Source organism: Syngnathus leptorhynchus, chromosome 5 (genome assembly GCF_054491065.1).
Source record: "Syngnathus leptorhynchus isolate UIUO chromosome 5, UIUO_Slep, whole genome shotgun sequence".
NCBI lineage: Eukaryota > Metazoa > Chordata > Actinopteri > Syngnathiformes > Syngnathidae > Syngnathus > Syngnathus leptorhynchus.
Genome location: NC_141199.1, coordinates 624,076 through 768,254, shown reverse-complemented (window position 1 = coordinate 768,254; position 144,179 = coordinate 624,076).

The following is a 144,179-nucleotide window of genomic DNA, read 5'->3' as shown; positions in this document are numbered from 1 at the left end:
CTCCATGGCTTCAGAGCTCCATAGCACCATAGCTCCATACCTCCAGAGCTCCAGGGCTCCAAAGCTCCATACCTCCAGAGCTCCATTCCTCCAGAGCTCCATACCTCCAGAGCTCCATAGCTCCATAGCACCAGAGCTCCATAGCTCCATAGCACCAGAGCTCCATAGCACCAGAGCTCCATAGCACCAGAGCTCCATAGCTCCATAGCACCAGAGCTCCATAGCTCCATAGCACCAGAGCTCCATAGCTCCATAGCACCAGAGCTCCATACTTCCAGAGCTCCATAGCTCCATAGCTCCATAGCACCAGAGCTCCATAGCTCCATAGCACCAGAGCTCCATAGCTCCATAGCACCAGAGCTCCATACTTCCATAGCTCCATAGCTCCATACCTCCAGAGCTCCATAGCTCCATAGCTCCATACCTCCAGAGCTCCATAGCTCCAGAGCTCCATAGCTCCATAGCACCAGAGCTCCATAGCTCCATAGCACCAGAGCTCCATACTTCCATAGCTCCAGGGCTCCATAGCTCCAGGGCTCCATAGCTCCATACCTCCAGAGCTCCATAGCTCCATACTTCCAGAGCTCCATAGCTCCATAGCACCAGAGCTCCATAGCTCCATAGCACCAGAGCTCCATAGCTCCATAGCACCAGAGCTCCATAGCTCCATAGCACCAGAGCTCCATAGCTCCATAGCTCCAGGGCTCCATAGCTCCATAGCTCCAGGGCTCCATAGCTCCATAGCTCCAGGGCTCCATAGCTCCATAGCTCCATACCTCCAGAGCTCCATACCTCCAGAGCTCCATACCTCCATAGCACCAGAGCTCCATAGCTCCAGGGCTCCAGGGCTCCATAGCTCCATACCTCCAGAGCTCCATAGCTCCATACTTCCAGAGCTCCATAGCTCCATAGCTCCATACTTCCATAGCTCCATAGCTCCATACTTCCATAGCACCTGAGCTCCATACCTCCAGAGCTCCATAGCTCCAGCCTGGGTGGCTGGTGGCTCCATAGCTCCATACTTCCATAGCTCTAAGTCAGAGAGTTGGCGAAAATTGCACTAAGTGCGAAAGCCCATTCATTTACAACGGCGTGTCCGCCAGGCGGCGACATTTCCCCGTTACCGGTGGCTGCGCGGCGGGTGAGTGACAGAGCTTATCCGAGCGGCTGGAACTCTGCGCCGGCGTGGTCGAGCGTGAGGCCTCGGCCCTTTGGCTGCCTGGTACCTAAAACACTTCCATTGATCCAGCCACGGAGGGTGCTGGCTGGTGGCTCCATACCTCCATAGCTCCATAGCACCAGAGCTCCATAGCTCCATAGCACCAGAGCTCCATGGCTTCAGAGCTCCATAGCACCATAGCTCCATACCTCCAGAGCTCCAGGGCTCCATAGCTCCATACCTCCAGAGCTCCATACCTCCAGAGCTCCATACCTCCAGAGCTCCATAGCACCAGAGCTCCATGGCTTCAGAGCTCCATAGCACCATAGCTCCATACCTCCAGAGCTCCAGGGCTCCATAGCTCCATACCTCCAGAGCTCCATACCTCCAGAGCTCCATACCTCCAGAGCTCCAGAGCTCCATAGCACCAGAGCTCCATGATTTCAGAGCTCCATAGCACCATAGCTCCATACCTCCAGAGCTCCAGGGCTCCATAGCTCCATACCTCCAGAGCTCCATACCTCCAGAGCTCCAGAGCTCCATAGCACCAGAGCTCCATGGCTTCAGAGCTCCATAGCACCATAGCTCCATACCTCCAGAGCTCCAGGGCTCCATAGCTCCATACCTCCAGAGCTCCATACCTCCAGAGCTCCAGAGCTCCATAGCACCAGAGCTCCATGGCTTCAGAGCTCCATAGCACCATAGCTCCATACCTCCAGAGCTCCAGGGCTCCAAAGCTCCATACCTCCAGAGCTCCATACCTCCAGAGCTCCATACCTCCAGAGCTCCATAGCTCCATAGCACCAGAGCTCCATAGCTCCATAGCACCAGAGCTCCATAGCACCAGAGCTCCATAGCACCAGAGCTCCATAGCTCCATAGCACCAGAGCTCCATAGCTCCATAGCACCAGAGCTCCATAGCTCCATAGCACCAGAGCTCCATACTTCCAGAGCTCCATAGCTCCATAGCTCCATACCTCCAGAGCTCCATAGCTCCATAGCACCAGAGCTCCATAGCTCCATAGCACCAGAGCTCCATACTTCCATAGCTCCATAGCTCCATACCTCCAGAGCTCCATAGCTCCATAGCTCCATACCTCCAGAGCTCCATAGCTCCAGAGCTCCATAGCTCCATAGCACCAGAGCTCCATAGCTCCATAGCACCAGAGCTCCATACTTCCATAGCTCCAGGGCTCCATAGCTCCAGGGCTCCATAGCTCCATACCTCCAGAGCTCCATAGCTCCATACTTCCAGAGCTCCATAGCTCCATAGCACCAGAGCTCCATAGCTCCATAGCACCAGAGCTCCATAGCTCCATAGCACCAGAGCTCCATAGCTCCATAGCACCAGAGCTCCATAGCTCCATAGCTCCAGGGCTCCATAGCTCCATAGCTCCAGGGCTCCATAGCTCCATAGCTCCAGGGCTCCATAGCTCCATAGCTCCATACCTCCAGAGCTCCATACCTCCAGAGCTCCATACCTCCATAGCACCAGAGCTCCATAGCTCCAGGGCTCCAGGGCTCCATAGCTCCATACCTCCAGAGCTCCATAGCTCCATACTTCCAGAGCTCCATAGCTCCATAGCTCCATACTTCCATAGCTCCATAGCTCCATACTTCCATAGCACCTGAGCTCCATACCTCCAGAGCTCCATAGCTCCAGCCTGGGTGGCTGGTGGCTCCATAGCTCCATACTTCCATAGCTCTAAGTCAGAGAGTTGGCGAAAATTGCACTAAGTGCGAAAGCCCATTCATTTACAACGGCGTGTCCGCCAGGCGGCGACATTTCCCCGTTACCGGTGGCTGCGCGGCGGGTGAGTGACAGAGCTTATCCGAGCGGCTGGAACTCTGCGCCGGCGTGGTCGAGCGTGAGGCCTCGGCCCTTTGGCTGCCTGGTACCTAAAACACTTCCATTGATCCAGCCACGGAGGGTGCTGGCTGGTGGCTCCATACCTCCATAGCTCCATAGCACCAGAGCTCCATAGCTCCATAGCACCAGAGCTCCATGGCTTCAGAGCTCCATAGCACCATAGCTCCATACCTCCAGAGCTCCAGGGCTCCATAGCTCCATACCTCCAGAGCTCCATACCTCCAGAGCTCCATAGCACCAGAGCTCCATGGCTTCAGAGCTCCATAGCACCATAGCTCCATACCTCCAGAGCTCCAGGGCTCCATAGCTCCATACCTCCAGAGCTCCATACCTCCAGAGCTCCATACCTCCAGAGCTCCATAGCTCCATAGCACCAGAGCTCCATGGCTTCAGAGCTCCATAGCACCATAGCTCCAGAGCTCCATAGCACCAGAGCTCCATAGCTCCATAGCACCAGAGCTCCATAGCTCCATAGCACCAGAGCTCCATAGCTCCATAGCACCAGAGCTCCATACTTCCAGAGCTCCATAGCTCCATAGCTCCATAGCACCAGAGCTCCATAGCTCCATAGCACCAGAGCTCCATGGCTTCAGAGCTCCATAGCACCATAGCTCCATACCTCCAGAGCTCCAGGGCTCCATAGCTCCATACCTCCAGAGCTCCATACCTCCAGAGCTCCATACCTCCAGAGCTCCATAGCACCAGAGCTCCATAGCTCCATAGCACCAGAGCTCCATAGCACCAGAACTCCATAGCACCAGAGCTCCATAGCTCCATAGCACCAGAGCTCCATAGCTCCATAGCACCAGAGCTCCATACTTCCAGAGCTCCATAGCTCCATAGCTCCATAGCACCAGAGCTCCATAGCTCCATAGCACCAGAGCTCCATAGCTCCATAGCACCAGAGCTCCATACTTCCATAGCTCCATAGCTCCATACCTCCAGAGCTCCATAGCTCCATAGCTCCATACCTCCAGAGCTCCATAGCTCCAGAGCTCCATAGCTCCATAGCTCCATAGCACCAGAGCTCCATAGCTCCATAGCACCAGAGCTCCATACTTCCATAGCTCCAGGGCTCCATAGCTCCAGGGCTCCATACCTCCAGAGCTCCATAGCTCCATACTTCCAGAGCTCCATAGCTCCATACTTCCATAGCTCCATACTTCCATACCTCCATAGCTCCATACTTCCATAGCACCAGAGCTCCATACTTCCATAGCACCAGAGCTCCATACCTCCAGAGCTCCAGAGCTCCAGCCTGGGTGGCTGGTGGCTCCATAGCTCCATACTTCCATAGCTCTAAGTCAGAGAGTTGGCGAAAATTGCACTAAGTGCGAAAGCCCATTCATTTACAACGGCGTGTCCACAAGGCGGCGACATTTCCCCGTTACCGGTGGCTGCGCGGCGGGTGAGTGACAGAGCTTATCCGAGCGGCTGGAACTCTGCGCCGGCGTGGTCGAGCGTGAGGCCTCGGCCCTTTGGCTGCCTGGTACCTAAAACACTTCCATTGATCCAGCCACGGAGGGTGCTGGCTGGTGGCTCCATACCTCCATAGCTCCATAGCACCAGAGCTCCATAGCTCCATAGCACCAGAGCTCCATGGCTTCAGAGCTCCATAGCACCATAGCTCCATACCTCCAGAGCTCCAGGGCTCCATAGCTCCATACCTCCAGAGCTCCATACCTCCAGAGCTCCATACCTCCAGAGCTCCATAGCACCAGAGCTCCATGGCTTCAGAGCTCCATAGCACCATAGCTCCATACCTCCAGAGCTCCAGGGCTCCATAGCTCCATACCTCCAGAGCTCCATACCTCCAGAGCTCCATACCTCCAGAGCTCCAGAGCTCCATAGCACCAGAGCTCCATGATTTCAGAGCTCCATAGCACCATAGCTCCATACCTCCAGAGCTCCAGGGCTCCATAGCTCCATACCTCCAGAGCTCCATACCTCCAGAGCTCCAGAGCTCCATAGCACCAGAGCTCCATGGCTTCAGAGCTCCATAGCACCATAGCTCCATACCTCCAGAGCTCCAGGGCTCCATAGCTCCATACCTCCAGAGCTCCATACCTCCAGAGCTCCAGAGCTCCATAGCACCAGAGCTCCATGGCTTCAGAGCTCCATAGCACCATAGCTCCATACCTCCAGAGCTCCATACCTCCAGAGCTCCAGGGCTCCATAGCTCCATACCTCCAGAGCTCCATACCTCCAGAGCTCCAGAGCTCCATAGCACCAGAGCTCCATGGCTTCAGAGCTCCATAGCACCATAGCTCCATACCTCCAGAGCTCCAGGGCTCCATAGCTCCATACCTCCAGAGCTCCATACCTCCAGAGCTCCATACCTCCAGAGCTCCATAGCTCCATAGCACCAGAGCTCCATAGCTCCATAGCACCAGAGCTCCATAGCACCAGAGCTCCATAGCACCAGAGCTCCATAGCTCCATAGCACCAGAGCTCCATAGCTCCATAGCACCATAGCTCCATAGCTCCATAGCACCAGAGCTCCATACTTCCAGAGCTCCATAGCTCCATAGCTCCATAGCACCAGAGCTCCATAGCTCCATAGCACCAGAGCTCCATGGCTTCAGAGCTCCATAGCACCATAGCTCCATACCTCCAGAGCTCCAGGGCTCCATAGCTCCATACCTCCAGAGCTCCATACCTCCAGAGCTCCATACCTCCAGAGCTCCATAGCACCAGAGCTCCATAGCTCCATAGCACCAGAGCTCCATAGCACCAGAGCTCCATAGCACCAGAGCTCCATAGCTCCATAGCACCAGAGCTCCATAGCTCCATAGCACCAGAGCTCCATACTTCCAGAGCTCCATAGCTCCATAGCTCCATAGCACCAGAGCTCCATAGCTCCATAGCACCAGAGCTCCATAGCTCCATAGCACCAGAGCTCCATACTTCCATAGCTCCATAGCTCCATACCTCCAGAGCTCCATAGCTCCATAGCTCCATACCTCCAGAGCTCCATAGCTCCAGAGCTCCATAGCTCCATAGCTCCATAGCACCAGAGCTCCATAGCTCCATAGCACCAGAGCTCCATACTTCCATAGCTCCAGGGCTCCATAGCTCCAGGGCTCCATACCTCCAGAGCTCCATAGCTCCATACTTCCAGAGCTCCATAGCTCCATACTTCCATAGCTCCATACTTCCATACCTCCATAGCTCCATACTTCCATAGCACCAGAGCTCCATACTTCCATAGCACCAGAGCTCCATACCTCCAGAGCTCCATAGCACCAGAGCTCCTTAGCTCCATAGCACCAGAGCTCCATAGCTCCATAGCACCAGAGCTCCATAGCTCCATAGCACCAGAGCTCCATACTTCCAGAGCTCCATAGCTCCATAGCTCCATAGCACCAGAGCTCCATAGCTCCATAGCACCAGAGCTCCATAGCTCCATAGCACCAGAGCTCCATACTTCCATAGCTCCATAGCTCCATACCTCCAGAGCTCCATAGCTCCATAGCTCCATACCTCCAGAGCTCCATAGCTCCAGAGCTCCATAGCTCCATAGCACCAGAGCTCCATAGCTCCATAGCACCAGAGCTCCATACTTCCATAGCTCCAGGGCTCCATAGCTCCAGGGCTCCATAGCTCCATACCTCCAGAGCTCCATAGCTCCATACTTCCAGAGCTCCATAGCTCCATAGCACCAGAGCTCCATAGCTCCATAGCACCAGAGCTCCATAGCTCCATAGCACCAGAGCTCCATAGCTCCATAGCACCAGAGCTCCATAGCTCCATAGCTCCAGGGCTCCATAGCTCCATAGCTCCAGGGCTCCATAGCTCCATAGCTCCAGGGCTCCATAGCTCCATAGCTCCATACCTCCAGAGCTCCATACCTCCAGAGCTCCATACCTCCATAGCACCAGAGCTCCATAGCTCCAGGGCTCCAGGGCTCCATAGCTCCATACCTCCAGAGCTCCATAGCTCCATACTTCCAGAGCTCCATAGCTCCATAGCTCCATACTTCCATAGCTCCATAGCTCCATACTTCCATAGCACCTGAGCTCCATACCTCCAGAGCTCCATAGCTCCAGCCTGGGTGGCTGGTGGCTCCATAGCTCCATACTTCCATAGCTCTAAGTCAGAGAGTTGGCGAAAATTGCACTAAGTGCGAAAGCCCATTCATTTACAACGGCGTGTCCGCCAGGCGGCGACATTTCCCCGTTACCGGTGGCTGCGCGGCGGGTGAGTGACAGAGCTTATCCGAGCGGCTGGAACTCTGCGCCGGCGTGGTCGAGCGTGAGGCCTCGGCCCTTTGGCTGCCTGGTACCTAAAACACTTCCATTGATCCAGCCACGGAGGGTGCTGGCTGGTGGCTCCATACCTCCATAGCTCCATAGCACCAGAGCTCCATAGCTCCATAGCACCAGAGCTCCATGGCTTCAGAGCTCCATAGCACCATAGCTCCATACCTCCAGAGCTCCAGGGCTCCATAGCTCCATACCTCCAGAGCTCCATACCTCCAGAGCTCCATACCTCCAGAGCTCCATAGCACCAGAGCTCCATGGCTTCAGAGCTCCATAGCACCATAGCTCCATACCTCCAGAGCTCCAGGGCTCCATAGCTCCATACCTCCAGAGCTCCATACCTCCAGAGCTCCATACCTCCAGAGCTCCATAGCTCCATAGCACCAGAGCTCCATGGCTTCAGAGCTCCATAGCACCATAGCTCCAGAGCTCCATAGCACCAGAGCTCCATAGCTCCATAGCACCAGAGCTCCATAGCTCCATAGCACCAGAGCTCCATAGCTCCATAGCACCAGAGCTCCATACTTCCAGAGCTCCATAGCTCCATAGCTCCATAGCACCAGAGCTCCATAGCTCCATAGCACCAGAGCTCCATGGCTTCAGAGCTCCATAGCACCATAGCTCCATACCTCCAGAGCTCCAGGGCTCCATAGCTCCATACCTCCAGAGCTCCATACCTCCAGAGCTCCATACCTCCAGAGCTCCATAGCACCAGAGCTCCATAGCTCCATAGCACCAGAGCTCCATAGCACCAGAACTCCATAGCACCAGAGCTCCATAGCTCCATAGCACCAGAGCTCCATAGCTCCATAGCACCAGAGCTCCATACTTCCAGAGCTCCATAGCTCCATAGCTCCATAGCACCAGAGCTCCATAGCTCCATAGCACCAGAGCTCCATAGCTCCATAGCACCAGAGCTCCATACTTCCATAGCTCCATAGCTCCATACCTCCAGAGCTCCATAGCTCCATAGCTCCATACCTCCAGAGCTCCATAGCTCCAGAGCTCCATAGCTCCATAGCACCAGAGCTCCATAGCTCCATAGCACCAGAGCTCCATACTTCCATAGCTCCAGGGCTCCATAGCTCCAGGGCTCCATAGCTCCATACCTCCAGAGCTCCATAGCTCCATACTTCCAGAGCTCCATAGCTCCATAGCACCAGAGCTCCATAGCTCCATAGCACCAGAGCTCCATAGCTCCATAGCACCAGAGCTCCATAGCTCCATAGCACCAGAGCTCCATAGCTCCATAGCTCCAGGGCTCCATAGCTCCATAGCTCCAGGGCTCCATAGCTCCATAGCTCCAGGGCTCCATAGCTCCATAGCTCCATACCTCCAGAGCTCCATACCTCCAGAGCTCCATACCTCCATAGCACCAGAGCTCCATAGCTCCAGGGCTCCAGGGCTCCATAGCTCCATACCTCCAGAGCTCCATAGCTCCATACTTCCAGAGCTCCATAGCTCCATAGCTCCATACTTCCATAGCTCCATAGCTCCATACTTCCATAGCACCTGAGCTCCATACCTCCAGAGCTCCATAGCTCCAGCCTGGGTGGCTGGTGGCTCCATAGCTCCATACTTCCATAGCTCTAAGTCAGAGAGTTGGCGAAAATTGCACTAAGTGCGAAAGCCCATTCATTTACAACGGCGTGTCCGCCAGGCGGCGACATTTCCCCGTTACCGGTGGCTGCGCGGCGGGTGAGTGACAGAGCTTATCCGAGCGGCTGGAACTCTGCGCCGGCGTGGTCGAGCGTGAGGCCTCGGCCCTTTGGCTGCCTGGTACCTAAAACACTTCCATTGATCCAGCCACGGAGGGTGCTGGCTGGTGGCTCCATACCTCCATAGCTCCATAGCACCAGAGCTCCATAGCTCCATAGCACCAGAGCTCCATGGCTTCAGAGCTCCATAGCACCATAGCTCCATACCTCCAGAGCTCCAGGGCTCCATAGCTCCATACCTCCAGAGCTCCATACCTCCAGAGCTCCATACCTCCAGAGCTCCATAGCACCAGAGCTCCATGGCTTCAGAGCTCCATAGCACCATAGCTCCATACCTCCAGAGCTCCAGGGCTCCATAGCTCCATACCTCCAGAGCTCCATACCTCCAGAGCTCCATACCTCCAGAGCTCCATAGCTCCATAGCACCAGAGCTCCATGGCTTCAGAGCTCCATAGCACCATAGCTCCAGAGCTCCATAGCACCAGAGCTCCATAGCTCCATAGCACCAGAGCTCCATAGCTCCATAGCACCAGAGCTCCATAGCTCCATAGCACCAGAGCTCCATACTTCCAGAGCTCCATAGCTCCATAGCTCCATAGCACCAGAGCTCCATAGCTCCATAGCACCAGAGCTCCATGGCTTCAGAGCTCCATAGCACCATAGCTCCATACCTCCAGAGCTCCAGGGCTCCATAGCTCCATACCTCCAGAGCTCCATACCTCCAGAGCTCCATACCTCCAGAGCTCCATAGCACCAGAGCTCCATAGCTCCATAGCACCAGAGCTCCATAGCACCAGAACTCCATAGCACCAGAGCTCCATAGCTCCATAGCACCAGAGCTCCATAGCTCCATAGCACCAGAGCTCCATACTTCCAGAGCTCCATAGCTCCATAGCTCCATAGCACCAGAGCTCCATAGCTCCATAGCACCAGAGCTCCATAGCTCCATAGCACCAGAGCTCCATACTTCCATAGCTCCATAGCTCCATACCTCCAGAGCTCCATAGCTCCATAGCTCCATACCTCCAGAGCTCCATAGCTCCAGAGCTCCATAGCTCCATAGCTCCATAGCACCAGAGCTCCATAGCTCCATAGCACCAGAGCTCCATACTTCCATAGCTCCAGGGCTCCATAGCTCCAGGGCTCCATACCTCCAGAGCTCCATAGCTCCATACTTCCAGAGCTCCATAGCTCCATACTTCCATAGCTCCATACTTCCATACCTCCATAGCTCCATACTTCCATAGCACCAGAGCTCCATACTTCCATAGCACCAGAGCTCCATACCTCCAGAGCTCCAGAGCTCCAGCCTGGGTGGCTGGTGGCTCCATAGCTCCATACTTCCATAGCTCTAAGTCAGAGAGTTGGCGAAAATTGCACTAAGTGCGAAAGCCCATTCATTTACAACGGCGTGTCCACAAGGCGGCGACATTTCCCCGTTACCGGTGGCTGCGCGGCGGGTGAGTGACAGAGCTTATCCGAGCGGCTGGAACTCTGCGCCGGCGTGGTCGAGCGTGAGGCCTCGGCCCTTTGGCTGCCTGGTACCTAAAACACTTCCATTGATCCAGCCACGGAGGGTGCTGGCTGGTGGCTCCATACCTCCATAGCTCCATAGCACCAGAGCTCCATAGCTCCATAGCACCAGAGCTCCATGGCTTCAGAGCTCCATAGCACCATAGCTCCATACCTCCAGAGCTCCAGGGCTCCATAGCTCCATACCTCCAGAGCTCCATACCTCCAGAGCTCCATACCTCCAGAGCTCCATAGCACCAGAGCTCCATGGCTTCAGAGCTCCATAGCACCATAGCTCCATACCTCCAGAGCTCCAGGGCTCCATAGCTCCATACCTCCAGAGCTCCATACCTCCAGAGCTCCATACCTCCAGAGCTCCAGAGCTCCATAGCACCAGAGCTCCATGATTTCAGAGCTCCATAGCACCATAGCTCCATACCTCCAGAGCTCCAGGGCTCCATAGCTCCATACCTCCAGAGCTCCATACCTCCAGAGCTCCAGAGCTCCATAGCACCAGAGCTCCATGGCTTCAGAGCTCCATAGCACCATAGCTCCATACCTCCAGAGCTCCAGGGCTCCATAGCTCCATACCTCCAGAGCTCCATACCTCCAGAGCTCCAGAGCTCCATAGCACCAGAGCTCCATGGCTTCAGAGCTCCATAGCACCATAGCTCCATACCTCCAGAGCTCCAGGGCTCCAAAGCTCCATACCTCCAGAGCTCCATACCTCCAGAGCTCCATACCTCCAGAGCTCCATAGCTCCATAGCACCAGAGCTCCATAGCTCCATAGCACCAGAGCTCCATAGCACCAGAGCTCCATAGCACCAGAGCTCCATAGCTCCATAGCACCAGAGCTCCATAGCTCCATAGCACCAGAGCTCCATAGCTCCATAGCACCAGAGCTCCATACTTCCAGAGCTCCATAGCTCCATAGCTCCATAGCACCAGAGCTCCATAGCTCCATAGCACCAGAGCTCCATAGCTCCATAGCACCAGAGCTCCATACTTCCATAGCTCCATAGCTCCATACCTCCAGAGCTCCATAGCTCCATAGCTCCATACCTCCAGAGCTCCATAGCTCCAGAGCTCCATAGCTCCATAGCACCAGAGCTCCATAGCTCCATAGCACCAGAGCTCCATACTTCCATAGCTCCAGGGCTCCATAGCTCCAGGGCTCCATAGCTCCATACCTCCAGAGCTCCATAGCTCCATACTTCCAGAGCTCCATAGCTCCATAGCACCAGAGCTCCATAGCTCCATAGCACCAGAGCTCCATAGCTCCATAGCACCAGAGCTCCATAGCTCCATAGCACCAGAGCTCCATAGCTCCATAGCTCCAGGGCTCCATAGCTCCATAGCTCCAGGGCTCCATAGCTCCATAGCTCCAGGGCTCCATAGCTCCATAGCTCCATACCTCCAGAGCTCCATACCTCCAGAGCTCCATACCTCCATAGCACCAGAGCTCCATAGCTCCAGGGCTCCAGGGCTCCATAGCTCCATACCTCCAGAGCTCCATAGCTCCATACTTCCAGAGCTCCATAGCTCCATAGCTCCATACTTCCATAGCTCCATAGCTCCATACTTCCATAGCACCTGAGCTCCATACCTCCAGAGCTCCATAGCTCCAGCCTGGGTGGCTGGTGGCTCCATAGCTCCATACTTCCATAGCTCTAAGTCAGAGAGTTGGCGAAAATTGCACTAAGTGCGAAAGCCCATTCATTTACAACGGCGTGTCCGCCAGGCGGCGACATTTCCCCGTTACCGGTGGCTGCGCGGCGGGTGAGTGACAGAGCTTATCCGAGCGGCTGGAACTCTGCGCCGGCGTGGTCGAGCGTGAGGCCTCGGCCCTTTGGCTGCCTGGTACCTAAAACACTTCCATTGATCCAGCCACGGAGGGTGCTGGCTGGTGGCTCCATACCTCCATAGCTCCATAGCACCAGAGCTCCATAGCTCCATAGCACCAGAGCTCCATGGCTTCAGAGCTCCATAGCACCATAGATCCATACCTCCAGAGCTCCAGGGCTCCATAGCTCCATACCTCCAGAGCTCCATACCTCCAGAGCTCCATACCTCCAGAGCTCCATAGCACCAGAGCTCCATGGCTTCAGAGCTCCATAGCACCATAGCTCCATACCTCCAGAGCTCCAGGGCTCCATAGCTCCATACCTCCAGAGCTCCATACCTCCAGAGCTCCATACCTCCAGAGCTCCATAGCACCAGAGCTCCATGGCTTCAGAGCTCCATAGCACCATAGCTCCATACCTCCAGAGCACCAGGGCTCCATAGCTCCATACCTCCAGAGCTCCATACCTCCAGAGCTCCATACCTCCAGAGCTCCAGAGCTCCATAGCACCAGAGCTCCATGGCTTCAGAGCTCCATAGCTCCATACCTCCAGAGCTCCAGGGCTCCATAGCTCCATACCTCCAGAGCTCCATACCTCCAGAGCTCCAGAGCTCCATAGCACCAGAGCTCCATGGCTTCAGAGCTCCATAGCACCATAGCTCCATACCTCCAGAGCTCCAGGGCTCCATAGCTCCATACCTCCAGAGCTCCATACCTCCAGAGCTCCATAGCTCCAGAGCTCCATAGCTCCATAGCACCAGAGCTCCATAGCTCCATAGCACCAGAGCTCCATAGCACCAGAGCTCCATAGCACCAGAGCTCCATAGCTCCATAGCACCAGAGCTCCATAGCTCCATAGCACCAGAGCTCCATACTTCCAGAGCTCCATAGCTCCATAGCTCCATAGCACCAGAGCTCCATAGCTCCATAGCACCAGAGCTCCATAGCTCCATAGCACCAGAGCTCCATACTTCCATAGCTCCATAGCTCCATACCTCCAGAGCTCCATAGCTCCATAGCTCCATACCTCCAGAGCTCCATAGCTCCAGAGCTCCATAGCTCCATAGCTCCATAGCACCAGAGCTCCATAGCTCCATAGCACCAGAGCTCCATACTTCCATAGCTCCAGGGCTCCATAGCTCCAGGGCTCCATACCTCCAGAGCTCCATAGCTCCATACTTCCAGAGCTCCATAGCTCCATACTTCCATAGCTCCATACTTCCATACCTCCATAGCTCCATACTTCCATAGCACCAGAGCTCCATACTTCCATAGCACCAGAGCTCCATACCTCCAGAGCTCCAGAGCTCCAGCCTGGGTGGCTGGTGGCTCCATAGCTCCATACTTCCATAGCTCTAAGTCAGAGAGTTGGCGAAAATTGCACTAAGTGCGAAAGCCCATTCATTTACAACGGCGTGTCCACAAGGCGGCGACATTTCCCCGTTACCGGTGGCTGCGCGGCGGGTGAGTGACAGAGCTTATCCGAGCGGCTGGAACTCTGCGCCGGCGTGGTCGAGCGTGAGGCCTCGGCCCTTTGGCTGCCTGGTACCTAAAACACTTCCATTGATCCAGTCACGGAGGGTGCTGGCTGGTGGCTCCATACCTCCATAGCTCCATAGCACCAGAGCTCCATAGCTCCATAGCACCAGAGCTCCATGGCTTCAGAGCTCCATAGCACCATAGCTCCATACCTCCAGAGCTCCAGGGCTCCAAAGCTCCATACCTCCAGAGTTCCATACCTCCAGAGCTCCATACCTCCAGAGCTCCATAGCTCCATAGCACCAGAGCTCCATAGCTCCATAGCACCAGAGCTCCATAGCACCATAGCTCCATAGCACCAGAGCTCCATAGCTCCATAGCACCAGAGCTCCATAGCTCCATAGCACCAGAGCTCCATAGCTCCATAGCACCAGAGCTCCATACTTCCAGAGCTCCATAGCTCCATAGCTCCATAGCACCAGAGCTCCATAGCTCCATAGCACCAGAGCTCCATAGCTCCATAGCACCAGAGCTCCATACTTCCATAGCTCCATAGCTCCATACCTCCAGAGCTCCATAGCTCCATACCTCCAGAGCTCCATAGCTCCAGAGCTCCATAGCTCCATAGCACCAGAGCTCCATAGCTCCATAGCACCAGAGCTCCATACTTCCATAGCTCCAGGGCTCCATAGCTCCAGGGCTCCATAGCTCCATACCTCCAGAGCTCCATAGCTCCATACCTCCAGAGCTCCATAGCTCCATACTTCCAGAGCTCCATAGCTCCATAGCACCAGAGCTCCATAGCTCCATAGCACCAGAGCTCCATAGCTCCATAGCACCAGAGCTCCATAGCTCCATAGCACCAGAGCTCCATAGCTCCATAGCTCCAGGGCTCCATAGCTCCATAGCTCCAGGGCTCCATAGCTCCATAGCTCCAGGGCTCCATAGCTCCAGGGCTCCAGGGCTCCATAGCTCCATACCTCCAGAGCTCCATAGCTCCATACTTCCAGAGCTCCATAGCTCCATAGCTCCATACTTCCATAGCTCCATAGCTCCATACTTCCATAGCACCAGAGCTCCATACCTCCAGAGCTCCATAGCTCCAGCCTGGGTGGCTGGTGGCTCCATAGCTCCATACTTCCATAGCTCCAGTCAGAGAGTTGGCAAAAATTGCACTAAGTGCGAAAGCCCATTCATTTACAACGGCGTGTCCACAAGGCGGCGACATTTCCCCGTTACCGGTGGCTGCGCGGCGGGTGAGTGACAGAGCTTATCCGAGCGGCTGGAACTCTGCGCCGGCGTGGTCGAGCGTGAGGCCTCGGCCCTTTGGCTGCCTGGTACCTAAAACACTTCCATTGATCCAGCCACGGAGGGTGCTGGCTGGTGGCTCCATACCTCCATAGCTCCATAGCACCAGAGCTCCATAGCTCCATAGCACCAGAGCTCCATGGTTTCAGAGCTCCATAGCACCATAGCGCCATACCTCCAGAGCTCCAGGGCTCCATAGCTCCATACCTCCAGAGCTCCATACCTCCAGAGCTCCATACCTCCAGAGCTCCATAGCACCAGAGCTCCATGGCTTCAGAGCTCCATAGCACCATAGCTCCATACCTCCAGAGCTCCAGGGCTCCATAGCTCCATACCTCCAGAGCTCCATACCTCCAGAGCTCCATACCTCCAGAGCTCCATAGCACCAGAGCTCCATGGCTTCAGAGCTCCATAGCACCATAGCTCCATACCTCCAGAGCTCCAGGGCTCCATAGCTCCATACCTCCAGAGCTCCATACCTCCAGAGCTCCATACCTCCAGAGCTCCAGAGCTCCATAGCACCAGAGCTCCATGGCTTCAGAGCTCCATAGCACCATAGCTCCATACCTCCAGAGCTCCAGGGCTCCATAGCTCCATACCTCCAGAGCTCCATACCTCCAGAGCTCCAGAGCTCCATAGCACCAGAGCTCCATGGCTTCAGAGCTCCATAGCACCATAGCTCCATACCTCCAGAGCTCCAGGGCTCCATAGCTCCATACCTCCAGAGCTCCATACCTCCAGAGCTCCATACCTCCAGAGCTCCATAGCTCCATAGCACCAGAACGCCATAGCTCCATAGCACCAGAGCTCCATAGCACCAGAGCTCCATAGCACCAGAGCTCCATAGCTCCATAGCACCAGAGCTCCATAGCTCCATAGCACCAGAGCTCCATAGCTCCATAGCACCAGAGCTCCATACTTCCAGAGCTCCATAGCTCCATAGCTCCATAGCACCAGAGCTCCATAGCTCCATAGCACCAGAGCTCCATGGCTTCAGAGCTCCATAGCACCATAGCTCCATACCTCCAGAGCTCCAGGGCTCCATAGCTCCATACCTCCAGAGCTCCATACCTCCAGAGCTCCATACCTCCAGAGCTCCATAGCACCAGAGCTCCATAGCTCCATAGCACCAGAGCTCCATAGCACCAGAGCTCCATAGCACCAGAGCTCCATAGCTCCATAGCACCAGAGCTCCATAGCTCCATAGCACCAGAGCTCCATACTTCCAGAGCTCCATAGCACCAGAGCTCCATAGCTCCATAGCACCAGAGCTCCATAGCTCCATAGCACCAGAGCTCCATACTTCCATAGCTCCATAGCTCCATACCTCCAGAGCTCCATAGCTCCATAGCTCCATACCTCCAGAGCTCCATAGCTCCAGAGCTCCATAGCTCCATAGCTCCATAGCACCAGAGCTCCATAGCTCCATAGCACCAGAGCTCCATACTTCCATAGCTCCAGGGCTCCATAGCTCCAGGGCTCCATACCTCCAGAGCTCCATAGCTCCATACTTCCAGAGCTCCATAGCTCCATACTTCCATAGCTCCATACTTCCATACCTCCATAGCTCCATACTTCCATAGCACCAGAGCTCCATACTTCCATAGCACCAGAGCTCCATACCTCCAGAGCTCCAGAGCTCCAGCCTGGGTGGCTGGTGGCTCCATAGCTCCATACTTCCATAGCTCTAAGTCAGAGAGTTGGCGAAAATTGCACTAAGTGCGAAAGCCCATTCATTTACAACGGCGTGTCCACAAGGCGGCGACATTTCCCCGTTACCGGTGGCTGCGCGGCGGGTGAGTGACAGAGCTTATCCGAGCGGCTGGAACTCTGCGCCGGCGTGGTCGAGCGTGAGGCCTCGGCCCTTTGGCTGCCTGGTACCTAAAACACTTCCATTGATCCAGCCACGGAGGGTGCTGGCTGGTGGCTCCATACCTCCATAGCTCCATAGCACCAGAGCTCCATAGCTCCATAGCACCAGAGCTCCATGGCTTCAGAGCTCCATAGCACCATAGCTCCATACCTCCAGAGCTCCAGGGCTCCATAGCTCCATACCTCCAGAGCTCCATACCTCCAGAGCTCCATACCTCCAGAGCTCCATAGCACCAGAGCTCCATGGCTTCAGAGCTCCATAGCACCATAGCTCCATACCTCCAGAGCTCCAGGGCTCCATAGCTCCATACCTCCAGAGCTCCATACCTCCAGAGCTCCATACCTCCAGAGCTCCATAGCACCAGAGCTCCATGGCTTCAGAGCTCCATAGCACCATAGCTCCATACCTCCAGAGCACCAGGGCTCCATAGCTCCATACCTCCAGAGCTCCATACCTCCAGAGCTCCATACCTCCAGAGCTCCAGAGCTCCATAGCACCAGAGCTCCATGGCTTCAGAGCTCCATAGCTCCATACCTCCAGAGCTCCAGGGCTCCATAGCTCCATACCTCCAGAGCTCCATACCTCCAGAGCTCCAGAGCTCCATAGCACCAGAGCTCCATGGCTTCAGAGCTCCATAGCACCATAGCTCCATACCTCCAGAGCTCCAGGGCTCCATAGCTCCATACCTCCAGAGCTCCATACCTCCAGAGCTCCATACCTCCAGAGCTCCATAGCTCCATAGCACCAGAGCTCCATAGCTCCATAGCACCAGAGCTCCATAGCACCAGAGCTCCATAGCACCAGAGCTCCATAGCTCCATAGCACCAGAGCTCCATAGCTCCATAGCACCAGAGCTCCATACTTCCAGAGCTCCATAGCTCCATAGCTCCATAGCACCAGAGCTCCATAGCTCCATAGCACCAGAGCTCCATAGCTCCATAGCACCAGAGCTCCATACTTCCATAGCTCCATAGCTCCATACCTCCAGAGCTCCATAGCTCCATAGCTCCATACCTCCAGAGCTCCATAGCTCCAGAGCTCCATAGCTCCATAGCTCCATAGCACCAGAGCTCCATAGCTCCATAGCACCAGAGCTCCATACTTCCATAGCTCCAGGGCTCCATAGCTCCAGGGCTCCATACCTCCAGAGCTCCATAGCTCCATACTTCCAGAGCTCCATAGCTCCATACTTCCATAGCTCCATACTTCCATACCTCCATAGCTCCATACTTCCATAGCACCAGAGCTCCATACTTCCATAGCACCAGAGCTCCATACCTCCAGAGCTCCAGAGCTCCAGCCTGGGTGGCTGGTGGCTCCATAGCTCCATACTTCCATAGCTCTAAGTCAGAGAGTTGGCGAAAATTGCACTAAGTGCGAAAGCCCATTCATTTACAACGGCGTGTCCACAAGGCGGCGACATTTCCCCGTTACCGGTGGCTGCGCGGCGGGTGAGTGACAGAGCTTATCCGAGCGGCTGGAACTCTGCGCCGGCGTGGTCGAGCGTGAGGCCTCGGCCCTTTGGCTGCCTGGTACCTAAAACACTTCCATTGATCCAGTCACGGAGGGTGCTGGCTGGTGGCTCCATACCTCCATAGCTCCATAGCACCAGAGCTCCATAGCTCCATAGCACCAGAGCTCCATGGCTTCAGAGCTCCATAGCACCATAGCTCCATACCTCCAGAGCTCCAGGGCTCCAAAGCTCCATACCTCCAGAGCTCCATACCTCCAGAGCTCCATACCTCCAGAGCTCCATAGCTCCATAGCACCAGAGCTCCATAGCTCCATAGCACCAGAGCTCCATAGCACCATAGCTCCATAGCACCAGAGCTCCATAGCTCCATAGCACCAGAGCTCCATAGCTCCATAGCACCAGAGCTCCATAGCTCCATAGCACCAGAGCTCCATACTTCCAGAGCTCCATAGCTCCATAGCTCCATAGCACCAGAGCTCCATAGCTCCATAGCACCAGAGCTCCATAGCTCCATAGCACCAGAGCTCCATACTTCCATAGCTCCATAGCTCCATACCTCCAGAGCTCCATAGCTCCATACCTCCAGAGCTCCATAGCTCCAGAGCTCCATAGCTCCATAGCACCAGAGCTCCATAGCTCCATAGCACCAGAGCTCCATACTTCCATAGCTCCAGGGCTCCATAGCTCCAGGGCTCCATAGCTCCATACCTCCAGAGCTCCATAGCTCCATACCTCCAGAGCTCCATAGCTCCATACTTCCAGAGCTCCATAGCTCCATAGAACCAGAGCTCCATAGCTCCATAGCACCAGAGCTCCATAGCTCCATAGCACCAGAGCTCCATAGCTCCATAGCACCAGAGCTCCATAGCTCCATAGCTCCAGGGCTCCATAGCTCCATAGCTCCAGGGCTCCATAGCTCCATAGCTCCAGGGCTCCATAGCTCCAGGGCTCCAGGGCTCCATAGCTCCATACCTCCAGAGCTCCATAGCTCCATACTTCCAGAGCTCCATAGCTCCATAGCTCCATACTTCCATAGCTCCATAGCTCCATACTTCCATAGCACCAGAGCTCCATACCTCCAGAGCTCCATAGCTCCAGCCTGGGTGGCTGGTGGCTCCATAGCTCCATACTTCCATAGCTCCAGTCAGAGAGTTGGCAAAAATTGCACTAAGTGCGAAAGCCCATTCATTTACAACGGCGTGTCCACAAGGCGGCGACATTTCCCCGTTACCGGTGGCTGCGCGGCGGGTGAGTGACAGAGCTTATCCGAGCGGCTGGAACTCTGCGCCGGCGTGGTCGAGCGTGAGGCCTCGGCCCTTTGGCTGCCTGGTACCTAAAACACTTCCATTGATCCAGCCACGGAGGGTGCTGGCTGGTGGCTCCATACCTCCATAGCTCCATAGCACCAGAGCTCCATAGCTCCATAGCACCAGAGCTCCATGGTTTCAGAGCTCCATAGCACCATAGCGCCATACCTCCAGAGCTCCAGGGCTCCATAGCTCCATACCTCCAGAGCTCCATACCTCCAGAGCTCCATACCTCCAGAGCTCCATAGCACCAGAGCTCCATGGCTTCAGAGCTCCATAGCACCATAGCTCCATACCTCCAGAGCTCCAGGGCTCCATAGCTCCATACCTCCAGAGCTCCATACCTCCAGAGCTCCATACCTCCAGAGCTCCATAGCACCAGAGCTCCATGGCTTCAGAGCTCCATAGCACCATAGCTCCATACCTCCAGAGCTCCAGGGCTCCATAGCTCCATACCTCCAGAGCTCCATACCTCCAGAGCTCCAGAGCTCCATAGCACCAGAGCTCCATGGCTTCAGAGCTCCATAGCACCATAGCTCCATACCTCCAGAGCTCCAGGGCTCCATAGCTCCATACCTCCAGAGCTCCATACCTCCAGAGCTCCAGAGCTCCATAGCACCAGAGCTCCATGGCTTCAGAGCTCCATAGCACCATAGCTCCATACCTCCAGAGCTCCAGGGCTCCATAGCTCCATACCTCCAGAGCTCCATACCTCCAGAGCTCCATACCTCCAGAGCTCCATAGCTCCATAGCACCAGAGCTCCATAGCTCCATAGCACCAGAGCTCCATAGCACCAGAGCTCCATAGCACCAGAGCTCCATAGCTCCATAGCACCAGAGCTCCATAGCTCCATAGCACCAGAGCTCCATAGCTCCATAGCACCAGAGCTCCATACTTCCAGAGCTCCATAGCTCCATAGCTCCATAGCACCAGAGCTCCATAGCTCCATAGCACCAGAGCTCCATGGCTTCAGAGCTCCATAGCACCATAGCTCCATACCTCCAGAGCTCCAGGGCTCCATAGCTCCATACCTCCAGAGCTCCATACCTCCAGAGCTCCATACCTCCAGAGCTCCATAGCACCAGAGCTCCATAGCTCCATAGCACCAGAGCTCCATAGCACCAGAGCTCCATAGCACCAGAGCTCCATAGCTCCATAGCACCAGAGCTCCATAGCTCCATAGCACCAGAGCTCCATACTTCCAGAGCTCCATAGCTCCATAGCTCCATAGCACCAGAGCTCCATAGCTCCATAGCACCAGAGCTCCATAGCTCCATAGCACCAGAGCTCCATACTTCCATAGCTCCATAGCTCCATACCTCCAGAGCTCCATAGCTCCATAGCTCCATACCTCCAGAGCTCCATAGCTCCAGAGCTCCATAGCTCCATAGCTCCATAGCACCAGAGCTCCATAGCTCCATAGCACCAGAGCTCCATACTTCCATAGCTCCAGGGCTCCATAGCTCCAGGGCTCCATACCTCCAGAGCTCCATAGCTCCATACTTCCAGAGCTCCATAGCTCCATACTTCCATAGCTCCATACTTCCATACCTCCATAGCTCCATACTTCCATAGCACCAGAGCTCCATACTTCCATAGCACCAGAGCTCCATACCTCCAGAGCTCCAGAGCTCCAGCCTGGGTGGCTGGTGGCTCCATAGCTCCATACTTCCATAGCTCTAAGTCAGAGAGTTGGCGAAAATTGCACTAAGTGCGAAAGCCCATTCATTTACAACGGCGTGTCCACAAGGCGGCGACATTTCCCCGTTACCGGTGGCTGCGCGGCGGGTGAGTGACAGAGCTTATCCGAGCGGCTGGAACTCTGCGCCGGCGTGGTCGAGCGTGAGGCCTCGGCCCTTTGGCTGCCTGGTACCTAAAACACTTCCATTGATCCAGCCACGGAGGGTGCTGGCTGGTGGCTCCATACCTCCATAGCTCCATAGCACCAGAGCTCCATAGCTCCATAGCACCAGAGCTCCATGGCTTCAGAGCTCCATACCACCATAGCTCCATACCTCCAGAGCTCCAGGGCTCCATAGCTCCATACCTCCAGAGCTCCATACCTCCAGAGCTCCATACCTCCAGAGCTCCATAGCACCAGAGCTCCATGGCTTCAGAGCTCCATAGCACCATAGCTCCATACCTCCAGAGCTCCAGGGCTCCATAGCTCCATACCTCCAGAGCTCCATACCTCCAGAGCTCCATACCTCCAGAGCTCCAGAGCTCCATAGCACCAGAGCTCCATGGCTTCAGAGCTCCATAGCACCATAGCTCCATACCTCCAGAGCTCCAGGGCTCCATAGCTCCATACCTCCAGAGCTCCATACCTCCAGAGCTCCAGAGCTCCATAGCACCAGAGCTCCTTGGCTTCAGAGCTCCATAGCACCATAGCTCCATACCTCCAGAGCTCCAGGGCTCCATAGCTCCATACCTCCAGAGCTCCATACCTCCAGAGCTCCAGAGCTCCATAGCACCAGAGCTCCATGGCTTCAGAGCTCCATAGCACCATAGCTCCATACCTCCAGAGCTCCAGGGCTCCAAAGCTCCATACCTCCAGAGCTCCATACCTCCAGAGCTCCATACCTCCAGAGCTCCATAGCTCCATAGCACCAGAGCTCCATAGCTCCATAGCACCAGAGCTCCATAGCACCAGAGCTCCATAGCACCAGAGCTCCATAGCTCCATAGCACCAGAGCTCCATAGCTCCATAGCACCAGAGCTCCATAGCTCCATAGCACCAGAGCTCCATACTTCCAGAGCTCCATAGCTCCATAGCTCCATAGCACCAGAGCTCCATAGCTCCATAGCACCAGAGCTCCATAGCTCCATAGCACCAGAGCTCCATACTTCCATAGCTCCATAGCTCCATACCTCCAGAGCTCCATAGCTCCATAGCTCCATACCTCCAGAGCTCCATAGCTCCAGAGCTCCATAGCTCCATAGCACCAGAGCTCCATAGCTCCATAGCACCAGAGCTCCATACTTCCATAGCTCCAGGGCTCCATAGCTCCAGGGCTCCATAGCTCCATACCTCCAGAGCTCCATAGCTCCATACTTCCAGAGCTCCATAGCTCCATAGCACCAGAGCTCCATAGCTCCATAGCACCAGAGCTCCATAGCTCCATAGCACCAGAGCTCCATAGCTCCATAGCACCAGATCGCCATAGCTCCATAGCTCCAGGGCTCCATAGCTCCATAGCTCCAGGGCTCCATAGCTCCATAGCTCCAGGGCTCCATAGCTCCATAGCTCCATACCTCCAGAGCTCCATACCTCCAGAGCTCCATACCTCCATAGCACCAGAGCTCCATAGCTCCAGGGCTCCAGGGCTCCATAGCTCCATACCTCCAGAGCTCCATAGCTCCATACTTCCAGAGCTCCATAGCTCCATAGCTCCATACTTCCATAGCTCCATAGCTCCATACTTCCATAGCACCTGAGCTCCATACCTCCAGAGCTCCATAGCTCCAGCCTGGGTGGCTGGTGGCTCCATAGCTCCATACTTCCATAGCTCTAAGTCAGAGAGTTGGCGAAAATTGCACTAAGTGCGAAAGCCCATTCATTTACAACGGCGTGTCCGCCAGGCGGCGACATTTCCCCGTTACCGGTGGCTGCGCGGCGGGTGAGTGACAGAGCTTATCCGAGCGGCTGGAACTCTGCGCCGGCGTGGTCGAGCGTGAGGCCTCGGCCCTTTGGCTGCCTGGTACCTAAAACACTTCCATTGATCCAGCCACGGAGGGTGCTGGCTGGTGGCTCCATACCTCCATAGCTCCATAGCACCAGAGCTCCATAGCTCCATAGCACCAGAGCTCCATGGCTTCAGAGCTCCATAGCACCATAGCTCCATACCTCCAGAGCTCCAGGGCTCCATAGCTCCATACCTCCAGAACTCCATACCTCCAGAGCTCCATACCTCCAGAGCTCCATAGCACCAGAGCTCCATGGCTTCAGAGCTCCATAGCACCATAGCTCCATACCTCCAGAGCTCCAGGGCTCCATAGCTCCATACCTCCAGAGCTCCATACCTCCAGAGCTCCATACCTCCAGAGCTCCATAGCACCAGAGCTCCATGGCTTCAGAGCTCCATAGCACCATAGCTCCATACCTCCAGAGCTCCAGGGCTCCATAGCTCCATACCTCCAGAGCTCCATACCTCCAGAGCTCCATACCTCCAGAGCTCCATAGCACCAGAGCTCCATGGCTTCAGAGCTCCATAGCACCATAGCTCCATACCTCCAGAGCTCCAGGGCTCCATAGCTCCATACCTCCAGAGCTCCATACCTCCAGAGCTCCATACCTCCAGAGCTCCAGAGCTCCATAGCACCAGAGCTCCATGGCTTCAGAGCTCCATAGCACCATAGCTCCATACCTCCAGAGCTCCAGGGCTCCATAGCTCCATACCTCCAGAGCTCCATACCTCCAGAGCTCCAGAGCTCCATAGCACCAGAGCTCCATGGCTTCAGAGCTCCATAGCACCATAGCTCCATACCTCCAGAGCTCCAGGGCTCCATAGCTCCATACCTCCAGAGCTCCATACCTCCAGAGCTCCAGAGCTCCATAGCACCAGAGCTCCATGGCTTCAGAGCTCCATAGCACCATAGCTCCATACCTCCAGAGCTCCAGGGCTCCAAAGCTCCATACCTCCAGAGCTCCATACCTCCAGAGCTCCATACCTCCAGAGCTCCATAGCTCCATAGCACCAGAGCTCCATAGCTCCATAGCACCAGAGCTCCATAGCACCAGAGCTCCATAGCTCCATAGCACCAGAGCTCCATAGCTCCATAGCACCAGAGCTCCATAGCTCCATAGCACCAGAGCTCCATACTTCCAGAGCTCCATAGCTCCATAGCTCCATAGCACCAGAGCTCCATAGCTCCATAGCACCAGAGCTCCATAGCTCCATAGCACCAGAGCTCCATACTTCCATAGCTCCATAGCTCCATACCTCCAGAGCTCCATAGCTCCATAGCTCCATACCTCCAGAGCTCCATAGCTCCAGAGCTCCATAGCTCCATAGCACCAGAGCTCCATAGCTCCATAGCACCAGAGCTCCATACTTCCATAGCTCCAGGGCTCCATAGCTCCAGGGCTCCATAGCTCCATACCTCCAGAGCTCCATAGCTCCATACTTCCAGAGCTCCATAGCTCCATAGCACCAGAGCTCCATAGCACCAGAGTTCCATAGCTCCATAGCACCAGAGCTCCATAGCTCCATAGCACCAGAGCTCCATAGCTCCATAGCTCCAGGGCTCCATAGCTCCATAGCTCCAGGGCTCCATAGCTCCATAGCTCCAGGGCTCCATAGCTCCATAGCTCCATACCTCCAGAGCTCCATACCTCCAGAGCTCCATACCTCCATAGCACCAGAGCTCCATAGCTCCAGGGCTCCAGGGCTCCATAGCTCCATACCTCCAGAGCTCCATAGCTCCATACTTCCAGAGCTCCATAGCTCCATAGCTCCATACTTCCATAGCTCCATAGCTCCATACTTCCATAGCACCTGAGCTCCATACCTCCAGAGCTCCATAGCTCCAGCCTGGGTGGCTGGTGGCTCCATAGCTCCATACTTCCATAGCTCTAAGTCAGAGAGTTGGCGAAAATTGCACTAAGTGCGAAAGCCCATTCATTTACAACGGCGTGTCCGCCAGGCGGCGACATTTCCCCGTTACCGGTGGCTGCGCGGCGGGTGAGTGACAGAGCTTATCCGAGCGGCTGGAACTCTGCGCCGGCGTGGTCGAGCGTGAGGCCTCAGCCCTTTGGCTGCCTGGTACCTAAAACACTTCCATTGATCCAGCCACGGAGGGTGCTGGCTGGTGGCTCCATACCTCCAGAGCTCCATAGCACCAGAGCTCCATAGCTCCATAGCACCAGAGCTCCATGGCTTCAGAGCTCCATAGCACCATAGCTCCATACCTCCAGAGCTCCAGGGCTCCATAGCTCCATACCTCCAGAGCTCCATACCTCCAGAGCTCCATACCTCCAGAGCTCCATAGCACCAGAGCTCCATGGCTTCAGAGCTCCATAGCACCATAGCTCCATACCTCCAGAGCTCCAGGGCTCCATAGCTCCATACCTCCAGAGCTCCATACCTCCAGAGCTCCATACCTCCAGAGCTCCATAGCACCAGAGCTCCATGGCTTCAGAGCTCCATAGCACCATAGCTCCATACCTCCAGAGCTCCAGGGCTCCATAGCTCCATACCTCCAGAGCTCCATACCTCCAGAGCTCCATACCTCCAGAGCTCCAGAGCTCCATAGCACCAGAGCTCCATGGCTTCAGAGCTCCATAGCTCCATACCTCCAGAGCTCCAGGGCTCCATAGCTCCATACCTCCAGAGCTCCATACCTCCAGAGCTCCAGAGCTCCATAGCACCAGAGCTCCATGGCTTCAGAGCTCCATAGCACCATAGCTCCATACCTCCAGAGCTCCAGGGCTCCATAGCTCCATACCTCCAGAGCTCCATACCTCCAGAGCTCCATAGCTCCATAGCACCAGAGCTCCATAGCTCCATAGCACCAGAGCTCCATAGCACCAGAGCTCCATAGCACCAGAGCTCCATAGCTCCATAGCACCAGAGCTCCATAGCTCCATAGCACCAGAGCTCCATAGCTCCATAGCACCAGAGCTCCATACTTCCAGAGCTCCATAGCTCCATAGCTCCATAGCACCAGAGCTCCATAGCTCCATAGCACCAGAGCTCCATAGCTCCATAGCACCAGAGCTCCATACTTCCATAGCTCCATAGCTCCATACCTCCAGAGCTCCATAGCTCCATAGCTGCATACCTCCAGAGCTCCATAGCTCCAGAGCTCCATAGCTCCATAGCTCCATAGCACCAGAGCTCCATAGCTCCATAGCACCAGAGCTCCATACTTCCATAGCTCCAGGGCTCCATAGCTCCAGGGCTCCATACCTCCAGAGCTCCATAGCTCCATACTTCCAGAGCTCCATAGCTCCATACTTCCATAGCTCCATACTTCCATACCTCCATAGCTCCATACTTCCATAGCACCAGAGCTCCATACTTCCATAGCACCAGAGCTCCATACCTCCAGAGCTCCAGAGCTCCAGCCTGGGTGGCTGGTGGCTCCATAGCTCCATACTTCCATAGCTCTAAGTCAGAGAGTTGGCGAAAATTGCACTAAGTGCGAAAGCCCATTCATTTACAACGGCGTGTCCACAAGGCGGCGACATTTCCCCGTTACCGGTGGCTGCGCGGCGGGTGAGTGACAGAGCTTATCCGAGCGGCTGGAACTCTGCGCCGGCGTGGTCGAGCGTGAGGCCTCGGCCCTTTGGCTGCCTGGTACCTAAAACACTTCCATTGATCCAGCCACGGAGGGTGCTGGCTGGTGGCTCCATACCTCCATAGCTCCATAGCACCAGAGCTCCATAGCTCCATAGCACCAGAGCTCCATGGCTTCAGAGCTCCATAGCACCATAGCTCCATACCTCCAGAGCTCCAGGGCTCCATAGCTCCATACCTCCAGAGCTCCATACCTCCAGAGCTCCATACCTCCAGAGCTCCATAGCACCAGAGCTCCATGGCTTCAGAGCTCCATAGCACCATAGCTCCATAGCACCAGAGCTCCATAGCTCCATAGCACCAGAGCTCCATACTTCCATAGCTCCATAGCTCCATACCTCCAGAGCTCCATAGCTCCATAGCTCCATACCTCCAGAGCTCCATAGCTCCAGAGCTCCATAGCTCCATAGCACCAGAGCTCCATAGCTCCATAGCACCAGAGCTCCATACTTCCATAGCTCCAGGGCTCCATAGCTCCAGGGCTCCATAGCTCCATAGCTCCATAGCACCAGAGCTCCATAGCTCCATAGCACCAGAGCTCCATACTTCCATAGCTCCAGGGCTCCATAGCTCCAGGGCTCCATACCTCCAGAGCTCCATAGCTCCATACTTCCAGAGCTCCATAGCTCCATACTTCCATAGCTCCATACTTCCATACCTCCATAGCTCCATACTTCCATAGCACCAGAGCTCCATACTTCCATAGCACCAGAGCTCCATACCTCCAGAGCTCCAGAGCTCCAGCCTGGGTGGCTGGTGGCTCCATAGCTCCATACTTCCATAGCTCTAAGTCAGAGAGTTGGCGAAAATTGCACTAAGTGCGAAAGCCCATTCATTTACAACGGCGTGTCCACAAGGCGGCGACATTTCCCCGTTACCGGTGGCTGCGCGGCGGGTGAGTGACAGAGCTTATCCGAGCGGCTGGAACTCTGCGCCGGCGTGGTCGAGCGTGAGGCCTCGGCCCTTTGGCTGCCTGGTACCTAAAACACTTCCATTGATCCAGCCACGGAGGGTGCTGGCTGGTGGCTCCATACCTCCATAGCTCCATAGCACCAGAGCTCCATAGCTCCATAGCACCAGAGCTCCATAGCTCCATAGCACCAGAGCTCCATACTTCCAGAGCTCCATAGCTCCATAGCTCCATAGCACCAGAGCTCCATAGCTCCATAGCACCAGAGCTCCATAGCTCCATAGCACCAGAGCTCCATACTTCCATAGCTCCATAGCTCCATACCTCCAGAGCTCCATAGCTCCATAGCTCCATACCTCCAGAGCTCCATAGTTCCAGAGCTCCATAGCTCCATAGCACCAGAGCTCCATAGCTCCATAGCACCAGAGCTCCATACTTCCATAGCTCCAGGGCACCATAGCTCCAGGGCTCCATAGCTCCATACCTCCAGAGCTCCATAGCTCCATACTTCCAGAGCTCCATAGCTCCATAGCACCAGAGCTCCATAGCTCCATAGCACCAGAGCTCCATAGCTCCATAGCACCAGAGCTCCATAGCTCCATAGCACCAGAGCTCCATAGCTCCATAGCTCCAGGGCTCCATAGCTCCATAGCTCCAGGGCTCCATAGCTCCATAGCTCCAGGGCTCCATAGCTCCATAGCTCCATACCTCCAGAGCTCCATACCTCCAGAGCTCCATACCTCCATAGCACCAGAGCTCCATAGCTCCAGGGCTCCAGGGCTCCATAGCTCCATACCTCCAGAGCTCCATAGCTCCATACTTCCAGAGCTCCATAGCTCCATAGCTCCATACTTCCATAGCTCCATAGCTCCATACTTCCATAGCACCTGAGCTCCATACCTCCAGAGCTCCATAGCTCCAGCCTGGGTGGCTGGTGGCTCCATAGCTCCATACTTCCATAGCTCTAAGTCAGAGAGTTGGCGAAAATTGCACTAAGTGCGAAAGCCCATTCATTTACAACGTCGTGTCCGCCAGGCGGCGACATTTCCCCGTTACCGGTGGCTGCGCGGCGGGTGAGTGACAGAGCTTATCCGAGCGGCTGGAACTCTGCGCCGGCGTGGTCGAGCGTGAGGCCTCGGCCCTTTGGCTGCCTGGTACCTAAAACACTTCCATTGATCCAGCCACGGAGGGTGCTGGCTGGTGGCTCCATACCTCCATAGCTCCATAGCACCAGAGCTCCATAGCTCCATAGCACCAGAGCTCCATGGCTTCAGAGCTCCATAGCACCATAGCTCCATACCTCCAGAGCTCCAGGGCTCCATAGCTCCATACCTCCAGAGCTCCATACCTCCAGAGCTCCATACCTCCAGAGCTCCATAGCACCAGAGCTCCATAGCACCAGAGCTCCATGGCTTCAGAGCTCCATAGCACCATAGCTCCATACCTCCAGAGCTCCAGGGCTCCATAGCTCCATACCTCCAGAGCTCCATACCTCCAGAGCTCCATACCTCCAGAGCTCCATAGCACCAGAGCTCCATGGCTCCATAGCACCAGAGCTCCATAGCACCAGAGCTCCATAGCTCCATAGCACCAGAGCTCCATAGCTCCATAGCACCAGAGCTCCATACTTCCAGAGCTCCATAGCTCCATAGCTCCATAGCACCAGAGCTCCATAGCTCCATAGCACCAGAGCTCCATAGCTCCATAGCACCATAGCTCCATACTTCCATAGCTCCATAGCTCCATACCTCCAGAGCTCCATAGCTCCATAGCTGCATACCTCCAGAGCTCCATAGCTCCAGAGCTCCATAGCTCCATAGCTCCATAGCACCAGAGCTCCATAGCTCCATAGCACCAGAGCTCCATACTTCCATAGCTCCAGGGCTCCATAGCTCCAGGGCTCCATACCTCCAGAGCTCCATAGCTCCATACTTCCAGAGCTCCATAGCTCCATACTTCCATAGCTCCATACTTCCATACCTCCATAGCTCCATACTTCCATAGCACCAGAGCTCCATACTTCCATAGCACCAGAGCTCCATACCTCCAGAGCTCCAGAGCTCCAGCCTGGGTGGCTGGTGGCTCCATAGCTCCATACTTCCATAGCTCTAAGTCAGAGAGTTGGCGAAAATTGCACTAAGTGCGAAAGCCCATTCATTTACAACGGCGTGTCCACAAGGCGGCGACATTTCCCCGTTACCGGTGGCTGCGCGGCGGGTGAGTGACAGAGCTTATCCGAGCGGCTGGAACTCTGCGCCGGCGTGGTCGAGCGTGAGGCCTCGGCCCTTTGGCTGCCTGGTACCTAAAACACTTCCATTGATCCAGCCACGGAGGGTGCTGGCTGGTGGCTCCATACCTCCATAGCTCCATAGCACCAGAGCTCCATAGCTCCATAGCACCAGAGCTCCATGGCTTCAGAGCTCCATAGCACCATAGCTCCATACCTCCAGAGCTCCAGGGCTCCATAGCTCCATACCTCCAGAGCTCCATACCTCCAGAGCTCCATACCTCCAGAGCTCCATAGCACCAGAGCTCCATGGCTTCAGAGCTCCATAGCACCATAGCTCCATACCTCCAGAGCTCCAGGGCTCCATAGCTCCATACCTCCAGAGCTCCATACCTCCAGAGCTCCATACCTCCATAGCTCCATAGCACCAGAGCTCCATGGCTTCAGAGCTCCATAGCACCATAGCTCCATACCTCCAGAGCTCCAGGGCTCCATAGCTCCATACCTCCAGAGCTCCATACCTCCAGAGCTCCATACCTCCAGAGCTCCATAGCACCAGAGCTCCATGGCTTCAGAGCTCCATAGCACCATAGCTCCATACCTCCAGAGCTCCAGGGCTCCATAGCTCCATACCTCCAGAGCTCCATACCTCCAGAGCTCCATACCTCCAGAGCTCCAGAGCTCCATAGCACCAGAGCTCCATGGCTTCAGAGCTCCATAGCACCATAGCTCCATACCTCCAGAGCTCCAGGGCTCCATAGCTCCATACCTCCAGAGCTCCATACCTCCAGAGCTCCAGAGCTCCATAGCACCAGAGCTCCATGGCTTCAGAGCTCCATAGCACCATAGCTCCATACCTCCAGAGCTCCAGGGCTCCATAGCTCCATACCTCCAGAGCTCCATAGCTCCATAGCTCCATACCTCCAGAGCTCCATAGCTCCAGAGCTCCATAGCTCCATAGCTCCATAGCACCAGAGCTCCATAGCTCCATAGCACCAGAGCTCCATACTTCCATAGCTCCAGGGCTCCATAGCTCCAGGGCTCCATACCTCCAGAGCTCCATAGCTCCATACTTCCAGAGCTCCATAGCTCCATACTTCCATAGCTCCATACTTCCATACCTCCATAGCTCCATACTTCCATAGCACCAGAGCTCCATACTTCCATAGCACCAGAGCTCCATACCTCCAGAGCTCCAGAGCTCCAGCCTGGGTGGCTGGTGGCTCCATAGCTCCATACTTCCATAGCTCTAAGTCAGAGAGTTGGCGAAAATTGCACTAAGTGCGAAAGCCCATTCATTTACAACGGCGTGTCCACAAGGCGGCGACATTTCCCCGTTACCGGTGGCTGCGCGGCGGGTGAGTGACAGAGCTTATCCGAGTGGCTGGAACTCTGCGCCGGCGTGGTCGAGCGTGAGGCCTCGGCCCTTTGGCTGCCTGGTACCTAAAACACTTCCATTGATCCAGCCACGGAGGGTGCTGGCTGGTGGCTCCATACCTCCATAGCTCCATAGCACCAGAGCTCCATAGCTCCATAGCGCCAGAGCTCCATGGCTTCAGAGCTCCATAGCACCATAGCTCCATACCTCCAGAGCTCCAGGGCTCCATAGCTCCATACCTCCAGAGCTCCATACCTCCAGAGCTCCATACCTCCAGAGCTCCATAGCACCAGAGCTCCATGGCTTCAGAGCTCCATAGCACCATAGCTCCATACCTCCAGAGCTCCAGGGCTCCATAGCTCCATACCTCCAGAGCTCCATACCTCCAGAGCTCCATACCTCCAGAGCTCCAGAGCTCCATAGCACCAGAGCTCCATGGCTTCAGAGCTCCATAGCACCATAGCTCCATACCTCCAGAGCTCCAGGGCTCCATAGCTCCATACCTCCAGAGCTCCATACCTCCAGAGCTCCAGAGCTCCATAGCACCAGAGCTCCATGGCTTCAGAGCTCCATAGCACCATAGCTCCATACCTCCAGAGCTCCAGGGCTCCATAGCTCCATACCTCCAGAGCTCCATACCTCCAGAACTCCAGAGCTCCATAGCACCAGAGCTCCATGGCTTCAGAGCTCCATAGCACCATAGCTCCATACCTCCAGAGCTCCAGGGCTCCAAAGCTCCATACCTCCAGAGCTCCATACCTCCAGAGCTCCATACCTCCAGAGCTCCATAGCTCCATAGCACCAGAGCTCCATAGCTCCATAGCACCAGAGCTCCATAGCACCAGAGCTCCATAGCACCAGAGCTCCATAGCTCCATAGCACCAGAGCTCCATAGCTCCATAGCACCAGAGCTCCATAGCTCCATAGCACCAGAGCTCCATACTTCCAGAGCTCCATAGCTCCATAGCTCCATAGCACCAGAGCTCCATAGCTCCATAGCACCAGAGCTCCATAGCTCCATAGCACCAGAGCTCCATACTTCCATAGCTCCATAGCTCCATACCTCCAGAGCTCCATAGCTCCATAGCTCCATACCTCCAGAGCTCCATAGCTCCAGAGCTCCATAGCTCCATAGCACCAGAGCTCCATAGCTCCATAGCACCAGAGCTCCATACTTCCATAGCTCCAGGGCTCCATAGCTCCAGGGCTCCATAGCTCCATACCTCCAGAGCTCCATAGCTCCATACTTCCAGAGCTCCATAGCTCCATAGCACCAGAGCTCCATAGCTCCATAGCACCAGAGCTCCATAGCTCCATAGCACCAGAGCTCCATAGCTCCATAGCACCAGAGCTCCATAGCTCCATAGCTCCAGGGCTCCATAGCTCCATAGCTCCAGGGCTCCATAGCTCCATAGCTCCAGGGCTCCATAGCTCCATAGCTCCATACCTCCAGAGCTCCATACCTCCAGAGCTCCATACCTCCATAGCACCAGAGCTCCATAGCTCCAGGGCTCCAGGGCTCCATAGCTCCATACCTCCAGAGCTCCATAGCTCCATACTTCCAGAGCTCCATAGCTCCATAGCTCCATACTTCCATAGCTCCATAGCTCCATACTTCCATAGCACCTGAGCTCCATACCTCCAGAGCTCCATAGCTCCAGCCTGGGTGGCTGGTGGCTCCATAGCTCCATACTTCCATAGCTCTAAGTCAGAGAGTTGGCGAAAATTGCACTAAGTGCGAAAGCCCATTCATTTACAACGGCGTGTCCGCCAGGCGGCGACATTTCCCCGTTACCGGTGGCTGCGCGGCGGGTGAGTGACAGAGCTTATCCGAGCGGCTGGAACTCTGCGCCGGCGTGGTCGAGCGTGAGGCCTCGGCCCTTTGGCTGCCTGGTACCTAAAACACTTCCATTGATCCAGCCACGGAGGGTGCTGGCTGGTGGCTCCATACCTCCATAGCTCCATAGCACCAAAGCTCCATAGCTCCATAGCACCAGAGCTCCATGGCTTCAGAGCTCCATAGCACCATAGCTCCATACCTCCAGAGCTCCAGGGCTCCATAGCTCCATACCTCCAGAACTCCATACCTCCAGAGCTCCATACCTCCAGAGCTCCATAGCACCAGAGCTCCATGGCTTCAGAGCTCCATAGCACCATAGCTCCATACCTCCAGAGCTCCAGGGCTCCATAGCTCCATACCTCCAGAGCTCCATACCTCCAGAGCTCCATACCTCCAGAGCTCCATAGCACCAGAGCTCCATGGCTTCAGAGCTCCATAGCACCATAGCTCCATACCTCCAGAGCTCCAGGGCTCCATAGCTCCATACCTCCAGAGCTCCATACCTCCAGAGCTCCATACCTCCAGAGCTCCAGAGCTCCATAGCACCAGAGCTCCATGGCTTCAGAGCTCCATAGCTCCATACCTCCAGAGCTCCAGGGCTCCATAGCTCCATACCTCCAGAGCTCCATACCTCCAGAGCTCCAGAGCTCCATAGCACCAGAGCTCCATGGCTTCAGAGCTCCATAGCACCATAGCTCCATACCTCCAGAGCTCCAGGGCTCCATAGCTCCATACCTCCAGAGCTCCATACCTCCAGAGCTCCATACCTCCAGAGCTCCATAGCTCCATAGCACCAGAGCTCCATAGCTCCATAGCACCAGAGCTCCATAGCACCAGAGCTCCATAGCACCAGAGCTCCATAGCTCCATAGCACCAGAGCTCCATAGCTCCATAGCACCAGAGCTCCATAGCTCCATAGCACCAGAGCTCCATACTTCCAGAGCTCCATAGCTCCATAGCTCCATAGCACCAGAGCTCCATAGCTCCATAGCACCAGAGCTCCATGGCTTCAGAGCTCCATAGCACCATAGCTCCATACCTCCAGAGCTCCAGGGCTCCATAGCTCCATACCTCCAGAGCTCCATACCTCCAGAGCTCCATACCTCCAGAGCTCCATAGCACCAGAGCTCCATGGCTTCAGAGCTCCATAGCACCATAGCTCCATACCTCCAGAGCTCCAGGGCTCCATAGCTCCATACTTCCAGAGCTCCATACCTCCAGAGCTCCATACCTCCAGAGCTCCATAGCACCAGAGCTCCATGGCTTCAGAGCTCCATAGCACCATAGCTCCATACCTCCAGAGCTCCAGGGCTCCATAGCTCCATACCTCCAGAGCTCCATACCTCCAGAGCTCCATACCTCCAGAGCTCCAGAGCTCCATAGCACCAGAGCTCCATGGCTTCAGAGCTCCATAGCACCATAGCTCCATACCTCCAGAGCTCCAGGGCTCCATAGCTCCATACCTCCAGAGCTCCATACCTCCAGAGCTCCAGAGCTCCATAGCACCAGAGCTCCATGGCTTCAGAGCTCCATAGCACCATAGCTCCATACCTCCAGAGCTCCAGGGCTCCATAGCTCCATACCTCCAGAGCTCCATACCTCCAGAGCTCCAGAGCTCCATAGCACCAGAGCTCCGTGGCTTCAGAGCTCCATAGCACCAGGGCTCCAGGGCTCCAGGGCTCCATAGCTCCATACCTCCAGAGCTCCATAGCTCCATACTTCCAGAGCTCCATAGCTCCATAGCTCCATACTTCCATAGCTCCATAGCTCCATACTTCCATAGCACCTGAGCTCCATACCTCCAGAGCTCCATAGCTCCAGCCTGGGTGGCTGGTGGCTCCATAGCTCCATACTTCCATAGCTCTAAGTCAGAGAGTTGGCGAAAATTGCACTAAGTGCGAAAGCCCATTCATTTACAACGGCGTGTCCGCCAGGCGGCGACATTTCCCCGTTACCGGTGGCTGCGCGGCGGGTGAGTGACAGAGCTTATCCGAGCGGCTGGAACTCTGCGCCGGCGTGGTCGAGCGTGAGGCCTCGGCCCTTTGGCTGCCTGGTACCTAAAACACTTCCATTGATCCAGCCACGGAGTGCTGGCTGGTGGCTCCATACCTCCATAGCTCCATAGCACCAAAGCTCCATAGCTCCATAGCACCAGAGCTCCATGGCTTCAGAGCTCCATAGCACCATAGCTCCATACCTCCAGAGCTCCAGGGCTCCATAGCTCCATACCTCCAGAACTCCATACCTCCAGAGCTCCATACCTCCAGAGCTCCATAGCACCAGAGCTCCATGGCTTCAGAGCTCCATAGCACCATAGCTCCATACCTCCAGAGCTCCAGGGCTCCATAGCTCCATACCTCCAGAGCTCCATACCTCCAGAGCTCCATACCTCCAGAGCTCCATAGCACCAGAGCTCCATGGCTTCAGAGCTCCATAGCACCATAGCTCCATACCTCCAGAGCTCCAGGGCTCCATAGCTCCATACCTCCAGAGCTCCATACCTCCAGAGCTCCATACCTCCAGAGCTCCAGAGCTCCATAGCACCAGAGCTCCATGGCTTCAGAGCTCCATAGCTCCATACCTCCAGAGCTCCAGGGCTCCATAGCTCCATACCTCCAGAGCTCCATACCTCCAGAGCTCCAGAGCTCCATAGCACCAGAGCTCCATGGCTTCAGAGCTCCATAGCACCATAGCTCCATACCTCCAGAGCTCCAGGGCTCCATAGCTCCATACCTCCAGAGCTCCATACCTCCAGAGCTCCATACCTCCAGAGCTCCATAGCTCCATAGCACCAGAGCTCCATAGCTCCATAGCACCAGAGCTCCATAGCACCAGAGCTCCATAGCACCAGAGCTCCATAGCTCCATAGCACCAGAGCTCCATAGCTCCATAGCACCAGAGCTCCATAGCTCCATAGCACCAGAGCTCCATACTTCCAGAGCTCCATAGCTCCATAGCTCCATAGCACCAGAGCTCCATAGCTCCATAGCACCAGAGCTCCATGGCTTCAGAGCTCCATAGCACCATAGCTCCATACCTCCAGAGCTCCAGGGCTCCATAGCTCCATACCTCCAGAGCTCCATACCTCCAGAGCTCCATACCTCCAGAGCTCCATAGCACCAGAGCTCCATGGCTTCAGAGCTCCATAGCACCATAGCTCCATACCTCCAGAGCTCCAGGGCTCCATAGCTCCATACTTCCAGAGCTCCATACCTCCAGAGCTCCATACCTCCAGAGCTCCATAGCACCAGAGCTCCATGGCTTCAGAGCTCCATAGCACCATAGCTCCATACCTCCAGAGCTCCAGGGCTCCATAGCTCCATACCTCCAGAGCTCCATACCTCCAGAGCTCCATACCTCCAGAGCTCCAGAGCTCCATAGCACCAGAGCTCCATGGCTTCAGAGCTCCATAGCACCATAGCTCCATACCTCCAGAGCTCCAGGGCTCCATAGCTCCATACCTCCAGAGCTCCATACCTCCAGAGCTCCAGAGCTCCATAGCACCAGAGCTCCATGGCTTCAGAGCTCCATAGCACCATAGCTCCATACCTCCAGAGCTCCAGGGCTCCATAGCTCCATACCTCCAGAGCTCCATACCTCCAGAGCTCCAGAGCTCCATAGCACCAGAGCTCCGTGGCTTCAGAGCTCCATAGCACCATAGCTCCATACCTCCAGAGCTCCAGGGCTCCAAAGCTCCATACCTCCAGAGCTCCATACCTCCAGAGCTCCATACCTCCAGAGCTCCATAGCTCCATAGCACCAGAGCTCCATAGCTCCATAGCACCAGAGCTCCATAGCACCAGAGCTCCATAGCTCCATAGCACCAGAGCTCCATAGCTCCATAGCACCAGAGCTCCATAGCTCCATAGCACCAGAGCTCCATACTTCCAGAGCTCCATAGCTCCATAGCTCCATAGCTCCATAGCACCAGAGCTCCATAGCTCCATAGCACCAGAGCTCCATAGCTCCATAGCACCAGAGCTCCATACTTCCATAGCTCCATAGCTCCATACCTCCAGAGCTCCATAGCTCCATAGCTCCATACCTCCAGAGCTCCATAGCTCCAGAGCTCCATAGCTCCATAGCACCAGAGCTCCATAGCTCCATAGCACCAGAGCTCCATACTTCCATAGCTCCAGGGCTCCATAGCTCCAGGGCTCCATAGCTCCATACCTCCAGAGCTCCATAGCTCCATACTTCCAGAGCTCCATAGCTCCATAGCACCAGAGCTCCATAGCTCCATAGCACCAGAGCTCCATAGCTCCATAGCACCAGAGCTCCATAGCTCCATAGCACCAGAGCTCCATAGCTCCATAGCTCCAGGGCTCCATAGCTCCATAGCTCCAGGGCTCCATAGCTCCATAGCTCCAGGGCTCCATAGCTCCATAGCTCCATACCTCCAGAGCTCCATACCTCCAGAGCTCCATACCTCCATAGCACCAGAGCTCCATAGCTCCAGGGCTCCAGGGCTCCATAGCTCCATACCTCCAGAGCTCCATAGCTCCATACTTCCAGAGCTCCATAGCTCCATAGCTCCATACTTCCATAGCTCCATAGCTCCATACTTCCATAGCACCTGAGCTCCATACCTCCAGAGCTCCATAGCTCCAGCCTGGGTGGCTGGTGGCTCCATAGCTTTATACTTCCATAGCTCTAAGTCAGAGAGTTGGCGAAAATTGCACTAAGTGCGAAAGCCCATTCATTTACAACGGCGTGTCCGCCAGGCGGCGACATTTCCCCGTTACCGGTGGCTGCGCGGCGGGTGAGTGACAGAGCTTATCCGAGCGGCTGGAACTCTGCGCCGGCGTGGTCGAGCGTGAGGCCTCGGCCCTTTGGCTGCCTGGTACCCAAAACACTTCCATTGATCCAGCCACGGAGGGTGCTGGCTGGTGGCTCCATACCTCCATAGCTCCATAGCACCAGAGCTCCATAGCTCCATAGCACCAGAGCTCCATGGCTTCAGAGCTCCATAGCACCATAGCTCGATACCTCCAGAGCTCCAGGGCTCCAAAGCTCCATACCTCCAGAGCTCCATACCTCCAGAGCTCCATACCTCCAGAGCTCCATAGCTCCATAGCACCAGAGCTCCATAGCTCCATAGCACCAGAGCTCCATAGCACCATAGCTCCATAGCACCAGAGCTCCATAGCTCCATAGCACCAGAGCTCCATACCTCCATAGCACCAGAGCTCCATAGCTCCATAGCACCAGAGCTCCATACTTCCAGAGCTCCATAGCTCCATAGCTCCATAGCACCAGAGCTCCATAGCTCCATAGCACCAGAGCTCCATAGCTCCATAGCACCAGAGCTCCATACTTCCATAGCTCCATAGCTCCATACCTCCAGAGCTCCATAGCTCCATACCTCCAGAGCTCCATAGCTCCATACATCCAGAGCTCCATAGCTCCATAGCACCAGAGCTCCATAGCTCCATAGCACCAGAGCTCCATAGCTCCATAGCACCAGAGCTCCATAGCTCCATAGCACCAGAGCTCCATAGCTCCATAGCTCCAGGGCTCCATAGCTCCATAGCTCCAGGGCTCCATAGCTCCATAGCTCCAGGGCTCCATAGCTCCAGGGCTCCAGGGCTCCATAGCTCCATACCTCCAGAGCTCCATAGCTCCATACTTCCAGAGCTCCATAGCTCCATAGCTCCATACTTCCATAGCTCCATAGCTCCATACTTCCATAGCACCAGAGCTCCATACCTCCAGAGCTCCATAGCTCCAGCCTGGGTGGCTGGTGGCTCCATAGCTCCATACTTCCATAGCTCCAGTCAGAGAGTTGGCGAAAATTGCACTAAGTGCGAAAGCCCATTCATTTACAACGGCGTGTCCACAAGGCGGCGACATTTCCCCGTTACCGGTGGCTGCGCGGCGGGTGAGTGACAGAGCTTATCCGAGCGGCTGGAACTCTGCGCCGGCGTGGTCGAGCGTGAGGCCTCGGCCCTTTGGCTGCCTGGTACCTAAAACACTTCCATTGATCCAGCCACGGAGGGTGCTGGCTGGTGGCTCCATACCTCCATAGCTCCATAGCACCAGAGCTCCATAGCTCCATAGCACCAGAGCTCCATGGCTTCAGAGCTCCATAGCACCATAGCTCCATACCTCCAGAGCTCCAGGGCTCCATAGCTCCATACCTCCAGAGCTCCATACCTCCAGAGCTCCATACCTCCAGAGCTCCATAGCACCAGAGCTCCATGGCTTCAGAGCATAGCACCATAGCTCCATACCTCCAGAGCTCCAGGGCTCCATAGCTCCATACCTCCAGAGCTCCATACCTCCAGAGCTCCATACCTCCAGAGCTCCATAGCACCAGAGCTCCATGGCTTCAGAGCTCCATAGCACCATAGCTCCATAGCTCCAGAGCTCCAGGGCTCCATAGCTCCATACCTCCAGAGCTCCATACCTCCAGAGCTCCATACCTCCAGAGCTCCAGAGCTCCATAGCACCAGAGCTCCATGGCTTCAGAGCTCCATAGCACCATAGCTCCATACCTCCAGAGCTCCAGGGCTCCATAGCTCCATACCTCCAGAGCTCCAGAGCTCCATAGCACCAGAGCTCCATGGCTTCAGAGCTCCATAGCACCATAGCTCCATACCTCCAGAGCTCCAGGGCTCCATAGCTCCATACCTCCAGAGCTCCATACCTCCAGAGCTCCAGAGCTCCATAGCACCAGAGCTCCATGGCTTCAGAGCTCCATAGCACCATAGCTCCATACCTCCAGAGCTCCAGGGCTCCAAAGCTCCATACCTCCAGAGCTCCATACCTCCAGAGCTCCATACCTCCAGAGCTCCATAGCTCCATAGCACCAGAGCTCCATAGCTCCATAGCACCAGAGCTCCATAGCACCAGAGCTCCATAGCACCAGAGCTCCATAGCTCCATAGCACCAGAGCTCCATAGCTCCATAGCACCAGAGCTCCATAGCTCCATAGCACCAGAGCTCCATACTTCCAGAGCTCCATAGCTCCATAGCTCCATAGCACCAGAGCTCCATAGCTCCATAGCACCAGAGCTCCATAGCTCCATAGCACCAGAGCTCCATACTTCCATAGCTCCATAGCTCCATACCTCCAGAGCTCCATAGCTCCATAGCTCCATACCTCCAGAGCTCCATAGCTCCAGAGCTCCATAGCTCCATAGCACCAGAGCTCCATAGCTCCATAGCACCAGAGCTCCATACTTCCATAGCTCCAGGGCTCCATAGCTCCAGGGCTCCATAGCTCCATACCTCCAGAGCTCCATAGCTCCATACTTCCAGAGCTCCATAGCTCCATAGCACCAGAGCTCCATAGCTCCATAGCACCAGAGCTCCATAGCTCCATAGCACCAGAGCTCCATAGCTCCATAGCACCAGAGCTCCATAGCTCCATAGCTCCAGGGCTCCATACCTCCATAGCTCCAGGGCTCCATAGCTCCATAGCTCCAGGGCTCCATAGCTCCATAGCTCCATACCTCCAGAGCTCCATACCTCCAGAGCTCCATACCTCCATAGCACCAGAGCTCCATAGCTCCAGGGCTCCAGGGCTCCATAGCTCCATACCTCCAGAGCTCCATAGCTCCATACTTCCAGAGCTCCATAGCTCCATAGCTCCATACTTCCATAGCTCCATAGCTCCATACTTCCATAGCACCTGAGCTCCATACCTCCAGAGCTCCATAGCTCCAGCCTGGGTGGCTGGTGGCTCCATAGCTCCATACTTCCATAGCTCTAAGTCAGAGAGTTGGCGAAAATTGCACTAAGTGCGAAAGCCCATTCATTTACAACGGCGTGTCCGCCAGGCGGCGACATTTCCCCGTTACCGGTGGCTGCGCGGCGGGTGAGTGACAGAGCTTATCCGAGCGGCTGGAACTCTGCGCCGGCGTGGTCGAGCGTGAGGCCTCGGCCCTTTGGCTGCCTGGTACCTAAAACACTTCCATGGATCCAGCCACGGAGGGTGCTGGCTGGTGGCTCCATACCTCCATAGCTCCATAGCACCAGAGCTCCATAGCTCCATAGCACCAGAGCTCCATGGCTTCAGAGCTCCATAGCACCATAGCTCCATACCTCCAGAGCTCCAGGGCTCCATAGCTCCATACCTCCAGAGCTCCATACCTCCAGAGCTCCATACCTCCAGAGCTCCATAGCACCAGAGCTCCATGGCTTCAGAGCTCCATAGCACCATAGCTCCATACCTCCAGAGCTCCAGGGCTCCATAGCTCCATACCTCCAGAGCTCCATACCTCCAGAGCTCCATACCTCCAGAGCTCCATAGCACCAGAGCTCCATGGCTTCAGAGCTCCATAGCACCATAGCTCCATACCTCCAGAGCTCCAGGGCTCCATAGCTCCATACCTCCAGAGCTCCATACCTCCAGAGCTCCATACCTCCAGAGCTCCAGAGCTCCATAGCACCAGAGCTCCATGGCTTCAGAGCTCCATAGCTCCATACCTCCAGGGCTCCATAGCTCCATACCTCCAGAGCTCCATACCTCCAGAGCTCCAGAGCTCCATGGCTTCAGAGCTCCATAGCACCATAGCTCCATACCTCCAGAGCTCCAGGGCTCCATAGCTCCATACCTCCAGAGCTCCATACCTCCAGAGCTCCATACCTCCAGAGCTCCATAGCTCCATAGCACCAGAGCTCCATAGCTCCATAGCACCAGAGCTCCATAGCACCAGAGCTCCATAGCACCAGAGCTCCATAGCTCCATAGCACCAGAGCTCCATAGCTCCATAGCACCAGAGCTCCATACTTCCAGAGCTCCATAGCTCCATAGCTCCATAGCACCAGAGCTCCATAGCTCCATAGCACCAGAGCTCCATAGCTCCATAGCACCAGAGCTCCATACTTCCATAGCTCCATAGCTCCATACCTCCAGAGCTCCATAGCTCCATAGCTCCATACCTCCAGAGCTCCATAGCTCCAGAGCTCCATAGCTCCATAGCTCCATAGCACCAGAGCTCCATAGCTCCATAGCACCAGAGCTCCATACTTCCATAGCTCCAGGGCTCCATAGCTCCAGGGCTCCATACCTCCAGAGCTCCATAGCTCCATACTTCCAGAGCTCCATAGCTCCATACTTCCATAGCTCCATACTTCCATACCTCCATAGCTCCATACTTCCATAGCACCAGAGCTCCATACTTCCATAGCACCAGAGCTCCATACCTCCAGAGCTCCAGAGCTCCAGCCTGGGTGGCTGGTGGCTCCATAGCTCCATACTTCCATAGCTCTAAGTCAGAGAGTTGGCGAAAATTGCACTAAGTGCGAAAGCCCATTCATTTACAACGGCGTGTCCACAAGGCGGCGACATTTCCCCGTTACCGGTGGCTGCGCGGCGGGTGAGTGACAGAGCTTATCCGAGCGGCTGGAACTCTGCGCCGGCGTGGTCGAGCGTGAGGCCTCGGCCCTTTGGCTGCCTGGTACCTAAAACACTTCCATTGATCCAGCCACGGAGGGTGCTGGCTGGTGGCTCCATACCTCCATAGCTCCATAGCACCAGAGCTCCATAGCTCCATAGCACCAGAGCTCCATGGCTTCAGAGCTCCATAGCACCATAGCTCCATACCTCCAGAGCTCCAGGGCTCCAAAGCTCCATACCTCCAGAGCTCCATACCTCCAGAGCTCCATACCTCCAGAGCTCCATAGCTCCATAGCACCAGAGCTCCATAGCTCCATAGCACCAGAGCTCCATAGCACCATAGCTCCATAGCACCAGAGCTCCATAGCTCCATAGCACCAGAGCTCCATAGCTCCATAGCACCAGAGCTCCATAGCCCCATAGCACCAGAGCTCCATACTTCCAGAGCTCCATAGCTCCATAGCTCCATAGCACCAGAGCTCCATAGCTCCATAGCACCAGAGCTCCATAGCTCCATAGCACCAGAGCTCCATACTTCCATAGCTCCATAGCTCCATACCTCCAGAGCTCCATAGCTCCATACCTCCAGAGCTCCATAGCTCCAGAGCTCCATAGCTCCATAGCACCAGAGCTCCATAGCTCCATAGCACCAGAGCTCCATACTTCCATAGCTCCAGGGCTCCATAGCTCCAGGGCTCCATAGCTCCATACCTCCAGAGCTCCATAGCTCCATACCTCCAGAGCTCCATAGCTCCATACTTCCAGAGCTCCATAGCTCCATAGCACCAGAGCTCCATAGCTCCATAGCACCAGAGCTCCATAGCTCCATAGCACCAGAGCTCCATAGCTCCATAGCACCAGAGCTCCATAGCTCCATAGCCCCAGGGCTCCATAGCTCCATAGCTCCAGGGCTCCATAGCTCCATAGCTCCAGGGCTCCATAGCTCCAGGGCTCCAGGGCTCCATAGCTCCATACCTCCAGAGCTCCAGGGCTCCATAGCTCCATACCTCCAGAGCTCCATACCTCCAGAGCTCCATACCTCCAGAGCTCCATAGCTCCATAGCACCAGAGCTCCATAGCTCCATAGCACCAGAGCTCCATAGCACCAGAGCTCCATAGCACCAGAGCTCCATAGCTCCATAGCACCAGAGCTCCATAGCTCCATAGCACCAGAGCTCCATAGCTCCATAGCACCAGAGCTCCATACTTCCAGAGCTCCATAGCTCCATAGCTCCATAGCACCAGAGCTCCATAGCTCCATAGCACCAGAGCTCCATGGCTTCAGAGCTCCATAGCACCATAGCTCCATACCTCCAGAGCTCCAGGGCTCCATAGCTCCATACCTCCAGAGCTCCATACCTCCAGAGCTCCATACCTCCAGAGCTCCATAGCACCAGAGCTCCATAGCTCCATAGCACCAGAGCTCCATAGCACCAGAGCTCCATAGCACCAGAGCTCCATAGCTCCATAGCACCAGAACTCCATAGCTCCATAGCACCAGAGCTCCATACTTCCAGAGCTCCATAGCTCCATAGCTCCATAGCACCAGAGCTCCATAGCTCCATAGCACCAGAGCTCCATAGCTCCATAGCACCAGAGCTCCATACTTCCATAGCTCCATAGCTCCATACCTCCAGAGCTCCATAGCTCCATAGCTCCATACCTCCAGAGCTCCATAGCTCCAGAGCTCCATAGCTCCATAGCTCCATAGCACCAGAGCTCCATAGCTCCATAGCACCAGAGCTCCATACTTCCATAGCTCCAGGGCTCCATAGCTCCAGGGCTCCATACCTCCAGAGCTCCATAGCTCCATACTTCCAGAGCTCCATAGCTCCATACTTCCATAGCTCCATACTTCCATACCTCCATAGCTCCATACTTCCATAGCACCAGAGCTCCATACTTCCATAGCACCAGAGCTCCATACCTCCAGAGCTCCAGCCTGGGTGGCTGGTGGCTCCATAGCTCCATACTTCCATAGCTCTAAGTCAGAGAGTTGGCGAAAATTGCACTAAGTGCGAAAGCCCATTCATTTACAACGGCGTGTCCACAAGGCGGCGACATTTCCCCGTTACCGGTGGCTGCGCGGCGGGTGAGTGACAGAGCTTATCCGAGCGGCTGGAACTCTGCGCCGGCGTGGTCGAGCGTGAGGCCTCGGCCCTTTGGCTGCCTGGTACCTAAAACACTTCCATTGATCCAGCCACGGAGGGTGCTGGCTGGTGGCTCCATACCTCCATAGCTCCATAGCACCAGAGCTCCATAGCTCCATAGCACCAGAGCTCCATGGCTTCAGAGCTCCATAGCACCATAGCTCCATACCTCCAGAGCTCCAGGGCTCCATAGCTCCATACCTCCAGAGCTCCATACCTCCAGAGCTCCATACCTCCAGAGCTCCATAGCACCAGAGCTCCATGGCTTCAGAGCTCCATAGCACCATAGCTCCATACCTCCAGAGCTCCAGGGCTCCATAGCTCCATACCTCCAGAGCTCCATACCTCCAGAGCTCCATACCTCCAGAGCTCCAGAGCTCCATAGCACCAGAGCTCCATGGCTTCAGAGCTCCATAGCACCATAGCTCCATACCTCCAGAGCTCCAGGGCTCCATAGCTCCATACCTCCAGAGCTCCAGAGCTCCATAGCACCAGAGCTCCATGGCTTCAGAGCTCCATAGCACCATAGCTCCATACCTCCAGAGCTCCAGGGCTCCATAGCTCCATACCTCCAGAGCTCCATACCTCCAGAGCTCCAGAGCTCCATAGCACCAGAGCTCCATGGCTTCAGAGCTCCATAGCACCATAGCTCCATACCTCCAGAGCTCCAGGGCTCCAAAGCTCCATACCTCCAGAGCTCCATACCTCCAGAGCTCCATACCTCCAGAGCTCCATAGCTCCATAGCACCAGAGCTCCATAGCTCCATAGCACCAGAGCTCCATAGCACCAGAGCTCCATAGCACCAGAGCTCCATAGCTCCATAGCACCAGAGCTCCATAGCTCCATAGCACCAGAGCTCCATAGCTCCATAGCACCAGAGCTCCATACTTCCAGAGCTCCATAGCTCCATAGCTCCATAGCACCAGAGCTCCATAGCTCCATAGCACCAGAGCTCCATAGCTCCATAGCACCAGAGCTCCATACTTCCATAGCTCCATAGCTCCATACCTCCAGAGCTCCATAGCTCCATAGCTCCATACCTCCAGAGCTCCATAGCTCCAGAGCTCCATAGCTCCATAGCACCAGAGCTCCATAGCTCCATAGCACCAGAGCTCCATACTTCCATAGCTCCAGGGCTCCATAGCTCCAGGGCTCCATAGCTCCATACCTCCAGAGCTCCATAGCTCCATACTTCCAGAGCTCCATAGCTCCATAGCACCAGAGCTCCATAGCTCCATAGCACCAGAGCTCCATAGCTCCATAGCACCAGAGCTCCATAGCTCCATAGCACCAGAGCTCCATAGCTCCATAGCTCCAGGGCTCCATACCTCCATAGCTCCAGGGCTCCATAGCTCCATAGCTCCAGGGCTCCATAGCTCCATAGCTCCATACCTCCAGAGCTCCATACCTCCAGAGCTCCATACCTCCATAGCACCAGAGCTCCATAGCTCCAGGGCTCCAGGGCTCCATAGCTCCATACCTCCAGAGCTCCATAGCTCCATACTTCCAGAGCTCCATAGCTCCATAGCTCCATACTTCCATAGCTCCATAGCTCCATACTTCCATAGCACCTGAGCTCCATACCTCCAGAGCTCCATAGCTCCAGCCTGGGTGGCTGGTGGCTCCATAGCTCCATACTTCCATAGCTCTAAGTCAGAGAGTTGGCGAAAATTGCACTAAGTGCGAAAGCCCATTCATTTACAACGGCGTGTCCGCCAGGCGGCGACATTTCCCCGTTACCGGTGGCTGCGCGGCGGGTGAGTGACAGAGCTTATCCGAGCGGCTGGAACTCTGCGCCGGCGTGGTCGAGCGTGAGGCCTCGGCCCTTTGGCTGCCTGGTACCTAAAACACTTCCATGGATCCAGCCACGGAGGGTGCTGGCTGGTGGCTCCATACCTCCATAGCTCCATAGCACCAGAGCTCCATAGCTCCATAGCACCAGAGCTCCATGGCTTCAGAGCTCCATAGCACCATAGCTCCATACCTCCAGAGCTCCAGGGCTCCATAGCTCCATACCTCCAGAGCTCCATACCTCCAGAGCTCCATACCTCCAGAGCTCCATAGCACCAGAGCTCCATGGCTTCAGAGCTCCATAGCACCATAGCTCCATACCTCCAGAGCTCCAGGGCTCCATAGCTCCATACCTCCAGAGCTCCATACCTCCAGAGCTCCATACCTCCAGAGCTCCATAGCACCAGAGCTCCATGGCTTCAGAGCTCCATAGCACCATAGCTGCATACCTCCAGAGCTCCAGGGCTCCATAGCTCCATACCTCCAGAGCTCCATACCTCCAGAGCTCCATACCTCCAGAGCTCCAGAGCTCCATAGCACCAGAGCTCCATGGCTTCAGAGCTCCATAGCTCCATACCTCCAGGGCTCCATAGCTCCATACCTCCAGAGCTCCATACCTCCAGAGCTCCAGAGCTCCATGGCTTCAGAGCTCCATAGCACCATAGCTCCATACCTCCAGAGCTCCAGGGCTCCATAGCTCCATACCTCCAGAGCTCCATACCTCCAGAGCTCCATACCTCCAGAGCTCCATAGCTCCATAGCACCAGAGCTCCATAGCTCCATAGCACCAGAGCTCCATAGCACCAGAGCTCCATAGCACCAGAGCTCCATAGCTCCATAGCACCAGAGCTCCATAGCTCCATAGCACCAGAGCTCCATACTTCCAGAGCTCCATAGCTCCATAGCTCCATAGCACCAGAGCTCCATAGCTCCATAGCACCAGAGCTCCATAGCTCCATAGCACCAGAGCTCCATACTTCCATAGCTCCATAGCTCCATACCTCCAGAGCTCCATAGCTCCATAGCTCCATACCTCCAGAGCTCCATAGCTCCAGAGCTCCATAGCTCCATAGCTCCATAGCACCAGAGCTCCATAGCTCCATAGCACCAGAGCTCCATACTTCCATAGCTCCAGGGCTCCATAGCTCCAGGGCTCCATACCTCCAGAGCTCCATAGCTCCATACTTCCAGAGCTCCATAGCTCCATACTTCCATAGCTCCATACTTCCATACCTCCATAGCTCCATACTTCCATAGCACCAGAGCTCCATACTTCCATAGCACCAGAGCTCCATACCTCCAGAGCTCCAGAGCTCCAGCCTGGGTGGCTGGTGGCTCCATAGCTCCATACTTCCATAGCTCTAAGTCAGAGAGTTGGCGAAAATTGCACTAAGTGCGAAAGCCCATTCATTTACAACGGCGTGTCCACAAGGCGGCGACATTTCCCCGTTACCGGTGGCTGCGCGGCGGGTGAGTGACAGAGCTTATCCGAGCGGCTGGAACTCTGCGCCGGCGTGGTCGAGCGTGAGGCCTCGGCCCTTTGGCTGCCTGGTACCTAAAACACTTCCATTGATCCAGCCACGGAGGGTGCTGGCTGGTGGCTCCATACCTCCATAGCTCCATAGCACCAGAGCTCCATAGCTCCATAGCACCAGAGCTCCATGGCTTCAGAGCTCCATAGCACCATAGCTCCATACCTCCAGAGCTCCAGGGCTCCAAAGCTCCATACCTCCAGAGCTCCATACCTCCAGAGCTCCATACCTCCAGAGCTCCATAGCTCCATAGCACCAGAGCTCCATAGCTCCATAGCACCAGAGCTCCATAGCACCATAGCTCCATAGCACCAGAGCTCCATAGCTCCATAGCACCAGAGCTCCATAGCTCCATAGCACCAGAGCTCCATAGCCCCATAGCACCAGAGCTCCATACTTCCAGAGCTCCATAGCTCCATAGCTCCATAGCACCAGAGCTCCATAGCTCCATAGCACCAGAGCTCCATAGCTCCATAGCACCAGAGCTCCATACTTCCATAGCTCCATAGCTCCATACCTCCAGAGCTCCATAGCTCCATACCTCCAGAGCTCCATAGCTCCAGAGCTCCATAGCTCCATAGCACCAGAGCTCCATAGCTCCATAGCACCAGAGCTCCATACTTCCATAGCTCCAGGGCTCCATAGCTCCAGGGCTCCATAGCTCCATACCTCCAGAGCTCCATAGCTCCATACCTCCAGAGCTCCATAGCTCCATACTTCCAGAGCTCCATAGCTCCATAGCACCAGAGCTCCATAGCTCCATAGCACCAGAGCTCCATAGCTCCATAGCACCAGAGCTCCATAGCTCCATAGCACCAGAGCTCCATAGCTCCATAGCTCCAGGGCTCCATAGCTCCATAGCTCCAGGGCTCCATAGCTCCATAGCTCCAGGGCTCCATAGCTCCAGGGCTCCAGGGCTCCATAGCTCCATACCTCCAGAGCTCCATAGCTCCATACTTCCAGAGCTCCATAGCTCCATAGCTCCATACTTCCATAGCTCCATAGCTCCATACTTCCATAGCACCAGAGCTCCATACCTCCAGAGCTCCATAGCTCCAGCCTGGGTGGCTGGTGGCTCCATAGCTCCATACTTCCATAGCTCCAGTCAGAGAGTTGGCGAAAATTGCACTAAGTGCGAAAGCCCATTCATTTACAACGGCGTGTCCACAAAACGGCGACATTTCCCCGTTACCGGTGGCTGCGCGGCGGGTGAGTGACAGAGCTTATCCGAGCGGCTGGAACTCTGCGCCGGCGTGGTCGAGCGTGAGGCCTCGGCCCTTTGGCTGCCTGGTACCTAAAACACTTCCATTGATCCAGCCACGGAGGGTGCTGGCTGGTGGCTCCATACCTCCATAGCTCCATAGCACCAGAGCTCCATAGCTCCATAGCACCAGAGCTCCATGGCTTCAGAGCTCCATAGCACCATAGCTCCATACCTCCAGAGCTCCAGGGCTCCATAGCTCCATACCTCCAGAGCTCCATACCTCCAGAGCTCCATACCTCCAGAGCTCCATAGCACCAGAGCTCCATGGCTTCAGAGCTCCATAGCACCATAGCTCCATACCTCCAGAGCTCCAGGGCTCCATAGCTCCATACCTCCAGAGCTCCATACCTCCAGAGCTCCATACCTCCAGAGCTCCATAGCACCAGAGCTCCATGGCTTCAGAGCTCCATAGCACCATAGCTCCATACCTCCAGAGCTCCAGGGCTCCATAGCTCCATACCTCCAGAGCTCCATACCTCCAGAGCTCCATACCTCCAGAGCTCCAGAGCTCCATAGCACCAGAGCTCCATGGCTTCAGAGCTCCATAGCACCATAGCTCCATACCTCCAGAGCTCCAGGGCTCCATAGCTCCATACCTCCAGAGCTCCATACCTCCAGAGCTCCAGAGCTCCATAGCACCAGAGCTCCATGGCTTCAGAGCTCCATAGCATCATAGCTCCATACCTCCAGAGCTCCAGGGCTCCATAGCTCCATACCTCCAGAGCTCCATACCTCCAGAGCTCCATACCTCCAGAGCTCCATAGCTCCATAGCACCAGAGTTCCATAGCTCCATAGCACCAGAGCTCCATAGCACCAGAGCTCCATAGCACCAGAGCTCCATAGCTCCATAGCACCAGAGCTCCATAGCTCCATAGCACCAGAGCTCCATAGCTCCATAGCACCAGAGCTCCATACTTCCAGAGCTCCATAGCTCCATAGCTCCATAGCACCAGAGCTCCATAGCTCCATAGCACCAGAGCTCCATGGCTTCAGAGCTCCATAGCACCATAGCTCCATACCTCCAGAGCTCCAGGGCTCCATAGCTCCATACCTCCAGAGCTCCATACCTCCAGAGCTCCATACCTCCAGAGCTCCATAGCACCAGAGCTCCATAGCTCCATAGCACCAGAGCTCCATAGCACCAGAGCTCCATACTTCCATAGCTCCAGGGCTCCATAGCTCCAGGGCTCCATACCTCCAGAGCTCCATAGCTCCATACTTCCAGAGCTCCATAGCTCCATACTTCCATAGCTCCATACTTCCATACCTCCATAGCTCCATACTTCCATAGCACCAGAGCTCCATACTTCCATAGCACCAGAGCTCCATACCTCCAGAGCTCCAGAGCTCCAGCCTGGGTGGCTGGTGGCTCCATAGCTCCATACTTCCATAGCTCTAAGTCAGAGAGTTGGCGAAAATTGCACTAAGTGCGAAAGCCCATTCATTTACAACGGCGTGTCCACAAGGCGGCGACATTTCCCCGTTACCGGTGGCTGCGCGGCGGGTGAGTGACAGAGCTCCATACCTCCAGAGCTCCATAGCACCAGAGCTCCATGGCTTCAGAGCTCCATAGCACCATAGCTCCATACCTCCAGAGCTCCAGGGCTCCATAGCTCCATACCTCCAGAGCTCCATACCTCCAGAGCTCCATACCTCCAGAGCTCCATAGCACCAGAGCTCCATGGCTTCAGAGCTCCATAGCACCATAGCTCCATACCTCCAGAGCTCCAGGGCTCCATAGCTCCATACCTCCAGAGCTCCATACCTCCAGAGCTCCATACCTCCAGAGCTCCAGAGCTCCATAGCACCAGAGCTCCATGGCTTCAGAGCTCCATAGCACCATAGCTCCATACCTCCAGAGCTCCATAGCTCCATAGCACCAGAGCTCCATAGCTCCATAGCACCAGAGCTCCATACTTCCATAGCTCCAGGGCTCCATAGCTCCAGGGCTCCATAGCTCCATACCTCCAGAGCTCCATAGCTCCATACTTCCAGAGCTCCATAGCTCCATAGCACCAGAGCTCCATAGCTCCATAGCACCAGAGCTCCATAGCTCCATAGCACCAGAGCTCCATAGCTCCATAGCACCAGAGCTCCATAGCTCCATAGCTCCAGGGCTCCATAGCTCCATAGCTCCAGGGCTCCATAGCTCCATAGCTCCAGGGCTCCATAGCTCCATAGCTCCATACCTCCAGAGCTCCATACCTCCAGAGCTCCATACCTCCATAGCACCAGAGCTCCATAGCTCCAGGGCTCCAGGGCTCCATAGCTCCATACCTCCAGAGCTCCATAGCTCCATACTTCCAGAGCTCCATAGCTCCATAGCTCCATACTTCCATAGCTCCATAGCTCCATACTTCCATAGCACCTGAGCTCCATACCTCCAGAGCTCCATAGCTCCAGCCTGGGTGGCTGGTGGCTCCATAGCTTTATACTTCCATAGCTCTAAGTCAGAGAGTTGGCGAAAATTGCACTAAGTGCGAAAGCCCATTCATTTACAACGGCGTGTCCGCCAGGCGGCGACATTTCCCCGTTACCGGTGGCTGCGCGGCGGGTGAGTGACAGAGCTTATCCGAGCGGCTGGAACTCTGCGCCGGCGTGGTCGAGCGTGAGGCCTCGGCCCTTTGGCTGCCTGGTACCCAAAACACTTCCATTGATCCAGCCACGGAGGGTGCTGGCTGGTGGCTCCATACCTCCATAGCTCCATAGCACCAGAGCTCCATAGCTCCATAGCACCAGAGCTCCATGGCTTCAGAGCTCCATAGCACCATAGCTCGATACCTCCAGAGCTCCAGGGCTCCAAAGCTCCATACCTCCAGAGCTCCATACCTCCAGAGCTCCATACCTCCAGAGCTCCATAGCTCCATAGCACCAGAGCTCCATAGCTCCATAGCACCAGAGCTCCATAGCACCATAGCTCCATAGCACCAGAGCTCCATAGCTCCATAGCACCAGAGCTCCATACCTCCATAGCACCAGAGCTCCATAGCTCCATAGCACCAGAGCTCCATACTTCCAGAGCTCCATAGCTCCATAGCTCCATAGCACCAGAGCTCCATAGCTCCATAGCACCAGAGCTCCATAGCTCCATAGCACCAGAGCTCCATACTTCCATAGCTCCATAGCTCCATACCTCCAGAGCTCCATAGCTCCATACCTCCAGAGCTCCATAGCTCCAGAGCTCCATAGCTCCATAGCACCAGAGCTCCATAGCTCCATAGCACCAGAGCTCCATACTTCCATAGCTCCAGGGCTCCATAGCTCCAGGGCTCCATAGCTCCATACCTCCAGAGCTCCATAGCTCCATACCTCCAGAGCTCCATAGCTCCATACATCCATAGCTCCATAGCTCCATAGCACCAGAGCTCCATAGCTCCATAGCACCAGAGCTCCATAGCTCCATAGCACCAGAGCTCCATAGCTCCATAGCACCAGAGCTCCATAGCTCCATAGCTCCAGGGCTCCATAGCTCCATAGCTCCAGGGCTCCATAGCTCCATAGCTCCAGGGCTCCATAGCTCCAGGGCTCCAGGGCTCCATAGCTCCATACCTCCAGAGCTCCATAGCTCCATACTTCCAGAGCTCCATAGCTCCATAGCTCCATACTTCCATAGCTCCATAGCTCCATACTTCCATAGCACCAGAGCTCCATACCTCCAGAGCTCCATAGCTCCAGCCTGGGTGGCTGGTGGCTCCATAGCTCCATACTTCCATAGCTCCAGTCAGAGAGTTGGCGAAAATTGCACTAAGTGCGAAAGCCCATTCATTTACAACGGCGTGTCCACAAGGCGGCGACATTTCCCCGTTACCGGTGGCTGCGCGGCGGGTGAGTGACAGAGCTTATCCGAGCGGCTGGAACTCTGCGCCGGCGTGGTCGAGCGTGAGGCCTCGGCCCTTTGGCTGCCTGGTACCTAAAACACTTCCATTGATCCAGCCACGGAGGGTGCTGGCTGGTGGCTCCATACCTCCATAGCTCCATAGCACCAGAGCTCCATAGCTCCATAGCACCAGAGCTCCATGGCTTCAGAGCTCCATAGCACCATAGCTCCATACCTCCAGAGCTCCAGGGCTCCATAGCTCCATACCTCCAGAGCTCCATACCTCCAGAGCTCCATACCTCCAGAGCTCCATAGCACCAGAGCTCCATGGCTTCAGAGCTCCATAGCACCATAGCTCCATACCTCCAGAGCTCCAGGGCTCCATAGCTCCATACCTCCAGAGCTCCATACCTCCAGAGCTCCATACCTCCAGAGCTCCATAGCACCAGAGCTCCATGGCTTCAGAGCTCCATAGCACCATAGCTCCATACCTCCAGAGCTCCAGGGCTCCATAGCTCCATACCTCCAGAGCTCCATACCTCCAGAGCTCCATACCTCCAGAGCTCCAGAGCTCCATAGCACCAGAGCTCCATGGCTTCAGAGCTCCATAGCACCATAGCTCCATACCTCCAGAGCTCCAGGGCTCCATAGCTCCATACCTCCAGAGCTCCATACCTCCAGAGCTCCAGAGCTCCATAGCACCAGAGCTCCATGGCTTCAGAGCTCCATAGCACCATAGCTCCATACCTCCAGAGCTCCAGGGCTCCATAGCTCCATACCTCCAGAGCTCCATACCTCCAGAGCTCCATACCTCCAGAGCTCCATAGCTCCATAGCACCAGAGCTCCATAGCTCCATAGCACCAGAGCTCCATAGCACCAGAGCTCCATAGCACCAGAGCTCCATAGCTCCATAGCACCAGAGCTCCATAGCTCCATAGCACCAGAGCTCCATAGCTCCATAGCACCAGAGCTCCATACTTCCAGAGCTCCATAGCTCCATAGCTCCATAGCACCAGAGCTCCATAGCTCCATAGCACCAGAGCTCCATGGCTTCAGAGCTCCATAGCACCATAGCTCCATACCTCCAGAGCTCCAGGGCTCCATAGCTCCATACCTCCAGAGCTCCATACCTCCAGAGCTCCATACCTCCAGAGCTCCATAGCACCAGAGCTCCATAGCTCCATAGCACCAGAGCTCCATAGCACCAGAGCTCCATAGCACCAGAGCTCCATAGCTCCATAGCACCAGAGCTCCATAGCTCCATAGCACCAGAGCTCCATACTTCCAGAGCTCCATAGCTCCATAGCACCAGAGCTCCATAGCTCCATAGCACCAGAGCTCCATAGCTCCATAGCACCAGAGCTCCATACTTCCATAGCTCCATAGCTCCATACCTCCAGAGCTCCATAGCTCCATAGCTCCATACCTCCAGAGCTCCATAGCTCCAGAGCTCCATAGCTCCATAGCTCCATAGCACCAGAGCTCCATAGCTCCATAGCACCAGAGCTCCATACTTCCATAGCTCCAGGGCTCCATAGCTCCAGGGCTCCATACCTCCAGAGCTCCATAGCTCCATACTTCCAGAGCTCCATAGCTCCATACTTCCATAGCTCCATACTTCCATACCTCCATAGCTCCATACTTCCATAGCACCAGAGCTCCATACTTCCATAGCACCAGAGCTCCATACCTCCAGAGCTCCAGAGCTCCAGCCTGGGTGGCTGGTGGCTCCATAGCTCCATACTTCCATAGCTCTAAGTCAGAGAGTTGGCGAAAATTGCACTAAGTGCGAAAGCCCATTCATTTACAACGGCGTGTCCACAAGGCGGCGACATTTCCCCGTTACCGGTGGCTGCGCGGCGGGTGAGTGACAGAGCTTATCCGAGCGGCTGGAACTCTGCGCCGGCGTGGTCGAGCGTGAGGCCTCGGCCCTTTGGCTGCCTGGTACCTAAAACACTTCCATTGATCCAGCCACGGAGGGTGCTGGCTGGTGGCTCCATACCTCCATAGCTCCATAGCACCAGAGCTCCATAGCTCCATAGCACCAGAGCTCCATGGCTTCAGAGCTCCATAGCACCATAGCTCCATACCTCCAGAGCTCCAGGGCTCCATAGCTCCATACCTCCAGAGCTCCATACCTCCAGAGCTCCATACCTCCAGAGCTCCATAGCACCAGAGCTCCATGGCTTCAGAGCTCCATAGCACCATAGCTCCATACCTCCAGAGCTCCAGGGCTCCATAGCTCCATACCTCCAGAGCTCCATACCTCCAGAGCTCCATACCTCCAGAGCTCCAGAGCTCCATAGCACCAGAGCTCCATGGCTTCAGAGCTCCATAGCACCATAGCTCCATACCTCCAGAGCTCCAGGGCTCCATAGCTCCATACCTCCAGAGCTCCATACCTCCAGAGCTCCAGAGCTCCATAGCACCAGAGCTCAATGGCTTCAGAGCTCCATAGCACCATAGCTCCATACCTCCAGAGCTCCAGGGCTCCATAGCTCCATACCTCCAGAGCTCCTTACCTCCAGAGCTCCAGAGCTCCATAGCACCAGAGCTCCATGGCTTCAGAGCTCCATAGCACCATAGCTCCATACCTCCAGAGCTCCAGGGCTCCAAAGCTCCATACCTCCAGAGCTCCATACCTCCAGAGCTCCATACCTCCAGAGCTCCATAGCTCCATAGCACCAGAGCTCCATAGCTCCATAGCACCAGAGCTCCATAGCACCAGAGCTCCATAGCACCAGAGCTCCATAGCTCCATAGCACCAGAGCTCCATAGCTCCATAGCACCAGAGCTCCATAGCTCCATAGCACCAGAGCTCCATACTTCCAGAGCTCCATAGCTCCATAGCTCCATAGCACCAGAGCTCCATAGCTCCATAGCACCAGAGCTCCATAGCTCCATAGCACCAGAGCTCCATACTTCCATAGCTCCATAGCTCCATACCTCCAGAGCTCCATAGCTCCATAGCTCCATACCTCCAGAGCTCCATAGCTCCAGAGCTCCATAGCTCCATAGCACCAGAGCTCCATAGCTCCATAGCACCAGAGCTCCATACTTCCATAGCTCCAGGGCTCCATAGCTCCAGGGCTCCATAGCTCCATACCTCCAGAGCTCCATAGCTCCATACTTCCAGAGCTCCATAGCTCCATAGCACCAGAGCTCCATAGCTCCATAGCACCAGAGCTCCATAGCTCCATAGCACCAGAGCTCCATAGCTCCATAGCACTAGAGCTCCATAGCTCCATAGCTCCAGGGCTCCATAGCTCCATAGCTCCAGGGCTCCATAGCTCCATAGCTCCAGGGCTCCATAGCTCCATAGCTCCACACCTCCAGAGCTCCATACCTCCAGAGCTCCATACCTCCATAGCACCAGAGCTCCATAGCTCCAGGGCTCCAGGGCTCCATAGCTCCATACCTCCAGAGCTCCATAGCTCCATACTTCCAGAGCTCCATAGCTCCATAGCTCCATACTTCCATAGCTCCATAGCTCCATACTTCCATAGCACCTGAGCTCCATACCTCCAGAGCTCCATAGCTCCAGCCTGGGTGGCTGGTGGCTCCATAGCTCCATACTTCCATAGCTCTAAGTCAGAGAGTTGGCGAAAATTGCACTAAGTGCGAAAGCCCATTCATTTACAACGGCGTGTCCGCCAGGCGGCGACATTTCCCCGTTACCGGTGGCTGCGCGGCGGGTGAGTGACAGAGCTTATCCGAGCGGCTGGAACTCTGCGCCGGCATGGTCGAGCGTGAGGCCTCGGCCCTTTGGCTGCCTGGTACCTAAAACACTTCCATTGATCCAGCCACGGAGGGTGCTGGCTGGTGGCTCCATACCTCCATAGCTCCATAGCACCAGAGCTCCATAGCTCCATAGCACCAGAGCTCCATGGCTTCAGAGCTCCATAGCACCATAGCTCCATACCTCCAGAGCTCCAGGGCTCCATAGCTCCATACCTCCAGAACTCCATACCTCCAGAGCTCCATACCTCCAGAGCTCCATAGCACCAGAGCTCCATGGCTTCAGAGCTCCATAGCACCATAGCTCCATACCTCCAGAGCTCCAGGGCTCCATAGCTCCATACCTCCAGAGCTCCATACCTCCAGAGCTCCATACCTCCAGAGCTCCATAGCACCAGAGCTCCATGGCTTCAGAGCTCCATAGCACCATAGCTCCATACCTCCAGAGCTCCAGGGCTCCATAGCTCCATACCTCCAGAGCTCCATACCTCCAGAGCTCCATACCTCCAGAGCTCCATAGCACCAGAGCTCCATGGCTTCAGAGCTCCATAGCACCATAGCTCCATACCTCCAGAGCTCCAGGGCTCCATAGCTCCATACCTCCAGAGCTCCATACCTCCAGAGCTCCATACCTCCAGAGCTCCATAGCACCAGAGCTCCATGGCTTCAGAGCTCCATAGCACCATAGCTCCATACCTCCAGAGCTCCAGGGCTCCATAGCTCCATACCTCCAGAGCTCCATACCTCCAGAGCTCCATACCTCCAGAGCTCCAGAGCTCCATAGCACCAGAGCTCCATGGCTTCAGAGCTCCATAGCACCATAGCTCCATACCTCCAGAGCTCCAGGGCTCCATAGCTCCATACCTCCAGAGCTCCATACCTCCAGAGCTCCAGAGCTCCATAGCACCAGAGCTCCATGGCTTCAGAGCTCCATAGCACCATAGCTCCATACCTCCAGAGCTCCAGGGCTCCATAGCTCCATACCTCCAGAGCTCCATACCTCCAGAGCTCCAGAGCTCCATAGCACCAGAGCTCCATGGCTTCAGAGCTCCATAGCACCATAGCTCCATACCTCCAGAGCTCCAGGGCTCCAAAGCTCCATACCTCCAGAGCTCCATACCTCCAGAGCTCCATACCTCCAGAGCTCCATAGCTCCATAGCACCAGAGCTCCATAGCTCCATAGCACCAGAGCTCCATAGCACCAGAGCTCCATAGCACCAGAGCTCCATAGCTCCATAGCACCAGAGCTCCATAGCTCCATAGCACCAGAGCTCCATAGCTCCATAGCACCAGAGCTCCATACTTCCAGAGCTCCATAGCTCCATAGCTCCATAGCACCAGAGCTCCATAGCTCCATAGCACCAGAGCTCCATAGCTCCATAGCACCAGAGCTCCATACTTCCATAGCTCCATAGCTCCATACCTCCAGAGCTCCATAGCTCCATAGCTCCATACCTCCAGAGCTCCATAGCTCCAGAGCTCCATAGCTCCATAGCACCAGAGCTCCATACTTCCATAGCTCCAGGGCTCCATAGCTCCAGGGCTCCATAGCTCCATACCTCCAGAGCTCCATAGCTCCATACTTCCAGAGCTCCATAGCTCCATAGCACCAGAGCTCCATAGCTCCATAGCACCAGAGCTCCATAGCTCCATAGCACCAGAGCTCCATAGCTCCATAGCACCAGAGCTCCATAGCTCCATAGCTCCAGGGCTCCATAGCTCCATAGCTCCAGGGCTCCATAGCTCCATAGCTCCAGGGCTCCATAGCTCCATAGCTCCATACCTCCAGAGCTCCATACCTCCAGAGCTTCATACCTCCATAGCACCAGAGCTCCATAGCTCCAGGGCTCCAGGGCTCCATAGCTCCATACCTCCAGAGCTCCATAGCTCCATACTTCCAGAGCTCCATAGCTCCATAGCTCCATACTTCCATAGCTCCATAGCTCCATACTTCCATAGCACCTGAGCTCCATACCTCCAGAGCTCCATAGCTCCAGCCTGGGTGACTGGTGGCTCCATAACTCCATACTTCCATAGCTCTAAGTCAGAGAGTTGGCGAAAATTGCACTAAGTGCGAAAGCCCATTCATTTACAACGGCGTGTCCGCCAGGCGGCGACATTTCCCCGTTACCGGTGGCTGCGCGGCGGGTGAGTGACAGAGCTTATCCGAGCGGCTGGAACTCTGCGCCGGCGTGGTCGAGCGTGAGGCCTCGGCCCTTTGGCTGCCTGGTACCTAAAACACTTCCATTGATCCAGCCACGGAGGGTGCTGGCTGGTGGCTCCATACCTCCATAGCTCCATAGCACCAGAGCTCCATAGCTCCATAGCACCAGAGCTCCATGGCTTCAGAGCTCCATAGCACCATAGCTCCATACCTCCAGAGCTCCAGGGCTCCATAGCTCCATACCTCCAGAGCTCCATACCTCCAGAGCTCCATACCTCCAGAGCTCCATAGCACCAGAGCTCCATGGCTTCAGAGCTCCATAGCACCATAGCTCCATACCTCCAGAGCTCCAGGGCTCCATAGCTCCATACCTCCAGAGCTCCATACCTCCAGAGCTCCATACCTCCAGAGCTCCAGAGCTCCATAGCACCAGAGCTCCATGGCTTCAGAGCTCCATAGCACCATAGCTCCATACCTCCAGAGCTCCAGGGCTCCATAGCTCCATACCTCCAGAGCTCCAGAGCTCCATAGCACCAGAGCTCCATGGCTTCAGAGCTCCATAGCACCATAGCTCCATACCTCCAGAGCTCCAGGGCTCCATAGCTCCATACCTCCAGAGCTCCATACCTCCAGAGCTCCAGAGCTCCATAGCACCAGAGCTCCATGGCTTCAGAGCTCCATAGCACCATAGCTCCATACCTCCAGAGCTCCAGGGCTCCAAAGCTCCATACCTCCAGAGCTCCATACCTCCAGAGCTCCATACCTCCAGAGCTCCATAGCTCCATAGCACCAGAGCTCCATAGCTCCATAGCACCAGAGCTCCATAGCACCAGAGCTCCATAGCACCAGAGCTCCATAGCTCCATAGCACCAGAGCTCCATAGCTCCATAGCACCAGAGCTCCATAGCTCCATAGCACCAGAGCTCCATACTTCCAGAGCTCCATAGCTCCATAGCTCCATAGCACCAGAGCTCCATAGCTCCATAGCACCAGAGCTCCATAGCTCCATAGCACCAGAGCTCCATACTTCCATAGCTCCATAGCTCCATACCTCCAGAGCTCCATAGCTCCATAGCTCCATACCTCCAGAGCTCCATAGCTCCAGAGCTCCATAGCTCCATAGCACCAGAGCTCCATAGCTCCATAGCACCAGAGCTCCATACTTCCATAGCTCCAGGGCTCCATAGCTCCAGGGCTCCATAGCTCCATACCTCCAGAGCTCCATAGCTCCATACTTCCAGAGCTCCATAGCTCCATAGCACCAGAGCTCCATAGCTCCATAGCACCAGAGCTCCATAGCTCCATAGCACCAGAGCTCCATAGCTCCATAGCACCAGAGCTCCATAGCTCCATAGCTCCAGGGCTCCATACCTCCATAGCTCCAGGGCTCCATAGCTCCATAGCTCCAGGGCTCCATAGCTCCATAGCTCCATACCTCCAGAGCTCCATACCTCCAGAGCTCCATACCTCCATAGCACCAGAGCTCCATAGCTCCAGGGCTCCAGGGCTCCATAGCTCCATACCTCCAGAGCTCCATAGCTCCATACTTCCAGAGCTCCATAGCTCCATAGCTCCATACTTCCATAGCTCCATAGCTCCATACTTCCATAGCACCTGAGCTCCATACCTCCAGAGCTCCATAGCTCCAGCCTGGGTGGCTGGTGGCTCCATAGCTCCATACTTCCATAGCTCTAAGTCAGAGAGTTGGCGAAAATTGCACTAAGTGCGAAAGCCCATTCATTTACAACGGCGTGTCCGCCAGGCGGCGACATTTCCCCGTTACCGGTGGCTGCGCGGCGGGTGAGTGACAGAGCTTATCCGAGCGGCTGGAACTCTGCGCCGGCGTGGTCGAGCGTGAGGCCTCGGCCCTTTGGCTGCCTGGTACCTAAAACACTTCCATGGATCCAGCCACGGAGGGTGCTGGCTGGTGGCTCCATACCTCCATAGCTCCATAGCACCAGAGCTCCATAGCTCCATAGCACCAGAGCTCCATGGCTTCAGAGCTCCATAGCACCATAGCTCCATACCTCCAGAGCTCCAGGGCTCCATAGCTCCATACCTCCAGAGCTCCATACCTCCAGAGCTCCATACCTCCAGAGCTCCATAGCACCAGAGCTCCATGGCTTCAGAGCTCCATAGCACCATAGCTCCATACCTCCAGAGCTCCAGGGCTCCATAGCTCCATACCTCCAGAGCTCCATACCTCCAGAGCTCCATACCTCCAGAGCTCCATAGCACCAGAGCTCCATGGCTTCAGAGCTCCATAGCACCATAGCTGCATACCTCCAGAGCTCCAGGGCTCCATAGCTCCATACCTCCAGAGCTCCATACCTCCAGAGCTCCATACCTCCAGAGCTCCAGAGCTCCATAGCACCAGAGCTCCATGGCTTCAGAGCTCCATAGCTCCATACCTCCAGGGCTCCATAGCTCCATACCTCCAGAGCTCCATACCTCCAGAGCTCCAGAGCTCCATGGCTTCAGAGCTCCATAGCACCATAGCTCCATACCTCCAGAGCTCCAGGGCTCCATAGCTCCATACCTCCAGAGCTCCATACCTCCAGAGCTCCATACCTCCAGAGCTCCATAGCTCCATAGCACCAGAGCTCCATAGCTCCATAGCACCAGAGCTCCATAGCACCAGAGCTCCATAGCACCAGAGCTCCATAGCTCCATAGCACCAGAGCTCCATAGCTCCATAGCACCAGAGCTCCATACTTCCAGAGCTCCATAGCTCCATAGCTCCATAGCACCAGAGCTCCATAGCTCCATAGCACCAGAGCTCCATAGCTCCATAGCACCAGAGCTCCATACTTCCATAGCTCCATAGCTCCATACCTCCAGAGCTCCATAGCTCCATAGCTCCATACCTCCAGAGCTCCATAGCTCCAGAGCTCCATAGCTCCATAGCTCCATAGCACCAGAGCTCCATAGCTCCATAGCACCAGAGCTCCATACTTCCATAGCTCCAGGGCTCCATAGCTCCAGGGCTCCATACCTCCAGAGCTCCATAGCTCCATACTTCCAGAGCTCCATACTTCCATAGCTCCATACTTCCATACCTCCATAGCTCCATACTTCCATAGCACCAGAGCTCCATACTTCCATAGCACCAGAGCTCCATACCTCCAGAGCTCCAGAGCTCCAGCCTGGGTGGCTGGTGGCTCCATAGCTCCATACTTCCATAGCTCTAAGTCAGAGAGTTGGCGAAAATTGCACTAAGTGCGAAAGCCCATTCATTTACAACGGCGTGTCCACAAGGCGGCGACATTTCCCCGTTACCGGTGGCTGCGCGGCGGGTGAGTGACAGAGCTTATCCGAGCGGCTGGAACTCTGCGCCGGCGTGGTCGAGCGTGAGGCCTCGGCCCTTTGGCTGCCTGGTACCTAAAACACTTCCATTGATCCAGCCACGGAGGGTGCTGGCTGGTGGCTCCATACCTCCATAGCTCCATAGCACCAGAGCTCCATAGCTCCATAGCACCAGAGCTCCATGGCTTCAGAGCTCCATAGCACCATAGCTCCATACCTCCAGAGCTCCAGGGCTCCAAAGCTCCATACCTCCAGAGCTCCATACCTCCAGAGCTCCATACCTCCAGAGCTCCATAGCTCCATAGCACCAGAGCTCCATAGCTCCATAGCACCAGAGCTCCATAGCACCATAGCTCCATAGCACCAGAGCTCCATAGCTCCATAGCACCAGAGCTCCATAGCTCCATAGCACCAGAGCTCCATAGCCCCATAGCACCAGAGCTCCATACTTCCAGAGCTCCATAGCTCCATAGCTCCATAGCACCAGAGCTCCATAGCTCCATAGCACCAGAGCTCCATAGCTCCATAGCACCAGAGCTCCATACTTCCATAGCTCCATAGCTCCATACCTCCAGAGCTCCATAGCTCCATACCTCCAGAGCTCCATAGCTCCAGAGCTCCATAGCTCCATAGCACCAGAGCTCCATAGCTCCATAGCACCAGAGCTCCATACTTCCATAGCTCCAGGGCTCCATAGCTCCAGGGCTCCATAGCTCCATACCTCCAGAGCTCCATAGCTCCATACCTCCAGAGCTCCATAGCTCCATACTTCCAGAGCTCCATAGCTCCATAGCACCAGAGCTCCATAGCTCCATAGCACCAGAGCTCCATAGCTCCATAGCACCAGAGCTCCATAGCTCCATAGCACCAGAGCTCCATAGCTCCATAGCTCCAGGGCTCCATAGCTCCATAGCTCCAGGGCTCCATAGCTCCATAGCTCCAGGGCTCCATAGCTCCAGGGCTCCAGGGCTCCATAGCTCCATACCTCCAGAGCTCCATAGCTCCATACTTCCAGAGCTCCATAGCTCCATAGCTCCATACTTCCATAGCTCCATAGCTCCATACTTCCATAGCACCAGAGCTCCATACCTCCAGAGCTCCATAGCTCCAGCCTGGGTGGCTGGTGGCTCCATAGCTCCATACTTCCATAGCTCCAGTCAGAGAGTTGGCGAAAATTGCACTAAGTGCGAAAGCCCATTCATTTACAACGGCGTGTCCACAAAACGGCGACATTTCCCCGTTACCGGTGGCTGCGCGGCGGGTGAGTGACAGAGCTTATCCGAGCGGCTGGAACTCTGCGCCGGCGTGGTCGAGCGTGAGGCCTCGGCCCTTTGGCTGCCTGGTACCTAAAACACTTCCATTGATCCAGCCACGGAGGGTGCTGGCTGGTGGCTCCATACCTCCATAGCTCCATAGCACCAGAGCTCCATAGCTCCATAGCACCAGAGCTCCATGGCTTCAGAGCTCCATAGCACCATAGCTCCATACCTCCAGAGCTCCAGGGCTCCATAGCTCCATACCTCCAGAGCTCCATACCTCCAGAGCTCCATACCTCCAGAGCTCCATAGCACCAGAGCTCCATGGCTTCAGAGCTCCATAGCACCATAGCTCCATACCTCCAGAGCTCCAGGGCTCCATAGCTCCATACCTCCAGAGCTCCATACCTCCAGAGCTCCATACCTCCAGAGCTCCATAGCACCAGAGCTCCATGGCTTCAGAGCTCCATAGCACCATAGCTCCATACCTCCAGAGCTCCAGGGCTCCATAGCTCCATACCTCCAGAGCTCCATACCTCCAGAGCTCCATACCTCCAGAGCTCCAGAGCTCCATAGCACCAGAGCTCCATGGCTTCAGAGCTCCATAGCACCATAGCTCCATACCTCCAGAGCTCCAGGGCTCCATAGCTCCATACCTCCAGAGCTCCATACCTCCAGAGCTCCAGAGCTCCATAGCACCAGAGCTCCATGGCTTCAGAGCTCCATAGCATCATAGCTCCATACCTCCAGAGCTCCAGGGCTCCATAGCTCCATACCTCCAGAGCTCCATACCTCCAGAGCTCCATACCTCCAGAGCTCCATAGCTCCATAGCACCAGAGTTCCATAGCTCCATAGCACCAGAGCTCCATAGCACCAGAGCTCCATAGCACCAGAGCTCCATAGCTCCATAGCACCAGAGCTCCATAGCTCCATAGCACCAGAGCTCCATAGCTCCATAGCACCAGAGCTCCATACTTCCAGAGCTCCATAGCTCCATAGCTCCATAGCACCAGAGCTCCATAGCTCCATAGCACCAGAGCTCCATGGCTTCAGAGCTCCATAGCACCATAGCTCCATACCTCCAGAGCTCCAGGGCTCCATAGCTCCATACCTCCAGAGCTCCATACCTCCAGAGCTCCATACCTCCAGAGCTCCATAGCACCAGAGCTCCATAGCTCCATAGCACCAGAGCTCCATAGCACCAGAGCTCCATACTTCCATAGCTCCAGGGCTCCATAGCTCCAGGGCTCCATACCTCCAGAGCTCCATAGCTCCATACTTCCAGAGCTCCATAGCTCCATACTTCCATAGCTCCATACTTCCATACCTCCATAGCTCCATACTTCCATAGCACCAGAGCTCCATACTTCCATAGCACCAGAGCTCCATACCTCCAGAGCTCCAGAGCTCCAGCCTGGGTGGCTGGTGGCTCCATAGCTCCATACTTCCATAGCTCTAAGTCAGAGAGTTGGCGAAAATTGCACTAAGTGCGAAAGCCCATTCATTTACAACGGCGTGTCCACAAGGCGGCGACATTTCCCCGTTACCGGTGGCTGCGCGGCGGGTGAGTGACAGAGCTCCATACCTCCAGAGCTCCATAGCACCAGAGCTCCATGGCTTCAGAGCTCCATAGCACCATAGCTCCATACCTCCAGAGCTCCAGGGCTCCATAGCTCCATACCTCCAGAGCTCCATACCTCCAGAGCTCCATACCTCCAGAGCTCCATAGCACCAGAGCTCCATGGCTTCAGAGCTCCATAGCACCATAGCTCCATACCTCCAGAGCTCCAGGGCTCCATAGCTCCATACCTCCAGAGCTCCATACCTCCAGAGCTCCATACCTCCAGAGCTCCAGAGCTCCATAGCACCAGAGCTCCATGGCTTCAGAGCTCCATAGCACCATAGCTCCATACCTCCAGAGCTCCATAGCTCCATAGCACCAGAGCTCCATAGCTCCATAGCACCAGAGCTCCATACTTCCATAGCTCCAGGGCTCCATAGCTCCAGGGCTCCATAGCTCCATACCTCCAGAGCTCCATAGCTCCATACTTCCAGAGCTCCATAGCTCCATAGCACCAGAGCTCCATAGCTCCATAGCACCAGAGCTCCATAGCTCCATAGCACCAGAGCTCCATAGCTCCATAGCACCAGAGCTCCATAGCTCCATAGCTCCAGGGCTCCATAGCTCCATAGCTCCAGGGCTCCATAGCTCCATAGCTCCAGGGCTCCATAGCTCCATAGCTCCATACCTCCAGAGCTCCATACCTCCAGAGCTCCATACCTCCATAGCACCAGAGCTCCATAGCTCCAGGGCTCCAGGGCTCCATAGCTCCATACCTCCAGAGCTCCATAGCTCCATACTTCCAGAGCTCCATAGCTCCATAGCTCCATACTTCCATAGCTCCATAGCTCCATACTTCCATAGCACCTGAGCTCCATACCTCCAGAGCTCCATAGCTCCAGCCTGGGTGGCTGGTGGCTCCATAGCTTTATACTTCCATAGCTCTAAGTCAGAGAGTTGGCGAAAATTGCACTAAGTGCGAAAGCCCATTCATTTACAACGGCGTGTCCGCCAGGCGGCGACATTTCCCCGTTACCGGTGGCTGCGCGGCGGGTGAGTGACAGAGCTTATCCGAGCGGCTGGAACTCTGCGCCGGCGTGGTCGAGCGTGAGGCCTCGGCCCTTTGGCTGCCTGGTACCCAAAACACTTCCATTGATCCAGCCACGGAGGGTGCTGGCTGGTGGCTCCATACCTCCATAGCTCCATAGCACCAGAGCTCCATAGCTCCATAGCACCAGAGCTCCATGGCTTCAGAGCTCCATAGCACCATAGCTCGATACCTCCAGAGCTCCAGGGCTCCAAAGCTCCATACCTCCAGAGCTCCATACCTCCAGAGCTCCATACCTCCAGAGCTCCATAGCTCCATAGCACCAGAGCTCCATAGCTCCATAGCACCAGAGCTCCATAGCACCATAGCTCCATAGCACCAGAGCTCCATAGCTCCATAGCACCAGAGCTCCATACCTCCATAGCACCAGAGCTCCATAGCTCCATAGCACCAGAGCTCCATACTTCCAGAGCTCCATAGCTCCATAGCTCCATAGCACCAGAGCTCCATAGCTCCATAGCACCAGAGCTCCATAGCTCCATAGCACCAGAGCTCCATACTTCCATAGCTCCATAGCTCCATACCTCCAGAGCTCCATAGCTCCATACCTCCAGAGCTCCATAGCTCCAGAGCTCCATAGCTCCATAGCACCAGAGCTCCATAGCTCCATAGCACCAGAGCTCCATACTTCCATAGCTCCAGGGCTCCATAGCTCCAGGGCTCCATAGCTCCATACCTCCAGAGCTCCATAGCTCCATACCTCCAGAGCTCCATAGCTCCATACATCCATAGCTCCATAGCTCCATAGCACCAGAGCTCCATAGCTCCATAGCACCAGAGCTCCATAGCTCCATAGCACCAGAGCTCCATAGCTCCATAGCACCAGAGCTCCATAGCTCCATAGCTCCAGGGCTCCATAGCTCCATAGCTCCAGGGCTCCATAGCTCCATAGCTCCAGGGCTCCATAGCTCCAGGGCTCCAGGGCTCCATAGCTCCATACCTCCAGAGCTCCATAGCTCCATACTTCCAGAGCTCCATAGCTCCATAGCTCCATACTTCCATAGCTCCATAGCTCCATACTTCCATAGCACCAGAGCTCCATACCTCCAGAGCTCCATAGCTCCAGCCTGGGTGGCTGGTGGCTCCATAGCTCCATACTTCCATAGCTCCAGTCAGAGAGTTGGCGAAAATTGCACTAAGTGCGAAAGCCCATTCATTTACAACGGCGTGTCCACAAGGCGGCGACATTTCCCCGTTACCGGTGGCTGCGCGGCGGGTGAGTGACAGAGCTTATCCGAGCGGCTGGAACTCTGCGCCGGCGTGGTCGAGCGTGAGGCCTCGGCCCTTTGGCTGCCTGGTACCTAAAACACTTCCATTGATCCAGCCACGGAGGGTGCTGGCTGGTGGCTCCATACCTCCATAGCTCCATAGCACCAGAGCTCCATAGCTCCATAGCACCAGAGCTCCATGGCTTCAGAGCTCCATAGCACCATAGCTCCATACCTCCAGAGCTCCAGGGCTCCATAGCTCCATACCTCCAGAGCTCCATACCTCCAGAGCTCCATACCTCCAGAGCTCCATAGCACCAGAGCTCCATGGCTTCAGAGCTCCATAGCACCATAGCTCCATACCTCCAGAGCTCCAGGGCTCCATAGCTCCATACCTCCAGAGCTCCATACCTCCAGAGCTCCATACCTCCAGAGCTCCATAGCACCAGAGCTCCATGGCTTCAGAGCTCCATAGCACCATAGCTCCATACCTCCAGAGCTCCAGGGCTCCATAGCTCCATACCTCCAGAGCTCCATACCTCCAGAGCTCCATACCTCCAGAGCTCCAGAGCTCCATAGCACCAGAGCTCCATGGCTTCAGAGCTCCATAGCACCATAGCTCCATACCTCCAGAGCTCCAGGGCTCCATAGCTCCATACCTCCAGAGCTCCATACCTCCAGAGCTCCAGAGCTCCATAGCACCAGAGCTCCATGGCTTCAGAGCTCCATAGCACCATAGCTCCATACCTCCAGAGCTCCAGGGCTCCATAGCTCCATACCTCCAGAGCTCCATACCTCCAGAGCTCCATACCTCCAGAGCTCCATAGCTCCATAGCACCAGAGCTCCATAGCTCCATAGCACCAGAGCTCCATAGCACCAGAGCTCCATAGCACCAGAGCTCCATAGCTCCATAGCACCAGAGCTCCATAGCTCCATAGCACCAGAGCTCCATAGCTCCATAGCACCAGAGCTCCATACTTCCAGAGCTCCATAGCTCCATAGCTCCATAGCACCAGAGCTCCATAGCTCCATAGCACCAGAGCTCCATGGCTTCAGAGCTCCATAGCACCATAGCTCCATACCTCCAGAGCTCCAGGGCTCCATAGCTCCATACCTCCAGAGCTCCATACCTCCAGAGCTCCATACCTCCAGAGCTCCATAGCACCAGAGCTCCATAGCTCCATAGCACCAGAGCTCCATAGCACCAGAGCTCCATAGCACCAGAGCTCCATAGCTCCATAGCACCAGAGCTCCATAGCTCCATAGCACCAGAGCTCCATACTTCCAGAGCTCCATAGCTCCATAGCACCAGAGCTCCATAGCTCCATAGCACCAGAGCTCCATAGCTCCATAGCACCAGAGCTCCATACTTCCATAGCTCCATAGCTCCATACCTCCAGAGCTCCATAGCTCCATAGCTCCATACCTCCAGAGCTCCATAGCTCCAGAGCTCCATAGCTCCATAGCTCCATAGCACCAGAGCTCCATAGCTCCATAGCACCAGAGCTCCATACTTCCATAGCTCCAGGGCTCCATAGCTCCAGGGCTCCATACCTCCAGAGCTCCATAGCTCCATACTTCCAGAGCTCCATAGCTCCATACTTCCATAGCTCCATACTTCCATACCTCCATAGCTCCATACTTCCATAGCACCAGAGCTCCATACTTCCATAGCACCAGAGCTCCATACCTCCAGAGCTCCAGAGCTCCAGCCTGGGTGGCTGGTGGCTCCATAGCTCCATACTTCCATAGCTCTAAGTCAGAGAGTTGGCGAAAATTGCACTAAGTGCGAAAGCCCATTCATTTACAACGGCGTGTCCACAAGGCGGCGACATTTCCCCGTTACCGGTGGCTGCGCGGCGGGTGAGTGACAGAGCTTATCCGAGCGGCTGGAACTCTGCGCCGGCGTGGTCGAGCGTGAGGCCTCGGCCCTTTGGCTGCCTGGTACCTAAAACACTTCCATTGATCCAGCCACGGAGGGTGCTGGCTGGTGGCTCCATACCTCCATAGCTCCATAGCACCAGAGCTCCATAGCTCCATAGCACCAGAGCTCCATGGCTTCAGAGCTCCATAGCACCATAGCTCCATACCTCCAGAGCTCCAGGGCTCCATAGCTCCATACCTCCAGAGCTCCATACCTCCAGAGCTCCATACCTCCAGAGCTCCATAGCACCAGAGCTCCATGGCTTCAGAGCTCCATAGCACCATAGCTCCATACCTCCAGAGCTCCAGGGCTCCATAGCTCCATACCTCCAGAGCTCCATACCTCCAGAGCTCCATACCTCCAGAGCTCCAGAGCTCCATAGCACCAGAGCTCCATGGCTTCAGAGCTCCATAGCACCATAGCTCCATACCTCCAGAGCTCCAGGGCTCCATAGCTCCATACCTCCAGAGCTCCATACCTCCAGAGCTCCAGAGCTCCATAGCACCAGAGCTCAATGGCTTCAGAGCTCCATAGCACCATAGCTCCATACCTCCAGAGCTCCAGGGCTCCATAGCTCCATACCTCCAGAGCTCCTTACCTCCAGAGCTCCAGAGCTCCATAGCACCAGAGCTCCATGGCTTCAGAGCTCCATAGCACCATAGCTCCATACCTCCAGAGCTCCAGGGCTCCAAAGCTCCATACCTCCAGAGCTCCATACCTCCAGAGCTCCATACCTCTAGAGCTCCATAGCTCCATAGCACCAGAGCTCCATAGCTCCATAGCACCAGAGCTCCATAGCACCAGAGCTCCATAGCACCAGAGCTCCATAGCTCCATAGCACCAGAGCTCCATAGCTCCATAGCACCAGAGCTCCATAGCTCCATAGCACCAGAGCTCCATACTTCCAGAGCTCCATAGCTCCATAGCTCCATAGCACCAGAGCTCCATAGCTCCATAGCACCAGAGCTCCATAGCTCCATAGCACCAGAGCTCCATACTTCCATAGCTCCATAGCTCCATACCTCCAGAGCTCCATAGCTCCATAGCTCCATACCTCCAGAGCTCCATAGCTCCAGAGCTCCATAGCTCCATAGCACCAGAGCTCCATAGCTCCATAGCACCAGAGCTCCATACTTCCATAGCTCCAGGGCTCCATAGCTCCAGGGCTCCATAGCTCCATACCTCCAGAGCTCCATAGCTCCATACTTCCAGAGCTCCATAGCTCCATAGCACCAGAGCTCCATAGCTCCATAGCACCAGAGCTCCATAGCTCCATAGCACCAGAGCTCCATAGCTCCATAGCACTAGAGCTCCATAGCTCCATAGCTCCAGGGCTCCATAGCTCCATAGCTCCAGGGCTCCATAGCTCCATAGCTCCAGGGCTCCATAGCTCCATAGCTCCACACCTCCAGAGCTCCATACCTCCAGAGCTCCATACCTCCATAGCACCAGAGCTCCATAGCTCCAGGGCTCCAGGGCTCCATAGCTCCATACCTCCAGAGCTCCATAGCTCCATACTTCCAGAGCTCCATAGCTCCATAGCTCCATACTTCCATAGCTCCATAGCTCCATACTTCCATAGCACCTGAGCTCCATACCTCCAGAGCTCCATAGCTCCAGCCTGGGTGGCTGGTGGCTCCATAGCTCCATACTTCCATAGCTCTAAGTCAGAGAGTTGGCGAAAATTGCACTAAGTGCGAAAGCCCATTCATTTACAACGGCGTGTCCGCCAGGCGGCGACATTTCCCCGTTACCGGTGGCTGCGCGGCGGGTGAGTGACAGAGCTTATCCGAGCGGCTGGAACTCTGCGCCGGCATGGTCGAGCGTGAGGCCTCGGCCCTTTGGCTGCCTGGTACCTAAAACACTTCCATTGATCCAGCCACGGAGGGTGCTGGCTGGTGGCTCCATACCTCCATAGCTCCATAGCACCAGAGCTCCATAGCTCCATAGCACCAGAGCTCCATGGCTTCAGAGCTCCATAGCACCATAGCTCCATACCTCCAGAGCTCCAGGGCTCCATAGCTCCATACCTCCAGAACTCCATACCTCCAGAGCTCCATACCTCCAGAGCTCCATAGCACCAGAGCTCCATGGCTTCAGAGCTCCATAGCACCATAGCTCCATACCTCCAGAGCTCCAGGGCTCCATAGCTCCATACCTCCAGAGCTCCATACCTCCAGAGCTCCATACCTCCAGAGCTCCATAGCACCAGAGCTCCATGGCTTCAGAGCTCCATAGCACCATAGCTCCATACCTCCAGAGCTCCAGGGCTCCATAGCTCCATACCTCCAGAGCTCCATACCTCCAGAGCTCCATACCTCCAGAGCTCCAGAGCTCCATAGCACCAGAGCTCCATGGCTTCAGAGCTCCATAGCTCCATACCTCCAGAGCTCCAGGGCTCCATAGCTCCATACCTCCAGAGCTCCATACCTCCAGAGCTCCAGAGCTCCATAGCACCAGAGCTCCATGGCTTCAGAGCTCCATAGCACCATAGCTCCATACCTCCAGAGCTCCAGGGCTCCATAGCTCCATACCTCCAGAGCTCCATACCTCCAGAGCTCCATACCTCCAGAGCTCCATAGCTCCATAGCACCAGAGCTCCATAGCTCCATAGCACCAGAGCTCCATAGCACCAGAGCTCCATAGCACCAGAGCTCCATAGCTCCATAGCACCAGAGCTCCATAGCTCCATAGCACCAGAGCTCCATAGCTCCATAGCACCAGAGCTCCATACTTCCAGAGCTCCATAGCTCCATAGCTCCATAGCACCAGAGCTCCATAGCTCCATAGCACCAGAGCTCCATAGCTCCATAGCACCAGAGCTCCATACTTCCATAGCTCCATAGCTCCATACCTCCAGAGCTCCATAGCTCCATAGCTGCATACCTCCAGAGCTCCATAGCTCCAGAGCTCCATAGCTCCATAGCTCCATAGCACCAGAGCTCCATAGCTCCATAGCACCAGAGCTCCATACTTCCATAGCTCCAGGGCTCCATAGCTCCAGGGCTCCATACCTCCAGAGCTCCATAGCTCCATACTTCCAGAGCTCCATAGCTCCATACTTCCATAGCTCCATACTTCCATACCTCCATAGCTCCATACTTCCATAGCACCAGAGCTCCATACTTCCATAGCACCAGAGCTCCATACCTCCAGAGCTCCAGAGCTCCAGCCTGGGTGGCTGGTGGCTCCATAGCTCCATACTTCCATAGCTCTAAGTCAGAGAGTTGGCGAAAATTGCACTAAGTGCGAAAGCCCATTCATTTACAACGGCGTGTCCACAAGGCGGCGACATTTCCCCGTTACCGGTGGCTGCGCGGCGGGTGAGTGACAGAGCTTATCCGAGCGGCTGGAACTCTGCGCCGGCGTGGTCGAGCGTGAGGCCTCGGCCCTTTGGCTGCCTGGTACCTAAAACACTTCCATTGATCCAGCCACGGAGGGTGCTGGCTGGTGGCTCCATACCTCCATAGCTCCATAGCACCAGAGCTCCATAGCTCCATAGCACCAGAGCTCCATGGCTTCAGAGCTCCATAGCACCATAGCTCCATACCTCCAGAGCTCCAGGGCTCCATAGCTCCATACCTCCAGAGCTCCATACCTCCAGAGCTCCATACCTCCAGAGCTCCATAGCACCAGAGCTCCATGGCTTCAGAGCTCCATAGCACCATAGCTCCATACCTCCAGAGCTCCAGGGCTCCATAGCTCCATACCTCCAGAGCTCCATACCTCCAGAGCTCCATACCTCCAGAGCTCCATAGCACCAGAGCTCCATGGCTTCAGAGCTCCATAGCACCATAGCTCCATACCTCCAGAGCTCCAGGGCTCCATAGCTCCATACCTCCAGAGCTCCATACCTCCAGAGCTCCATACCTCCAGAGCTCCATAGCACCAGAGCTCCATGGCTTCAGAGCTCCATAGCACCATAGCTCCATACCTCCAGAGCTCCAGGGCTCCATAGCTCCATACCTCCAGAGCTCCATACCTCCAGAGCTCCATACCTCCAGAGCTCCAGAGCTCCATAGCACCAGAGCTCCATGGCTTCAGAGCTCCATAGCACCATAGCTCCATACCTCCAGAGCTCCAGGGCTCCATAGCTCCATACCTCCAGAGCTCCATACCTCCAGAGCTCCAGAGCTCCATAGCACCAGAGCTCCATGGCTTCAGAGCTCCATAGCACCATAGCTCCATACCTCCAGAGCTCCAGGGCTCCATAGCTCCATACCTCCAGAGCTCCATACCTCCAGAGCTCCAGAGCTCCATAGCACCAGAGCTCCATGGCTTCAGAGCTCCATAGCACCATAGCTCCATACCTCCAGAGCTCCAGGGCTCCAAAGCTCCATACCTCCAGAGCTCCATACCTCCAGAGCTCCATACCTCCAGAGCTCCATAGCTCCATAGCACCAGAGCTCCATAGCTCCATAGCACCAGAGCTCCATAGCACCAGAGCTCCATAGCACCAGAGCTCCATAGCTCCATAGCACCAGAGCTCCATAGCTCCATAGCACCAGAGCTCCATAGCTCCATAGCACCAGAGCTCCATACTTCCAGAGCTCCATAGCTCCATAGCTCCATAGCACCAGAGCTCCATAGCTCCATAGCACCAGAGCTCCATAGCTCCATAGCACCAGAGCTCCATACTTCCATAGCTCCATAGCTCCATACCTCCAGAGCTCCATAGCTCCATAGCTCCATACCTCCAGAGCTCCATAGCTCCAGAGCTCCATAGCTCCATAGCACCAGAGCTCCATACTTCCATAGCTCCAGGGCTCCATAGCTCCAGGGCTCCATAGCTCCATACCTCCAGAGCTCCATAGCTCCATACTTCCAGAGCTCCATAGCTCCATAGCACCAGAGCTCCATAGCTCCATAGCACCAGAGCTCCATAGCTCCATAGCACCAGAGCTCCATAGCTCCATAGCACCAGAGCTCCATAGCTCCATAGCTCCAGGGCTCCATAGCTCCATAGCTCCAGGGCTCCATAGCTCCATAGCTCCAGGGCTCCATAGCTCCATAGCTCCATACCTCCAGAGCTCCATACCTCCAGAGCTTCATACCTCCATAGCACCAGAGCTCCATAGCTCCAGGGCTCCAGGGCTCCATAGCTCCATACCTCCAGAGCTCCATAGCTCCATACTTCCAGAGCTCCATAGCTCCATAGCTCCATACTTCCATAGCTCCATAGCTCCATACTTCCATAGCACCTGAGCTCCATACCTCCAGAGCTCCATAGCTCCAGCCTGGGTGACTGGTGGCTCCATAACTCCATACTTCCATAGCTCTAAGTCAGAGAGTTGGCGAAAATTGCACTAAGTGCGAAAGCCCATTCATTTACAACGGCGTGTCCGCCAGGCGGCGACATTTCCCCGTTACCGGTGGCTGCGCGGCGGGTGAGTGACAGAGCTTATCCGAGCGGCTGGAACTCTGCGCCGGCGTGGTCGAGCGTGAGGCCTCGGCCCTTTGGCTGCCTGGTACCTAAAACACTTCCATTGATCCAGCCACGGAGGGTGCTGGCTGGTGGCTCCATACCTCCATAGCTCCATAGCACCAGAGCTCCATAGCTCCATAGCACCAGAGCTCCATGGCTTCAGAGCTCCATAGCACCATAGCTCCATACCTCCAGAGCTCCAGGGCTCCATAGCTCCATACCTCCAGAGCTCCATACCTCCAGAGCTCCATACCTCCAGAGCTCCATAGCACCAGAGCTCCATGGCTTCAGAGCTCCATAGCACCATAGCTCCATACCTCCAGAGCTCCAGGGCTCCATAGCTCCATACCTCCAGAGCTCCATACCTCCAGAGCTCCATACCTCCAGAGCTCCATAGCACCAGAGCTCCATGGCTTCAGAGCTCCATAGCACCATAGCTCCATACCTCCAGAGCTCCAGGGCTCCATAGCTCCATACCTCCAGAGCTCCATACCTCCAGAGCTCCATACCTCCAGAGCTCCAGAGCTCCATAGCACCAGAGCTCCATGGCTTCAGAGCTCCATAGCACCATAGTTCCATACCTCCAGAGCTCCAGGGCTCCATAGCTCCATACCTCCAGAGCTCCATACCTCCAGAGCTCCAGAGCTCCATAGCACCAGAGCTCCATGGCTTCAGAGCTCCATAGCACCATAGCTCCATACCTCCAGAGCTCCAGGGCTCCATAGCTCCATACCTCCAGAGCTCCATACCTCCAGAGCTCCATACCTCCAGAGCTCCATAGCTCCATAGCACCAGAGCTCCATAGCTCCATAGCACCAGAGCTCCATAGCACCAGAGCTCCATAGCACCAGAGCTCCATAGCTCCATAGCACCAGAGCTCCATAGCTCCATAGCACCAGAGCTCCATAGCTCCATAGCACCAGAGCTCCATACTTCCAGAGCTCCATAGCTCCATAGCTCCATAGCACCAGAGCTCCATAGCTCCATAGCACCAGAGCTCCATGGCTTCAGAGCTCCATAGCACCATAGCTCCATACCTCCAGAGCTCCAGGGCTCCATAGCTCCATACCTCCAGAGCTCCATACCTCCAGAGCTCCATACCTCCAGAGCTCCATAGCACCAGAGCTCCATAGCTCCATAGCACCAGAGCTCCATAGCACCAGAGCTCCATAGCACCAGAGCTCCATAGCTCCATAGCACCAGAGCTCCATAGCTCCATAGCACCAGAGCTCCATACTTCCAGAGCTCCATAGCTCCATAGCTCCATAGCACCAGAGCTCCATAGCTCCATAGCACCAGAGCTCCATAGCTCCATAGCACCAGAGCTCCATACTTCCATAGCTCCATAGCTCCATACCTCCAGAGCTCCATAGCTCCATAGCTCCATACCTCCAGAGCTCCATAGCTCCAGAGCTCCATAGCTCCATAGCTCCATAGCACCAGAGCTCCATAGCTCCATAGCACCAGAGCTCCATACTTCCATAGCTCCAGGGCTCCATAGCTCCAGGGCTCCATACCTCCAGAGCTCCATAGCTCCATACTTCCAGAGCTCCATAGCTCCATACTTCCATAGCTCCATACTTCCATACCTCCATAGCTCCATACTTCCATAGCACCAGAGCTCCATACTTCCATAGCACCAGAGCTCCATACCTCCAGAGCTCCAGAGCTCCAGCCTGGGTGGCTGGTGGCTCCATAGCTCCATACTTCCATAGCTCTAAGTCAGAGAGTTGGCGAAAATTGCACTAAGTGCGAAAGCCCATTCATTTACAACGGCGTGTCCACAAGGCGGCGACATTTCCCCGTTACCGGTGGCTGCGCGGCGGGTGAGTGACAGAGCTTATCCGAGCGGCTGGAACTCTGCGCCGGCGTGGTCGAGCGTGAGGCCTCGGCCCTTTGGCTGCCTGGTACCTAAAACACTTCCATTGATCCAGCCACGGAGGGTGCTGGCTGGTGGCTCCATACCTCCATAGCTCCATAGCACCAGAGCTCCATAGCTCCATAGCACCAGAGCTCCATGGCTTCAGAGCTCCATAGCACCATAGCTCCATACCTCCAGAGCTCCAGGGCTCCATAGCTCCATACCTCCAGAGCTCCATACCTCCAGAGCTCCATACCTCCAGAGCTCCATAGCACCAGAGCTCCATGGCTTCAGAGCTCCATAGCACCATAGCTCCATACCTCCAGAGCTCCAGGGCTCCATAGCTCCATACCTCCAGAGCTCCATACCTCCAGAGCTCCATACCTCCAGAGCTCCAGAGCTCCATAGCACCAGAGCTCCATGGCTTCAGAGCTCCATAGCACCATAGCTCCATACCTCCAGAGCTCCAGGGCTCCATAGCTCCATACCTCCAGAGCTCCATACCTCCAGAGCTCCAGAGCTCCATAGCACCAGAGCTCCATGGCTTCAGAGCTCCATAGCACCATAGCTCCATACCTCCAGAGCTCCAGGGCTCCATAGCTCCATACCTCCAGAGCTCCTTACCTCCAGAGCTCCAGAGCTCCATAGCACCAGAGCTCCATGGCTTCAGAGCTCCATAGCACCATAGCTCCATACCTCCAGAGCTCCAGGGCTCCAAAGCTCCATACCTCCAGAGCTCCATACCTCCAGAGCTCCATACCTCCAGAGCTCCATAGCTCCATAGCACCAGAGCTCCATAGCTCCATAGCACCAGAGCTCCATAGCACCAGAGCTCCATAGCACCAGAGCTCCATAGCTCCATAGCACCAGAGCTCCATAGCTCCATAGCACCAGAGCTCCATAGCTCCATAGCACCAGAGCTCCATACTTCCAGAGCTCCATAGCTCCATAGCTCCATAGCACCAGAGCTCCATAGCTCCATAGCACCAGAGCTCCATAGCTCCATAGCACCAGAGCTCCATACTTCCATAGCTCCATAGCTCCATACCTCCAGAGCTCCATAGCTCCATAGCTCCATACCTCCAGAGCTCCATAGCTCCAGAGCTCCATAGCTCCATAGCACCAGAGCTCCATAGCTCCATAGCACCAGAGCTCCATACTTCCATAGCTCCAGGGCTCCATAGCTCCAGGGCTCCATAGCTCCATACCTCCAGAGCTCCATAGCTCCATACTTCCAGAGCTCCATAGCTCCATAGCACCAGAGCTCCATAGCTCCATAGCACCAGAGCTCCATAGCTCCATAGCACCAGAGCTCCATAGCTCCATAGCACTAGAGCTCCATAGCTCCATAGCTCCAGGGCTCCATAGCTCCATAGCTCCAGGGCTCCATAGCTCCATAGCTCCAGGGCTCCATAGCTCCATAGCTCCACACCTCCAGAGCTCCATACCTCCAGAGCTCCATACCTCCATAGCACCAGAGCTCCATAGCTCCAGGGCTCCAGGGCTCCATAGCTCCATACCTCCAGAGCTCCATAGCTCCATACTTCCAGAGCTCCATAGCTCCATAGCTCCATACTTCCATAGCTCCATAGCTCCATACTTCCATAGCACCTGAGCTCCATACCTCCAGAGCTCCATAGCTCCAGCCTGGGTGGCTGGTGGCTCCATAGCTCCATACTTCCATAGCTCTAAGTCAGAGAGTTGGCGAAAATTGCACTAAGTGCGAAAGCCCATTCATTTACAACGGCGTGTCCGCCAGGCGGCGACATTTCCCCGTTACCGGTGGCTGCGCGGCGGGTGAGTGACAGAGCTTATCCGAGCGGCTGGAACTCTGCGCCGGCATGGTCGAGCGTGAGGCCTCGGCCCTTTGGCTGCCTGGTACCTAAAACACTTCCATTGATCCAGCCACGGAGGGTGCTGGCTGGTGGCTCCATACCTCCATAGCTCCATAGCACCAGAGCTCCATAGCTCCATAGCACCAGAGCTCCATGGCTTCAGAGCTCCATAGCACCATAGCTCCATACCTCCAGAGCTCCAGGGCTCCATAGCTCCATACCTCCAGAACTCCATACCTCCAGAGCTCCATACCTCCAGAGCTCCATAGCACCAGAGCTCCATGGCTTCAGAGCTCCATAGCACCATAGCTCCATACCTCCAGAGCTCCAGGGCTCCATAGCTCCATACCTCCAGAGCTCCATACCTCCAGAGCTCCATACCTCCAGAGCTCCATAGCACCAGAGCTCCATGGCTTCAGAGCTCCATAGCACCATAGCTCCATACCTCCAGAGCTCCAGGGCTCCATAGCTCCATACCTCCAGAGCTCCATACCTCCAGAGCTCCATACCTCCAGAGCTCCAGAGCTCCATAGCACCAGAGCTCCATGGCTTCAGAGCTCCATAGCTCCATACCTCCAGAGCTCCAGGGCTCCATAGCTCCATACCTCCAGAGCTCCATACCTCCAGAGCTCCAGAGCTCCATAGCACCAGAGCTCCATGGCTTCAGAGCTCCATAGCACCATAGCTCCATACCTCCAGAGCTCCAGGGCTCCATAGCTCCATACCTCCAGAGCTCCATACCTCCAGAGCTCCATACCTCCAGAGCTCCATAGCTCCATAGCACCAGAGCTCCATAGCTCCATAGCACCAGAGCTCCATAGCACCAGAGCTCCATAGCACCAGAGCTCCATAGCTCCATAGCACCAGAGCTCCATAGCTCCATAGCACCAGAGCTCCATAGCTCCATAGCACCAGAGCTCCATACTTCCAGAGCTCCATAGCTCCATAGCTCCATAGCACCAGAGCTCCATAGCTCCATAGCACCAGAGCTCCATAGCTCCATAGCACCAGAGCTCCATACTTCCATAGCTCCATAGCTCCATACCTCCAGAGCTCCATAGCTCCATAGCTGCATACCTCCAGAGCTCCATAGCTCCAGAGCTCCATAGCTCCATAGCTCCATAGCACCAGAGCTCCATAGCTCCATAGCACCAGAGCTCCATACTTCCATAGCTCCAGGGCTCCATAGCTCCAGGGCTCCATACCTCCAGAGCTCCATAGCTCCATACTTCCAGAGCTCCATAGCTCCATACTTCCATAGCTCCATACTTCCATACCTCCATAGCTCCATACTTCCATAGCACCAGAGCTCCATACTTCCATAGCACCAGAGCTCCATACCTCCAGAGCTCCAGAGCTCCAGCCTGGGTGGCTGGTGGCTCCATAGCTCCATACTTCCATAGCTCTAAGTCAGAGAGTTGGCGAAAATTGCACTAAGTGCGAAAGCCCATTCATTTACAACGGCGTGTCCACAAGGCGGCGACATTTCCCCGTTACCGGTGGCTGCGCGGCGGGTGAGTGACAGAGCTTATCCGAGCGGCTGGAACTCTGCGCCGGCGTGGTCGAGCGTGAGGCCTCGGCCCTTTGGCTGCCTGGTACCTAAAACACTTCCATTGATCCAGCCACGGAGGGTGCTGGCTGGTGGCTCCATACCTCCATAGCTCCATAGCACCAGAGCTCCATAGCTCCATAGCACCAGAGCTCCATGGCTTCAGAGCTCCATAGCACCATAGCTCCATACCTCCAGAGCTCCAGGGCTCCATAGCTCCATACCTCCAGAGCTCCATACCTCCAGAGCTCCATACCTCCAGAGCTCCATAGCACCAGAGCTCCATGGCTTCAGAGCTCCATAGCACCATAGCTCCATACCTCCAGAGCTCCAGGGCTCCATAGCTCCATACCTCCAGAGCTCCATACCTCCAGAGCTCCATACCTCCAGAGCTCCATAGCACCAGAGCTCCATGGCTTCAGAGCTCCATAGCACCATAGCTCCATACCTCCAGAGCTCCAGGGCTCCATAGCTCCATACCTCCAGAGCTCCATACCTCCAGAGCTCCATACCTCCAGAGCTCCATAGCACCAGAGCTCCATGGCTTCAGAGCTCCATAGCACCATAGCTCCATACCTCCAGAGCTCCAGGGCTCCATAGCTCCATACCTCCAGAGCTCCATACCTCCAGAGCTCCATACCTCCAGAGCTCCAGAGCTCCATAGCACCAGAGCTCCATGGCTTCAGAGCTCCATAGCACCATAGCTCCATACCTCCAGAGCTCCAGGGCTCCATAGCTCCATACCTCCAGAGCTCCATACCTCCAGAGCTCCAGAGCTCCATAGCACCAGAGCTCCATGGCTTCAGAGCTCCATAGCACCATAGCTCCATACCTCCAGAGCTCCAGGGCTCCATAGCTCCATACCTCCAGAGCTCCATACCTCCAGAGCTCCAGAGCTCCATAGCACCAGAGCTCCATGGCTTCAGAGCTCCATAGCACCATAGCTCCATACCTCCAGAGCTCCAGGGCTCCAAAGCTCCATACCTCCAGAGCTCCATACCTCCAGAGCTCCATACCTCCAGAGCTCCATAGCTCCATAGCACCAGAGCTCCATAGCTCCATAGCACCAGAGCTCCATAGCACCAGAGCTCCATAGCTCCATAGCACCAGAGCTCCATAGCTCCATAGCACCAGAGCTCCATAGCTCCATAGCACCAGAGCTCCATACTTCCAGAGCTCCATAGCTCCATAGCTCCATAGCACCAGAGCTCCATAGCTCCATAGCACCAGAGCTCCATAGCTCCATAGCACCAGAGCTCCATACTTCCATAGCTCCATAGCTCCATACCTCCAGAGCTCCATAGCTCCATAGCTCCATACCTCCAGAGCTCCATAGCTCCAGAGCTCCATAGCTCCATAGCACCAGAGCTCCATAGCTCCATAGCACCAGAGCTCCATACTTCCATAGCTCCAGGGCTCCATAGCTCCAGGGCTCCATAGCTCCATACCTCCAGAGCTCCATAGCTCCATACTTCCAGAGCTCCATAGCTCCATAGCACCAGAGCTCCATAGCTCCATAGCACCAGAGCTCCATAGCTCCATAGCACCAGAGCTCCATAGCTCCATAGCACCAGAGCTCCATAGCTCCATAGCTCCAGGGCTCCATAGCTCCATAGCTCCAGGGCTCCATAGCTCCATAGCTCCAGGGCTCCATAGCTCCATAGCTCCATACCTCCAGAGCTCCATACCTCCAGAGCTCCATACCTCCATAGCACCAGAGCTCCATAGCTCCAGGGCTCCAGGGCTCCATAGCTCCATACCTCCAGAGCTCCATAGCTCCATACTTCCAGAGCTCCATAGCTCCATAGCTCCATACTTCCATAGCTCCATAGCTCCATACTTCCATAGCACCTGAGCTCCATACCTCCAGAGCTCCATAGCTCCAGCCTGGGTGGCTGGTGGCTCCATAGCTTTATACTTCCATAGCTCTAAGTCAGAGAGTTGGCGAAAATTGCACTAAGTGCGAAAGCCCATTCATTTACAACGGCGTGTCCGCCAGGCGGCGACATTTCCCCGTTACCGGTGGCTGCGCGGCGGGTGAGTGACAGAGCTTATCCGAGCGGCTGGAACTCTGCGCCGGCGTGGTCGAGCGTGAGGCCTCGGCCCTTTGGCTGCCTGGTACCCAAAACACTTCCATTGATCCAGCCACGGAGGGTGCTGGCTGGTGGCTCCATACCTCCATAGCTCCATAGCACCAGAGCTCCATAGCTCCATAGCACCAGAGCTCCATGGCTTCAGAGCTCCATAGCACCATAGCTCGATACCTCCAGAGCTCCAGGGCTCCAAAGCTCCATACCTCCAGAGCTCCATACCTCCAGAGCTCCATACCTCCAGAGCTCCATAGCTCCATAGCACCAGAGCTCCATAGCTCCATAGCACCAGAGCTCCATAGCACCATAGCTCCATAGCACCAGAGCTCCATAGCTCCATAGCACCAGAGCTCCATACCTCCATAGCACCAGAGCTCCATAGCTCCATAGCACCAGAGCTCCATACTTCCAGAGCTCCATAGCTCCATAGCTCCATAGCACCAGAGCTCCATAGCTCCATAGCACCAGAGCTCCATAGCTCCATAGCACCAGAGCTCCATACTTCCATAGCTCCATAGCTCCATACCTCCAGAGCTCCATAGCTCCATACCTCCAGAGCTCCATAGCTCCATACATCCAGAGCTCCATAGCTCCATAGCACCAGAGCTCCATAGCTCCATAGCACCAGAGCTCCATAGCTCCATAGCACCAGAGCTCCATAGCTCCATAGCACCAGAGCTCCATAGCTCCATAGCTCCAGGGCTCCATAGCTCCATAGCTCCAGGGCTCCATAGCTCCATAGCTCCAGGGCTCCATAGCTCCAGGGCTCCAGGGCTCCATAGCTCCATACCTCCAGAGCTCCATAGCTCCATACTTCCAGAGCTCCATAGCTCCATAGCTCCATACTTCCATAGCTCCATAGCTCCATACTTCCATAGCACCAGAGCTCCATACCTCCAGAGCTCCATAGCTCCAGCCTGGGTGGCTGGTGGCTCCATAGCTCCATACTTCCATAGCTCCAGTCAGAGAGTTGGCGAAAATTGCACTAAGTGCGAAAGCCCATTCATTTACAACGGCGTGTCCACAAGGCGGCGACATTTCCCCGTTACCGGTGGCTGCGCGGCGGGTGAGTGACAGAGCTTATCCGAGCGGCTGGAACTCTGCGCCGGCGTGGTCGAGCGTGAGGCCTCGGCCCTTTGGCTGCCTGGTACCTAAAACACTTCCATTGATCCAGCCACGGAGGGTGCTGGCTGGTGGCTCCATACCTCCATAGCTCCATAGCACCAGAGCTCCATAGCTCCATAGCACCAGAGCTCCATGGCTTCAGAGCTCCATAGCACCATAGCTCCATACCTCCAGAGCTCCAGGGCTCCATAGCTCCATACCTCCAGAGCTCCATACCTCCAGAGCTCCATACCTCCAGAGCTCCATAGCACCAGAGCTCCATGGCTTCAGAGCTCCATAGCACCATAGCTCCATACCTCCAGAGCTCCAGGGCTCCATAGCTCCATACCTCCAGAGCTCCATACCTCCAGAGCTCCATACCTCCAGAGCTCCATAGCACCAGAGCTCCATGGCTTCAGAGCTCCATAGCACCATAGCTCCATACCTCCAGAGCTCCAGGGCTCCATAGCTCCATACCTCCAGAGCTCCATACCTCCAGAGCTCCATACCTCCAGAGCTCCAGAGCTCCATAGCACCAGAGCTCCATGGCTTCAGAGCTCCATAGCACCATAGCTCCATACCTCCAGAGCTCCAGGGCTCCATAGCTCCATACCTCCAGAGCTCCATACCTCCAGAGCTCCAGAGCTCCATAGCACCAGAGCTCCATGGCTTCAGAGCTCCATAGCACCATAGCTCCATACCTCCAGAGCTCCAGGGCTCCATAGCTCCATACCTCCAGAGCTCCATACCTCCAGAGCTCCATACCTCCAGAGCTCCATAGCTCCATAGCACCAGAGCTCCATAGCTCCATAGCACCAGAGCTCCATAGCACCAGAGCTCCATAGCACCAGAGCTCCATAGCTCCATAGCACCAGAGCTCCATAGCTCCATAGCACCAGAGCTCCATAGCTCCATAGCACCAGAGCTCCATACTTCCAGAGCTCCATAGCTCCATAGCTCCATAGCACCAGAGCTCCATAGCTCCATAGCACCAGAGCTCCATGGCTTCAGAGCTCCATAGCACCATAGCTCCATACCTCCAGAGCTCCAGGGCTCCATAGCTCCATACCTCCAGAGCTCCATACCTCCAGAGCTCCATACCTCCAGAGCTCCATAGCACCAGAGCTCCATAGCTCCATAGCACCAGAGCTCCATAGCACCAGAGCTCCATAGCACCAGAGCTCCATAGCTCCATAGCACCAGAGCTCCATAGCTCCATAGCACCAGAGCTCCATACTTCCAGAGCTCCATAGCTCCATAGCACAAGAGCTCCATAGCTCCATAGCACCAGAGCTCCATAGCTCCATAGCACCAGAGCTCCATACTTCCATAGCTCCATAGCTCCATACCTCCAGAGCTCCATAGCTCCATAGCTCCATACCTCCAGAGCTCCATAGCTCCAGAGCTCCATAGCTCCATAGCTCCATAGCACCAGAGCTCCATAGCTCCATAGCACCAGAGCTCCATACTTCCATAGCTCCAGGGCTCCATAGCTCCAGGGCTCCATACCTCCAGAGCTCCATAGCTCCATACTTCCAGAGCTCCATAGCTCCATACTTCCATAGCTCCATACTTCCATACCTCCATAGCTCCATACTTCCATAGCACCAGAGCTCCATACTTCCATAGCACCAGAGCTCCATACCTCCAGAGCTCCAGAGCTCCAGCCTGGGTGGCTGGTGGCTCCATAGCTCCATACTTCCATAGCTCTAAGTCAGAGAGTTGGCGAAAATTGCACTAAGTGCGAAAGCCCATTCATTTACAACGGCGTGTCCACAAGGCGGCGACATTTCCCCGTTACCGGTGGCTGCGCGGCGGGTGAGTGACAGAGCTTATCCGAGCGGCTGGAACTCTGCGCCGGCGTGGTCGAGCGTGAGGCCTCGGCCCTTTGGCTGCCTGGTACCTAAAACACTTCCATTGATCCAGCCACGGAGGGTGCTGGCTGGTGGCTCCATACCTCCATAGCTCCATAGCACCAGAGCTCCATAGATCCATAGCACCAGAGCTCCATGGCTTCAGAGCTCCATAGCACCATAGCTCCATACCTCCAGAGCTCCAGGGCTCCATAGCTCCATACCTCCAGAGCTCCATACCTCCAGAGCTCCATACCTCCAGAGCTCCATAGCACCAGAGCTCCATGGCTTCAGAGCTCCATAGCACCATAGCTCCATACCTCCAGAGCTCCAGGGCTCCATAGCTCCATACCTCCAGAGCTCCATACCTCCAGAGCTCCATACCTCCAGAGCTCCATAGCACCAGAGCTCCATGGCTTCAGAGCTCCATAGCACCATAGCTCCATACCTCCAGAGCTCCAGGGCTCCATAGCTCCATACCTCCAGAGCTCCATACCTCCAGAGCTCCATACCTCCAGAGCTCCATAGCACCAGAGCTCCATGGCTTCAGAGCTCCATAGCACCATAGCTCCATACCTCCAGAGCTCCAGGGCTCCATAGCTCCATACCTCCAGAGCTCCATACCTCCAGAGCTCCATACCTCCAGAGCTCCAGAGCTCCATAGCACCAGAGCTCCATGGCTTCAGAGCTCCATAGCACCATAGCTCCATACCTCCAGAGCTCCAGGGCTCCATAGCTCCATACCTCCAGAGCTCCATACCTCCAGAGCTCCAGAGCTCCATAGCACCAGAGCTCCATGGCTTCAGAGCTCCATAGCACCATAGCTCCATACCTCCAGAGCTCCAGGGCTCCATAGCTCCATACCTCCAGAGCTCCATACCTCCAGAGCTCCAGAGCTCCATAGAGCCAGAGCTCCATGGCTTCAGAGCTCCATAGCACCATAGCTCCATACCTCCAGAGCTCCAGGGCTCCAAAGCTCCATACCTCCAGAGCTCCATACCTCCAGAGCTCCATACCTCCAGAGCTCCATAGCTCCATAGCACCAGAGCTCCATAGCTCCATAGCACCAGAGCTCCATAGCACCAGAGCTCCATAGCACCAGAGCTCCATAGCTCCATAGCACCAGAGCTCCATAGCTCCATAGCACCAGAGCTCCATAGCTCCATAGCACCAGAGCTCCATACTTCCAGAGCTCCATAGCTCCATTGCTCCATAGCACCAGAGCTCCATAGCTCCATAGCACCAGAGCTCCATAGCTCCATAGCACCAGAGCTCCATACTTCCATAGCTCCATAGCTCCATACCTCCAGAGCTCCATAGCTCCATAGCTCCATACCTCCAGATCTCCATAGCTCCAGAGCTCCATAGCTCCATAGCACCAGAGCTCCATAGCTCCATAGCACCAGAGCTCCATACTTCCATAGCTCCAGGGCTCCATAGCTCCAGGGCTCCATAGCTCCATACCTCCAGAGCTCCATAGCTCCATACTTCCAGAGCTCCATAGCTCCATAGCACCAGAGCTCCATAGCTCCATAGCACCAGAGCTCCATAGCTCCATAGCACCAGAGCTCCATAGCTCCATAGCACCAGAGCTCCATAGCTCCAGAGCTCCATAGCTCCAGGGCTCCATAGCTCCATAGCTCCAGGGCTCCATAGCTCCATAGCTCCAGGGCTCCATAGCTCCATAGCTCCATACCTCCAGAGCTCCATACCTCCAGAGCTCCATACCTCCATAGCACCAGAGCTCCATAGCTCCAGGGCTCCAGGGCTCCATAGCTCCATACCTCCAGAGCTCCATAGCTCCATACTTCCAGAGCTCCATAGCTCCATAGCTCCATACTTCCATAGCTCCATAGCTCCATACTTCCATAGCACCTGAGCTCCATACCTCCAGAGCTCCATAGCTCCAGCCTGGGTGGCTGGTGGCTCCATAGCTCCATACTTCCATAGCTCTAAGTCAGAGAGTTGGCGAAAATTGCACTAAGTGCGAAAGCCCATTCATTTACAACGGCGTGTCCGCCAGGCGGCGACATTTCCCCGTTACCGGTGGCTGCGCGGCGGGTGAGTGACAGAGCTTATCCGAGCGGCTGGAACTCTGCGCCGGCGTGGTCGAGCGTGAGGCCTCGGCCCTTTGGCTGCCTGGTACCTAAAACACTTCCATTGATCCAGCCACGGAGGGTGCTGGCTGGTGGCTCCATACCTCCATAGCTCCATAGCACCAGAGCTCCATAGCTCCATAGCACCAGAGCTCCATGGCTTCAGAGCTCCATAGCACCATAGCTCCATACCTCCAGAGCTCCAGGGCTCCATAGCTCCATACCTCCAGAGCTCCATACCTCCAGAGCTCCATACCTCCAGAGCTCCATAGCACCAGAGCTCCATGGTTTCAGAGCTCCATAGCACCATAGCTCCATACCTCCAGAGCTCCAGGGCTCCATAGCTCCATACCTCCAGAGCTCCATACCTCCAGAGCTCCATACCTCCAGAGCTCCATAGCACCAGAGCTCCATGGCTTCAGAGCTCCATAGCACCATAGCTCCATACCTCCAGAGCTCCAGGGCTCCATAGCTCCATACCTCCAGAGCTCCATACCTCCAGAGCTCCATACCTCCAGAGCTCCATAGCACCAGAGCTCCATGGCTTCAGAGCTCCATAGCACCATAGCTCCATACCTCCAGAGCTCCAGGGCTCCATAGCTCCATACCTCCAGAGCTCCATACCTCCAGAGCTCCATACCTCCAGAGCTCCATAGCACCAGAGCTCCATGGCTTCAGAGCTCCATAGCACCATAGCTCCATACCTCCAGAGCTCCAGGGCTCCATAGCTCCATACCTCCAGAGATCCATACCTCCAGAGCTCCATACCTCCAGAGCTCCAGAGCTCCATAGCACCAGAGCTCCATGGCTTCAGAGCTCCATAGCACCATAGCTCCATACCTCCAGAGCTCCAGGGCTCCATAGCTCCATACCTCCAGAGCTCCATACCTCCAGAGCTCCATAGCTCCATAGCACCAGAGCTCCATGGCTTCAGAGCTCCATAGCACCATAGCTCCATACCTCCAGAGCTCCAGGGCTCCATAGCTCCATACCTCCAGAGCTCCATACCTCCAGAGCTCCAGAGCTCCATAGCACCAGAGCTCCATGGCTTCAGAGCTCCATAGCACCATAGCTCCATACCTCCAGAGCTCCAGGGCTCCATAGCTCCATACCTCCAGAGCTCCATACCTCCAGAGCTCCAGAGCTCCATAGCACCAGAGCTCCATGGCTTCAGAGCTCCATAGCACCATAGCTCCATACCTCCAGAGCTCCAGGGCTCCATAGCTCCATACCTCCAGAGCTCCATACCTCCAGAGCTCCATACCTCCAGAGCTCCATAGCTCCATAGCACCAGAGCTCCATAGCTCCATAGCACCAGAGCTCCATAGCACCAGAGCTCCATAGCACCAGAGCTCCATAGCTCCATAGCACCAGAGCTCCATAGCTCCATAGCACCAGAGCTCCATAGCTCCATAGCACCAGAGCTCCTTACTTCCAGAGCTCCATAGCTCCATAGCTCCATAGCACCAGAGCTCCATAGCTCCATAGCACCAGAGCTCCATGGCTTCAGAGCTCCATAGCACCATAGCTCCATACCTCCAGAGCTCCAGGGCTCCATAGCTCCATACCTCCAGAGCTCCATACCTCCAGAGCTCCATACCTCCAGAGCTCCATAGCACCAGAGCTCCATAGCTCCATAGCACCAGAGCTCCATAGCACCAGAGCTCCATAGCTCCATAGCACCAGAGCTCCATAGCTCCATAGCACCAGAGCTCCATACTTCCAGAGCTCCATAGCTCCATAGCACCAGAGCTCCATAGCTCCATAGCACCAGAGCTCCATAGCTCCATAGCACCAGAGCTCCATACTTCCATAGCTCCATAGCTCCATACCTCCAGAGCTCCATAGCTCCATAGCTCCATACCTCCAGAGCTCCATAGCTCCAGAGCTCCATAGCTCCATAGCTCCATAGCACCAGAGCTCCATAGCTCCATAGCACCAGAGCTCCATACTTCCATAGCTCCAGGGCTCCATAGCTCCAGGGCTCCATACCTCCAGAGCTCCATAGCTCCATACTTCCAGAGCTCCATAGCTCCATACTTCCATAGCTCCATACTTCCATACCTCCATAGCTCCATACTTCCATAGCACCAGAGCTCCATACTTCCATAGCACCAGAGCTCCATACCTCCAGAGCTCCAGAGCTCCAGCCTGGGTGGCTGGTGGCTCCATAGCTCCATACTTCCATAGCTCTAAGTCAGAGAGTTGGCGAAAATTGCACTAAGTGCGAAAGCCCATTCATTTACAACGGCGTGTCCACAAGGCGGCGACATTTCCCCGTTACCGGTGGCTGCGCGGCGGGTGAGTGACAGAGCTTATCCGAGCGGCTGGAACTCTGCGCCGGCGTGGTCGAGCGTGAGGCCTCGGCCCTTTGGCTGCCTGGTACCTAAAACACTTCCATTGATCCAGCCACGGAGGGTGCTGGCTGGTGGCTCCATACCTCCATAGCTCCATAGCACCAGAGCTCCATAGCTCCATAGCACCAGAGCTCCATGGCTTCAGAGCTCCATAGCACCATAGCTCCATACCTCCAGAGCTCCAGGGCTCCATAGCTCCATACCTCCAGAGCTCCATACCTCCAGAGCTCCATACCTCCAGAGCTCCATAGCACCAGAGCTCCATGGCTTCAGAGCTCCATAGCACCATAGCTCCATACCTCCAGAGCTCCAGGGCTCCATAGCTCCATACCTCCAGAGCTCCATACCTCCAGAGCTCCATACCTCCAGAGCTCCATAGCACCAGAGCTCCATGGCTTCAGAGCTCCATAGCACCATAGCTCCATACCTCCAGAGCTCCAGGGCTCCATAGCTCCATACCTCCAGAGCTCCATACCTCCAGAGCTCCATACCTCCAGAGCTCCATAGCACCAGAGCTCCATGGCTTCAGAGCTCCATAGCACCATAGCTCCATACCTCCAGAGCTCCAGGGCTCCATAGCTCCATACCTCCAGAGCTCCATACCTCCAGAGCTCCATACCTCCAGAGCTCCAGAGCTCCATAGCACCAGAGCTCCATGGCTTCAGAGCTCCATAGCACCATAGCTCCATACCTCCAGAGCTCCAGGGCTCCATAGCTCCATACCTCCAGAGCTCCATACCTCCAGAGCTCCAGAGCTCCATAGCACCAGAGCTCCATGGCTTCAGAGCTCCATAGCACCATAGCTCCATACCTCCAGAGCTCCAGGGCTCCAAAGCTCCATACCTCCAGAGCTCCATACCTCCAGAGCTCCATACCTCCAGAGCTCCATAGCTCCATAGCACCAGAGCTCCATAGCTCCATAGCACCAGAGCTCCATAGCACCAGAGCTCCATAGCTCCATAGCACCAGAGCTCCATAGCTCCATAGCACCAGAGCTCCATAGCTCCATAGCACCAGAGCTCCATACTTCCAGAGCTCCATAGCTCCATAGCTCCATAGCACCAGAGCTCCATAGCTCCATAGCACCAGAGCTCCATAGCTCCATAGCACCAGAGCTCCATACTTCCATAGCTCCATAGCTCCATACCTCCAGAGCTCCATAGCTCCATAGCTCCATACCTCCAGAGCTCCATAGCTCCAGAGCTCCATAGCTCCATAGCACCAGAGCTCCATAGCTCCATAGCACCAGAGCTCCATACTTCCATAGCTCCAGGGCTCCATAGCTCCAGGGCTCCATAGCTCCATACCTCCAGAGCTCCATAGCTCCATACTTCCAGAGCTCCATAGCTCCATAGCACCAGAGCTCCATAGCTCCATAGCACCAGAGCTCCATAGCTCCATAGCACCAGAGCTCCATAGCTCCATAGCACCAGAGCTCCATAGCTCCATAGCTCCAGGGCTCCATAGCTCCATAGCTCCAGGGCTCCATAGCTCCATAGCTCCAGGGCTCCATAGCTCCATAGCTCCATACCTCCAGAGCTCCATACCTCCAGAGCTCCATACCTCCATAGCACCATAGCTCCATAGCTCCAGGGCTCCAGGGCTCCATAGCTCCATACCTCCAGAGCTCCATAGCTCCATACTTCCAGAGCTCCATAGCTCCATAGCTCCATACTTCCATAGCTCCATAGCTCCATACTTCCATAGCACCTGAGCTCCATACCTCCAGAGCTCCATAGCTCCAGCCTGGGTGGCTGGTGGCTCCATAGCTTTATACTTCCATAGCTCTAAGTCAGAGAGTTGGCGAAAATTGCACTAAGTGCGAAAGCCCATTCATTTACAACGGCGTGTCCGCCAGGCGGCGACATTTCCCCGTTACCGGTGGCTGCGCGGCGGGTGAGTGACAGAGCTTATCCGAGCGGCTGGAACTCTGCGCCGGCGTGGTCGAGCGTGAGGCCTCGGCCCTTTGGCTGCCTGGTACCCAAAACACTTCCATTGATCCAGCCACGGAGGGTGCTGGCTGGTGGCTCCATACCTCCATAGCTCCATAGCACCAGAGCTCCATAGCTCCATAGCACCAGAGCTCCATGGCTTCAGAGCTCCATAGCACCATAGCTCGATACCTCCAGAGCTCCAGGGCTCCAAAGCTCCATACCTCCAGAGCTCCATACCTCCAGAGCTCCATACCTCCAGAGCTCCATAGCTCCATAGCACCAGAGCTCCATAGCTCCATAGCACCAGAGCTCCATAGCACCATAGCTCCATAGCACCAGAGCTCCATAGCTCCATAGCACCAGAGCTCCATACCTCCATAGCACCAGAGCTCCATAGCTCCATAGCACCAGAGCTCCATACTTCCAGAGCTCCATAGCTCCATAGCTCCATAGCACCAGAGCTCCATAGCTCCATAGCACCAGAGCTCCATAGCTCCATAGCACCAGAGCTCCATACTTCCATAGCTCCATAGCTCCATACCTCCAGAGCTCCATAGCTCCATACCTCCAGAGCTCCATAGCTCCAGAGCTCCATAGCTCCATAGCACCAGAGCTCCATAGCTCCATAGCACCAGAGCTCCATACTTCCATAGCTCCAGGGCTCCATAGCTCCAGGGCTCCATAGCTCCATACCTCCAGAGCTCCATAGCTCCATACCTCCAGAGCTCCATAGCTCCATACATCCAGAGCTCCATAGCTCCATAGCACCAGAGCTCCATAGCTCCATAGCACCAGAGCTCCATAGCTCCATAGCACCAGAGCTCCATAGCTCCATAGCACCAGAGCTCCATAGCTCCATAGCTCCAGGGCTCCATAGCTCCATAGCTCCAGGGCTCCATAGCTCCATAGCTCCAGGGCTCCATAGCTCCAGGGCTCCAGGGCTCCATAGCTCCATACCTCCAGAGCTCCATAGCTCCATACTTCCAGAGCTCCATAGCTCCATAGCTCCATACTTCCATAGCTCCATAGCTCCATACTTCCATAGCACCAGAGCTCCATACCTCCAGAGCTCCATAGCTCCAGCCTGGGTGGCTGGTGGCTCCATAGCTCCATACTTCCATAGCTCCAGTCAGAGAGTTGGCGAAAATTGCACTAAGTGCGAAAGCCCATTCATTTACAACGGCGTGTCCACAAGGCGGCGACATTTCCCCGTTACCGGTGGCTGCGCGGCGGGTGAGTGACAGAGCTTATCCGAGCGGCTGGAACTCTGCGCCGGCGTGGTCGAGCGTGAGGCCTCGGCCCTTTGGCTGCCTGGTACCTAAAACACTTCCATTGATCCAGCCACGGAGGGTGCTGGCTGGTGGCTCCATACCTCCATAGCTCCATAGCACCAGAGCTCCATAGCTCCATAGCACCAGAGCTCCATGGCTTCAGAGCTCCATAGCACCATAGCTCCATACCTCCAGAGCTCCAGGGCTCCATAGCTCCATACCTCCAGAGCTCCATACCTCCAGAGCTCCATACCTCCAGAGCTCCATAGCACCAGAGCTCCATGGCTTCAGAGCTCCATAGCACCATAGCTCCATACCTCCAGAGCTCCAGGGCTCCATAGCTCCATACCTCCAGAGCTCCATACCTCCAGAGCTCCATACCTCCAGAGCTCCATAGCACCAGAGCTCCATGGCTTCAGAGCTCCATAGCACCATAGCTCCATACCTCCAGAGCTCCAGGGCTCCATAGCTCCATACCTCCAGAGCTCCATACCTCCAGAGCTCCATACCTCCAGAGCTCCAGAGCTCCATAGCACCAGAGCTCCATGGCTTCAGAGCTCCATAGCACCATAGCTCCATACCTCCAGAGCTCCAGGGCTCCATAGCTCCATACCTCCAGAGCTCCATACCTCCAGAGCTCCAGAGCTCCATAGCACCAGAGCTCCATGGCTTCAGAGCTCCATAGCACCATAGCTCCATACCTCCAGAGCTCCAGGGCTCCATAGCTCCATACCTCCAGAGCTCCATACCTCCAGAGCTCCATACCTCCAGAGCTCCATAGCTCCATAGCACCAGAGCTCCATAGCTCCATAGCACCAGAGCTCCATAGCACCAGAGCTCCATAGCACCAGAGCTCCATAGCTCCATAGCACCAGAGCTCCATAGCTCCATAGCACCAGAGCTCCATAGCTCCATAGCACCAGAGCTCCATACTTCCAGAGCTCCATAGCTCCATAGCTCCATAGCACCAGAGCTCCATAGCTCCATAGCACCAGAGCTCCATGGCTTCAGAGCTCCATAGCACCATAGCTCCATACCTCCAGAGCTCCAGGGCTCCATAGCTCCATACCTCCAGAGCTCCATACCTCCAGAGCTCCATACCTCCAGAGCTCCATAGCACCAGAGCTCCATAGCTCCATAGCACCAGAGCTCCATAGCACCAGAGCTCCATAGCACCAGAGCTCCATAGCTCCATAGCACCAGAGCTCCATAGCTCCATAGCACCAGAGCTCCATACTTCCAGAGCTCCATAGCTCCATAGCACCAGAGCTCCATAGCTCCATAGCACCAGAGCTCCATAGCTCCATAGCACCAGAGCTCCATACTTCCATAGCTCCATAGCTCCATACCTCCAGAGCTCCATAGCTCCATAGCTCCATACCTCCAGAGCTCCATAGCTCCAGAGCTCCATAGCTCCATAGCTCCATAGCACCAGAGCTCCATAGCTCCATAGCACCAGAGCTCCATACTTCCATAGCTCCAGGGCTCCATAGCTCCAGGGCTCCATACCTCCAGAGCTCCATAGCTCCATACTTCCAGAGCTCCATAGCTCCATACTTCCATAGCTCCATACTTCCATACCTCCATAGCTCCATACTTCCATAGCACCAGAGCTCCATACTTCCATAGCACCAGAGCTCCATACCTCCAGAGCTCCAGAGCTCCAGCCTGGGTGGCTGGTGGCTCCATAGCTCCATACTTCCATAGCTCTAAGTCAGAGAGTTGGCGAAAATTGCACTAAGTGCGAAAGCCCATTCATTTACAACGGCGTGTCCACAAGGCGGCGACATTTCCCCGTTACCGGTGGCTGCGCGGCGGGTGAGTGACAGAGCTTATCCGAGCGGCTGGAACTCTGCGCCGGCGTGGTCGAGCGTGAGGCCTCGGCCCTTTGGCTGCCTGGTACCTAAAACACTTCCATTGATCCAGCCACGGAGGGTGCTGGCTGGTGGCTCCATACCTCCATAGCTCCATAGCACCAGAGCTCCATAGCTCCATAGCACCAGAGCTCCATGGCTTCAGAGCTCCATAGCACCATAGCTCCATACCTCCAGAGCTCCAGGGCTCCATAGCTCCATACCTCCAGAGCTCCATACCTCCAGAGCTCCATACCTCCAGAGCTCCATAGCACCAGAGCTCCATGGCTTCAGAGCTCCATAGCACCATAGCTCCATACCTCCAGAGCTCCAGGGCTCCATAGCTCCATACCTCCAGAGCTCCATACCTCCAGAGCTCCATACCTCCAGAGCTCCAGAGCTCCATAGCACCAGAGCTCCATGGCTTCAGAGCTCCATAGCACCATAGCTCCATACCTCCAGAGCTCCAGGGCTCCATAGCTCCATACCTCCAGAGCTCCATACCTCCAGAGCTCCAGAGCTCCATAGCACCAGAGCTCCATGGCTTCAGAGCTCCATAGCACCATAGCTCCATACCTCCAGAGCTCCAGGGCTCCATAGCTCCATACCTCCAGAGCTCCTTACCTCCAGAGCTCCAGAGCTCCATAGCACCAGAGCTCCATGGCTTCAGAGCTCCATAGCACCATAGCTCCATACCTCCAGAGCTCCAGGGCTCCAAAGCTCCATACCTCCAGAGCTCCATACCTCCAGAGCTCCATACCTCCAGAGCTCCATAGCTCCATAGCACCAGAGCTCCATAGCTCCATAGCACCAGAGCTCCATAGCACCAGAGCTCCATAGCACCAGAGCTCCATAGCTCCATAGCACCAGAGCTCCATAGCTCCATAGCACCAGAGCTCCATAGCTCCATAGCACCAGAGCTCCATACTTCCAGAGCTCCATAGCTCCATAGCTCCATAGCACCAGAGCTCCATAGCTCCATAGCACCAGAGCTCCATAGCTCCATAGCACCAGAGCTCCATACTTCCATAGCTCCATAGCTCCATACCTCCAGAGCTCCATAGCTCCATAGCTCCATACCTCCAGAGCTCCATAGCTCCAGAGCTCCATAGCTCCATAGCACCAGAGCTCCATAGCTCCATAGCACCAGAGCTCCATACTTCCATAGCTCCAGGGCTCCATAGCTCCAGGGCTCCATAGCTCCATACCTCCAGAGCTCCATAGCTCCATACTTCCAGAGCTCCATAGCTCCATAGCACCAGAGCTCCATAGCTCCATAGCACCAGAGCTCCATAGCTCCATAGCACCAGAGCTCCATAGCTCCATAGCACTAGAGCTCCATAGCTCCATAGCTCCAGGGCTCCATAGCTCCATAGCTCCAGGGCTCCATAGCTCCATAGCTCCAGGGCTCCATAGCTCCATAGCTCCACACCTCCAGAGCTCCATACCTCCAGAGCTCCATACCTCCATAGCACCAGAGCTCCATAGCTCCAGGGCTCCAGGGCTCCATAGCTCCATACCTCCAGAGCTCCATAGCTCCATACTTCCAGAGCTCCATAGCTCCATAGCTCCATACTTCCATAGCTCCATAGCTCCATACTTCCATAGCACCTGAGCTCCATACCTCCAGAGCTCCATAGCTCCAGCCTGGGTGGCTGGTGGCTCCATAGCTCCATACTTCCATAGCTCTAAGTCAGAGAGTTGGCGAAAATTGCACTAAGTGCGAAAGCCCATTCATTTACAACGGCGTGTCCGCCAGGCGGCGACATTTCCCCGTTACCGGTGGCTGCGCGGCGGGTGAGTGACAGAGCTTATCCGAGCGGCTGGAACTCTGCGCCGGCATGGTCGAGCGTGAGGCCTCGGCCCTTTGGCTGCCTGGTACCTAAAACACTTCCATTGATCCAGCCACGGAGGGTGCTGGCTGGTGGCTCCATACCTCCATAGCTCCATAGCACCAGAGCTCCATAGCTCCATAGCACCAGAGCTCCATGGCTTCAGAGCTCCATAGCACCATAGCTCCATACCTCCAGAGCTCCAGGGCTCCATAGCTCCATACCTCCAGAACTCCATACCTCCAGAGCTCCATACCTCCAGAGCTCCATAGCACAAGAGCTCCATGGCTTCAGAGCTCCATAGCACCATAGCTCCATACCTCCAGAGCTCCAGGGCTCCATAGCTCCATACCTCCAGAGCTCCATACCTCCAGAGCTCCATACCTCCAGAGCTCCATAGCACCAGAGCTCCATGGCTTCAGAGCTCCATAGCACCATAGCTCCATACCTCCAGAGCTCCAGGGCTCCATAGCTCCATACCTCCAGAGCTCCATACCTCCAGAGCTCCATACCTCCAGAGCTCCAGAGCTCCATAGCACCAGAGCTCCATGGCTTCAGAGCTCCATAGCTCCATACCTCCAGAGCTCCAGGGCTCCATAGCTCCATACCTCCAGAGCTCCATACCTCCAGAGCTCCAGAGCTCCATAGCACCAGAGCTCCATGGCTTCAGAGCTCCATAGCACCATAGCTCCATACCTCCAGAGCTCCAGGGCTCCATAGCTCCATACCTCCAGAGCTCCATACCTCCAGAGCTCCATACCTCCAGAGCTCCATAGCTCCATAGCACCAGAGCTCCATAGCTCCATAGCACCAGAGCTCCATAGCACCAGAGCTCCATAGCACCAGAGCTCCATAGCTCCATAGCACCAGAGCTCCATAGCTCCATAGCACCAGAGCTCCATAGCTCCATAGCACCAGAGCTCCATACTTCCAGAGCTCCATAGCTCCATAGCTCCATAGCACCAGAGCTCCATAGCTCCATAGCACCAGAGCTCCATAGCTCCATAGCACCAGAGCTCCATACTTCCATAGCTCCATAGCTCCATACCTCCAGAGCTCCATAGCTCCATAGCTGCATACCTCCAGAGCTCCATAGCTCCAGAGCTCCATAGCTCCATAGCTCCATAGCACCAGAGCTCCATAGCTCCATAGCACCAGAGCTCCATACTTCCATAGCTCCAGGGCTCCATAGCTCCAGGGCTCCATACCTCCAGAGCTCCATAGCTCCATACTTCCAGAGCTCCATAGCTCCATACTTCCATAGCTCCATACTTCCATACCTCCATAGCTCCATACTTCCATAGCACCAGAGCTCCATACTTCCATAGCACCAGAGCTCCATACCTCCAGAGCTCCAGAGCTCCAGCCTGGGTGGCTGGTGGCTCCATAGCTCCATACTTCCATAGCTCTAAGTCAGAGAGTTGGCGAAAATTGCACTAAGTGCGAAAGCCCATTCATTTACAACGGCGTGTCCACAAGGCGGCGACATTTCCCCGTTACCGGTGGCTGCGCGGCGGGTGAGTGACAGAGCTTATCCGAGCGGCTGGAACTCTGCGCCGGCGTGGTCGAGCGTGAGGCCTCGGCCCTTTGGCTGCCTGGTACCTAAAACACTTCCATTGATCCAGCCACGGAGGGTGCTGGCTGGTGGCTCCATACCTCCATAGCTCCATAGCACCAGAGCTCCATAGCTCCATAGCACCAGAGCTCCATGGCTTCAGAGCTCCATAGCACCATAGCTCCATACCTCCAGAGCTCCAGGGCTCCATAGCTCCATACCTCCAGAGCTCCATACCTCCAGAGCTCCATACCTCCAGAGCTCCATAGCACCAGAGCTCCATGGCTTCAGAGCTCCATAGCACCATAGCTCCATACCTCCAGAGCTCCAGGGCTCCATAGCTCCATACCTCCAGAGCTCCATACCTCCAGAGCTCCATACCTCCAGAGCTCCATAGCACCAGAGCTCCATGGCTTCAGAGCTCCATAGCACCATAGCTCCATACCTCCAGAGCTCCAGGGCTCCATAGCTCCATACCTCCAGAGCTCCATACCTCCAGAGCTCCATACCTCCAGAGCTCCATAGCACCAGAGCTCCATGGCTTCAGAGCTCCATAGCACCATAGCTCCATACCTCCAGAGCTCCAGGGCTCCATAGCTCCATACCTCCAGAGCTCCATACCTCCAGAGCTCCATACCTCCAGAGCTCCAGAGCTCCATAGCACCAGAGCTCCATGGCTTCAGAGCTCCATAGCACCATAGCTCCATACCTCCAGAGCTCCAGGGCTCCATAGCTCCATACCTCCAGAGCTCCATACCTCCAGAGCTCCAGAGCTCCATAGCACCAGAGCTCCATGGCTTCAGAGCTCCATAGCACCATAGCTCCATACCTCCAGAGCTCCAGGGCTCCATAGCTCCATACCTCCAGAGCTCCATACCTCCAGAGCTCCAGAGCTCCATAGCACCAGAGCTCCATGGCTTCAGAGCTCCATAGCACCATAGCTCCATACCTCCAGAGCTCCAGGGCTCCAAAGCTCCATACCTCCAGAGCTCCATACCTCCAGAGCTCCATACCTCCAGAGCTCCATAGCTCCATAGCACCAGAGCTCCATAGCTCCATAGCACCAGAGCTCCATAGCACCAGAGCTCCATAGCTCCATAGCACCAGAGCTCCATAGCTCCATAGCACCAGAGCTCCATAGCTCCATAGCACCAGAGCTCCATACTTCCAGAGCTCCATAGCTCCATAGCTCCATAGCACCAGAGCTCCATAGCTCCATAGCACCAGAGCTCCATAGCTCCATAGCACCAGAGCTCCATACTTCCATAGCTCCATAGCTCCATACCTCCAGAGCTCCATAGCTCCATAGCTCCATACCTCCAGAGCTCCATAGCTCCAGAGCTCCATAGCTCCATAGCACCAGAGCTCCATAGCTCCATAGCACCAGAGCTCCATACTTCCATAGCTCCAGGGCTCCATAGCTCCAGGGCTCCATAGCTCCATACCTCCAGAGCTCCATAGCTCCATACTTCCAGAGCTCCATAGCTCCATAGCACCAGAGCTCCATAGCTCCATAGCACCAGAGCTCCATAGCTCCATAGCACCAGAGCTCCATAGCTCCATAGCACCAGAGCTCCATAGCTCCATAGCTCCAGGGCTCCATAGCTCCATAGCTCCAGGGCTCCATAGCTCCATAGCTCCAGGGCTCCATAGCTCCATAGCTCCATACCTCCAGAGCTCCATACCTCCAGAGCTCCATACCTCCATAGCACCAGAGCTCCATAGCTCCAGGGCTCCAGGGCTCCATAGCTCCATACCTCCAGAGCTCCATAGCTCCATACTTCCAGAGCTCCATAGCTCCATAGCTCCATACTTCCATAGCTCCATAGCTCCATACTTCCATAGCACCTGAGCTCCATACCTCCAGAGCTCCATAGCTCCAGCCTGGGTGGCTGGTGGCTCCATAGCTCCATACTTCCATAGCTCTAAGTCAGAGAGTTGGCGAAAATTGCACTAAGTGCGAAAGCCCATTCATTTACAACGGCGTGTCCGCCAGGCGGCGACATTTCCCCGTTACCGGTGGCTGCGCGGCGGGTGAGTGACAGAGCTTATCCGAGCGGCTGGAACTCTGCGCCGGCGTGGTCGAGCGTGAGGCCTCGGCCCTTTGGCTGCCTGGTACCTAAAACACTTCCATTGATCCAGCCACGGAGGGTGCTGGCTGGTGGCTCCATACCTCCATAGCTCCATAGCACCAGAGCTCCATAGCTCCATAGCACCAGAGCTCCATGGCTTCAGAGCTCCATAGCACCATAGCTCCATACCTTCAGAGCTCCAGGGCTCCAAAGCTCCATACCTCCAGAGCTCCATACCTCCAGAGCTCCATACCTCCAGAGCTCCATAGCTCCATAGCACCAGAGCTCCATAGCTCCATAGCACCAGAGCTCCATAGCACCATAGCTCCATAGCACCAGAGCTCCAAGCTCCATAGCACCAGAGCTCCATACCTCCATAGCACCAGAGCTCCATAGCTCCATAGCACCAGAGCTCCATACTTCCAGAGCTCCATAGCTCCATAGCTCCATAGCACCAGAGCTCCATAGCTCCATAGCACCAGAGCTCCATAGCTCCATAGCACCAGAGCTCCATACTTCCATAGCTCCATAGCTCCATACCTCCAGAGCTCCATAGCTCCATACCTCCAGAGCTCCATAGCTCCAGAGCTCCATAGCTCCATAGCACCAGAGCTCCATAGCTCCATAGCACCAGAGCTCCATACTTCCATAGCTCCAGGGCTCCATAGCTCCAGGGCTCCATAGCTCCATACCTCCAGAGCTCCATAGCTCCATACCTCCAGAGCTCCATAGCTCCATACATCCAGAGCTCCATAGCTCCAGAGCTCCATAGCTCCATAGCACCAGAGCTCCATAGCTCCATAGCACCAGAGCTCCATAGCTCCATAGCACCAGAGCTCCATAGCTCCATAGCTCCAGGGCTCCATAGCTCCATAGCTCCAGGGCTCCATAGCTCCATAGCTCCAGGGCTCCATAGCTCCAGGGCTCCAGGGCTCCATAGCTCCATACCTCCAGAGCTCCATAGCTCCATACTTCCAGAGCTCCATAGCTCCATAGCTCCATAGCACCAGAGCTCCATAGCTCCATAGCACCAGAGCTCCATAGCTCCATAGCACCAGAGCTCCATACTTCCATAGCTCCATAGCTCCATACCTCCAGAGCTCCATAGCTCCATAGCTCCATACCTCCAGAGCTCCATAGCTCCAGAGCTCCAGAGCTCCATAGCTCCATAGCACCAGAGCTCCATAGCTCCATAGCACCAGAGCTCCATACTTCCATAGCTCCAGGGCTCCATAGCTCCAGGGCTCCATAGCTCCATACCTCCAGAGCTCCATAGCTCCATACTTCCAGAGCTCCATAGCTCCATAGCACCAGAGCTCCATAGCTCCATAGCACTCGAGCTCCATAGCTCCATAGCACCAGAGCTCCATAGCTCCATAGCACCAGAGCTCCATAGCTCCAGAGCTCCATAGCTCCAGGGCTCCATAGCTCCATAGCTCCAGGGCTCCATAGCTCCATAGCTCCAGGGCTCCATAGCTCCATAGCTCCATACCTCCAGAGCTCCATACCTCCAGAGCTCCATACCTCCATAGCACCAGAGCTCCATAGCTCCAGGGCTCCAGGGCTCCATAGCTCCATACCTCCAGAGCTCCATAGCTCCATACTTCCAGAGCTCCATAGCTCCATAGCTCCATACTTCCATAGCTCCATAGCTCCATACTTCCATAGCACCTGAGCTCCATACCTCCAGAGCTCCATAGCTCCAGCCTGGGTGGCTGGTGGCTCCATAGCTCCATACTTCCATAGCTCTAAGTCAGAGAGTTGGCGAAAATTGCACTAAGTGCGAAAGCCCATTCATTTACAACGGCGTGTCCGCCAGGCGGCGACATTTCCCCGTTACCGGTGGCTGCGCGGCGGGTGAGTGACAGAGCTTATCCGAGCGGCTGGAACTCTGCGCCGGCGTGGTCGAGCGTGAGGCCTCGGCCCTTTGGCTGCCTGGTACCTAAAACACTTCCATTGATCCAGCCACGGAGGGTGCTGGCTGGTGGCTCCATACCTCCATAGCTCCATAGCACCAGAGCTCCATAGCTCCATAGCACCAGAGCTCCATGGCTTCAGAGCTCCATAGCACCATAGCTCCATACCTCCAGAGCTCCAGGGCTCCATAGCTCCATACCTCCAGAGCTCCATACCTCCAGAGCTCCATACCTCCAGAGCTCCATAGCACCAGAGCTCCATGGTTTCAGAGCTCCATAGCACCATAGCTCCATACCTCCAGAGCTCCAGGGCTCCGTAGCTCCATACCTCCAGAGCTCCATACCTCCAGAGCTCCATACCTCCAGAGCTCCATAGCACCAGAGCTCCATGGCTTCAGAGCTCCATAGCACCATAGCTCCATACCTCCAGAGCTCCAGGGCTCCATAGCTCCATACCTCCAGAGCTCCATACCTCCAGAGCTCCATACCTCCAGAGCTCCATAGCACCAGAGCTCCATGGCTTCAGAGCTCCATAGCACCATAGCTCCATACCTCCAGAGCTCCAGGGCTCCATAGCTCCATACCTCCAGAGCTCCATACCTCCAGAGCTCCATACCTCCAGAGCTCCATAGCACCAGAGCTCCATGGCTTCAGAGCTCCATAGCACCATAGCTCCATACCTCCAGAGCTCCAGGGCTCCATAGCTCCATACCTCCAGAGCTCCATACCTCCAGAGCTCCATACCTCCAGAGCACCAGAGCTCCATGGCTTCAGAGCTCCATAGCACCATAGCTCCATACCTCCAGAGCTCCAGGGCTCCATAGCTCCATACCTCCAGAGCTCCATACCTCCAGAGCTCCAGAGCTCCATAGCACCAGAGCTCCATGGCTCCATAGCTCCATAGCACCAGAGCTCCATAGCTCCATAGCACCAGAGCTCCATACTTCCATAGCTCCAGGGCTCCATAGCTCCAGGGCTCCATACCTCCAGAGCTCCATAGCTCCATACTTCCAGAGCTCCATAGCTCCATACTTCCATAGCTCCATACTTCCATACCTCCATAGCTCCATACTTCCATAGCACCAGAGCTCCATACTTCCATAGCACCAGAGCTCCATACCTCCAGAGCTCCAGAGCTCCAGCCTGGGTGGCTGGTGGCTCCATAGCTCCATACTTCCATAGCTCTAAGTCAGAGAGTTGGCGAAAATTGCACTAAGTGCGAAAGCCCATTCATTTACAACGGCGTGTCCACAAGGCGGCGACATTTCCCCGTTACCGGTGGCTGCGCGGCGGGTGAGTGACAGAGCTTATCCGAGCGGCTGGAACTCTGCGCCGGCGTGGTCGAGCGTGAGGCCTCGGCCCTTTGGCTGCCTGGTACCTAAAACACTTCCATTGATCCAGCCACGGAGGGTGCTGGCTGGTGGCTCCATACCTCCATAGCTCCATAGCACCAGAGCTCCATAGCTCCATAGCACCAGAGCTCCATGGCTTCAGAGCTCCATAGCACCATAGCTCCATACCTCCAGAGCTCCAGGGCTCCATAGCTCCATACCTCCAGAGCTCCATACCTCCAGAGCTCCATACCTCCAGAGCTCCATAGCACCAGAGCTCCATGGCTTCAGAGCTCCATAGCACCATAGCTCCATACCTCCAGAGCTCCAGGGCTCCATAGCTCCATACCTCCAGAGCTCCATACCTCCAGAGCTCCATACCTCCAGAGCTCCATAGCACCAGAGCTCCATGGCTTCAGAGCTCCATAGCACCATAGCTCCATACCTCCAGAGCTCCAGGGCTCCATAGCTCCATACCTCCAGAGCTCCATACCTCCAGAGCTCCATACCTCCAGAGCTCCATAGCACCAGAGCTCCATGGCTTCAGAGCTCCATAGCACCATAGCTCCATACCTCCAGAGCTCCAGGGCTCCATAGCTCCATACCTCCAGAGCTCCATACCTCCAGAGCTCCATACCTCCAGAGCTCCAGAGCTCCATAGCACCAGAGCTCCATGGCTTCAGAGCTCCATAGCACCATAGCTCCATACCTCCAGAGCTCCAGGGTTCCATAGCTCCATACCTCCAGAGCTCCATACCTCCAGAGCTCCAGAGCTCCATAGCACCAGAGCTCCATGGCTTCAGAGCTCCATAGCACCATAGCTCCATACCTCCAGAGCTCCAGGGCTCCATAGCTCCATACCTCCAGAGCTCCATACCTCCAGAGCTCCAGAGCTCCATAGCACCAGAGCTCCATGGCTTCAGAGCTCCATAGCACCATAGCTCCATACCTCCAGAGCTCCAGGGCTCCAAAGCTCCATACCTCCAGAGCTCCATACCTCCAGAGCTCCATACCTCCAGAGCTCCATAGCTCCATAGCACCAGAGCTCCATAGCTCCATAGCACCAGAGCTCCATAGCACCAGAGCTCCATAGCACCAGAGCTCCATAGCTCCATAGCACCAGAGCTCCATAGCTCCATAGCACCAGAGCTCCATAGCTCCATAGCACCAGAGCTCCATACTTCCAGAGCTCCATAGCTCCATAGCACCAGAGCTCCATAGCTCCATAGCACCAGAGCTCCATAGCTCCATAGCACCAGAGCTCCATACTTCCATAGCTCCATAGCTCCATACCTCCAGAGCTCCATAGCTCCATAGCTCCATACCTCCAGAGCTCCATAGCTCCAGAGCTCCATAGCTCCATAGCACCAGAGCTCCATAGCTCCATAGCACCAGAGCTCCATACTTCCATAGCTCCAGGGCTCCATAGCTCCAGGGCTCCATAGCTCCATACCTCCAGAGCTCCATAGCTCCATACTTCCAGAGCTCCATAGCTCCATAGCACCAGAGCTCCATAGCTCCATAGCACCAGAGCTCCATAGGTCCATAGCACCAGAGCTCCATAGCTCCATAGCACCAGAGCTCCATAGCTCCATAGCTCCAGGGCTCCATAGCTCCATAGCTCCAGGGCTCCATAGCTCCATAGCTCCAGGGCTCCATAGCTCCATAGCTCCATACCTCCAGAGCTCCATACCTCCAGAGCTCCATACCTCCATAGCACCAGAGCTCCATAGCTCCAGGGCTCCAGGGCTCCATAGCTCCATACCTCCAGAGCTCCATAGCTCCATACTTCCAGAGCTCCATAGCTCCATAGCTCCATACTTCCATAGCTCCATAGCTCCATACTTCCATAGCACCTGAGCTCCATACCTCCAGAGCTCCATAGCTCCAGCCTGGGTGGCTGGTGGCTCCATAGCTCCATACTTCCATAGCTCTAAGTCAGAGAGTTGGCGAAAATTGCACTAAGTGCGAAAGCCCATTCATTTACAACGGCGTGTCCGCCAGGCGGCGACATTTCCCCGTTACCGGTGGCTGCGCGGCGGGTGAGTGACAGAGCTTATCCGAGCGGCTGGAACTCTGCGCCGGCGTGGTCGAGCGTGAGGCCTCGGCCCTTTGGCTGCCTGGTACCTAAAACACTTCCATTGATCCAGCCACGGAGGGTGCTGGCTGGTGGCTCCATACCTCCATAGCTCCATAGCACCAGAGCTCCATAGCTCCATAGCACCAGAGCTCCATGGCTTCAGAGCTCCATAGCACCATAGCTCCATACCTCCAGAGCTCCAGGGCTCCATAGCTCCATACCTCCAGAGCTCCATACCTCCAGAGCTCCATACCTCCAGAGCTCCATAGCACCAGAGCTCCATGGCTTCAGAGCTCCATAGCACCATAGCTCCATACCTCCAGAGCTCCAGGGCTCCATAGCTCCATACCTCCAGAGCTCCATACCTCCAGAGCTCCATACCTCCAGAGCTCCATAGCACCAGAGCTCCATGGCTTCAGAGCTCCATAGCACCATAGCTCCATACCTCCAGAGCTCCAGGGCTCCATAGCTCCATACCTCCAGAGCTCCATACCTCCAGAGCTCCATACCTCCAGAGCTCCAGAGCTCCATAGCACCAGAGCTCCATGGCTTCAGAGCTCCATAGCACCATAGCTCCATACCTCCAGAGCTCCAGGGCTCCATAGCTCCATACCTCCAGAGCTCCATACCTCCAGAGCTCCATAGCACCAGAGCTCCATGGCTTCAGAGCTCCATAGCACCATAGCTCCATACCTCCAGAGCTCCAGGGCTCCATAGCTCCATACCTCCAGAGCTCCATACCTCCAGAGCTCCATACCTCCAGAGCTCCATAGCTCCATAGCACCAGAGCTCCATAGCTCCATAGCACCAGAGCTCCATAGCACCAGAGCTCCATAGCACCAGAGCTCCATAGCTCCATAGCACCAGAGCTCCATAGCTCCATAGCACCAGAGCTCCATAGCTCCATAGCACCAGAGCTCCATACTTCCAGAGCTCCATAGCTCCATAGCTCCATAGCACCAGAGCTCCATAGCTCCATAGCACCAGAGCTCCATGGCTTCAGAGCTCCATAGCACAATAGCTCCATACCTCCAGAGCTCCAGGGCTCCATAGCTCCATACCTCCAGAGCTCCATACCTCCAGAGCTCCATACCTCCAGAGCTCCATAGCACCAGAGCTCCATAGCTCCATAGCACCAGAGCTCCATAGCACCAGAGCTCCATAGCACCAGAGCTCCATAGCTCCATAGCACCAGAGCTCCATAGCTCCATAGCACCAGAGCTCCATACTTCCAGAGCTCCATAGCTCCATAGCACCAGAGCTCCATAGCTCCATAGCACCAGAGCTCCATAGCTCCATAGCACCAGAGCTCCATACTTCCATAGCTCCATAGCTCCATACCTCCATAGCTCCATAGCTCCATACCTCCAGAGCTCCATAGCTCCAGAGCTCCATAGCTCCATAGCTCCATAGCACCAGAGCTCCATAGCTCCATAGCACCAGAGCTCCATACTTCCATAGCTCCAGGGCTCCATAGCTCCAGGGCTCCATACCTCCAGAGCTCCATAGCTCCATACTTCCAGAGCTCCATAGCTCCATACTTCCATAGCTCCATACTTCCATACCTCCATAGCTCCATACTTCCATAGCACCAGAGCTCCATACTTCCATAGCACCAGAGCTCCATACCTCCAGAGCTCCAGAGCTCCAGCCTGGGTGGCTGGTGGCTCCATAGCTCCATACTTCCATAGCTCTAAGTCAGAGAGTTGGCGAAAATTGCACTAAGTGCGAAAGCCCATTCATTTACAACGGCGTGTCCACAAGGCGGCGACATTTCCCCGTTACCGGTGGCTGCGCGGCGGGTGAGTGACAGAGCTTATCCGAGCGGCTGGAACTCTGCGCCGGCGTGGTCGAGCGTGAGGCCTCGGCCCTTTGGCTGCCTGGTACCTAAAACACTTCCATTGATCCAGCCACGGAGGGTGCTGGCTGGTGGCTCCATACCTCCATAGCTCCATAGCACCAGAGCTCCATAGCTCCATAGCACCAGAGCTCCATGGCTTCAGAGCTCCATAGCACCATAGCTCCATACCTCCAGAGCTCCAGGGCTCCATAGCTCCATACCTCCAGAGCTCCATACCTCCAGAGCTCCATACCTCCAGAGCTCCATAGCACCAGAGCTCCATGGCTTCAGAGCTCCATAGCTCCATAGCACCAGAGCTCCATAGCTCCATAGCACCAGAGCTCCATAGCACCATAGCTCCATAGCACCAGAGCTCCATAGCTCCATAGCACCAGAGCTCCATAGCTCCATAGCACCAGAGCTCCATAGCCCCATAGCACCAGAGCTCCATACTTCCAGAGCTCCATAGCTCCATAGCTCCATAGCACCAGAGCTCCATAGCTCCATAGCACCAGAGCTCCATAGCTCCATAGCACCAGAGCTCCATACTTCCATAGCTCCATAGCTCCATACCTCCAGAGCTCCATAGCTCCATACCTCCAGAGCTCCATAGCTCCAGAGCTCCATAGCTCCATAGCACCAGAGCTCCATAGCTCCATAGCACCAGAGCTCCATACTTCCATAGCTCCAGGGCTCCATAGCTCCAGGGCTCCATAGCTCCATACCTCCAGAGCTCCATAGCTCCATACCTCCAGAGCTCCATAGCTCCATACTTCCAGAGCTCCATAGCTCCATAGCACCAGAGCTCCATAGCTCCATAGCACCAGAGCTCCATAGCTCCATAGCACCAGAGCTCCATAGCTCCATAGCACCAGAGCTCCATAGCTCCATAGCTCCAGGGCTCCATAGCTCCATAGCTCCAGGGCTCCATAGCTCCATAGCTCCAGGGCTCCATAGCTCCAGGGCTCCAGGGCTCCATAGCTCCATACCTCCAGAGCTCCAGGGCTCCATAGCTCCATACCTCCAGAGCTCCATACCTCCAGAGCTCCATACCTCCAGAGCTCCATAGCTCCATAGCACCAGAGCTCCATAGCTCCATAGCACCAGAGCTCCATAGCACCAGAGCTCCATAGCACCAGAGCTCCATAGCTCCATAGCACCAGAGCTCCATAGCTCCATAGCACCAGAGCTCCATAGCTCCATAGCACCAGATCTCCATACTTCCAGAGCTCCATAGCTCCATAGCTCCATAGCACCAGAGCTCCATAGCTCCATAGCACCAGAGCTCCATGGCTTCAGAGCTCCATAGCACCATAGCTCCATACCTCCAGAGCTCCAGGGCTCCATAGCTCCATACCTCCAGAGCTCCATACCTCCAGAGCTCCATACCTCCAGAGCTCCATAGCACCAGAGCTCCATAGCTCCATAGCACCAGAGCTCCATAGCACCAGAGCTCCATAGCACCAGAGCTCCATAGCTCCATAGCACCAGAACTCCATAGCTCCATAGCACCAGAGCTCCATACTTCCAGAGCTCCATAGCTCCATAGCTCCATAGCACCAGAGCTCCATAGCTCCATAGCACCAGAGCTCCATAGCTCCATAGCACCAGAGCTCCATACTTCCATAGCTCCATAGCTCCATACCTCCAGAGCTCCATAGCTCCATAGCTCCATACCTCCAGAGCTCCATAGCTCCAGAGCTCCATAGCTCCATAGCTCCATAGCACCAGAGCTCCATAGCTCCATAGCACCAGAGCTCCATACTTCCATAGCTCCAGGGCTCCATAGCTCCAGGGCTCCATACCTCCAGAGCTCCATAGCTCCATACTTCCAGAGCTCCATAGCTCCATACTTCCATAGCTCCATACTTCCATACCTCCATAGCTCCATACTTCCATAGCACCAGAGCTCCATACTTCCATAGCACCAGAGCTCCATACCTCCAGAGCTCCAGAGCTCCAGCCTGGGTGGCTGGTGGCTCCATAGCTCCATACTTCCATAGCTCTAAGTCAGAGAGTTGGCGAAAATTGCACTAAGTGCGAAAGCCCATTCATTTACAACGGCGTGTCCACAAGGCGGCGACATTTCCCCGTTACCGGTGGCTGCGCGGCGGGTGAGTGACAGAGCTTATCCGAGCGGCTGGAACTCTGCGCCGGCGTGGTCGAGCGTGAGGCCTCGGCCCTTTGGCTGCCTGGTACCTAAAACACTTCCATTGATCCAGCCACGGAGGGTGCTGGCTGGTGGCTCCATACCTCCATAGCTCCATAGCACCAGAGCTCCATAGCTCCATAGCACCAGAGCTCCATGGCTTCAGAGCTCCATAGCACCATAGCTCCATACCTCCAGAGCTCCAGGGCTCCATAGCTCCATACCTCCAGAGCTCCATACCTCCAGAGCTCCATACCTCCAGAGCTCCATAGCACCAGAGCTCCATGGCTTCAGAGCTCCATAGCACCATAGCTCCATACCTCCAGAGCTCCAGGGCTCCATAGCTCCATACCTCCAGAGCTCCATACCTCCAGAGCTCCATACCTCCAGAGCTCCAGAGCTCCATAGCACCAGAGCTCCATGGCTTCAGAGCTCCATAGCACCATAGCTCCATACCTCCAGAGCTCCAGGGCTCCATAGCTCCATACCTCCAGAGCTCCAGAGCTCCATAGCACCAGAGCTCCATGGCTTCAGAGCTCCATAGCACCATAGCTCCATACCTCCAGAGCTCCAGGGCTCCATAGCTCCATACCTCCAGAGCTCCATACCTCCAGAGCTCCAGAGCTCCATAGCACCAGAGCTCCATGGCTTCAGAGCTCCATAGCACCATAGCTCCATACCTCCAGAGCTCCAGGGCTCCAAAGCTCCATACCTCCAGAGCTCCATACCTCCAGAGCTCCATACCTCCAGAGCTCCATAGCTCCATAGCACCAGAGCTCCATAGCTCCATAGCACCAGAGCTCCATAGCACCAGAGCTCCATAGCACCAGAGCTCCATAGCTCCATAGCACCAGAGCTCCATAGCTCCATAGCACCAGAGCTCCATAGCTCCATAGCACCAGAGCTCCATACTTCCAGAGCTCCATAGCTCCATAGCTCCATAGCTCCATAGCACCAGAGCTCCATAGCTCCATAGCACCAGAGCTCCATAGCTCCATAGCACCAGAGCTCCATACTTCCATAGCTCCATAGCTCCATACCTCCAGAGCTCCATAGCTCCATAGCTCCATACCTCCAGAGCTCCATAGCTCCAGAGCTCCATAGCTCCATAGCACCAGAGCTCCATAGCTCCATAGCACCAGAGCTCCATACTTCCATAGCTCCAGGGCTCCATAGCTCCAGGGCTCCATAGCTCCATTCCTCCAGAGCTCCATAGCTCCATACTTCCAGAGCTCCATAGCTCCATAGCACCAGAGCTCCATAGCTCCATAGCACCAGAGCTCCATAGCTCCATAGCACCAGAGCTCCATAGCTCCATAGCACCAGAGCTCCATAGCTCCATAGCTCCAGGGCTCCATACCTCCATAGCTCCAGGGCTCCATAGCTCCATAGCTCCAGGGCTCCATAGCTCCATAGCTCCATACCTCCAGAGCTCCATACCTCCAGAGCTCCATACCTCCATAGCACCAGAGCTCCATAGCTCCAGGGCTCCAGGGCTCCATAGCTCCATACCTCCAGAGCTCCATAGCTCCATACTTCCAGAGCTCCATAGCTCCATAGCTCCATACTTCCATAGCTCCATAGCTCCATACTTCCATAGCACCTGAGCTCCATACCTCCAGAGCTCCATAGCTCCAGCCTGGGTGGCTGGTGGCTCCATAGCTCCATACTTCCATAGCTCTAAGTCAGAGAGTTGGCGAAAATTGCACTAAGTGCGAAAGCCCATTCATTTACAACGGCGTGTCCGCCAGGCGGCGACATTTCCCCGTTACCGGTGGCTGCGCGGCGGGTGAGTGACAGAGCTTATCCGAGCGGCTGGAACTCTGCGCCGGCGTGGTCGAGCGTGAGGCCTCGGCCCTTTGGCTGCCTGGTACCTAAAACACTTCCATGGATCCAGCCACGGAGGGTGCTGGCTGGTGGCTCCATACCTCCATAGCTCCATAGCACCAGAGCTCCATAGCTCCATAGCACCAGAGCTCCATGGCTTCAGAGCTCCATAGCACCATAGCTCCATACCTCCAGAGCTCCAGGGCTCCATAGCTCCATACCTCCAGAGCTCCATACCTCCAGAGCTCCATACCTCCAGAGCTCCATAGCACCAGAGCTCCATGGCTTCAGAGCTCCATAGCACCATAGCTCCATACCTCCAGAGCTCCAGGGCTCCATAGCTCCATACCTCCAGAGCTCCATACCTCCAGAGCTCCATACCTCCAGAGCTCCATAGCACCAGAGCTCCATGGCTTCAGAGCTCCATAGCACCATAGCTCCATACCTCCAGAGCTCCAGGGCTCCATAGCTCCATACCTCCAGAGCTCCATACCTCCAGAGCTCCATACCTCCAGAGCTCCAGAGCTCCATAGCACCAGAGCTCCATGGCTTCAGAGCTCCATAGCTCCATACCTCCAGGGCTCCATAGCTCCATACCTCCAGAGCTCCATACCTCCAGAGCTCCAGAGCTCCATGGCTTCAGAGCTCCATAGCACCATAGCTCCATACCTCCAGAGCTCCAGGGCTCCATAGCTCCATACCTCCAGAGCTCCATACCTCCAGAGCTCCATACCTCCAGAGCTCCATAGCTCCATAGCACCAGAGCTCCATAGCTCCATAGCACCAGAGCTCCATAGCACCAGAGCTCCATAGCACCAGAGCTCCATAGCTCCATAGCACCAGAGCTCCATAGCTCCATAGCACCAGAGCTCCATACTTCCAGAGCTCCATAGCTCCATAGCTCCATAGCACCAGAGCTCCATAGCTCCATAGCACCAGAGCTCCATAGCTCCATAGCACCAGAGCTCCATACTTCCATAGCTCCATAGCTCCATACCTCCAGAGCTCCATAGCTCCATAGCTCCATACCTCCAGAGCTCCATAGCTCCAGAGCTCCATAGCTCCATAGCTCCATAGCACCAGAGCTCCATAGCTCCATAGCACCAGAGCTCCATACTTCCATAGCTCCAGGGCTCCATAGCTCCAGGGCTCCATACCTCCAGAGCTCCATAGCTCCATACTTCCAGAGCTCCATAGCTCCATACTTCCATAGCTCCATACTTCCATACCTCCATAGCTCCATACTTCCATAGCACCAGAGCTCCATACTTCCATAGCACCAGAGCTCCATACCTCCAGAGCTCCAGAGCTCCAGCCTGGGTGGCTGGTGGCTCCATAGCTCCATACTTCCATAGCTCTAAGTCAGAGAGTTGGCGAAAATTGCACTAAGTGCGAAAGCCCATTCATTTACAACGGCGTGTCCACAAGGCGGCGACATTTCCCCGTTACCGGTGGCTGCGCGGCGGGTGAGTGACAGAGCTTATCCGAGCGGCTGGAACTCTGCACCGGCGTGGTCGAGCGTGAGGCCTCGGCCCTTTGGCTGCCTGGTACCTAAAACACTTCCATTGATCCAGCCACGGAGGGTGCTGGCTGGTGGCTCCATACCTCCATAGCTCCATAGCACCAGAGCTCCATAGCTCCATAGCACCAGAGCTCCATGGCTTCAGAGCTCCATAGCACCATAGCTCCATACCTCCAGAGCTCCAGGGCTCCAAAGCTCCATACCTCCAGAGCTCCATACCTCCAGAGCTCCATACCTCCAGAGCTCCATAGCTCCATAGCACCAGAGCTCCATAGCTCCATAGCACCAGAGCTCCATAGCACCATAGCTCCATAGCACCAGAGCTCCATAGCTCCATAGCACCAGAGCTCCATAGCTCCATAGCACCAGAGCTCCATAGCCCCATAGCACCAGAGCTCCATACTTCCAGAGCTCCATAGCTCCATAGCTCCATAGCTCCATAGCACCAGAGCTCCATAGCTCCATAGCACCAGAGCTCCATAGCTCCATAGCACCAGAGCTCCATACTTCCATAGCTCCATAGCTCCATACCTCCAGAGCTCCATAGCTCCATACCTCCAGAGCTCCATAGCTCCAGAGCTCCATAGCTCCATAGCACCAGAGCTCCATAGCTCCATAGCACCAGAGCTCCATACTTCCATAGCTCCAGGGCTCCATAGCTCCAGGGCTCCATAGCTCCATACCTCCAGAGCTCCATAGCTCCATACCTCCAGAGCTCCATAGCTCCATACTTCCAGAGCTCCATAGCTCCATAGCACCAGAGCTCCATAGCTCCATAGCACCAGAGCTCCATAGCTCCATAGCACCAGAGCTCCATAGCTCCATAGCACCAGAGCTCCATAGCTCCATAGCTCCAGGGCTCCATAGCTCCATAGCTCCAGGGCTCCATAGCTCCATAGCTCCAGGGCTCCATAGCTCCAGGGCTCCAGGGCTCCATAGCTCCATACCTCCAGAGCTCCATAGCTCCATACTTCCAGAGCTCCATAGCTCCATAGCTCCATACTTCCATAGCTCCATAGCTCCATACTTCCATAGCACCAGAGCTCCATACCTCCAGAGCTCCATAGCTCCAGCCTGGGTGGCTGGTGGCTCCATAGCTCCATACTTCCATAGCTCCAGTCAGAGAGTTGGCGAAAATTGCACTAAGTGCGAAAGCCCATTCATTTACAACGGCGTGTCCACAAAACGGCGACATTTCCCCGTTACCGGTGGCTGCGCGGCGGGTGAGTGACAGAGCTTATCCGAGCGGCTGGAACTCTGCGCCGGCGTGGTCGAGCGTGAGGCCTCGGCCCTTTGGCTGCCTGGTACCTAAAACACTTCCATTGATCCAGCCACGGAGGGTGCTGGCTGGTGGCTCCATACCTCCATAGCTCCATAGCACCAGAGCTCCATAGCTCCATAGCACCAGAGCTCCATGGCTTCAGAGCTCCATAGCACCATAGCTCCATACCTCCAGAGCTCCAGGGCTCCATAGCTCCATACCTCCAGAGCTCCATACCTCCAGAGCTCCATACCTCCAGAGCTCCATAGCACCAGAGCTCCATGGCTTCAGAGCTCCATAGCACCATAGCTCCATACCTCCAGAGCTCCAGGGCTCCATAGCTCCATACCTCCAGAGCTCCATACCTCCAGAGCTCCATACCTCCAGAGCTCCATAGCACCAGAGCTCCATGGCTTCAGAGCTCCATAGCACCATAGCTCCATACCTCCAGAGCTCCAGGGCTCCATAGCTCCATACCTCCAGAGCTCCATACCTCCAGAGCTCCATACCTCCAGAGCTCCAGAGCTCCATAGCACCAGAGCTCCATGGCTTCAGAGCTCCATAGCACCATAGCTCCATACCTCCAGAGCTCCAGGGCTCCATAGCTCCATACCTCCAGAGCTCCATACCTCCAGAGCTCCAGAGCTCCATAGCACCAGAGCTCCATGGCTTCAGAGCTCCATAGCATCATAGCTCCATACCTCCAGAGCTCCAGGGCTCCATAGCTCCATACCTCCAGAGCTCCATACCTCCAGAGCTCCATACCTCCAGAGCTCCATAGCTCCATAGCACCAGAGTTCCATAGCTCCATAGCACCAGAGCTCCATAGCACCAGAGCTCCATAGCACCAGAGCTCCATAGCTCCATAGCACCAGAGCTCCATAGCTCCATAGCACCAGAGCTCCATAGCTCCATAGCACCAGAGCTCCATACTTCCAGAGCTCCATAGCTCCATAGCTCCATAGCACCAGAGCTCCATAGCTCCATAGCACCAGAGCTCCATGGCTTCAGAGCTCCATAGCACCATAGCTCCATACCTCCAGAGCTCCAGGGCTCCATAGCTCCATACCTCCAGAGCTCCATACCTCCAGAGCTCCATACCTCCAGAGCTCCATAGCACCAGAGCTCCATAGCTCCATAGCACCAGAGCTCCATAGCACCAGAGCTCCATACTTCCATAGCTCCAGGGCTCCATAGCTCCAGGGCTCCATACCTCCAGAGCTCCATAGCTCCATACTTCCAGAGCTCCATAGCTCCATACTTCCATAGCTCCATACTTCCATACCTCCATAGCTCCATACTTCCATAGCACCAGAGCTCCATACTTCCATAGCACCAGAGCTCCATACCTCCAGAGCTCCAGAGCTCCAGCCTGGGTGGCTGGTGGCTCCATAGCTCCATACTTCCATAGCTCTAAGTCAGAGAGTTGGCGAAAATTGCACTAAGTGCGAAAGCCCATTCATTTACAACGGCGTGTCCACAAGGCGGCGACATTTCCCCGTTACCGGTGGCTGCGCGGCGGGTGAGTGACAGAGCTTATCCGAGCGGCTGGAACTCTGCGCCGGCGTGGTCGAGCGTGAGGCCTCGGCCCTTTGGCTGCCTGGTACCTAAAACACTTCCATTGATCCAGCCACGGAGGGTGCTGGCTGGTGGCTCCATACCTCCATAGCTCCATAGCACCAGAGCTCCATAGCTCCATAGCACCAGAGCTCCATGGCTTCAGAGCTCCATAGCACCATAGCTCCATACCTCCAGAGCTCCAGGGCTCCAAAGCTCCATACCTCCAGAGCTCCATACCTCCAGAGCTCCATACCTCCAGAGCTCCATAGCTCCATAGCACCAGAGCTCCATAGCTCCATAGCACCAGAGCTCCATAGCACCATAGCTCCATAGCACCAGAGCTCCATAGCTCCATAGCACCAGAGCTCCATAGCTCCATAGCACCAGAGCTCCATAGCCCCATAGCACCAGAGCTCCATACTTCCAGAGCTCCATAGCTCCATAGCTCCATAGCACCAGAGCTCCATAGCTCCATAGCACCAGAGCTCCATAGCTCCATAGCACCAGAGCTCCATACTTCCATAGCTCCATAGCTCCATACCTCCAGAGCTCCATAGCTCCATACCTCCAGAGCTCCATAGCTCCAGAGCTCCATAGCTCCATAGCACCAGAGCTCCATAGCTCCATAGCACCAGAGCTCCATACTTCCATAGCTCCAGGGCTCCATAGCTCCAGGGCTCCATAGCTCCATACCTCCAGAGCTCCATAGCTCCATACCTCCAGAGCTCCATAGCTCCATACTTCCAGAGCTCCATAGCTCCATAGCACCAGAGCTCCATAGCTCCATAGCACCAGAGCTCCATAGCTCCATAGCACCAGAGCTCCATAGCTCCATAGCACCAGAGCTCCATAGCTCCATAGCTCCAGGGCTCCATAGCTCCATAGCTCCAGGGCTCCATAGCTCCATAGCTCCAGGGCTCCATAGCTCCAGGGCTCCAGGGCTCCATAGCTCCATACCTCCAGAGCTCCATAGCTCCATACTTCCAGAGCTCCATAGCTCCATAGCTCCATACTTCCATAGCTCCATAGCTCCATACTTCCATAGCACCAGAGCTCCATACCTCCAGAGCTCCATAGCTCCAGCCTGGGTGGCTGGTGGCTCCATAGCTCCATACTTCCATAGCTCCAGTCAGAGAGTTGGCGAAAATTGCACTAAGTGCGAAAGCCCATTCATTTACAACGGCGTGTCCACAAAACGGCGACATTTCCCCGTTACCGGTGGCTGCGCGGCGGGTGAGTGACAGAGCTTATCCGAGCGGCTGGAACTCTGCGCCGGCGTGGTCGAGCGTGAGGCCTCGGCCCTTTGGCTGCCTGGTACCTAAAACACTTCCATTGATCCAGCCACGGAGGGTGCTGGCTGGTGGCTCCATACCTCCATAGCTCCATAGCACCAGAGCTCCATAGCTCCATAGCACCAGAGCTCCATGGCTTCAGAGCTCCATAGCACCATAGCTCCATACCTCCAGAGCTCCAGGGCTCCATAGCTCCATACCTCCAGAGCTCCATACCTCCAGAGCTCCATACCTCCAGAGCTCCATAGCACCAGAGCTCCATGGCTTCAGAGCTCCATAGCACCATAGCTCCATACCTCCAGAGCTCCAGGGCTCCATAGCTCCATACCTCCAGAGCTCCATACCTCCAGAGCTCCATACCTCCAGAGCTCCATAGCACCAGAGCTCCATGGCTTCAGAGCTCCATAGCACCATAGCTCCATACCTCCAGAGCTCCAGGGCTCCATAGCTCCATACCTCCAGAGCTCCATACCTCCAGAGCTCCATACCTCCAGAGCTCCAGAGCTCCATAGCACCAGAGCTCCATGGCTTCAGAGCTCCATAGCACCATAGCTCCATACCTCCAGAGCTCCAGGGCTCCATAGCTCCATACCTCCAGAGCTCCATACCTCCAGAGCTCCAGAGCTCCATAGCACCAGAGCTCCATGGCTTCAGAGCTCCATAGCATCATAGCTCCATACCTCCAGAGCTCCAGGGCTCCATAGCTCCATACCTCCAGAGCTCCATACCTCCAGAGCTCCATACCTCCAGAGCTCCATAGCTCCATAGCACCAGAGTTCCATAGCTCCATAGCACCAGAGCTCCATAGCACCAGAGCTCCATAGCTCCATAGCACCAGAGCTCCATAGCTCCATAGCACCAGAGCTCCATAGCTCCATAGCACCAGAGCTCCATACTTCCAGAGCTCCATAGCTCCATAGCTCCATAGCACCAGAGCTCCATAGCTCCATAGCACCAGAGCTCCATGGCTTCAGAGCTCCATAGCACCATAGCTCCATACCTCCAGAGCTCCAGGGCTCCATAGCTCCATACCTCCAAAGCTCCATACCTCCAGAGCTCCATACCTCCAGAGCTCCATAGCACCAGAGCTCCATAGCTCCATAGCACCAGAGCTCCATAGCACCAGAGCTCCATAGCACCAGAGCTCCATAGCTCCATAGCACCAGAGCTCCATAGCTCCATAGCACCAGAGCTCCATACTTCCAGAGCTCCATAGCTCCATAGCACCAGAGCTCCATAGCTCCATAGCACCAGAGCTCCATAGCTCCATAGCACCAGAGCTCCATAGCTCCATAGCACCAGAGCTCCATAGCTCCATAGCTCCAGGGCTCCATAGCTCCATAGCTCCAGGGCTCCATAGCTCCATAGCTCCAGGGCTCCATAGCTCCAGGGCTCCAGGGCTCCATAGCTCCATACCTCCAGAGCTCCATAGCTCCATACTTCCAGAGCTCCATAGCTCCATAGCTCCATACTTCCATAGCTCCATAGCTCCATACTTCCATAGCACCAGAGCTCCATACCTCCAGAGCTCCATAGCTCCAGCCTGGGTGGCTGGTGGCTCCATAGCTCCATACTTCCATAGCTCCAGTCAGAGAGTTGGCGAAAATTGCACTAAGTGCGAAAGCCCATTCATTTACAACGGCGTGTCCACAAGGCGGCGACATTTCCCCGTTACCGGTGGCTGCGCGGCGGGTGAGTGACAGAGCTTATCCGAGCGGCTGGAACTCTGCGCCGGCGTGGTCGAGCGTGAGGCCTCGGCCCTTTGGCTGCCTGGTACCTAAAACACTTCCATTGATCCAGCCACGGAGGGTGCTGGCTGGTGGCTCCATACCTCCATAGCTCCATAGCACCAGAGCTCCATAGCTCCATAGCACCAGAGCTCCATGGCTTCAGAGCTCCATAGCACCATAGCTCCATACCTCCAGAGCTCCAGGGCTCCATAGCTCCATACCTCCAGAGCTCCATACCTCCAGAGCTCCATACCTCCAGAGCTCCATAGCACCAGAGCTCCATGGCTTCAGAGCTCCATAGCACCATAGCTCCATACCTCCAGAGCTCCAGGGCTCCATAGCTCCATACCTCCAGAGCTCCATACCTCCAGAGCTCCATACCTCCAGAGCTCCATAGCACCAGAGCTCCATGGCTTCAGAGCTCCATAGCACCATAGCTCCATACCTCCAGAGCTCCAGGGCTCCATAGCTCCATACCTCCAGAGCTCCATACCTCCAGAGCTCCATACCTCCAGAGCTCCAGAGCTCCATAGCACCAGAGCTCCATGGCTTCAGAGCTCCATAGCACCATAGCTCCATACCTCCAGAGCTCCAGGGCTCCATAGCTCCATACCTCCAGAGCTCCATACCTCCAGAGCTCCAGAGCTCCATAGCACCAGAGCTCCATGGCTTCAGAGCTCCATAGCACCATAGCTCCATACCTCCAGAGCTCCAGGGCTCCATAGCTCCATACCTCCAGAGCTCCATACCTCCAGAGCTCCATACCTCCAGAGCTCCATAGCTCCATAGCACCAGAGCTCCATAGCTCCATAGCACCAGAGCTCCATAGCACCAGAGCTCCATAGCACCAGAGCTCCATAGCTCCATAGCACCAGAGCTCCATAGCTCCATAGCACCAGAGCTCCATAGCTCCATAGCACCAGAGCTCCATACTTCCAGAGCTCCATAGCTCCATAGCTCCATAGCACCAGAGCTCCATAGCTCCATAGCACCAGAGCTCCATGGCTTCAGAGCTCCATAGCACCATAGCTCCATACCTCCAGAGCTCCAGGGCTCCATAGCTCCATACCTCCAGAGCTCCATACCTCCAGAGCTCCATACCTCCAGAGCTCCATAGCACCAGAGCTCCATAGCTCCATAGCACCAGAGCTCCATAGCACCAGAGCTCCATAGCACCAGAGCTCCATAGCTCCATAGCACCAGAGCTCCATAGCTCCATAGCACCAGAGCTCCATACTTCCAGAGCTCCATAGCTCCATAGCACCAGAGCTCCATAGCTCCATAGCACCAGAGCTCCATAGCTCCATAGCACCAGAGCTCCATACTTCCATAGCTCCATAGCTCCATACCTCCAGAGCTCCATAGCTCCATAGCTCCATACCTCCAGAGCTCCATAGCTCCAGAGCTCCATAGCTCCATAGCTCCATAGCACCAGAGCTCCATAGCTCCATAGCACCAGAGCTCCATACTTCCATAGCTCCAGGGCTCCATAGCTCCAGGGCTCCATACCTCCAGAGCTCCATAGCTCCATACTTCCAGAGCTCCATAGCTCCATACTTCCATAGCTCCATACTTCCATACCTCCATAGCTCCATACTTCCATAGCACCAGAGCTCCATACTTCCATAGCACCAGAGCTCCATACCTCCAGAGCTCCAGAGCTCCAGCCTGGGTGGCTGGTGGCTCCATAGCTCCATACTTCCATAGCTCTAAGTCAGAGAGTTGGCGAAAATTGCACTAAGTGCGAAAGCCCATTCATTTACAACGGCGTGTCCACAAGGCGGCGACATTTCCCCGTTACCGGTGGCTGCGCGGCGGGTGAGTGACAGAGCTTATCCGAGCGGCTGGAACTCTGCGCCGGCGTGGTCGAGCGTGAGGCCTCGGCCCTTTGGCTGCCTGGTACCTAAAACACTTCCATTGATCCAGCCACGGAGGGTGCTGGCTGGTGGCTCCATACCTCCATAGCTCCATAGCACCAGAGCTCCATAGCTCCATAGCACCAGAGCTCCATGGCTTCAGAGCTCCATAGCACCATAGCTCCATACCTCCAGAGCTCCAGGGCTCCATAGCTCCATACCTCCAGAGCTCCATACCTCCAGAGCTCCATACCTCCAGAGCTCCATAGCACCAGAGCTCCATGGCTTCAGAGCTCCATAGCACCATAGCTCCATACCTCCAGAGCTCCAGGGCTCCATAGCTCCATACCTCCAGAGCTCCATACCTCCAGAGCTCCATACCTCCAGAGCTCCATAGCACCAGAGCTCCATGGCTTCAGAGCTCCATAGCACCATAGCTCCATACCTCCAGAGCTCCAGGGCTCCATAGCTCCATACCTCCAGAGCTCCATACCTCCAGAGCTCCATACCTCCAGAGCTCCATAGCACCAGAGCTCCATGGCTTCAGAGCTCCATAGCACCATAGCTCCATACCTCCAGAGCTCCAGGGCTCCATAGCTCCATACCTCCAGAGCTCCATACCTCCAGAGCTCCATACCTCCAGAGCTCCAGAGCTCCATAGCACCAGAGCTCCATGGCTTCAGAGCTCCATAGCACCATAGCTCCATACCTCCAGAGCTCCAGGGCTCCATAGCTCCATACCTCCAGAGCTCCATACCTCCAGAGCTCCAGAGCTCCATAGCACCAGAGCTCCATGGCTTCAGAGCTCCATAGCACCATAGCTCCATACCTCCAGAGCTCCAGGGCTCCATAGCTCCATACCTCCAGAGCTCCATACCTCCAGAGCTCCAGAGCTCCATAGAGCCAGAGCTCCATGGCTTCAGAGCTCCATAGCACCATAGCTCCATACCTCCAGAGCTCCAGGGCTCCAAAGCTCCATACCTCCAGAGCTCCATACCTCCAGAGCTCCATACCTCCAGAGCTCCATAGCTCCATAGCACCAGAGCTCCATAGCTCCATAGCACCAGAGCTCCATAGCACCAGAGCTCCATAGCACCAGAGCTCCATAGCTCCATAGCACCAGAGCTCCATAGCTCCATAGCACCAGAGCTCCATAGCTCCATAGCACCAGAGCTCCATACTTCCAGAGCTCCATAGCTCCATTGCTCCATAGCACCAGAGCTCCATAGCTCCATAGCACCAGAGCTCCATAGCTCCATAGCACCAGAGCTCCATACTTCCATAGCTCCATAGCTCCATACCTCCAGAGCTCCATAGCTCCATAGCTCCATACCTCCAGATCTCCATAGCTCCAGAGCTCCATAGCTCCATAGCACCAGAGCTCCATAGCTCCATAGCACCAGAGCTCCATACTTCCATAGCTCCAGGGCTCCATAGCTCCAGGGCTCCATAGCTCCATACCTCCAGAGCTCCATAGCTCCATACTTCCAGAGCTCCATAGCTCCATAGCACCAGAGCTCCATAGCTCCATAGCACCAGAGCTCCATAGCTCCATAGCACCAGAGCTCCATAGCTCCATAGCACCAGAGCTCCATAGCTCCAGAGCTCCATAGCTCCAGGGCTCCATAGCTCCATAGCTCCAGGGCTCCATAGCTCCATAGCTCCAGGGCTCCATAGCTCCATAGCTCCATACCTCCAGAGCTCCATACCTCCAGAGCTCCATACCTCCATAGCACCAGAGCTCCATAGCTCCAGGGCTCCAGGGCTCCATAGCTCCATACCTCCAGAGCTCCATAGCTCCATACTTCCAGAGCTCCATAGCTCCATAGCTCCATACTTCCATAGCTCCATAGCTCCATACTTCCATAGCACCTGAGCTCCATACCTCCAGAGCTCCATAGCTCCAGCCTGGGTGGCTGGTGGCTCCATAGCTCCATACTTCCATAGCTCTAAGTCAGAGAGTTGGCGAAAATTGCACTAAGTGCGAAAGCCCATTCATTTACAACGGCGTGTCCGCCAGGCGGCGACATTTCCCCGTTACCGGTGGCTGCGCGGCGGGTGAGTGACAGAGCTTATCCGAGCGGCTGGAACTCTGCGCCGGCGTGGTCGAGCGTGAGGCCTCGGCCCTTTGGCTGCCTGGTACCTAAAACACTTCCATTGATCCAGCCACGGAGGGTGCTGGCTGGTGGCTCCATACCTCCATAGCTCCATAGCACCAGAGCTCCATAGCTCCATAGCACCAGAGCTCCATGGCTTCAGAGCTCCATAGCACCATAGCTCCATACCTCCAGAGCTCCAGGGCTCCATAGCTCCATACCTCCAGAGCTCCATACCTCCAGAGCTCCATACCTCCAGAGCTCCATAGCACCAGAGCTCCATGGTTTCAGAGCTCCATAGCACCATAGCTCCATACCTCCAGAGCTCCAGGGCTCCATAGCTCCATACCTCCAGAGCTCCATACCTCCAGAGCTCCATACCTCCAGAGCTCCATAGCACCAGAGCTCCATGGCTTCAGAGCTCCATAGCACCATAGCTCCATACCTCCAGAGCTCCAGGGCTCCATAGCTCCATACCTCCAGAGCTCCATACCTCCAGAGCTCCATACCTCCAGAGCTCCATAGCACCAGAGCTCCATGGCTTCAGAGCTCCATAGCACCATAGCTCCATACCTCCAGAGCTCCAGGGCTCCATAGCTCCATACCTCCAGAGCTCCATACCTCCAGAGCTCCATACCTCCAGAGCTCCATAGCACCAGAGCTCCATGGCTTCAGAGCTCCATAGCACCATAGCTCCATACCTCCAGAGCTCCAGGGCTCCATAGCTCCATACCTCCAGAGATCCATACCTCCAGAGCTCCATACCTCCAGAGCTCCAGAGCTCCATAGCACCAGAGCTCCATGGCTTCAGAGCTCCATAGCACCATAGCTCCATACCTCCAGAGCTCCAGGGCTCCATAGCTCCATACCTCCAGAGCTCCATACCTCCAGAGCTCCATAGCTCCATAGCACCAGAGCTCCATGGCTTCAGAGCTCCATAGCACCATAGCTCCATACCTCCAGAGCTCCAGGGCTCCATAGCTCCATACCTCCAGAGCTCCATACCTCCAGAGCTCCAGAGCTCCATAGCACCAGAGCTCCATGGCTTCAGAGCTCCATAGCACCATAGCTCCATACCTCCAGAGCTCCAGGGCTCCATAGCTCCATACCTCCAGAGCTCCATACCTCCAGAGCTCCAGAGCTCCATAGCACCAGAGCTCCATGGCTTCAGAGCTCCATAGCACCATAGCTCCATACCTCCAGAGCTCCAGGGCTCCATAGCTCCATACCTCCAGAGCTCCATACCTCCAGAGCTCCATACCTCCAGAGCTCCATAGCTCCATAGCACCAGAGCTCCATAGCTCCATAGCACCAAAGCTCCATAGCACCAGAGCTCCATAGCACCAGAGCTCCATAGCTCCATAGCACCAGAGCTCCATAGCTCCATAGCACCAGAGCTCCATAGCTCCATAGCACCAGAGCTCCTTACTTCCAGAGCTCCATAGCTCCATAGCTCCATAGCACCAGAGCTCCATAGCTCCATAGCACCAGAGCTCCATGGCTTCAGAGCTCCATAGCACCATAGCTCCATACCTCCAGAGCTCCAGGGCTCCATAGCTCCATACCTCCAGAGCTCCATACCTCCAGAGCTCCATACCTCCAGAGCTCCATAGCACCAGAGCTCCATAGCTCCATAGCACCAGAGCTCCATAGCACCAGAGCTCCATAGCACCAGAGCTCCATAGCTCCATAGCACCAGAGCTCCATAGCTCCATAGCACCAGAGCTCCATACTTCCAGAGCTCCATAGCTCCATAGCACCAGAGCTCCATAGCTCCATAGCACCAGAGCTCCATAGCTCCATAGCACCAGAGCTCCATACTTCCACAGCTCCATAGCTCCATACCTCCAGAGCTCCATAGCTCCATAGCTCCATACCTCCAGAGCTCCATAGCTCCAGAGCTCCATAGCTCCATAGCTCCATAGCACCAGAGCTCCATAGCTCCATAGCACCAGAGCTCCATACTTCCATAGCTCCAGGGCTCCATAGCTCCAGGGCTCCATACCTCCAGAGCTCCATAGCTCCATACTTCCAGAGCTCCATAGCTCCATACTTCCATAGCTCCATACTTCCATACCTCCATAGCTCCATACTTCCATAGCACCAGAGCTCCATACTTCCATAGCACCAGAGCTCCATACCTCCAGAGCTCCAGAGCTCCAGCCTGGGTGGCTGGTGGCTCCATAGCTCCATACTTCCATAGCTCTAAGTCAGAGAGTTGGCGAAAATTGCACTAAGTGCGAAAGCCCATTCATTTACAACGGCGTGTCCACAAGGCGGCGACATTTCCCCGTTACCGGTGGCTGCGCGGCGGGTGAGTGACAGAGCTTATCCGAGCGGCTGGAACTCTGCGCCGGCGTGGTCGAGCGTGAGGCCTCGGCCCTTTGGCTGCCTGGTACCTAAAACACTTCCATTGATCCAGCCACGGAGGGTGCTGGCTGGTGGCTCCATACCTCCATAGCTCCATAGCACCAGAGCTCCATAGCTCCATAGCACCAGAGCTCCATGGCTTCAGAGCTCCATAGCACCATAGCTCCATACCTCCAGAGCTCCAGGGCTCCATAGCTCCATACCTCCAGAGCTCCATACCTCCAGAGCTCCATACCTCCAGAGCTCCATAGCACCAGAGCTCCATGGCTTCAGAGCTCCATAGCACCATAGCTCCATACCTCCAGAGCTCCAGGGCTCCATAGCTCCATACCTCCAGAGCTCCATACCTCCAGAGCTCCATACCTCCAGAGCTCCATAGCACCAGAGCTCCATGGCTTCAGAGCTCCATAGCACCATAGCTCCATACCTCCAGAGCTCCAGGGCTCCATAGCTCCATACCTCCAGAGCTCCATACCTCCAGAGCTCCATACCTCCAGAGCTCCATAGCACCAGAGCTCCATGGCTTCAGAGCTCCATAGCACCATAGCTCCATACCTCCAGAGCTCCAGGGCTCCATAGCTCCATACCTCCAGAGCTCCATACCTCCAGAGCTCCATACCTCCAGAGCTCCAGAGCTCCATAGCACCAGAGCTCCATGGCTTCAGAGCTCCATAGCACCATAGCTCCATACCTCCAGAGCTCCAGGGCTCCATAGCTCCATACCTCCAGAGCTCCATACCTCCAGAGCTCCAGAGCTCCATAGCACCAGAGCTCCATGGCTTCAGAGCTCCATAGCACCATAGCTCCATACCTCCAGAGCTCCAGGGCTCCATAGCTCCATACCTCCAGAGCTCCATACCTCCAGAGCTCCAGAGCTCCATAGCACCAGAGCTCCATGGCTTCAGCGCTCCATAGCACCATAGCTCCATACCTCCAGAGCTCCAGGGCTCCAAAGCTCCATACCTCCAGAGCTCCATACCTCCAGAGCTCCATACCTCCAGAGCTCCATAGCTCCATAGCACCAGAGCTCCATAGCTCCATAGCACCAGAGCTCCATAGCACCAGAGCTCCATAGCTCCATAGCACCATAGCTCCATAGCTCCATAGCACCAGAGCTCCATAGCTCCATAGCACCAGAGCTCCATACTTCCAGAGCTCCATAGCTCCATAGCTCCATAGCACCAGAGCTCCATAGCTCCATAGCACCAGAGCTCCATAGCTCCATAGCACCAGAGCTCCATACTTCCATAGCTCCATAGCTCCATACCTCCAGAGCTCCATAGCTCCATAGCTCCATACCTCCAGAGCTCCATAGCTCCAGAGCTCCATAGCTCCATAGCACCAGAGCTCCATAGCTCCATAGCACCAGAGCTCCATACTTCCATAGCTCCAGGGCTCCATAGCTCCAGGGCTCCATAGCTCCATACCTCCAGAGCTCCATAGCTCCATACTTCCAGAGCTCCATAGCTCCATAGCACCAGAGCTCCATAGCTCCATAGCACCAGAGCTCCATAGCTCCATAGCACCAGAGCTCCATAGCTCCATAGCACCAGAGCTCCATAGCTCCATAGCTCCAGGGCTCCATAGCTCCATAGCTCCAGGGCTCCATAGCTCCATAGCTCCAGGGCTCCATAGCTCCATAGCTCCATACCTCCAGAGCTCCATACCTCCAGAGCTCCATACCTCCATAGCACCATAGCTCCATAGCTCCAGGGCTCCAGGGCTCCATAGCTCCATACCTCCAGAGCTCCATAGCTCCATACTTCCAGAGCTCCATAGCTCCATAGCTCCATACTTCCATAGCTCCATAGCTCCATACTTCCATAGCACCTGAGCTCCATACCTCCAGAGCTCCATAGCTCCAGCCTGGGTGGCTGGTGGCTCCATAGCTTTATACTTCCATAGCTCTAAGTCAGAGAGTTGGCGAAAATTGCACTAAGTGCGAAAGCCCATTCATTTACAACGGCGTGTCCGCCAGGCGGCGACATTTCCCCGTTACCGGTGGCTGCGCGGCGGGTGAGTGACAGAGCTTATCCGAGCGGCTGGAACTCTGCGCCGGCGTGGTCGAGCGTGAGGCCTCGGCCCTTTGGCTGCCTGGTACCCAAAACACTTCCATTGATCCAGCCACGGAGGGTGCTGGCTGGTGGCTCCATACCTCCATAGCTCCATAGCACCAGAGCTCCATAGCTCCATAGCACCAGAGCTCCATGGCTTCAGAGCTCCATAGCACCATAGCTCGATACCTCCAGAGCTCCAGGGCTCCAAAGCTCCATACCTCCAGAGCTCCATACCTCCAGAGCTCCATACCTCCAGAGCTCCATAGCTCCATAGCACCAGAGCTCCATAGCTCCATAGCACCAGAGCTCCATAGCACCATAGCTCCATAGCACCAGAGCTCCATAGCTCCATAGCACCAGAGCTCCATACCTCCATAGCACCAGAGCTCCATAGCTCCATAGCACCAGAGCTCCATACTTCCAGAGCTCCATAGCTCCATAGCTCCATAGCACCAGAGCTCCATAGCTCCATAGCACCAGAGCTCCATAGCTCCATAGCACCAGAGCTCCATACTTCCATAGCTCCATAGCTCCATACCTCCAGAGCTCCATAGCTCCATACCTCCAGAGCTCCATAGCTCCAGAGCTCCATAGCTCCATAGCACCAGAGCTCCATAGCTCCATAGCACCAGAGCTCCATACTTCCATAGCTCCAGGGCTCCATAGCTCCAGGGCTCCATAGCTCCATACCTCCAGAGCTCCATAGCTCCATACCTCCAGAGCTCCATAGCTCCATACATCCAGAGCTCCATAGCTCCATAGCACCAGAGCTCCATAGCTCCATAGCACCAGAGCTCCATAGCTCCATAGCACCAGAGCTCCATAGCTCCATAGCACCAGAGCTCCATAGCTCCATAGCTCCAGGGCTCCATAGCTCCATAGCTCCAGGGCTCCATAGCTCCATAGCTCCAGGGCTCCATAGCTCCAGGGCTCCAGGGCTCCATAGCTCCATACCTCCAGAGCTCCATAGCTCCATACTTCCAGAGCTCCATAGCTCCATAGCTCCATACTTCCATAGCTCCATAGCTCCATACTTCCATAGCACCAGAGCTCCATACCTCCAGAGCTCCATAGCTCCAGCCTGGGTGGCTGGTGGCTCCATAGCTCCATACTTCCATAGCTCCAGTCAGAGAGTTGGCGAAAATTGCACTAAGTGCGAAAGCCCATTCATTTACAACGGCGTGTCCACAAGGCGGCGACATTTCCCCGTTACCGGTGGCTGCGCGGCGGGTGAGTGACAGAGCTTATCCGAGCGGCTGGAACTCTGCGCCGGCGTGGTCGAGCGTGAGGCCTCGGCCCTTTGGCTGCCTGGTACCTAAAACACTTCCATTGATCCAGCCACGGAGGGTGCTGGCTGGTGGCTCCATACCTCCATAGCTCCATAGCACCAGAGCTCCATAGCTCCATAGCACCAGAGCTCCATGGCTTCAGAGCTCCATAGCACCATAGCTCCATACCTCCAGAGCTCCAGGGCTCCATAGCTCCATACCTCCAGAGCTCCATACCTCCAGAGCTCCATACCTCCAGAGCTCCATAGCACCAGAGCTCCATGGCTTCAGAGCTCCATAGCACCATAGCTCCATACCTCCAGAGCTCCAGGGCTCCATAGCTCCATACCTCCAGAGCTCCATACCTCCAGAGCTCCATACCTCCAGAGCTCCATAGCACCAGAGCTCCATGGCTTCAGAGCTCCATAGCACCATAGCTCCATACCTCCAGAGCTCCAGGGCTCCATAGCTCCATACCTCCAGAGCTCCATACCTCCAGAGCTCCATACCTCCAGAGCTCCAGAGCTCCATAGCACCAGAGCTCCATGGCTTCAGAGCTCCATAGCACCATAGCTCCATACCTCCAGAGCTCCAGGGCTCCATAGCTCCATACCTCCAGAGCTCCATACCTCCAGAGCTCCAGAGCTCCATAGCACCAGAGCTCCATGGCTTCAGAGCTCCATAGCACCATAGCTCCATACCTCCAGAGCTCCAGGGCTCCATAGCTCCATACCTCCAGAGCTCCATACCTCCAGAGCTCCATACCTCCAGAGCTCCATAGCTCCATAGCACCAGAGCTCCATAGCTCCATAGCACCAGAGCTCCATAGCACCAGAGCTCCATAGCACCAGAGCTCCATAGCTCCATAGCACCAGAGCTCCATAGCTCCATAGCACCAGAGCTCCATAGCTCCATAGCACCAGAGCTCCATACTTCCAGAGCTCCATAGCTCCATAGCTCCATAGCACCAGAGCTCCATAGCTCCATAGCACCAGAGCTCCATGGCTTCAGAGCTCCATAGCACCATAGCTCCATACCTCCAGAGCTCCAGGGCTCCATAGCTCCATACCTCCAGAGCTCCATACCTCCAGAGCTCCATACCTCCAGAGCTCCATAGCACCAGAGCTCCATAGCTCCATAGCACCAGAGCTCCATAGCACCAGAGCTCCATAGCACCAGAGCTCCATAGCTCCATAGCACCAGAGCTCCATAGCTCCATAGCACCAGAGCTCCATACTTCCAGAGCTCCATAGCTCCATAGCACCAGAGCTCCATAGCTCCATAGCACCAGAGCTCCATAGCTCCATAGCACCAGAGCTCCATACTTCCATAGCTCCATAGCTCCATACCTCCAGAGCTCCATAGCTCCATAGCTCCATACCTCCAGAGCTCCATAGCTCCAGAGCTCCATAGCTCCATAGCTCCATAGCACCAGAGCTCCATAGCTCCATAGCACCAGAGCTCCATACTTCCATAGCTCCAGGGCTCCATAGCTCCAGGGCTCCATACCTCCAGAGCTCCATAGCTCCATACTTCCAGAGCTCCATAGCTCCATACTTCCATAGCTCCATACTTCCATACCTCCATAGCTCCATACTTCCATAGCACCAGAGCTCCATACTTCCATAGCACCAGAGCTCCATACCTCCAGAGCTCCAGAGCTCCAGCCTGGGTGGCTGGTGGCTCCATAGCTCCATACTTCCATAGCTCTAAGTCAGAGAGTTGGCGAAAATTGCACTAAGTGCGAAAGCCCATTCATTTACAACGGCGTGTCCACAAGGCGGCGACATTTCCCCGTTACCGGTGGCTGCGCGGCGGGTGAGTGACAGAGCTTATCCGAGCGGCTGGAACTCTGCGCCGGCGTGGTCGAGCGTGAGGCCTCGGCCCTTTGGCTGCCTGGTACCTAAAACACTTCCATTGATCCAGCCACGGAGGGTGCTGGCTGGTGGCTCCATACCTCCATAGCTCCATAGCACCAGAGCTCCATAGCTCCATAGCACCAGAGCTCCATGGCTTCAGAGCTCCATAGCACCATAGCTCCATACCTCCAGAGCTCCAGGGCTCCATAGCTCCATACCTCCAGAGCTCCATACCTCCAGAGCTCCATACCTCCAGAGCTCCATAGCACCAGAGCTCCATGGCTTCAGAGCTCCATAGCACCATAGCTCCATACCTCCAGAGCTCCAGGGCTCCATAGCTCCATACCTCCAGAGCTCCATACCTCCAGAGCTCCATACCTCCAGAGCTCCAGAGCTCCATAGCACCAGAGCTCCATGGCTTCAGAGCTCCATAGCACCATAGCTCCATACCTCCAGAGCTCCAGGGCTCCATAGCTCCATACCTCCAGAGCTCCATACCTCCAGAGCTCCAGAGCTCCATAGCACCAGAGCTCCATGGCTTCAGAGCTCCATAGCACCATAGCTCCATACCTCCAGAGCTCCAGGGCTCCATAGCTCCATACCTCCAGAGCTCCTTACCTCCAGAGCTCCAGAGCTCCATAGCACCAGAGCTCCATGGCTTCAGAGCTCCATAGCACCATAGCTCCATACCTCCAGAGCTCCAGGGCTCCAAAGCTCCATACCTCCAGAGCTCCATACCTCCAGAGCTCCATACCTCCAGAGCTCCATAGCTCCATAGCACCAGAGCTCCATAGCTCCATAGCACCAGAGCTCCATAGCACCAGAGCTCCATAGCACCAGAGCTCCATAGCTCCATAGCACCAGAGCTCCATAGCTCCATAGCACCAGAGCTCCATAGCTCCATAGCACCAGAGCTCCATACTTCCAGAGCTCCATAGCTCCATAGCTCCATAGCACCAGAGCTCCATAGCTCCATAGCACCAGAGCTCCATAGCTCCATAGCACCAGAGCTCCATACTTCCATAGCTCCATAGCTCCATACCTCCAGAGCTCCATAGCTCCATAGCTCCATACCTCCAGAGCTCCATAGCTCCAGAGCTCCATAGCTCCATAGCACCAGAGCTCCATAGCTCCATAGCACCAGAGCTCCATACTTCCATAGCTCCAGGGCTCCATAGCTCCAGGGCTCCATAGCTCCATACCTCCAGAGCTCCATAGCTCCATACTTCCAGAGCTCCATAGCTCCATAGCACCAGAGCTCCATAGCTCCATAGCACCAGAGCTCCATAGCTCCATAGCACCAGAGCTCCATAGCTCCATAGCACTAGAGCTCCATAGCTCCATAGCTCCAGGGCTCCATAGCTCCATAGCTCCAGGGCTCCATAGCTCCATAGCTCCAGGGCTCCATAGCTCCATAGCTCCACACCTCCAGAGCTCCATACCTCCAGAGCTCCATACCTCCATAGCACCAGAGCTCCATAGCTCCAGGGCTCCAGGGCTCCATAGCTCCATACCTCCAGAGCTCCATAGCTCCATACTTCCAGAGCTCCATAGCTCCATAGCTCCATACTTCCATAGCTCCATAGCTCCATACTTCCATAGCACCTGAGCTCCATACCTCCAGAGCTCCATAGCTCCAGCCTGGGTGGCTGGTGGCTCCATAGCTCCATACTTCCATAGCTCTAAGTCAGAGAGTTGGCGAAAATTGCACTAAGTGCGAAAGCCCATTCATTTACAACGGCGTGTCCGCCAGGCGGCGACATTTCCCCGTTACCGGTGGCTGCGCGGCGGGTGAGTGACAGAGCTTATCCGAGCGGCTGGAACTCTGCGCCGGCATGGTCGAGCGTGAGGCCTCGGCCCTTTGGCTGCCTGGTACCTAAAACACTTCCATTGATCCAGCCACGGAGGGTGCTGGCTGGTGGCTCCATACCTCCATAGCTCCATAGCACCAGAGCTCCATAGCTCCATAGCACCCGAGCTCCATGGCTTCAGAGCTCCATAGCACCATAGCTCCATACCTCCAGAGCTCCAGGGCTCCATAGCTCCATACCTCCAGAACTCCATACCTCCAGAGCTCCATACCTCCAGAGCTCCATAGCACAAGAGCTCCATGGCTTCAGAGCTCCATAGCACCATAGCTCCATACCTCCAGAGCTCCAGGGCTCCATAGCTCCATACCTCCAGAGCTCCATACCTCCAGAGCTCCATACCTCCAGAGCTCCATAGCACCAGAGCTCCATGGCTTCAGAGCTCCATAGCACCATAGCTCCATACCTCCAGAGCTCCAGGGCTCCATAGCTCCATACCTCCAGAGCTCCATACCTCCAGAGCTCCATACCTCCAGAGCTCCAGAGCTCCATAGCACCAGAGCTCCATGGCTTCAGAGCTCCATAGCTCCATACCTCCAGAGCTCCAGGGCTCCATAGCTCCATACCTCCAGAGCTCCATACCTCCAGAGCTCCAGAGCTCCATAGCACCAGAGCTCCATGGCTTCAGAGCTCCATAGCACCATAGCTCCATACCTCCAGAGCTCCAGGGCTCCATAGCTCCATACCTCCAGAGCTCCATACCTCCAGAGCTCCATACCTCCAGAGCTCCATAGCTCCATAGCACCAGAGCTCCATAGCTCCATAGCACCAGAGCTCCATAGCACCAGAGCTCCATAGCACCAGAGCTCCATAGCTCCATAGCACCAGAGCTCCATAGCTCCATAGCACCAGAGCTCCATAGCTCCATAGCACCAGAGCTCCATACTTCCAGAGCTCCATAGCTCCATAGCTCCATAGCACCAGAGCTCCATAGCTCCATAGCACCAGAGCTCCATAGCTCCATAGCACCAGAGCTCCATACTTCCATAGCTCCATAGCTCCATACCTCCAGAGCTCCATAGCTCCATAGCTGCATACCTCCAGAGCTCCATAGCTCCAGAGCTCCATAGCTCCATAGCTCCATAGCACCAGAGCTCCATAGCTCCATAGCACCAGAGCTCCATACTTCCATAGCTCCAGGGCTCCATAGCTCCAGGGCTCCATACCTCCAGAGCTCCATAGCTCCATACTTCCAGAGCTCCATAGCTCCATACTTCCATAGCTCCATACTTCCATACCTCCATAGCTCCATACTTCCATAGCACCAGAGCTCCATACTTCCATAGCACCAGAGCTCCATACCTCCAGAGCTCCAGAGCTCCAGCCTGGGTGGCTGGTGGCTCCATAGCTCCATACTTCCATAGCTCTAAGTCAGAGAGTTGGCGAAAATTGCACTAAGTGCGAAAGCCCATTCATTTACAACGGCGTGTCCACAAGGCGGCGACATTTCCCCGTTACCGGTGGCTGCGCGGCGGGTGAGTGACAGAGCTTATCCGAGCGGCTGGAACTCTGCGCCGGCGTGGTCGAGCGTGAGGCCTCGGCCCTTTGGCTGCCTGGTACCTAAAACACTTCCATTGATCCAGCCACGGAGGGTGCTGGCTGGTGGCTCCATACCTCCATAGCTCCATAGCACCAGAGCTCCATAGCTCCATAGCACCAGAGCTCCATGGCTTCAGAGCTCCATAGCACCATAGCTCCATACCTCCAGAGCTCCAGGGCTCCATAGCTCCATACCTCCAGAGCTCCATACCTCCAGAGCTCCATACCTCCAGAGCTCCATAGCACCAGAGCTCCATGGCTTCAGAGCTCCATAGCACCATAGCTCCATACCTCCAGAGCTCCAGGGCTCCATAGCTCCATACCTCCAGAGCTCCATACCTCCAGAGCTCCATACCTCCAGAGCTCCATAGCACCAGAGCTCCATGGCTTCAGAGCTCCATAGCACCATAGCTCCATACCTCCAGAGCTCCAGGGCTCCATAGCTCCATACCTCCAGAGCTCCATACCTCCAGAGCTCCATACCTCCAGAGCTCCATAGCACCAGAGCTCCATGGCTTCAGAGCTCCATAGCACCATAGCTCCATACCTCCAGAGCTCCAGGGCTCCATAGCTCCATACCTCCAGAGCTCCATACCTCCAGAGCTCCATACCTCCAGAGCTCCAGAGCTCCATAGCACCAGAGCTCCATGGCTTCAGAGCTCCATAGCACCATAGCTCCATACCTCCAGAGCTCCAGGGCTCCATAGCTCCATACCTCCAGAGCTCCATACCTCCAGAGCTCCAGAGCTCCATAGCACCAGAGCTCCATGGCTTCAGAGCTCCATAGCACCATAGCTCCATACCTCCAGAGCTCCAGGGCTCCATAGCTCCATACCTCCAGAGCTCCATACCTCCAGAGCTCCAGAGCTCCATAGCACCAGAGCTCCATGGCTTCAGAGCTCCATAGCACCATAGCTCCATACCTCCAGAGCTCCAGGGCTCCAAAGCTCCATACCTCCAGAGCTCCATACCTCCAGAGCTCCATACCTCCAGAGCTCCATAGCTCCATAGCACCAGAGCTCCATAGCTCCATAGCACCAGAGCTCCATAGCACCAGAGCTCCATAGCTCCATAGCACCAGAGCTCCATAGCTCCATAGCACCAGAGCTCCATAGCTCCATAGCACCAGAGCTCCATACTTCCAGAGCTCCATAGCTCCATAGCTCCATAGCACCAGAGCTCCATAGCTCCATAGCACCAGAGCTCCATAGCTCCATAGCACCAGAGCTCCATACTTCCATAGCTCCATAGCTCCATACCTCCAGAGCTCCATAGCTCCATAGCTCCATACCTCCAGAGCTCCATAGCTCCAGAGCTCCATAGCTCCATAGCACCAGAGCTCCATAGCTCCATAGCACCAGAGCTCCATACTTCCATAGCTCCAGGGCTCCATAGCTCCAGGGCTCCATAGCTCCATACCTCCAGAGCTCCATAGCTCCATACTTCCAGAGCTCCATAGCTCCATAGCACCAGAGCTCCATAGCTCCATAGCACCAGAGCTCCATAGCTCCATAGCACCAGAGCTCCATAGCTCCATAGCACCAGAGCTCCATAGCTCCATAGCTCCAGGGCTCCATAGCTCCATAGCTCCAGGGCTCCATAGCTCCATAGCTCCAGGGCTCCATAGCTCCATAGCTCCATACCTCCAGAGCTCCATACCTCCAGAGCTCCATACCTCCATAGCACCAGAGCTCCATAGCTCCAGGGCTCCAGGGCTCCATAGCTCCATACCTCCAGAGCTCCATAGCTCCATACTTCCAGAGCTCCATAGCTCCATAGCTCCATACTTCCATAGCTCCATAGCTCCATACTTCCATAGCACCTGAGCTCCATACCTCCAGAGCTCCATAGCTCCAGCCTGGGTGGCTGGTGGCTCCATAGCTCCATACTTCCATAGCTCTAAGTCAGAGAGTTGGCGAAAATTGAACTAAGTGCGAAAGCCCATTCATTTACAACGGCGTGTCCGCCAGGCGGCGACATTTCCCCGTTACCGGTGGCTGCGCGGCGGGTGAGTGACAGAGCTTATCCGAGCGGCTGGAACTCTGCGCCGGCGTGGTCGAGCGTGAGGCCTCGGCCCTTTGGCTGCCTGGTACCTAAAACACTTCCATTGATCCAGCCACGGAGGGTGCTGGCTGGTGGCTCCATACCTCCATAGCTCCATAGCACCAGAGCTCCATAGCTCCATAGCACCAGAGCTCCATGGCTTCAGAGCTCCATAGCACCATAGCTCCATACCTTCAGAGCTCCAGGGCTCCAAAGCTCCATACCTCCAGAGCTCCATACCTCCAGAGCTCCATACCTCCAGAGCTCCATAGCTCCATAGCACCAGAGCTCCATAGCTCCATAGCACCAGAGCTCCATAGCACCATAGCTCCATAGCACCAGAGCTCCAAGCTCCATAGCACCAGAGCTCCATACCTCCATAGCACCAGAGCTCCATAGCTCCATAGCACCAGAGCTCCATACTTCCAGAGCTCCATAGCTCCATAGCTCCATAGCACCAGAGCTCCATAGCTCCATAGCACCAGAGCTCCATAGCTCCATAGCACCAGAGCTCCATACTTCCATAGCTCCATAGCTCCATACCTCCAGAGCTCCATAGCTCCATACCTCCAGAGCTCCATAGCTCCAGAGCTCCATAGCTCCATAGCACCAGAGCTCCATAGCTCCATAGCACCAGAGCTCCATACTTCCATAGCTCCAGGGCTCCATAGCTCCAGGGCTCCATAGCTCCATACCTCCAGAGCTCCATAGCTCCATACCTCCAGAGCTCCATAGCTCCATACATCCAGAGCTCCATAGCTCCATAGCACCAGAGCTCCATAGCTCCATAGCACCAGAGCTCCATAGCTCCATAGCACCAGAGCTCCATAGCTCCATAGCACCAGAGCTCCATAGCTCCATAGCTCCAGGGCTCCATAGCTCCATAGCTCCAGGGCTCCATAGCTCCATAGCTCCAGGGCTCCATAGCTCCAGGGCTCCAGGGCTCCATAGCTCCATACCTCCAGAGCTCCATAGCTCCATACTTCCAGAGCTCCATAGCTCCATACTTCCATAGCTCCATAGCTCCATACTTCCATAGCACCAGAGCTCCATACCTCCAGAGCTCCATAGCTCCAGCCTGGGTGGCTGGTGGCTCCATAGCTCCATACTTCCATAGCTCCAGTCAGAGAGTTGGCGAAAATTGCACTAAGTGCGAAAGCCCATTCATTTACAACGGCGTGTCCACAAGGCGGCGACATTTCCCCGTTACCGGTGGCTGCGCGGCGGGTGAGTGACAGAGCTTATCCGAGCGGCTGGAACTCTGCGCCGGCGTGGTCGAGCGTGAGGCCTCGGCCCTTTGGCTGCCTGGTACCTAAAACACTTCCATTGATCCAGCCACGGAGGGTGCTGGCTGGTGGCTCCATACCTCCATAGCTCCATAGCACCAGAGCTCCATAGCTCCATAGCACCAGAGCTCCATGGCTTCAGAGCTCCATAGCACCATAGCTCCATACCTCCAGAGCTCCAGGGCTCCATAGCTCCATACCTCCAGAGCTCCATACCTCCAGAGCTCCATACCTCCAGAGCTCCATAGCACCAGAGCTCCATGGCTTCAGAGCTCCATAGCACCATAGCTCCATACCTCCAGAGCTCCAGGGCTCCATAGCTCCATACCTCCAGAGCTCCATACCTCCAGAGCTCCATACCTCCAGAGCTCCATAGCACCAGAGCTCCATGGCTTCAGAGCTCCATAGCACCATAGCTCCATACCTCCAGAGCTCCAGGGCTCCAAAGCTCCATACCTCCAGAGCTCCATACCTCCAGAGCTCCATACCTCCAGAGCTCCATAGCTCCATAGCACCAGAGCTCCATGGCTTCAGAGCTCCATAGCACCATAGCTCCATACCTCCAGAGCTCCAGGGCTCCATAGCTCCATACCTCCAGAGCTCCATACCTCCAGAGCTCCAGAGCTCCATAGCACCAGAGCTCCATGGCTTCAGAGCTCCATAGCACCATAGCTCCATACCTCCAGAGCTCCAGGGCTCCATAGCTCCATACCTCCAGAGCTCCATACCTCCAGAGCTCCATACCTCCAGAGCTCCATAGCTCCATAGCACCAGAGCTCCATAGCTCCATAGCACCAGAGCTCCATAGCACCAGAGCTCCATAGCACCAGAGCTCCATAGCTCCATAGCACCAGAGCTCCATAGCTCCATAGCACCAGAGCTCCATAGCTCCATAGCACCAGAGCTCCATACTTCCAGAGCTCCATAGCTCCATAGCTCCATAGCACCAGAGCTCCATAGCTCCATAGCACCAGAGCTCCATGGCTTCAGAGCTCCATAGCACCATAGCTCCATACCTCCAGAGCTCCAGGGCTCCATAGCTCCATACCTCCAGAGCTCCATACCTCCAGAGCTCCATACCTCCAGAGCTCCATAGCACCAGAGCTCCATAGCTCCATAGCACCAGAGCTCCATAGCACCAGAGCTCCATAGCACCAGAGCTCCATAGCTCCATAGCACCAGAGCTCCATAGCTCCATAGCACCAGAGCTCCATACTTCCAGAGCTCCATAGCTCCATAGCACCAGAGCTCCATAGCTCCATAGCACCAGAGCTCCATAGCTCCATAGCACCAGAGCTCCATACTTCCATAGCTCCATAGCTCCATACCTCCAGAGCTCCATAGCTCCATAGCTCCATACCTCCAGAGCTCCATAGCTCCAGAGCTCCATAGCTCCATAGCACCAGAGCTCCATAGCTCCATAGCACCAGAGCTCCATACTTCCATAGCTCCAGGGCTCCATAGCTCCAGGGCTCCATAGCTCCATACCTCCAGAGCTCCATAGCTCCATACTTCCAGAGCTCCATAGCTCCATAGCACCAGAGCTCCATAGCTCCATAGCACCAGAGCTCCATAGCTCCATAGCACCAGAGCTCCATAGCTCCATAGCACCAGAGCTCCATAGCTCCAGAGCTCCATAGCTCCAGGGCTCCAGAGCTCCATAGCTCCAGGGCTCCATAGCTCCATAGCTCCAGGGCTCCATAGCTCCATAGCTCCATACCTCCAGAGCTCCATACCTCCAGAGCTCCATACCTCCATAGCACCAGAGCTCCATAGCTCCAGGGCTCCAGGGCTCCATAGCTCCATACCTCCAGAGCTCCATAGCTCCATACTTCCAGAGCTCCATAGCTCCATAGCTCCATACTTCCATAGCTCCATAGCTCCATACTTCCATAGCACCTGAGCTCCATACCTCCAGAGCTCCATAGCTCCAGCCTGGGTGGCTGGTGGCTCCATAGCTCCATACTTCCATAGCTCTAAGTCAGAGAGTTGGCGAAAATTGCACTAAGTGCGAAAGCCCATTCATTTACAACGGCGTGTCCGCCAGGCGGCGACATTTCCCCGTTACCGGTGGCTGCGCGGCGGGTGAGTGACAGAGCTTATCCGAGCGGCTGGAACTCTGCGCCGGCGTGGTCGAGCGTGAGGCCTCGGCCCTTTGGCTGCCTGGTACCTAAAACACTTCCATTGATCCAGCCACGGAGGGTGCTGGCTGGTGGCTCCATACCTCCATAGCTCCATAGCACCAGAGCTCCATAGCTCCATAGCACCAGAGCTCCATGGCTTCAGAGCTCCATAGCACCATAGCTCCATACCTCCAGAGCTCCAGGGCTCCATAGCTCCATACCTCCAGAGCTCCATACCTCCAGAGCTCCATACCTCCAGAGCTCCATAGCACCAGAGCTCCATGGTTTCAGAGCTCCATAGCACCATAGCTCCATACCTCCAGAGCTCCAGGGCTCCGTAGCTCCATACCTCCAGAGCTCCATACCTCCAGAGCTCCATACCTCCAGAGCTCCATAGCACCAGAGCTCCATGGCTTCAGAGCTCCATAGCACCATAGCTCCATACCTCCAGAGCTCCAGGGCTCCATAGCTCCATACCTCCAGAGCTCCATACCTCCAGAGCTCCATACCTCCAGAGCTCCATAGCACCAGAGCTCCATGGCTTCAGAACTCCATAGCACCATAGCTCCATACCTCCAGAGCTCCAGGGCTCCATAGCTCCATACCTCCAGAGCTCCATACCTCCAGAGCTCCATACCTCCAGAGCTCCATAGCACCAGAGCTCCATGGCTTCAGAGCTCCATAGCACCATAGCTCCATACCTCCAGAGCTCCAGGGCTCCATAGCTCCATACCTCCAGAGCTCCATACCTCCAGAGCTCCATACCTCCAGAGCACCAGAGCTCCATGGCTTCAGAGCTCCATAGCACCATAGCTCCATACCTCCAGAGCTCCAGGGCTCCATAGCTCCATACCTCCAGAGCTCCATACCTCCAGAGCTCCAGAGCTCCATAGCACCAGAGCTCCATGGCTCCATAGCTCCATAGCACCAGAGCTCCATAGCTCCATAGCACCAGAGCTCCATACTTCCATAGCTCCAGGGCTCCATAGCTCCAGGGCTCCATACCTCCAGAGCTCCATAGCTCCATACTTCCAGAGCTCCATAGCTCCATACTTCCATAGCTCCATACTTCCATACCTCCATAGCTCCATACTTCCATAGCACCAGAGCTCCATACTTCCATAGCACCAGAGCTCCATACCTCCAGAGCTCCAGAGCTCCAGCCTGGGTGGCTGGTGGCTCCATAGCTCCATACTTCCATAGCTCTAAGTCAGAGAGTTGGCGAAAATTGCACTAAGTGCGAAAGCCCATTCATTTACAACGGCGTGTCCACAAGGCGGCGACATTTCCCCGTTACCGGTGGCTGCGCGGCGGGTGAGTGACAGAGCTTATCCGAGCGGCTGGAACTCTGCGCCGGCGTGGTCGAGCGTGAGGCCTCGGCCCTTTGGCTGCCTGGTACCTAAAACACTTCCATTGATCCAGCCACGGAGGGTGCTGGCTGGTGGCTCCATACCTCCATAGCTCCATAGCACCAGAGCTCCATAGCTCCATAGCACCAGAGCTCCATGGCTTCAGAGCTCCATAGCACCATAGCTCCATACCTCCAGAGCTCCAGGGCTCCATAGCTCCATACCTCCAGAGCTCCATACCTCCAGAGCTCCATACCTCCAGAGCTCCATAGCACCAGAGCTCCATGGCTTCAGAGCTCCATAGCACCATAGCTCCATACCTCCAGAGCTCCAGGGCTCCATAGCTCCATACCTCCAGAGCTCCATACCTCCAGAGCTCCATACCTCCAGAGCTCCATAGCACCAGAGCTCCATGGCTTCAGAGCTCCATAGCACCATAGCTCCATACCTCCAGAGCTCCAGGGCTCCATAGCTCCATACCTCCAGAGCTCCATACCTCCAGAGCTCCATACCTCCAGAGCTCCATAGCACCAGAGCTCCATGGCTTCAGAGCTCCATAGCACCATAGCTCCATACCTCCAGAGCTCCAGGGCTCCATAGCTCCATACCTCCAGAGCTCCATACCTCCAGAGCTCCATACCTCCAGAGCTCCATAGCACCAGAGCTCCATGGCTTCAGAGCTCCATAGCACCATAGCTCCATACCTCCAGAGCTCCAGGGCTCCATAGCTCCATACCTCCAGAGCTCCATACCTCCAGAGCTCCATACCTCCAGAGCACCAGAGCTCCATGGCTTCAGAGCTCCATAGCACCATAGCTCCATACCTCCAGAGCTCCAGGGCTCCATAGCTCCATACCTCCAGAGCTCCATACCTCCAGAGCTCCAGAGCTCCATAGCACCAGAGCTCCATGGCTCCATAGCTCCATAGCACCAGAGCTCCATAGCTCCATAGCACCAGAGCTCCATACTTCCATAGCTCCAGGGCTCCATAGCTCCAGGGCTCCATACCTCCAGAGCTCCATAGCTCCATACTTCCAGAGCTCCATAGCTCCATACTTCCATAGCTCCATACTTCCATACCTCCATAGCTCCATACTTCCATAGCACCAGAGCTCCATACTTCCATAGCACCAGAGCTCCATACCTCCAGAGCTCCAGAGCTCCAGCCTGGGTGGCTGGTGGCTCCATAGCTCCATACTTCCATAGCTCTAAGTCAGAGAGTTGGCGAAAATTGCACTAAGTGCGAAAGCCCATTCATTTACAACGGCGTGTCCACAAGGCGGCGACATTTCCCCGTTACCGGTGGCTGCGCGGCGGGTGAGTGACAGAGCTTATCCGAGCGGCTGGAACTCTGCGCCGGCGTGGTCGAGCGTGAGGCCTCGGCCCTTTGGCTGCCTGGTACCTAAAACACTTCCATTGATCCAGCCACGGAGGGTGCTGGCTGGTGGCTCCATACCTCCATAGCTCCATAGCACCAGAGCTCCATAGCTCCATAGCACCAGAGCTCCATGGCTTCAGAGCTCCATAGCACCATAGCTCCATACCTCCAGAGCTCCAGGGCTCCATAGCTCCATACCTCCAGAGCTCCATACCTCCAGAGCTCCATACCTCCAGAGCTCCATAGCACCAGAGCTCCATGGCTTCAGAGCTCCATAGCACCATAGCTCCATACCTCCAGAGCTCCAGGGCTCCATAGCTCCATACCTCCAGAACTCCATACCTCCATAGCACCAGAGCTCCATAGCTCCATAGCACCAGAGCTCCATAGCTCCATAGCACCAGAGCTCCATAGCTCCATAGCACCAGAGCTCCATACTTCCAGAGCTCCATAGCTCCATAGCTCCATAGCACCAGAGCTCCATAGCTCCATAGCACCAGAGCTCCATAGCTCCATAGCACCAGAGCTCCATACTTCCATAGCTCCATACCTCCAGAGCTCCATAGCTCCATAGCTCCATACCTCCAGAGCTCCATAGCTCCAGAGCTCCATAGCTCCATAGCACCAGAGCTCCATAGCTCCATAGCACCAGAGCTCCATACTTCCATAGCTCCAGGGCTCCATAGCTCCAGGGCTCCATAGCTCCATACCTCCAGAGCTCCATAGCTCCATACTTCCAGAGCTCCATAGCTCCATAGCACCAGAGCTCCATAGCTCCATAGCACCAGAGCTCCATAGCTCCATAGCACCAGAGCTCCATAGCTCCATAGCACCAGAGCTCCATAGCTCCATAGCTCCAGGGCTCCATAGCTCCATAGCTCCAGGGCTCCATAGCTCCATAGCTCCAGGGCTCCATAGCTCCATAGCTCCATACCTCCAGAGCTCCATACCTCCAGAGCTCCATACCTCCATAGCACCAGAGCTCCATAGCTCCAGGGCTCCAGGGCTCCATAGCTCCATACCTCCAGAGCTCCATAGCTCCATACTTCCAGAGCTCCATAGCTCCATAGCTCCATACTTCCATAGCTCCATAGCTCCATACTTCCATAGCACCTGAGCTCCATACCTCCAGAGCTCCATAGCTCCAGCCTGGGTGGCTGGTGGCTCCATAGCTCCATACTTCCATAGCTCTAAGTCAGAGAGTTGGCGAAAATTGCACTAAGTGCGAAAGCCCATTCATTTACAACGGCGTGTCCGCCAGGCGGCGACATTTCCCCGTTACCGGTGGCTGCGCGGCGGGTGAGTGACAGAGCTTATCCGAGCGGCTGGAACTCTGCGCCGGCGTGGTCGAGCGTGAGGCCTCGGCCCTTTGGCTGCCTGGTACCTAAAACACTTCCATTGATCCAGCCACGGAGGGTGCTGGCTGGTGGCTCCATACCTCCATAGCTCCATAGCACCAGAGCTCCATAGCTCCATAGCACCAGAGCTCCATGGCTTCAGAGCTCCATAGCACCATAGCTCCATACCTCCAGAGCTCCAGGGCTCCATAGCTCCATACCTCCAGAGCTCCATACCTCCAGAGCTCCATACCTCCAGAGCTCCATAGCACCAGAGCTCCATGGCTTCAGAGCTCCATAGCACCATAGCTCCATACCTCCAGAGCTCCAGGGCTCCATAGCTCCATACCTCCAGAGCTCCATACCTCCAGAGCTCCATACCTCCAGAGCTCCAGAGCTCCATAGCACCAGAGCTCCATGGCTTCAGAGCTCCATAGCACCATAGCTCCATACCTCCAGAGCTCCAGGGCTCCATAGCTCCATACCTCCAGAGCTCCATACCTCCAGAGCTCCAGAGCTCCATAGCACCAGAGCTCCATGGCTTCAGAGCTCCATAGCACCATAGCTCCATACCTCCAGAGCTCCAGGGCTCCATAGCTCCATACCTCCAGAGCTCCTTACCTCCAGAGCTCCAGAGCTCCATAGCACCAGAGCTCCATGGCTTCAGAGCTCCATAGCACCATAGCTCCATACCTCCAGAGCTCCAGGGCTCCAAAGCTCCATACCTCCAGAGCTCCATACCTCCAGAGCTCCATACCTCCAGAGCTCCATAGCTCCATAGCACCAGAGCTCCATAGCTCCATAGCACCAGAGCTCCATAGCACCAGAGCTCCATAGCACCAGAGCTCCATAGCTCCATAGCACCAGAGCTCCATAGCTCCATAGCACCAGAGCTCCATAGCTCCATAGCACCAGAGCTCC